Here is a 140,905-nt window from a genome sequence, read left to right as displayed (position 1 = left end):
AGCATGAAATTTTACATATTTTAACGTGTCTGGTGTATTTTCCTAAGCCTTTTTGCCCCCACATATATGTGGGGCTTATGTTATCGCCCAGATGGTTGTTTGGTTTCTTCTTTGTTTGTTTCTTTGTTTGTTTGTCCGGGCGGAAGCAAATTCACTATGCAGCTCCAACGCAATGGCCGATCAACTTCATTATTATGTTTTCAGGGTTATTATGAGTTAAGAAAACCTAATAATGATAATATTGGATGGCTTATTTCGCATGATACCATAACATATCGGATTTGTCATACAAATATCGAACTCGCCGTTGGCTCGTCGATATTTTTATGACTCATCCGATATGTTATGGTATCATGCTCAGCCATCCAATATTATATCAAACTTGGTACGGTGATAGGGTATGGTGGCTCCATGTGCTGAATAGTTTTGTGTCAATTTATTTGCATATTTATGAATATTAATGAGCTCATTTGCATATGTTGCCTACATTGTCATTAATCCACTCTGCAGCTTAATAAACGAATCACAGATTAACTTGAAACTAGGTACGGTGATAGGATATTGTGACCGTGGTTTGATGTGAATAGTTTTGGCATCATTTTATTTGCATATGAATAGTAATGTTAACTTATTGGCATATTTTGCATAAATTTCCATTAATCTACTCTCCAGCTTAAAAGCAATCACCGATCAACTTCAAACTTGGTCTTGTGAAAGTATTCTTTATATTTTCACCAACCTTTGTTGCGGGGCCACCTTAATTACGAACCGTGTAATTATAGTTAGAGAGTGTTATTTAAAAGGTGCTCCGTAAATGTGTGCCATAACGTCCTAGTCTTTTTACACTCCCAGGGCTCATAATTATTGCACTGCTCTGAGTATTCTTGAAGTCTTTATAGGTCAATCAAATTAAGAAAAAAAGGGTTAACCCACCACTTTAATATTGCAACTGAATCCATTTAACAACCATTCGTTTCAGAAAACCATATATAACACATCAAAAGTCCACAAAAATCCCCATTGTTGAACAGTGCCTAATTTGCATAAATCCAAAATGGCCACTTATGCAGGGGGTGAAAATTTAAATTTGGTCAAATCTTGTTCAAAACCATACCAATGTATAACACTGGCCAACAAACTTAAACTTTTTTTCTGGTGACTTGGATTTAAGAGTTTTTCCCTATCAGGTCAAGTTTTTTTTTCTATGACAAATGGTGAAATTTCACGAATTACTATTTAGAACACATTATGTTTAATAAGCAAGGACAGGATGAGTTATACTTTTTGCCTTTGTCTTAAAAATATTGTACAATAAGTGGAATTGGACTGATAAATACAGCTTAATAGCAGACAATCATACCTTCCCATGATGCTTTGCACCACATAATGGAGCTCTGAAACACATGGAATCTTGTATATTTCTACATGATTTATAGTCATGCATTTAATTGTTATACGGAAATTTGTTCCATAAACATGCTAAGGCAAATCTTCTTGCCAAATTAGTGTACCTTTATATAGTTGATATTATGTCAATATTTATGCATTTACCTTTTGACTTTGAATTGGGTTCATGTGATTTAGTAACTTGACGGACCCGGGCAATACACCCTCTCATATATATTTCTAAGTAGTTTATTGGTACAAAATTTTACCTTATGATGTTATGACGAAATGTTGAGAGGGAGGCTTATTTTTTGTGATGTGTTTAGTTTATTGTTTGGCGTCTACAAATTCCTTGTACAATGTAGGATTTAATTTGATTAAAATTGGGTATGCTAATGATTAAAATATTCATTTGAATTGAAGTTTTTAGCCGCTGGAGTGCATTTATCGTCATAACACGCAACATCATTTTTTTAGCTTAAAACAACTCGGCTTCGCCTCATTGTTTTACTTAAAATAATGATGTTGCCCGTGTTATATGAGAAGATGCACTCCAGCGGCTAAAAACAGTACCTTTATTCTCTATTAATTAATGATGTTCTCTAGCTGTTCATAAAGTTTTATTTGTTACTATTAACCCACATTGCCCTAATTATCAAATCAGTACAGAAAATTGAAATGGACGAAATTCACTGTGGGAAGTGGGAGTGTATCCGGTAAGTAAGATATCCTTTCTGAAGTGAAATATCAATGAAATATCACATGCACAAAAGTGCCCACATTCAGTACATTGTATTCTTTGGTTCGCCTTTTAAGTTCGGTAGTGACATCAATGTGTGCCGACAAACTTGCCTTGTCAAAGTGTGTTGACAAACATGCCTTGTAGATGCCTCTAATGCAATAGCTCCCCCCATGCAGGGGCTCGTGCATTGGACGCATCAACATCAGCGCGCATGCATTATTTTGTCTAATTTCTCTCTCAATAGGTAATACGCGTTCATTAACCTATAATTATTTTCATTTACTGGTTGAGTCGGTCGATCTATCATCATTCGATTCATCACTGCTATCATGATGTTCTCACTGAATCAAGAATACATGGGAATTTCATGATATTAATGACAATGAATTTCACACTGAATTTAGAAGTGAGCAGCATCATGCATTTTATTTACTGATGAGGTTGACAAATAGCATAAGGTGCCACAAATCAATTTTTTATTTCTAACACATGCTAGATATAGAAATAGACAAACAAAGAAAATATAAAAAGATGGTGATCACCATTGGAACTAGTTAGTACATTGTAGCCAACAGTCTTTTAAACACATAAGTGATGAAATGAGTATCCAGGCTTTTGGAAAATTACGTGTTAACGAGACGAAATGACATTGATATGACGGTATGAAAATATCCGGCAGACAGCAATTTTATCACCTGACGGATTTTAAAATATAATAGGTTGTATTTAAAGGAAGAGGAATTTAGAGGATGGTCCAATTTAATTACATTGTCACTTTCAATTTGGTTGAATAATGTTAGGCCATCTTAATTTAATAGTTTGTCTGAAAGCCCCTGTACGCATTAGTAACATCACATACTTTTTGTGTTCTTCACTTTTTCTGCTGCCCCCCCCCCCCCCAAATGTGACACAAACTGGTTCATGGGGGCCAAAGGAGGCATTTTTGAAAATTGAGTTACTGTAATTAATACATTATATCATTTACTGAAAACACCAAAGGACTAACATACTTGGTTGATGTTCTAAAGTTATGAAGTTTTATGATGTCTATTTGCTTATGTATTTTATTGTTTTTTACTTCATATTTTTACCTTTATCACAGATTCAAATTTGCCACCTTTGCCCCCATATGGACCAAATCGTGTCACAAATAATCCACCACACAAGTCAATTGAAATTATGCCTGCATATAATTCTTGTCAAAAAGCTCATACCAAATTGTAAAATTTAAGGTTGGCTTTAGAGCAAAGTGCTACCAAACCCGATGGACAATTTCCACCTTTGCATAGTATTTTTTGTGGGACCTGAGCACATCAAGCACTAAATTGCATTCCGAATACAAGAAATGTCCTGAAGATATCAAATAATTTAGATATATTTGATAATACAAATTTTATAGCAAATTATTAAAATTCTTTTGATATGCATGATATTTAACAGTCCTCGAAGTAAACTTTATAAATCTAATGATATATACCTAAAGTGTATGTTAACCAACCATCATATGAAAATGTTTAACCGTTCTTATTAAATATATACTGAAAGTTCCATAAAAAACATAAACATACACTTTAAGTATATCATTAGATTCATAAAGTTTACTTTGAGTTAAATAAACATCTCAAAAAAAGTAACTGAGCCCTTTAATAAATCATGACCATATTTCAAAATGGGGCTATTGTATTACAAATCTGTAAAATGTGTTGGAACTTGAAGCAGAATTTATTTCTGCGCCGATTTTGACACCTCAGTTGATACGATAGCCCAGAAAACAAGTTAATGTAGTGAGGTCCAGATTTGAAAGTTGCACTTACATACAATACAAAAACACTCGGATATCATAACACATTTCCTTCCATTATACTGAATACAAAATCAATACAATTTACTGCAACTTTCAATCTTGGGTTACATTTATATAAATGTACACTATGTGACATCAATATTTTAGTCAATTGCTACAAATGAGGTGTCTAAATGTGCAGAAATTCTGCTTCCAACGCATTTTGACAGATTTGTAATATCGTCCGTATTTGATAAGATGGGTTAGTTACTTTTTTTGAGATGTTTATAAAAAATGGACATTCCTCATATCCAGAATACAATTTGGTGGGCCTGAGAGCACCACAAAAAATACTGTGCAAATGTGGGTGACGAAACCCAAAACAAGTCGGATAAAAGTGTGGAAGAACTTGGCAGAACAACTGCTTCATCCAGTGATTTTATTAATTTACTCAATATATACGGTATTTTTCTTTTTTTAAATAATAACTTTCTCAAGTTTTCTTTTTCAAATAAGGCAAAGATGAAATGCATTTTATCAACACAAATGTAATGCGATCAAGCAAAATCAGTCAGAACTCGGAAATATTGATTTTGAGATATAGCCAAACAAAGGAAATACTAGTATTTCCTATTGTTTCCTCTTGTTTTGGAAACTCTTTAATTGTTCATATATTTGGAACTGGTTGTTCAATTTCAATGTGATTTTCTGCAGCTTTGTAAATGTATTTCACCATCCTATAAGAAACTGAATATTTAATATTTTCATGTTCCGACTGATTTTTGCTTGACCGCATCACAAATATATTGAGATGTTTACCACAATATTTCAGTAAGTACAACATCATGCATCCTCAGCAGGAGGGCTCCTAATGAACTGATGGAGTTGTTTGGTATGTAAGTGTAAAGAAACCTTAAATTTTTAGCTTTAATAAACTAAAACAATTATTTCAATCGGATCACAATTTTTGAAGATAAGACCTCTTTAAGAAATGTTGGCTACATCAAAGATTTAAACGAAACATGCGGTTAATGACATGGATAGATAATAGCATTAGGCTTGGGAAAGCATTCACTATAAGCGAGGATCACCAAAAGAAATGACTTATGTTGTCAATAAAAAGAAACAATAAAGTAAGAAGTAAGAAACATAATAAAACAAAAAGGCATAAAATAACTGAGAAAAACATAAGTAATTGCAAGTATAACAAAAAAAGTCCCATCCCACATCAATTTCGCCCCAAATTAATGACACTTAACAAAATTCTTATCCCATAATCCCACCGGTAAAGCCCATTCCCTAAAATAAAGTTGTTATTTTATAAAGTTATCATCGAGGAATTTTTATATTCATGCATGCTATATGCACTTTTCAATCTTTGGAGTAGCCAAACCTCCTCAGTGGACAGAGTGAAAAACGGATACATTTCTTTAAAAGGGCATATCTTCAAAAGCCGATAGAAATAATTGTTTCGGTTTATAAAAGTTAATGGGTAAAGGCTTCTTTACATACCAACATATACTTGATCAGCTTTTCAGAAATAGGGGAAAAGAGCGCAATGGGGGCCTCTTTTTTTTGGGGGGGGGGACACCCTGTAGATGAATTATTTTACACTGAATGGCTGTGTTGATTTCTAATCAATATTTTGATGAGGGGTGGTCCATTCAATCATCCCTCAATACTGATGACCGTATGCGTGTTTTTGACCAAATGGCAAAATTTCTTCTTGAAGATTTCTACCGGGGAAGTTCTACTACCCCAATGTCAAAACGAAATCTATGCTACAATTCCTACCACCATTTCCAGTTGTTTTGCATGCTTTTGGTTGTTTTTGATAACAGGCTTTTTGGACAATATGAACCTTTAAGGGGTAGTGCAATAATTATGTGTACCCCCGGTCTGGTGAATGATAGGGGGCAAAGATTTTTGGCAGGCCAAAAGGGGGGGGATTTTTGGCAGGTCGAAAGGGGGTCAAGCAATTTTGTCAGGTCAAAGGGGAGGGCAAGCAATTTTTGGCAGATATTTTGGGCACTTCTATATTACACCCTAAAAAGGTGTAGGAAAACATTAGGAACACATTCAAATATGCAAAATTTCCTGCTCTCTGCGCTTGCATTATATGATAAGACAATTTAAGGTTTTAAATTTGGGTTCCCCAAAATCTTGCATGTGTAAGGGGGGGGGGCAAAGAATTTTTGGCACGTCAAAAGGAGGAAAAGGTTTTTGGCACGTCAAAAGGGGGGAAAGATTTTTGACACAGCCAAAGGGGGGGGGGGGGCAAGCGATTTTTGCCAGACCATTTTGAAAGTTCACCAGCCGGGGATACACATAAATATTGCAGCCCCTAAGTTGACACAAAACTTGCTGTCACATATATAGCGCAGATTTCCCATCTTAACATTACAAAAAAATATAGGATTATGCAACTTTACTTGGACAAATAGTGGATGCATATCAAATTCAGTGCATCATTTTTGCATCATGCCAACAAATAGAAATGAAAGTGCACTTTACAAACATACCATTTTAAAACTATCATGTGAACAACATTTGTTTTGAAGGGCTTAAATAGCAATGTTTTCACATATTTTATTGTGGGACATGAGCCCGGACATGAGAGCACATCAGACACACCAAATTGCATTTTGAATGATGATATCAAATAATGAAATTTGCAATATACTACAAATTTTATTACAAAGTATTAAAAATTGTATCAATCTAATGATACATGTATGTACTTATAGTGTATGTAGCTGAGAGGGAAAGGCCATTCATCATTTGAAAATATTGACCTTTTGTATTGAAGATATACATTTTTTCCCAGAACCACTACAAATTTTAGGTCTTGATAAAAATGTGTATTTTCAATATGAACGGTCAAGATATTCATGATGGGCAGCTTTTCCTCCCAGCTACATATACGGTATTTTAAGTACATGTCATTAGATTTATAAAGTTTACTTCAAGGACTGTTAAATGTCAAAAATATTGATTTATAATAATTTTTCAGAAAATTTGTCTTATATCGCAAATTTCAAACAAATCAAAATTTGATATCATCAAGACATTCCTCGTACTCAGAATACAATTTACTTTTTAATGTGTTCTCAGGACCCAAAAAAAAAATACTGTGCAAGGTGGGTGTCCCACGTCTTTGGCATTAATAATTTCAAAAAATCAGTTAATGGATCTGGAATGAGCATTTCAACAGTATTTTTTGTAGGACATGAGAGCACATCAGACATATCGAATTGCATTCTGAATACGAAGAATGTCTTTCTGATATCAAATAATTCTCATTTTTTGAAATTCACGATATAATACAAATTTTATGACAAATTATTAAAATTTGATATTTTTCACATTTTTGATATATAACAGTCCTCAAAGTAAATTTTATAAATCTAATGATATATTCTAAAGTGTATGTAACTGGTAGGAAAAGCCGACGATCAATTGAAAATTTTGACCTTTCATATTGAAGATATGGATTATTTTCCCCAAAAGACCTAATTTTTTTGGTGTTTGGGGGGGATCCATATCTTCAATACGAAAGTTCAAAATTTTCAATTGATTGCCGGCTTTTCATCCCACCTACACACACTTTAAGTATAAATAATCAGATTTATAAAGTTAATTTACTTCGAGTACTGTTAAATATCAAAAATATAAATTTTTAATTATTTGTCATAAAATGTTTATTACATTGCGAATTTCAAGAAATCAAAATTATTTGATATCATCAGGTCTTTCTTCGTATTCAGAATGCAATTTGATATGTCTGATGTGCTTTAATGTCCCACAATAAATACTGTCCAAACGTTCATACCCCATCCCTTAACATGAAACATTCAAGAGCCCCCAATTGTTGCTGCACATTATTGAAATGTATTTCAAAATTTATATAAAGGCACAATTTAGATAATCAGCACATGCCTAGTCATGCCAGTGGCGGGGTGTCATAGGGGCGGTGGCACATGTCCCTAATCGATCTGAAATTTTTAAAAAAATCCCATAAGAAAATTGCCAAAAAGGGCTTGTGCCCCCCCCCCCCCCACCCCCAATGTGATGATCCTCGCTACACCACTGAGTCACGCCAAGTTTCATCAGTGTACACTAGTGTTGCTACTTATTTACAATTAAAATACTGAGCTTAACCTTAAAGCTTACATATTACATTGTCAGAATATTTGATCTGACTATTAAAACATTTTAAAGTATGAGCAAAAACACACATGAAAGACAGTGTGGCTCAACATGAAGGTAATTGTGGCTCAACAGAAACTGTGTTCAAAAGTTGTAGAAATTCATCAGGTTTGTTATTGTTCAAATAATTACAGATTGTTTTTACAAAACCAATAGATTGTGGTGAATAGATGGTAAAAACTCACCAGCTGACGTTTCATCTGTCTTGTTCAGTCAACAAGAAACCAACAAGAAATCAACTAAGCAACACAACAACACCGACACTCCAAAGAAAAGAAACCTTGCAGTCATACCATACGTGCAGGGTTTGTCAGAAAGAATTCAAAGAATCTACAAGAAATATGACATTACCATGGCCATGAAACCACATACAACTCTGAGACTTCTATTGGTACACCCAAAAGATAAAAGGGAAGTTGTGGATACAGCCAATTGTGTGTACGAAATTCCTTGTAGTGTCTGTAAGTCAACTTATATAGGTGAAACAGGTAGACAATTTGGCATTAGACTGTCTGAACATAAAAAGGATGTGGACAGAGCTTGTTCTAGAAAATACACCAGATCAGAACGCAAAGTATCTGATAGCGAACAAAATAAGTCAGCTGTTGCTGACCATGCAGCAAGAAGCAATCATTTAATTAACCGGGAGGAGTCGAGCGTTATTGATAAGGAGGAGGTACGTATCAAGCGATGGATAAAGGAATCCATATGGATCAGGAGGAGAGGAATGAGCAACACCATGAACCGAGACGAGGGCACATCCAACCTGAGCAATCTCTACAACCCTCTGCTACAAAGCGACTCAAGAACTGGCAACACCAGGTCGTACAGTAGCAGTCGCAGAGCTTCATCACAACTCTGAAGAAATCCGACTGAACAAAGACGGATGAAACGTCAGCTGGTGAGTTTTTCCCATCTATTCACCACAATCTATTGGTTTTGTAAAAACAATCTGTAATTATTTGTGTTCAAAAACTGTATGCAGAGTCAGTTATCTGCAAAAAGGATTTTCTTGTCCAAAAGAAATTGCTTCTTGAATGACTTTCAATGCTGTATATAGTTAGACATTAATAGACACACAGCTATTATGCACATTTGAAGTACATCGGGTCCAGTGTATTACTGTATTATTTCCATGGCACCAAAAATTTACATTTTCAAAAAAATACATCCAGTTTATTGGCAAATCCTCATGGCCTTCTGTATTTCTCCAAGCCCTGCTGAATGGAATTACAATAATAAAGGAAATGGCAGTGTATTTCAAAACCCAACAATGACCCTCCAAATCACTCTTTGCACCGTCATTTGACACCAAACTCAGACCTCGGATAATTTCAAACTATGTAACTTCCTCCATATTGAACCACACTGTCTTACAAACATGATGGATAAAATTGTTGGTTTTTTTTGGCAAGATAGATAAAAAGGTCCTTTGACCTGTTACTCTAATCAAAATCAGAGATAAACTCAATCCTCATATCTTCTGGTCAACATCTGAGTATGATGTACACGTTCAGTCAAAAACCAATCATGTGGCGTCTTTGTCCGATGTCAAAACCAATATTTTGTTTTGATTGGTCAGGCTCTGTAAAACGGATGTCTCGGTCTTCATCTTTTTTTTTCTGTAGCCCAACTATTAAAGTATCTCTTTTGCTATGATTTCTTCTAACTTCTGATGGAAGTTCTGAAATAGCTTTTCATGGTGTGGACTGTGATCCGCTAGAAACAAACATGTGAGGTCAATCAAGCAAAATCAGTCGGATCTTGGAAATATTAAATTTTCCCTTTCTTAAAGGATAATAAAAAGCATTTACAAAGCTGCTTTTTGCAGAAACCCCATTGCAATTAAAGAGTTTCCAAAACAACAGGAAACAAAAGGAAATATTTACTTTGTTTGGCTATATCTCAAAATTAATATTTCCTAGTTCTGACTGATTTTGCTAGATCGCATCACATATACAGCCTTTTACATTCCACGTCTCTGAATATTAAAAAGGTCACAGTCAGCCAGTCCACTTGAAAATGTTGTTCTTGCATGAGTTGCAGTTAACTAGTATGTCCACATGAAGAGAGTGCTTTGACACATTAAACATAAGTGTTGACTTCTTCTTTTCACTTTGATGATGACCTGAATATGGAAATAATGGATAGGTCAATAATTAGTGAAACAAAATAATACTTTTAATGACAATTAAAAAATGTAAATAAAAATACAAGAAACCAAAAGTAAAGAAAACTTTTTAATGACTCACTACTGTATAGGCCTGTAGGCAATGAACATTGGTCATGTGCATGGAAAGATAGATCAATACTTCACTTCAGACCTTCAATATGCAACATACAGCATAGAAATTTATTCAATTAGAACATCTGCAGACTTGCAGGCAAAGATGCCAAGTTTATTGGAAACATTGATGCATGAATGGATAGTTATAAATGTATGTTATAATGAGTAAAGTAATGATTTTCTTCTTAAGAAAAATGTTGTTGGCCAAATTTAGGTTTGAAATGAAATTTAGACACAGAAAAAAAGTAATAAAAAACCATTACAATTATAAACTAAAAACTAAACAAAAGTAAAAGGGCCAACCCTGATTTTGGCCAATTTTAGGTCGGTTGGTGGAGGGCAAGCAAACATTTTTTTCACCTTATACCAAGTAATGTGTTTAAATATAAAAATGTATCTAACCACACAAGGTTGGATTTTCTTTTTTCTAGTTTGTTTTGAGGTCAGGTATTAGTGAAGATGGTTATGTCTAGTCAAAACTGCCTTCCTGACATGCCATTGATGTTCAAGATGTCAGTATCTATCCACCCCATTACAGATCTTTCAAAGGAGATTGCCTGTTAAAGGTCGGTAACCCGATCGACAGCCCCCCCCCCCCCATTGCGTTCAATGTACTGTGGGCAGTGTTATACACAGGGCTGTCAACTCTCACGCATTGGCCGTGAGTCTCACGCATTGGGTCACTTTCTCACGCCAAGGTAGTATAATCTCACGCCTAGGTAGTAAATCTCACGCAAAAAGCAGGAAAATGAGTAAAATCTCACGCATCATCATGAACAATTTGTCCTTCACATCTTGTCACTTGCGGGAAGATATACTATAGGCCTACTCTAATAGCTTACAATAGATACCCCACCATAAATAGCTCTCTCCATTACCTCACTGTGTCAGTATATACGCGTAGTGTACGTACTTTTGTTGAACTATATTTTGTTCAAAAATGATAAGAAGGGACTGTTTTCAGCTAAAATGTTGGCTATCAGCATATGCTCAATGATACCGGGAAGTGTTGCAAAAAGGTAAGCGCGCACTCTTTATTTATTCCACATATCACATATCAATGAATTTAAATTGGAAATCCAAAAAGGAAATGTCAGGTCAAAATTCTCACCTTAGAATTATTGTGAAATAAAATCAAACCAAATTTAGGCTCCGCAAACAACATCCAATTATTCCCATTGGTGTTTGCTATATAATAAATTACGATTTGGGGCTAATTTGAGAAGAGTTAATGCCTCGAGTTTCAAAATACACCGAGTGATGTTTTTTGATCAAAAACATCGACAATTCAAGACTCTGTAAAAACAAATCAAGAATTATCTGGGATAATTGCAACTAAGTATAATGAAAGTTATGATCTAAGCTACCAGATGCATCATTAATTTCCTGACTATGATATTCAGTTGTGGGAAAAGATTACTTTAACGTTTTGGCGGGATTATTTCCCGCCAAAAATTTCAACCAAAAAGAGCATGTAGCCTTAATGTGTGTTTAAATTTCACTAAATTGTCAACCCAACTTTTTTTCGCCAGGACGCTCGAGAATCTAAAGTGAGAGGGGGGTGTGCAGACCAAAAATTTCCATCATTTATTACCATTGCTTTGTGCCCCCACTAGCTACGGCCATATTCCCATGGTTCATTATCATAATAAGAAGGATATAATTATTATAGTTGTTTATTGCTACTAGATGAAAAAATTAATGCGTACGTTATCAAGATATTGTACATGTTGGTCTTTTCACTTTATATTTGAGGGGTATGGAAAGTGCATGAACATGTGAATACACATGATTTGTCAAATAAGTATAACTGTAGATTTAATGAAATCCTAAAAAAAAAAATGAATGACCCCTAAAACACTTTCGGTACATTTTGTTTCATGATTTCAGGTTATTTATATTAGTGCTGAGATTTAGAGAAAAAATGATGAAGACATTAGTAAGTACTGTTTTTTAAGATGTCTATCTCATACACCTGAGCTCAAGATCACACCATCCATTGTTGTTCATTTCAACATGAATCAGAAAACAGGTATAACATTGATTAATATTCTAAAAAGACTTACTTCTTAGTTTTTTTTCCACGTTTTCCTTTTTTTTCAGATTTTCCTCTCTTTCTACTTTGATCATCGGCCAATCCTTTACAATTCACGAAATTCAGCTTACTGATATCTACAGAAACTTGCCCTGTTAAAACAGAAATAAAGGCTGTCAGACAACAGTAACTATGGAGTGAGGATACAACTGATGGAACAAAATATGGACCTAGAAAGCAACCCCTGAGTACTCACACACTTGGATAACCAATGTTGCTGGTTATACCAACAAAACACAGTCCAAGGTTGATACATTTCCCCTGCTGTTAAAAAATGAATGCAAGCAATTTTTCATCAAAAATACAGGTTTCGTCATCATTAGATAAGTTAAAGTAATATATTGAAAACAATATTCGTAACTGTAATATTTGAAACAAATATTTGTAGTGCTGGACATGCCACAGAAGAAATGCACTGGGCCTTTTATGCAGTTGTATGTCTGTTTGTGTAACATAAAAGCTCATCAGTGAAGATTTGCCAATGCAACCAACAACAGAATTATCAAGCATCCCATGGGAATAAGGCATTCTCTTATATGGGAAATACAATAATTCAACTCTAGGAGGCCAATGTGAATGAATCACTCTAATTGTTCAAGCCTATGTATTTTACAGCTGTTTTGAGTATTTGAAATTAATACAACACCTAAAACATAACATTATTCCCATTTTATTCACAGGTAGAATCCTACATGTAATTAAGACATATATGCCCTATATATGTAAAAAGGAAGTGAATTGAAACTTCTGGGATATACCCCGATTAAAATTGGATTTGGAAGCTTCAATGAATGTAGCATATTGATTCAACTGCATCATTGGATAATCAAAATCTGGCCTTCTAAACATATGAGGGGTGATTGACAAGTTCAAAGCTGAAAGTAGATGGAGTAGTGCTACAGTATCCTATGCAGTTCAACTTATTGAATGATTACAAATAAAGTTTAAAGTAATTATCCTATTTTTTCTGTATAATTACACCTTGACAGACAGAGGTTCCTTTCCCATGTGTAGTGAAAGTGACTAGACTTTCTGGGCAGGGTTGTCTTCCAGTCTCTCCTTGCCACTTTTGAATTTGAACTTTGCAGCCCACTTCTTAACTTTGCTATCAGAATGGAAATCCTTCATAAGTGTGGCTACCATGTCTTTGTGGACCATAACATGTAGTGTTTTCTTTTCCATATAAGTAGTGCACATAGCTATTAGCTAAAAATGCTATCGTATTGTTCTTGCCTATTTCAACAGTCCCTATATTTCTGTATTGTTCTTTTTGTCAAATATTGTCATTTAATAAATCAACATTACTGTCTGCCCGTAACTGTTCAATATTAAAAGGGCACTGATTTATAGTGCACAAAGCACAGGTACAACTCCTAGACATTGATCCACAAGCCTCAGCACACTTTACAGGCTGTCATGGCCCAACATCATTCCATAAACCATATACCAACAGCTTGGGGACTTTGCTGTTTAGAAGTGCACAACCTGATCAGCTCCACGAGATTCGCATAGGTTACAACAAGAAAATTAGGTTCCTTGTCCACAAGAATTTCAAGCTAACTCAAATTTTCCCCGAGAGCGTACTAAACCACAGTCAGGGATCGATCCAAATGACCTCTGGCACCATAGTCGAATGCCTGACTGATTAAGCTAACTTGACTGCATTCTCTGACGTACATAAATCATACCTTTCAATATTCGGTTGAAGAGATCTGTGCATTCCTGTCCTCCTCCGTCAGCGCCACCTTTGTACAAAAGTATTTTAAAGTATTTTATAATTCCACATTATACTTGATTAAAAGTTCTAATGTATATATTTCGTTTTTGATTTGGAAATGTGAAAATAAGAATGTAGGAATAACAACTTTTGAAAGGCAAACACAGGTGGTGGATGACATGATCGAGCCGGCAACTTGTGAAACCGCCCGGCCGTATGGCATTTTTAATATACTTGGTTAGTTTGTGGGGTTCATTATCGAACCCCAACGGTTTTAGCTTGTATTTATATTATTTATTAACATAGGCCTATCTGTTTGTGATATTTCAAACGTTTTAAAATTTCAAAATAATCCCATTCAATTACACAGTTGACGATGAAAATTTACTGAATTTAGAGAATGCAATGCGGCCACCACCTGGGCAAACATATAAAACTAAAACTAACTAAAGCACATATTTTCTGACTTTAACAAGAAGATGGCAAGTAGCAAAGATCCATACATTTCACAACTTGATAGAGCGGCTTAAAATGCCAGATTGTACAGGGTTAAAAAAATGTATTTTCTTGAAAATTGCAGCAAATTCTTCACATGAAAGGATTCAGAAAAAATGTAGTTTGCACAGATTTATGGTGTAAAGCTACCAAGATAAGAAATAATGAAACTCAATGACCATTCATACCTGTGTCATCTGTGACACTTTGAACACAGTACATAAATCAAGCATTAGAGGGAGTGCAAACTGATCTCTTCCCTGATACTGTTGTTTAACCAAGCAATTTCCTCCAACAGGTTCAGAGAAAATCAGAGCAATTTTATTTTTGACCCCTGTAAAATGCTGACTTTTAAAAGCCTTCTAACTTCCGAACTGCAAATCACACTGATATTAAAGTTCTGCTCTGTGTCCTTTGGTGTAGACATGCAAATAATCAAAATTTACCTGAAGTATCCCTCTGCCTTCCCATACTGCTGTTCCCATCCTCTACCAGACCTCCATAATCAGCACTTACAGTGCTGCTGTTCCCACTCTCCAGCAGAACCCTGTCACCAGCATTTGCAGCACTGATGGGTGCCGGCAATGATGGAGGTGTTGAACTGGTGGGGAATGGAGCCAACAGTTCTGGTGATCCAGTGGAGAATTGGGATGCAGGTGCCAGTGATGAGCTACTAGAGAGTGCTGGTGACATGGATCTGGTGGAAGATGGCCTGTCCAGATCTCCATTTACAATCTCTTGTGTCTCCACTACAGATTAAAACAAATGTACATGTATGTTCATTATGACAATTTCACATTACATGGACATCTCAAGCTTGATGAGGTTATAATATTCTCATTTCTCGAACCCCCATTGGATCTTGTCGGGTAACTTGAAACCATGATAGCAGCACAGCAAACCTGGTCTTGGTTGCTGCCAAGCAAACTGCGTCCATGTGCTAGCCAGCAGAAAATGAGAAAATTTATAACCAGTGAATAAAGCTAATCGCAGGTAAGGTTTTATATAAAGAAGTCCACACCAATATCCTGATAGTAAATGGAATCAAATTAGTTATATCTTTAACATTGATGCTTGGTCCATCCTTATTATTTGTATAATCAAATCTTGTCTTTTGAAGTCGTTTCATGTAATGACACTGAACAATACAAATTTACCAGTAATTCTGATTAATTAGTTGATACTTCATTAAAAACAAGCATAGAAGGTGCATCAACCGTCGATCCACAGGTCGAACAAAAGTGGCTCTGGTACCTTAAACGCATATCAGGAAGTCGGGTTTTAATGGGCAGATGTTACTTAAATTTAAATAATTGATCTGAACATTTTAATTGCTTTACACCATGCAAAAACAACTACAGTGATCACAGAGAGAATATAAGAGGTATCCTCACTTACTATGTAAACTATAATAGCCTACACTGAAGGTAAAGTAGCAATTTAACGTCTATCGTGGAACACCTGGTTCAAAAGTAACTTCGCTGGTAGAAAACACAGGCGTACAGCAGTGTTGATCCCATGTATTATAAAGATTTTTTCCCTGCAACTTAATACTCCGTTAGTGAGCGAAGGGCGATAAGGAGTCCTGTCTGATTGGCTAGGAATCAATCACTAGATCGCTCAGTGCTTAAGTACAAACTCAAAATGTAGAGATGTATTCAATTTGATAAAAATCAATATTCTATTATTGCCGCAGATAAAGAAAGTTGCATAGTGTCTGGATAGCTCTCAATATAGTGCATTGTATTATAGACTTGTGATTTAATATTCTATGGAGCATTTGGATCTGATTTTAATTCTCAAACAGTTGAATATATCACAATTTTAATCGTAATGTATAAAATGCAGTAAACTATATGCGTATAACGACAACAGCAATCGCCTATTAGTGTATTGAATTTCCAGTTAGTGTATTGAAAACAAAACATGGGTTTTACCTGACAACAAATCAAATTTTCTTGTAATGGCAACACCATATGGGGTACTGAGCAGGCGCAAATTGTAAAAACGTGTAGAATAGAAACTCAGTGGTATCTCATATCGTGTAAATGGTATGCCTAGCCTGAGTCGCTCGGCCTATCTCGAATAAAATCGCCATGCGTAGCTTTTGAAAAACAAGAGGATTCACTGTACTATCACAGCAATTTTTGACACAAAGATATAGGGATGATGACGCTGTGCAGTATAGCTATAATCTTTGCTGATGAACTGACCAATTGCATTTGTGCAATAATGTGTGTTCACTTCTGCGTCTTGCACTGTGTATATGGTGGGCCCCCGGGGGTGGGCCTGTTATATGACAAAAAATTACTAATGCTCCTGAAGTCAATTGGCTTGACATTCGGGCATGGTGGTGACTTAGCAATTGAATATCGGCAATCACTCTGCCCAAGTGATGCCATATAAAAATACCAAGGTCCGTGTGATTGCTTAGTATATCATGGGCATAAGAGGTGATTTTTCGAATTCTTTGCTACTTAAACCTCCACTATCTTATGTTACTACATTGTATTTAAACAAGAACTTCCAGTTATACATTCCTAGGCATTAACTATAAATAATGCTATGAAAACACTAAAAATGCTGTCAGACTGGGAGTGGCATATATTCATTTCTTGACATTGGGGATGGGATTAGGGAGCAGAGAGCAGCATACCTTTTGTAAACTTCACATCCTCTTGACATCTGATGATATCCTTTAATATCTTTAGGGAGTACGAAGAGGGTTTTTTCAACTGTACGCCAAGGGGCAACCCTTCTGTGGTCACGATGACTCTCCCATCATCAATCGATTTGTAGGGCACCTTTTTCCACCTGCCATCAGTTTGTTTTGCTTCAGAGAATGTGAAAAACAGTAATAAACATGTCACTACTATAATTAGAGACAGAAAAATAACAATAAATGTTATGCATCATCTGCAGACATCCTTTTCACAGACATCCTTAACCACAAACTGCCTCGGGCAAAAGTCACTGGAACTTAACACCACACACATTTATTTTATGTAACTATTTGACCAATCTGTGTCATCTACTACCTCTAGCTGCGAGGGGCGGTCAATAAGTTCGTAAAACAAGGTATACTTGAAAGAGTACTAGCCAAATTCTTTTTATCTCACTCTTCAGCATGGTCACTACAAACCTTAATGCACCCGTCGCAATTTTTCTTAAAACCTTCTATGTCAACAAACTGGAAGTCTTCCGATAGCTCCTTGAGCCACTCTTCAGTGAAGGCTCACCAGCATTGATCACCAGTAAACCTGATATTATGAAGGTAGGACTTAAAATTCTAAAATTGGTTTCACTAACTGGGGGCCATGCATGAACCACAATGTGGTTACTTTAGTTAACTGACCCCTCTGTCGTGAATGGCAGCTTGACAAACTAAGAATAACGTACAGGACGCAATCCGAGAACAGTCACATTCCTACCATCAACCTTCTTTACATGATGGCTTGCCTCAATTTTGCTATCAAAATTGTATGATATATGCCTATGATTGTACTTTCATTTGGCAAATGATCTGTCATCAAGACACCCTGGAATACCCAATGTTAATGGATTAATGTTGAAAACACATTCATCAGAGTTGTCATATTTTGTGGCTATCTCGTCTGTCTTAGTTGGCTCTTTATTCATTATCAATGCCACTGTACCAGCACGTATATCATTAATGGTGACGTCAGCAAGTCTTTTGGACAAGCTTGGATGATCTTCAAGGATGCTCATTCCATTCTTGAACTCTAAGAACCATTTCGTTGCTGTTGATTACCAAGGACTTCATTACCATTTACAGCAACTGTACATTGTTAAATTTCATTTGAGTTTTCAGCGCCATCCGGAGAAATTTCCATAATGACCCTGTATTCACGACTGGTAGTACCTGTGAATTCATGGAGGTAAGCTTCCTCTGAAGAGTGTCCTGCCCACATACAGTGATGTAAAAGTTTAATATCTTTGCAGCAATGATTTGAAGGAACAAGCTTTCAAATGAGACGTCCAAATTTAATACCGTGCGACCAAGTAGCATACCGAATTCTACTAACTTTTTGACCGCCCCTCGTATCATGATAGTCTGGTGGAGTGATCACCTCATTGATAGATACTGAACTCAAGAGGGAATTCAAGTTGTGATCAATTCTGTTCGGGCTGAGGAACCTAATGTAAATTACGAAGCAGAATAACACCACTTGCACATATCCATGGACATATCCAGTGTCACATAACAGTCTTGGTATCAAGTCACACATAAATGGACATTATGGGTGTGGGCTGATTGTAATTGGCTAAGGGTCTAAACAATATTTAGACAAAATGAATATTAGGGAGATTATTAAATGTTGTTAGACCAAATAGATTTTAGACCAATAGAATATTAAATAAATTGGGTGTATACATAATTGGTGTAAGCCCAAATGGCAACATTTGTAAATTGCACCAAATGGCCATTAGACAAGGTGAAAAATAGACTAGCTGCCACAGCGCAATTATTTGCTTCTAGACAAACTGAAAGTAGACCAAACATAGAAGCCCAACTAGTGATTACATCAAATAACATTAGACCAAGTTGTTATTAGACAAAATGGATTTAGACCAAATAGCAGGATATTCCTACTGTCTGTGTAACTGTGAATTCTGCAATTTACACATGTAAATATGTGACAAGTAGCATTGGCTTTCTGCATTACTTATCTTCTTCGCCTACCATTCTTAAGATTCATGTATACTGACAAAACTAGCTCGCTCACCAAACAGTTTATTGAAAATGTCCTGAACTATCGACTGTAGTCCACTTCTGACGGTGTAATCAGCGTCTCCATCATTACCTGCAATCAAACAAATAAAAATCAAAGCTCTGACCTGCACATTATCACATTTTACATAAGCCAGTATCCCAAACTCTTTATGCATACTATATATATGTAAGCATCCAGCATCTTGTGGGGTACCCAGCCAAAGTATGTAAATTTGCCCATTATCATAATATTAAACAATTAATACCCAAAGGCCAACATATCCTGATGGTTTGAAGTCAATTGACTGTCCAAAAGATACCGAATCAACTCAGCTGACACACTGACATACATTGCAAAAATGGTATGCCTCATGGTGAAAGCACAATGTCTTCTACGCTCATATTATATACTACATTTAAATACCTTTATAGTCCAATTTGACACGTTTGATCATGCATTTCCAAGTTATGTAATGGACACAATTAGCCAACAGTCTTTAATGATAAATCAACATGTTATTTCATATGGAGTGTCGTTTGTTATAAGTGATTCAATGTATTTTTCGTATTCTGATATTTTGCTTGAAGTGTACAATTATGTAAGGAATTTTGAAAAATGAACTATCACTAGCTTGTGTAATATATGTCGTTATGAATTCGGCAGAGTGACAAATCAAGCATTTTGAGCAAATTGAGTTACTGTATGCTTGTGATTATGTTTCGGGCGATCTTTCATTTCCACCAAAAAGTAATGGTAAATCTTACTTCCTGATGTAGATATTGAAACTGTGATTTGGACGAAACGTGCCTAAGTGCAATTAATGAATTTGACCAAACGACGAATCGTATACTTAGCTGTACAAATCAGGTTGGCCTATTGCATAGGTGGAAACTCAGAATTTTCTAAACTGAGCTCAAAAAGAAACTTATAATTTTTCACAAGGTCATATCTTGAAATCCTGTCCATCAAACTGAACCAAAATTACACACAGATTTACTTCAATACTCTACTCTTAACACATGTCAGTAACCAAGCAGTTATCCAACTGACACAACAGCAAAATGCACTGACATGGGACAGCTTCCTGGACCACATTCACAGCCCAGCCCTGTTTCATGAAAAAAGTGTATGAAAAGCAGAAAGCAGCACCGTTTTAACATCTGTGCAAGGATCTTGTGTGCATTCTCACAGATTGTCCTGGGTGCCAAATATTGGGCTGTGAAAGTGAAGGAAGTCCATGAAGCTGTCCCATGACAGTGCATTTTGCTGCTGTGTCAGTTGGACAACTGCTTGGATACTGATATGTGTTTAGAGTAGAGTATTAAGGTAATCCTGTGTGTAATTTTGGTTCATTTTGATCGACAGTATTTTAAGATATGACTTTGTGATTCACAAGTTGTAAAAAATTATAAGTTTCTTTTTGAGCTCAGTTTATATTACATGTCAAATCCTGTTATATTTGATACCAATGTATAGGTATCTTCTAGCCAGTGATACTAAAATAAGTACAAACATTCCCCACACGATATCGCTATGGGCGTAAATATTTCATAGCGTCGTTGCAAAATTGGGAAAGCACAGAAAATTATACACAAAATATAGGCCAATATTTTTATTTCTACATGTATACTCTAAAATCCTGATTTCAACCGGAGCTTTCACTAAATATTACGGGGTGACCAATTATAACTTATATAACCAAGTTTAGAAGCTGTAGTCTTAGGACAACCAGTATTTTTTACATAAAAGCCCAAGGATGAGTGCTATGGTTTTGACGTAGTTGAATGCAGATTCGTCCCGCATACAATTTGCAGCGGATGACATTTTTTTGGATTTAGCATTAAGCCGAAAAGCTGTAAATACCTGTTTTGATGGATATATTGATTGTTTCAGAACATGCAATTATTGCAAATAATTAGTGCCCATGCATTCACTTCTATATATGTATAATATACATTTCAAATGAGTGCTCTTGAATGTTCTCATTTTATAGAATGACCAATGGTATCAAGATTTTCAAATGTCGTTTACTCAGAACAGCAATTTTGCGTTCGCCACTCTGCCGTGTTCATAACAATATAATTCATGATCTGAATATATAATATCACATACCACATGACCCTGCGGCGTACATAAATCCACGTAAGATTTCTTCATCATTTCGTGTCATATGCAGTATTCCCACTGCTGAGCCCGCTGAAGTGACCCCATCATGGGAATTAGCGGCAATAAACATCGTGTCATAATCCAAAACGTCTTTTAGATAATCACACTGAAATAATAATAAAAAAGAATGAATGTTTGATGTAAATAATCACTTCTCAGAAAGCTTGAATATTAACTGTGGCGTTTACACATCACAAAGTGTATTATTACGCTCTACTCTGCACATCATTGGTAGCTTATTATTATCTCATTAACAACAATAAATCAAGGACGTTTTCAACATATATGAGTTGTAGAATGAACTTTTACCAAAACATCAAAGTGTTATTTTTCAATGATATATATTGATTTATATAAATGAAAATCGATATATTTTTTTGGCCGATTCAATCAACAATACGTTGTGTACCCTTAGAGGGAGTCACCGGCAATCACAACATGATGCCTTATATGTTAGAAAAATAATTATCAAGCACAAATCACATGTTTACCATATGGTCACTATGAATTTGTTTTAAATAAAACCATGTGATTCATGCTTGATAATTGTTTTCCTTACATATAATTTATAGGGCATAATGTTGTGATTGCCGGAGACTTCTTTTAATTTGTAAAAGGAAATCTGAAAAAAAAAATAGTTGTGCAAATTTATTGGTGCCTTGTACCAGAAGAGATGTAGATATATCTTAAAGGAGCATTTTGTGATCTTTGCATCCTCTTTTTGTGACATTTTTCAGTATATATCAACGAAAAAGGCTTATTCCCAAGATTTCAGTTGATTCCTATTTTGTGTTTGCGAGTTATATGCATCATGTGTATTACACGGCTCCATAGGCCAGTCAGTGTTGGGTTCAAATTTGGCGATATTTTTGCTAAAAGGAATTAATCTGCAAGAAATATTTGGTACATTTATAAAACATTATGTAGCTAGAGGCTTCAAAAAAAAATTGGGGGATGAGGCTGTGGTTCACAAAATGCCCTTTTAAAAGCATTGCAAAATACTACATAATTTGGAGAAAACTTAAATCTAGGGCAGGCACAGAATGACTGTTTTAAGTATAAGATACATATTTGGTGCACGCGCACCAATATGAACCTCGCACCAATCGGGCTGTCTTCACGTACATGTACCAGAGGAAAAGTTTGACATATCGCACGACTCTGTTGTATATTTGGTTAACAAGATAGAGGGTTAAATGCACAAAGTAGAAAAAAAAGTGACTATATCTCATTAACCAATGATCCTACAGATATGCGACCACTGACTTTTTTGTTCCTTATGACCAGAGGAAAAGTTTGACATATCGCCTGACTCTGTGGTATATTTGGTTAACAAGATAGAGGGTTAAATGCACAAAGTAGAAAAAAGTGACTATATCTCATTAACCATTGATCCTACAGATATGCGACCACTGACTTTTTTGTTCCTATGACCAGTGGAAAAGTTTGACATATCGCACGACTCTGTGGTATATTTGGTTAACAAGGTAGAGGGTTAAATGCAAAAAGTAGAAAAAAGTGACTATATCTCATTAACCAATGATCGTACAGATGCGCGACCACTGACTTTTTTGTTCCTTATGACCAGGGGAATAGTTTGACATATCGCACGACTCTGTGGTATATTTGGCTAACAAGATAGAGGGTTAAATGCACAAAGTAGAAAAAAGTGACTATATCTCATTAACCAATGATCGTACAGATGCGCGACCACTGACTTTTTTGTTCCTTATGACCAGGGAATAGTTTGACATATCGCACGACTCTGTGGTATATTTGGCTAACAAGATAGAGGGTTAAATGCACAAAGTAGAAAAAGGTGACTATCTCATTAACCAATGATCGTACAGATGCGCGACCACTGACTTTTTTGTTCCTTATGACCAGGGGAATAGTTTGACATATCGCACGACTCTGTGGTATATTTGGCTAACAAGATAGAGGGTTAAATGCACAAAGTAGAAAAAAGTGACTATATCTCATTAACCAATGATCGTACAGATGCGCGACCACTGACTTTTTTGTTCCTTATGACCAGGGGAATAGTTTGACATATCGCACGACTCTGTGGTATATTTGGCTAACAAGATAGAGGGTTAAATGCACAAAGTAGAAAAAAGGTGACTATCTCATTAACCAATGATCGTACAGATGCGCGACCACTGACTTTTTTGTTCCTTATGACCAGGGAATAGTTTGACATATCGCACGACTCTGTGGTATATTTGGCTAACAAGATAGAGGGTTAAATGCACAAAGTAGAAAAAGGTGACTATCTCATTAACCAATGATCCTACAGAGATGTGACCACTGACTTTTTTGTTCCTTATGACCAGAGGAAAAGTTTGACATATCGCACGACTCTGTGGTATATTTGGTTAAAAAGATAGAGGGTTAAATGCACAAAGTAGAAAAAAGTGACTAGGATCATTGGTTAATGTTTAAGTGTGCAACTGTGCATGTCCCTAATGGTACACCATATTAACCTCAAACACCCCTATTACCTAAATTAATCGAAGAGTCCAAAATGTGTATAACCAATCAGCAGTAAGAAAAATGTCGATATCAATTTGCCCATGACTATCACTGACGGGTCACTGGCCTCAATGGTCAGAGGCAATTCAGCCTCTACACAGCAAACAAAAATCATATAACGTCAAAAATATACAAAAACTCTTACAATTCTAAAATTTCACGTTTATTATATTACACATTATCATCGTTTGAATATTTGTTTTGATAAAAGTGTCATAAATATTTAAATGAAGGTAAATATAATTTAAGTAAAACAGGCTTTTCTTCAATTCTCCACGTTCCGCTTAGAAGTAAACACTAATAATCGCGAGCAACAAGAAATGCATTACATAATGTTCCATTAAATCATCTAGTCTATCAGCAAACAATTAATAATTATTCTTTTGATCATTAAATATAAAAAATGCAATACTATTGTATTTTGTATCTCCACTACATGTAGTATAGCACACATATCAACGCACTTCTAATTTATGCACATATTTCATACATGTTGATGCTTACAAGCTTCGATATCTCCTTTGTAATGGCTTTCACCTGCGCTAATGGTTCTGCTTCTGTAGAGCTTGCCTGTTGCGATACCTCCTTATAATGCTTCAGGTCATCTTCATCCTGCTTCACAAGGCTCCACTTCTCATTCACCTCTTTCATTACCTCTCTCCTCTTGTCTTTGGTGCTTTGGTCTGGTATAAAAAATAATAAGAAATGACTCTAATGGATTGTAGAGATTTGCTGTGTACGTAATGTAATATTCAGATTAACTACAGTAGAAATAGGTTAAATTAATTTTTTTGAAAATATCGCACTGCACTACAAGCAGGTTGTACTCATCACCTGTGTATGTATGCAACTAATGCAATCATAGATTTAATACAATATAGCTCTTTTCAAAGATACTAATCTTACAAGTGGGAGTGATCAACATGATATGGTTCAATGCAGAGGTACCACGTGAACATACCAGTGAAGTGTGATATATTCAAAAATTGTTTTAACCCATTGCTATGGTAGTTAATCCGATTATTACGTCACTTCTGTGAATAAGCAACTTTGCTGAATATATACATGTATTCTATACAAGCATTTATAAGCACTCTACAAAGAACACAGCGCTTTACAATGAGAAACATTATGTGACCCGTTCTGACAAAACCAGGAACAAGTCGCATTTTTGACATTTCACAATTTGCATAAAATGTAAGATGGGACAATAAGCTTTAAAAATGATATAAAAAATAAGGAACATATCATCAATATTTTTCAAGATATGGATAATTTTGTAAATGATACCTTGATATTTTCGTGAAATTGCTGTTCTGAGTAATTGGGCACATAGTTTCCTGGTTTACACAGGATTGAGTAGGGATTACCATAGTTTAACTGTAAATTATTGATTAAATAAACCTCTTTTTAATAAGTACTTTCAAGGATTTGAAAGTCCATTTGTGATACGATCTGGTCCATGGGGGCCAAAGGCGGCAAATTTGAAACCAGATAAAGGTAATAATATGGAGTAAAAACAAAACAATGAAATACATAAGAAAATAGGCATCAAAAAACTTCATAACATTAGAACCAAGTATGCTAGATCTTTGGTGTTTTCTGTAAATGATAGCCTATTGTATGTATAATGTACGACGTAATAATTACAGTAACTCAATTTTCAAAAATGTCTCCTTTGGCCCCATGGACCAGAGTGTGTCACATTGATTTAGTTTCAAGGTCAAATACCATAAAATTAGGAAAATTTTACAAAATTAGATTTTTCTTATGGGAATGTCATCTTTAAAGGCCTATATAACTCAAAAACATGTCTGGCAACTTGTTCAGGGTTTTGTTGGAGCTGCATGGTCATATATATATTACTACAGGAAAATACAAATCAGAGCACAAAATGAAAAAGTGAGCAACAAAACTCAACATGGGAATAAAAATGTTTGCAAGACACAGACTCCGCTTCACGGATCTCCATAGGCACGTTATTCCAAATGCGAGGAGCACCGACAGCAAAGGAAGAATCACACACCTTTTTGTGAGATCTCAGAGTGGACATACGGGTGCAGTTGGCATGAGAGCGGAGTCGGCGTCTAGCACCAAGGGGATCATTACTTCTTTGTAAACAAATAAGCTCTTCCAAATAAGAAGGAGCTTCACCATGGAGACATTTATCAATAGGGCTATACAACAGGATCTTATACTGAATTCGCTCATTAAGGTGGCTGTGTACTCTCAGACATGCATGTAGTAAAAGTGCAATAACTTTGTAATTATTCGCGCAAAACATATAAAAGTATACATTTTTATGAAGGCAAGACATCAATAAATCTTAATATAAATACAGATTTGGGGTAAAAACAACAATTTTGAAGAAAATCACAAAAAAGTGAGTTTTTGGCAATATTTGTTAGGTACATCATAACAAAAATACACTCTTTCCAAAATATTTTATTTTGTTTTTAGCTCAATCTTGAGGCTCCATTCCAAAAACCGTTTTTTTTATTTTTTTGATATTGGCCTTATTTTTTGAGATATTGACCATATAAGGCATCAAAATGAACTTTTAAAATTCAAAAACGCCTATTTGCACAAAATGATGCCCAAAATCGGAAATAGACCAAAATATAAAAAAATGAGAAAAGCGTTTCTTGAGTCGATCATGCTTTTTACGATGATCATATTTGCTTACCTATAGATGCTGTATTTATTGAGTTATCGTGTACCTAAATCGTCATTTTACCGAGAAAATGAACATTGAAATAATGGCCGTTGAAGTTTAAAGTGGTCACATTTTGCACTTTCATCGAATCTCACAGGAGAATGCGACAGTTTTCGTTTTTGAAACTTATATTACGTGAACATCGGGTAAATCCACAGCCCCTTGAGAAGTTTGAGCGAAATCCATTCATAACTTGATATTTAAATCGGGGGAAATAACAAGAAAAAACCCACATTTTATCAGCTAAAACGGAGCCATTTGACCACTAGGTTTTTGTGAAATCAGTGCTTCCGTGGTGTTTCCATAAGATGCGCCGCGCATGCAGATAAGCGTCGCGTATGCGTCGCGTATTTGTGCGTTAACAAATTGCGCGATACGCAACGCGATGAGTTGTTGCGCGCGTGTACCTTGCTGGTACAACAAAGATTTTCTTTCCTTTTCAATTTCAAACACGAGTGGAATAGTGAAATAAAATCCTTAAAATATTGCAGTTGGAGTTTACAAATCTGGATTTTCATTCCTTGTATTTATAAAAAACATAACAAGGTACAAACATATCATAAAAACTCAATTTTGAGAAAGAAACAATGGCTAGAGTACACAGCCGCGTTAACAGGGAGCCAATGCAATTCATGCAACAAGCCGGCAAGGGGCTGGTCTCAGCCACAACTAAAAACTAAGACCCTTACAGCATTGTGGCAAGCTTCACGATAATGAAGCGACAACTCCTACAAAGGTACCTTGCATGAAAATATATAGATCTAGAGAGGGAGATGATTTGGTCAGACATGTTGAGTGGAGAATCAAGAAAAATGACCAGGTTCTTAGCTGTTGCAGAGGGATAAATGCAGATTTTGCAAAATCTGAGCTCTACACAGGGGCGGATACAGGATTTCGAGAAAGGGGGGGCGCACTCCTGAAAAAAAAAAATTTAATAAATGGGCGCGAAGCGGTCATCCCGGAGCGCTTGCGCGACGCAGGGGTGTCTGAGGGGGGATGTGCCCCCCTCAGAAGTGAGAAACTTTTGGAAAATGAAGACCCAAGTGAAGCCATTTGGTGGACCATTTTGTCAACATTATGGTGTAAAATTTTAGTTTGAAAAAGCCTAAAATTTGCAAAAAGACGGCCCAGTTGAAGCCATTCGTGGACAAGTTTTGACCTCTTTTGTAAAATTTGCTTTATATGTACCCATAACGTTTCGCGACATGGGGGGTGTCTGAGGGGATGCCCCTCAGAAATGAGAAACATTTGCAAAATAAAAACCTAATTGAAGCCATTTGGTGGACCATTTTGGCACTATTATGGTGTAAAATTTGAGTTTGAAAAAGCCGAAAATATAACATTTGCGAAATGACAGGCCAATTGAAGCCACCTTTTTTCACTGTTATTGTATAAATTCAGAGTGCTGGGTGTGAAATACAGAAGCGAAAACGGGCAGTTGTTTATACAGGCAGGGGGTGTCTGATGTTCCCCCTCCGAAATTTGGAAATTTTATGAAATGAAGGTCCAATTGAAGCCATTTGGTGCATCTGTTTTACACTATACGAGAGTATATCATTGCTTTTTAAAACAAAACGGCCCGAACTCAATTTGTAAAATGTTACACTGACACTTTAATAGGCCTATAAGACTTGGAGATTCGGCATGGATCGAAGTCAGCATGGAGTCCGTATTAATACTGACTTTGGTGACAAAATGTGACGGGCCCTGCATCATCGACGGGCCATCAGAAATCAACAAGTACTGCCTAAAAGAATCCGGCCTATATTAGGCCTATATAGGCCTACTTTTGATATACCAGACTGTGAGCTACTGTGCGGTTTATTTGGCATGGGCCTACTAATTATACGTGCAATTTAACTTTCCCCTTCTCCTTTTCTCTTCTCTTTTCTCTTTTTCCTCTTTCTCTTCTCTTCTCTCTTTTCCTCTTTTTTTTGGGAGAGGGGGGAGGAAGGGGCGCCGCCCCCTGAATCCGCGCCTGGAGAGTGCCACCCCGGTGTATGATACTCACTACAGATTTATTAGGCTATAGGCCCGAAGATTTTTTCTTTCTTTTTTACGTTGTGCCGTTTTTTTTTCTTTCTTTTCTTTTCTTTTTCCCTTTCTTTTCTTTTCCTCTTTTCTTTTCCTCCTTCTCTTCTCTTTCTTTTCTTCTTTTTTATTTTCTTTTTGGGGATCCGCCAAAAGGGGGGGGGCACGGGCCGGCTGTGCCCCCCTCTAAATCCGCGCATGGCTCTACATTGGCAAGAGTTGGCAAAATGCAGTTGCTAGCAAAAACGATAAACTCGGTCTTGGCTTGATTGAGTTGGAACGTATTAGCAACAATCCAATAATTGATTTTTGAGATACAAGAGCTGTACAAGAGATGTACCTCAACACTCATGAATCCAGAGCATCCTCATGCATGGGCACATAATTATAACTGGTAACAAGTGTAACCATAATATTCGTTCTGGCGACACACACACCACCGCCACCACTAGCCCAGCACTACAAATGGAAAACAAATCAGGTAGAAGATGAATAAGCTCATTTTGTACCGTTCTCCTTCAAGTATTCCCTCCTGAACGCCCTATGCGCAAGTTGAACATCAGTAGCTGGAGGCTTGCCTATAGAAGAAACACAGAATGGCTTGCTCCTCTTCCTCCCAAACCCGGCCTCTTTTTTCTGCTTCTCATTCCTTGTTCCAATCCAATTCTGCAACAGGTACCGGTAATAAAACAAGAACAAAATACAAAAATGTTACTTCTTTACATTTTACAATTGTTTACCATGGGCAGCCAAATGTGTTCATCCTCAAGATGGGCTCTTCAAGCATCTCATCATCCTGCTTTATAAATTAAGACCATGTGTCCTGAACTCGCCACCCTCAGCATTACATCACAAATATTATGAATTTTTACACCAATCGAGTTTCTAATTAGATTATCTCCACAATTATCAACCCTAAACTAGCAAATGTATATATTTTTGGAAAGCTGAAAGCATAAGCAATTCAAATATACACATTTCAACTCATTATACAGGGTGACCTTGAAGTTATACAGGGTGAAATAAAAAAGATTTGGATATAAAATGGGTTACATAATGCATTGCTTATTACCAACTTGCAGTAATAAACTGGAAGTAAACAACATTCATTTGGTTAGAGGATAGGGGAACCCGCTGACTTTGGAAGAAACCACATAATCACAGCTGTTTGGTAATCTTGGAATACAGGGTGTCCCACAGTACATGTATGTTAGAATTTTTTACAATCGAACACATTTTGAACTGAAACATTTTGCCCTTTACTCATACAGAAAAAGTAAGTCCATATTTAGATTCCTCATCAAATTTCCCTTCAGAAAATCTATACTTTGACTATGGTAGGATAAGTAATTAAGATTTTGCAGTAACTTACAGATTTTGAAGACATCCACATTAGGCCCTACTTACTACATTGTGAAAACGGGTAGTTTTGTATTTATTTATTCTTTCTTTAACCAGGGTAGCCCCTTCAGTAACTGGAGGAAAAGTTAGTATTTTCTAGACTAAACCAATCATAAATGATTAAAAACAATTAGTAGAATTGTTTAGCTGTAAGGTCATGAGTCTTTTAGATGCTAAATGGAGTTAAAAGCAAATTTACAGACTTTACAGAAGCAGATTATGCACTAAAAATACCAATCCCATAGAGTTTGTGTGTACCACATGATCACCTCTGTCACCCTGCCCATTCCGAATTCTATGAAGCACAGTGTCAGTATTAAAAAGGCTAACAGAATTCTTTTTACAGGGTTGAAAGTGCATTTTATTTAGCAATAAAATGAGACCACAAGCATGACTATAACTTCTTGCTTGGCAGAGATATCATCATTTAATTTGAGTCGAATTTAGGAAAATGTAACATCGCCACTGTTTTTTGATGGCAAGTTCAAGATGCACGACCTTAAACATACATGCTGTACTATACTGGCAACATAATCCTAAACAATAAACTCTGCAATAATCATGTCTTCATCATGTATATATATATGAAAAACCTACAACAGATCTCCATACTTTTTCGGGTGGGAGTAATAAGCAAAATATTAGAATATTGCACTCTTTCTTTCCGGTGGCATTGTCATGGGAAAAATAATTGATAGAGGGGGCTAAATATCAAAACATTTCAAATGTGATGATTTACTTAGGGGCTGTTCAATAATTATGAGCCCCCCGGTAAAATTTCTGAACGGCCCGCCAAAAATCGCTTGCCCTCCCCCTCTCACCCCTTCAAAAATCTCTTTGCCCCCCCTCTCGGCCTGCCAAAAAATCTTTGCCTCCCTTTACACATGCCAATTTTTTTGGATCCCAATTTGCGAACCTTATGTTGCGAGCGCAGCGAGCAGGAAAATTTGCATAGGAAAGTGTTTCCCTACTGTTTTTCTATTCCTTTTTAGAGCGTTTTATTTAAAAGGCGCCCCATGAATGTGTGCCAGAAATCGCTTGCCCCCCCCCTCCCTCTCCAAAATTGCTTTCCCCCACTTTCGGCATGCCAAAATTTATCCCCCCCAATTTTACCCTCCCCAAGGCTCATAATTATTGCACAGCCCCTTAAAGAGGGGTGGGGCAAATAAGAGTTATGAAACCTGTGCTCCCACTAGTATTCACTTGAGTATGCCAATGATATGAAATGCAACAAGTACTTACTGTTGGTTATGGCGTGATTCTACCAACTAAATGGTAAGCAAGTTAGTAACTTGGGATACTTTTCGAAGTTTTTTATAATTGGTTAGAGTGGGGATCACATGTCCACCTTAGTTTTGGAAATGTGGCACAAGTTTTACCTACCTGCACTTGCTTTCTGCTCAAGTTTGTCTTTTCTGCGGCTTCATCTACCATTGCCTTTGTCTCCTCTGTCCCACTGCTTCTCATTCCTCTACTCCAATAAGCCATCAATATATTTGTCTGTTCGGGTGTAAATCTGTATTGAAAACAACAGTGTTTAAAAACAAAATGTCATTCATTACTGGTATATTTAATGTTACAAATTCACAGTTTAATATGGTTAGAGCATATTTTTTATTCAAAAAGACTGATATCAATACAATTTTAGCCTGTTTAGGGGTAAGTTATATCAGTGGTGGGGGTCATTAAATTTTTGTGGCCCAAAATAGTGGGCCGCAATTTTATTGATGCCGCCTTTTGGTAAATTTGGGACCACCATCCGAAGAAACGATAGCTCCCAGTCTGTAAACTGCTTCACACATTTTAGCTTCATTATGGCCATAAATTATTCTGTCACCAAAAGGTGCTGCATTCACTGTAGGCCTATTTCAAGAAATTGATATAAACGGACCCCATGCCCCACGTCAAAAGAAATCTACGCCACTGTTAATGTTGCCAAAGCCTACTTCAAATCCCTATCCCCCAATGTCAAAAAGAAATTAATTTTCGTCATTGTTGAGATATCATATAGCGGTTGCGGTTACCATGCTAATAATAGGTATGTCACAGTGGCTGCACAATAATTCTGCTACACTGTGCATGCAAGCATAACAGTGAATTGAAAAGGGCGCGCTTCAAATTTGGCCAATTTTAGAAAACATCCATGTCGATAAATGAATTTCTTTATATGCTTCATTTATCCAAATTGTTTAAATGTTTAATATATGATGTGTGAAGCCTTTCCGAGGCTAACATCGGGTCCTGAAAAATTAAAAATTGTTTTGTTTAAGAGCTACTGCCTGTTTTTAAGGATTTTTGAAGATCGCTCATAAATCAGTAAATATAGGCCTATTGAAGTAAAGGAACTACCACCATTTAGCTGAAATACTAATCTTTCTTAGCATGTAAATTAATTCCGTCGACAACAAATGAAACACTTCCCTAAAACCAGTTGAAGCAAAACATTAATCAATGTTTTTTTTAGGGAGTAATTTTCCAAACCACAATAGCTCTAAGCCATTGTGTGTGTCCAAGGCCATACTATTTTTGTATACGCGGTACAGTAAAATTGCTGTTCACTTTACCGATTGTCCTCCCGTGTTAATCCAGATGACAAAATGTTAATTTAAAGTCTCATTGCAACTGAATTTTACTTTTTACTTTTCGGACTTGGCTTTGAGTAATGGTGACACATACCATGTTTACAGTAAAAATGAAAATTACATTCTAGACACCGTCAAAATGTCAAACTTTTTATTTTTTTGTATTGTTTTTAAATAATTAACTGCAGTTCATTTATTCAACCTCATAACAGGATCATACTTAAAAAATTATGATGAATGAACAGACGTTCATTAAATATTGAAAAAACCTAAAATTACTCATGCCTAATTTGCATAATAATATCATAAATACATAATTAGCTGTAATTACCTAATTTGCATAATTAATTACTTTTTGTGTATTTTTTGTTATCAATTGAAAGAACGTTGTATACATATGTGTGCAAAAAAAACCGCACCTTTATATCATGTACGGTTTTCTATTGGCATCACTTTTGCATATTAATTAGCTGAACTTAGTCATTTTTTCACCTTTAATTTGTCTGCAGATTGGCCGAAATTGCTAAAATAGTATATTTGGTTAATTTATTATGATTATTCAATGATAGATTTTTTAATTTTGTTTTCTGTAGCGAAGTCAGGAAAGATAGGCATTTAACATGTGATATTTAAATTAATGCTGCTTTTTCAAGCAAGCGTCCAAATATACCTTCAAAATCTCGAAATGTGCCAATTTTGTCATTACAGCCATTTGTGGCAGGATTTCATTCCATCTACGAGCATCTTTAAATTGACACTACATCACAATGCATTGACCGATTTCAATTCTGTTTTTGATTTTGATGCTTTAATAAAGCTCAATAATGTAGGAACATTAAATAACGTGTTTCTGCTGCGATTATTTTTGAGGTGATATGCCTACTAATAATGCTTAATGGCCCACCATCCGCATCGAAATTCATCACAACATGACAAACGAATAAACTCAAATTACTTTCCAATATAGGCATAGGCCTACCTTGAATTTAAAATCTTCGGAAAGTCATCACAAAAGAAGTCTCCGAAAGTCAACATAAACGAATGCAGTTGATTTATTATATAGCGGATGCGGTTGCAATTAATGCCCACTCTCCATCGAAAGTCACCACGAACGGATAAACTAATATCACTTTCAAAATATTAGATCACTTGAATGATAATTTTTGTACAGATTTGTTCACAAACTCAATGTTTTTCACTTTAAATTAATATTTTATTGAAAGACAGACGCGAAAACTGGTTGGAATCAGCAATTTTCTCTGGTTACAATATTCTCAGAACCATGACAACGAAGAAAGGTAGTAATCTGATATTATCATGTACAGATCAGAGGTGGGTGGAAAAAAAAGAGAAAAATAGAAAGAAAAAAAAACATCCCAGAGCCCAGAAGCCTCAAACCGAGGCTAATTTAATATCAGGGTTTTGTTTCAGTTTTCTCTGTGATGAATTATTTCCACATTACTAAACTCTTTTTATTTTATTTTAAATACTACATGTACGGTACTAACGGTAGTAGTACTAAACAACCTGAAACCAACTATCCCAGAGCAGTGCTGGATATTCATTTGTTGGTGAAAAGTTAAGTTTGCTTTTTTATGAGTAGGTCTATACCAAGGGCTTAGGCAGCCAGCCGTGTAGGGAGTGTTTTACACACCCAAATGTGTAAGTTACACACCCACTTTTTACCAAAATGGCATATACTTTAAGTTTGTACACAAATCATTAAATCTACACACCCAGGTTTTTGAATTTACACACCCAAACCTTCAAATCCTGCCTTAGACCTACTATACTGTAGTTTTGTGCAAAATGACTTTTGGCATTAGGCCTAAAAAGAGCCCTACATACCGTACTTGTTTTTTATTTACCACTTTAAGGGGGTACTACACCCCTGGCCAATTTTGTGCCTATTTGCGGCATTTTTCTCAAAAATTATAGCACATTGGTGACAAGTGAGATATGTATGTTATAGGGGCAAGGACTACAACTACTGTAATGAAAATTCAGCAACTCAAAGCAAGTAGTTATTGATTTATTGATCAAATATTGGTTTTCCCTCATTTTTGACTGTAACTCCAAAACTGTTGTCTGTGCTGAAATAAAATTTCCAGTGCAGTAGTTGTAGTCGTTGCCCCTATAATATACATATCTTATTTGTCCCAATGCGCTATAATTTTTGAGAAAAATGCAAAAATAGGCAAAAAATTGGGCAGGGGTGTAGTACCCCCTTAAAAGTGCCTGACATAAAATAAATAAAATAAAATAATTTTTCACCCAAAGTTAGTGCTAGTTAATGTTAGTAAAAAACACTTTTCTGTAGGCGTGTGCGCATCAAATTTATCACATTATCGGCTAACGCTTCTGAAACATTAAACAAATTTACATTCTCTATTTTTTCCTACAAACTTGATTTGATATTTTCAATTCCCTTCCTCTCAAATGTAACTGGAGAAATGCTAAAAAAACTTTTGAAGTTACTAATAGTTTACTAAAAATACATTCAACATAGTTTTACCTAATGAGGGCTGACCTTGTTTGGGGACACAGAACAAGATTGCAAGATGCATGAATTGGTTGTTTACAAAAGACCATGAACAGCAATTAAACCTAATAATATACTTGACCATGAGAAGTCCATACAGATACTGGGTATAGAGCCTTTGCACAGTAGGTCAATAGGTCAAACTAAGTGGTGACATTATATGCTGAAATCAGTCAAGGGTTCATACCACTAAATCCGCCTCTGAAGCGGTTTCTGGAAAAAGTTTATCACAACTATACAGCCTGTCTCAAAAAAAAATTGTGCAATTGAAAAGCGCCCTCTTTGGCAATTAGAAAATACTGTTGTGACATAATGCTTACATCAACGTCAAGGGCATAGTCTTAGCTCTCAAATGCTGTTTGCTCTGTTCAATTTGCTTTTTTAAATCTCGAGATATGCTTAGTTAACGACAAAAGAGTAAAATCACATTTGTGCCACTTTTACTAGGGAAGAGTGCTTTACATGTAAATCAGTGGTAGCATCAAGTTTATCAAGGGTCCTTCATGAAATCAAAAGAATGCATCAATTATTACACAATAAAATTTTTTTTACTGTTTTTACTATTTTATCATGATGCAGGAATAATGATTCTCTTTTTCGACAGAATAAAATAATAAATATTAAATATGTGCGCGTCAATGATTTTATCATGGAAAATGCTGTTCTCTTAGTCACTCAAGACATGTTAAAAGACAAACAAACATTGCACACTAAGTTCCGTACATGCACAACAGAGTTAGACAGGGTCTAAAGTTAGACATTGTCTAACTGGAAAATTAGTTCCACCAGGAATGGTTCTTTAGGCCTACTCTTATTTCCTTCCTAGAGTAGCTAGCACATTCTAAAGATTTTAATACAACATTCAAAAATAATACAAAATAACTTAAGCAAATGTAAAGGAAAATGTCCTTTCTCATGGTACTTAATTCCACTTAGACCAGGTCTAACTTTAGACCCGGTCTAACTCTTTTGTGCATACGGACCCAAAGGTTTATATTACTTGTTGGGAGAGAAATTAGACAAAATAATGCACGCGCGCTGATGTTGATGCGAATAATGCGTCTAATGCATGAGCCCCGAAGGGGAAGTGCATTAGACGCATCAACTTCAGTTCATTGATGTACAGCTCTCTTCCCTAGTAAAAGTGGCACAATTGTGATTTTGCCCTTTCGTTGTTTAAAAATAAACCAATCTCGAGATTGAAACAAGCAAATTGAACAGAACAAACAGCATTTGAGAGCTAAGACTGCACCCTTGACGTTGATGCAAGCATGATGTGATTGATGTCACAACGGTATTTTCTAATTGCCAAAGAGGGCGCTTTTCACTTGCACAATTTTTTTTGAGACAGGCTGTAGTCCCAAATTTGCATACAATTTTTGCAAAGTCGGTACAATATTAACAATTTTAGTGTTGCAAATCGTGTTTTGCTAGAACTTGTGAATGTGATCTCTACTAATTTGAACAGAAAGTGCGAAAATTTGAGTGATGTTTACGATGATGAGCGCATGAACACACAAGGTCAAAACGCGGTTAGCAGTCGGACGTAAACACGGGAAAATCTGACCTTTTTATATACCGATAGCGCTATTTTTCTCAAAAAATAGACCTAATCTCATTTTCAGATATGTTATGCAGAATTTTGTTCTGATTAAGACGACATCAAATATATATTTCAAAGTAAGACGTAACTCGACTTATAGCCTAAAACGTGACCCCTATTTTGCACGTAAAGTCTATGGAAAGCTATTTTGTGGCATGTACCCTCAAGCGTGGTGGAGGACAAGCAAGCAAAGTTTTCTGCACAGTTTCAATGCAAAGTTATGCTCTGAGACAGGAAAACTTGTCTCTGAAACACTATTTCATCATTAAAATCTTAATTTTTTGCAGAAAAAATGAAAGGAATATTTCTGAATAATTCCTCTGGCAAAAAAATAATAAAAGTGGAAATAATTGAATATTTTCTGAACCTGAGTTTCTCCTATTGCTCAGTGCAGCTCAGTGCACTGTTTGTCCTCCAGCAAAATCACCAAAGCATGGATCAATATTTGACCTTGCAGGAAGTAGTAGGCGGTGCAAGCACTCTATACTCTCAATCTGGTTCCATACAGTACCACACTACACCCCGGGACTACACCTCATACTAGGATCATCATAGTCCAACTGTCAATTATTGATAAGCCTCTTTTCAAGCCAAGATTTGAAAGCCCGGGTTTGAAAGTCCACTTAGTCCCAAGGGCAAGGTAAAATACTATGAAATAAGGAATTACAAAATTTGAATTTTTTTTAATGGGAATGTCATCTTTAAAGGCCTATAACTCAAAAACATGCCTGGCGACTTGTTCCGGGTTTTGTTGAAGCTGGTCACATGGGAATACACAGATATCGAAGAACCCATTCCATTTTCATCCCAGGGCAAAAAAACCAAGAGGCGGGCAAAGTTGGTATGATAATTTTGATATTTTTTTTTTTGAACCAAATTATAAGCTTATAATATTATGCATGAGCATCAATTGCAGTATTAAACATTTGACGAGCGCATATTTTAAGCATACATCGTGTATTTACTGCGTTGGCATGGACACAATTGTCATGATTGCCTCTGATTGGCCGAGTCTGAGCTGAGCCGATCTGCTAGCCTATTATATTGCCGAGTGGAAATTTCAAGAATGAACTGGGCGCCGTACGAGTTTAAATGTTAGCCCCGAATTTGCAACATCACTGTTCCCGGGGTCACTGTTATTAAGCTGGTTTCATACTACCCTGCCGCATTGCAGACAAATGGACACAATCAAGGCTTGTCATTGCATGTGGAAACGCCCTGCCGCTTGCCGCAGCGGCACGGCAGGAAAGTATGCTGGGGGCATTAGTCGCAGACTGTCGCGCTCGTCAAAGGCAGGTCAAAGGTTTACTGCAATCGCCATATTCATGTATTATAAAACAAGAATGCAAGACGAAGCTTCATCACATGATGACAACAATCATGATCATGCATGCATGTAGTCCGAGGTGCTCTGACGATAACACTCCGATCGCCAGGCAATCTACGTTATTAATTGTAGTAGGCCAGCTTGCCAGTGGGACAACGAAAACGCTACGTGAACGAGCTAGCATGCATGTCATTTGTGCATGCATGTCATTCATGCATTTGTGCGTGCATGATGTGCTGGCACTTACCCCCGGCCCCTTACAGTTGCATCTGCAGCTTGTGGTCCACTGCCATTGGTACTTGGTATACTCATGGTATTTGGGTAAGGCAAATTAGCCGAATACTATATTAAATTTAGAATTGAGACTTATCTGTAAGACACAAGCCAAAGGTCTTTACACTGCTTCGAAACTCTCGATAACTTAAAATCGCGTGGGTGAAGTCAAGTCGTAAAAGTTAACGTTGGTACCAGTGATTTGTTGGTACCGGGCATGCAGACTGTTGCACTCATGGAATAATGATCCGTTGTAAACACGGGAGTCACATAAGTTTACAAGTCTTTCACCATAATTATATACGCACGCCGGTCTGCAGTTGTGCAGGGTGTGTGCAGGTGGCATAGGAAGCGCAACACGTGACGTTTGAGGCTGGGGAAGATACAGGGCTGACAGCCCCATTCAAAATACACGGTTAGCAATTGCAAATGGAAAATTAACATTGTTGTGCCCCAACGGTTTTAAAGTACGATAATTTTGCTTTGACACCTCATAACAAATTTAGAATTGTTTGTGAAGATTTCATGATTATGTGTTAATCCAATGGCGACCTCAAAATTGGCGATATGGCTTCCATCACCGCCTGGGTGTGTGCTGTAAAAAACAGCGCCACCATTCCGGATAGAAGCATATAGGCTAGTTTGCACCTTCAGGGGCCTCCTGGACATATAAACTGAACTCTGACCGAGGTTACATGACTGATTGATGGATGATTTCTTGATCGGAGTGCAGTCTTTGTAAAAAAATCCTTGGAAGGGGGGTCCAGTAGTTTACATGTGCAGTGGCCATGGTGGCGTATCAGGGTTAGTTGTGTGAGGGGGCAACCACACAAACAAAAAAAAAAAATTGCACATTTTGTCTCCAAGAAGTGTATTATAATAATTTCTTAAGAAATAATTGGTAAGTAGACGAGTCCAGATTTAGTTTTCCTGCTTTTGCAGGAATTCCTGCTTTTATGAAGTCCAAATTCCTGCACTTTATTTTCAGCCCTTTTGACTTGAGGGTGCTGATTTCAAAAATATTGTTCATCACACTCAATTTTGGCGTCTTGACCCGATAAAGTGAAATTCAAAATGGCCTCATGTTTTATGGGTATTAATACAATGGTAAAAAAATAAATAACAAGCTTTGATTTCAGTCATAATCATATTAAATTATTCCGATGGTCCCAAGAAGTTACAGAGCTCATCAACGTTCGACCTACGGTTAAGGACTTCGCCCACCACTACTTGTAACAGAAACCATTTAATCACCATTCATTTCATAAAAGTATACATTACAGGACATATCAAAAGTCCAAGAAGTGGAACATTGCCTAATTTGCATAAATCCAAAATGGCCGCTTATGCAGGGGTGAAAATTCAAGTTTGGTCAAATGTTAATAATTATATGTATCCCTGTCCACTGGGGTGGTGAATTATGGGGGGTGGGGGTCACATGCAACGGCGGAAGAGTTCACCAAATTATTCCAGTTCCAGAAAAAGTAGTCTTTTACCCCGGTCTTTTACCCATCTTTAACATACCCTTCTGGAGTTAATGAGCAGAGAGATCAAACTCAAAGGTCACAATTTGACCTCCACAGGGGTCAAACCCTAAATACTACAATTTTTATTTCAATAATCTCAACTTGTTGTCTCAAATAAAGAATAGTTTGCCATAGCCAAAATGTGTCCTTACCGTGTTATTGGGGACAAAGGCTAATGGCCATTGAATCATCTATATCTATATAATAATACTGGTAGTCTGTGCCTCTGTCTGTGCCTCTGTCTGTGACTCTGTCTGTCTGTGACTCTGTCTGTCCGCCTATTTTCTCGGAGACTAGGTGTCGCACGTTCCTCAAACTTGGTGGGTGGGTGGGTGCAGCTTGACCCCATACAGAACAAGTTTGTATTGGTTAGTGGGTCAAGGTCACCCAAGGTCATCCAGGGGTCAAATTAGTAAAAACTGTTTTTCTCAGAGACTGGGGGTCGCACGTTCCTCAAACTTAACGGGTGGGTGCGTCTTGACCCGGGACAGAACAAGTTTGTATTGGTTAGTGGGTCAAGGTCACCAGAGGTCATCTAGGGGTCAAATTAGTAAAAACTGTCAATGGGCATGCAACTTGGTGGGTAGGTGCATCTTGACCTAAGACGGTACAAGTTTGTATTGGTTAGTGGGTCAAGGTCACCCAGGGGTCATCTGAGGTCAAATTAGTAAAAACTGTTTTCCTCCTATTTTCTCGGCGACTAGGGGTCGCACGTTCCTCAAACTTGGTGGGTGGGTGCATCTGGACCTCATCAGACAGAACAAGTTTGTTTTGGTTAGTGGGCCAAGATCCCCCGAGGTCATCCAGGGGTCATCTGAGGTCAAATTAGTAAAAAACTGTCGTATGGGCATGAAACTTGGTGGGTACAGTCAACTTTTAGAGTAAAATTGTTGGACGGTCATTTTGGGGTCATCCGGGGTCACCCAGGGGTCATTTGAGGTCAAATTAGTAAAAAATGTCGTATGGGCATGAAACTTGGTGGGTACTGTCAACTTTTTAGAGCCAAATTTTGGAAGGTCATTTCGAGGTCACAAGGGGTCATCTGAGGTCAAATTAGTAAAAACTGTCCTATGGGCATAAAACTTGGTGAGTACGTCAGCCAGATAATCACGACAGCCGAGAACCGCCAAAGGTCATTTTGGGGTCACTCAGGGGTCATTGGAGGTCAAATAACTAAAAACTGTCGTATGGGCATGGAACTTGGTGGGTACAGTCAACATTTAGAGTCAAATTTTTGGAAGGTCATTTTTGGGTCAGCTGGGGTCACCCAAGGGTCATATGAGGTCATATTACTACAAACTATCGTATTGGCATGAAACTTGGTGGGTCACCGGGGGTCATCTAAGGTCAATTTAGTAAAAACTGTCGAAATGGCATGGAACTTTGTGGGTACAGTCACCATTTCGAGCCAAATGTTAGGGAGGTCATTTAGGAGTTACCCAGGGGTCATATGAGGTCAAATAAGTAAAAATTGTTGGATGGGCATGAAAATTGGTGGGTACAGTCACAATCAGCCAGGTAATCATACCCAGCCGAGAACCGCCAAATACGGGTAACCACCTAGTCTATATAATAATACTGGTAGTCTGTGACTCTGTCTGTCTGTGACTCTGTCTGTCTGTGCCTCTGTCTGTGACTCTGTCTGTCCACCTATTTTCTCGCAGACTAAGGGTCGCACGTTCCTCAAACTTGGTGGGTGGGTGCAGCTTGACCCCACACAGAACAAGTTTGTATTGGTTAGTGGGTCAAGGTCACCCAAGGGTCAAATTATTAAAAACTGTTTTTCTCACAGAGACTGGGGGTCGCACATTCCTCAAACTTGACAGGTGGGTGCATCTTGACCCGGGACAGAACAAGTTTGTATTGGATAGTGGGTCAAGGTCACCAGAGGTCAGCTAGGGGTCAAATTAGTAAAAACTGTCATATGGGTATGCAACTTGGTGGGTAGGTGCATCTTGACTTAAGACGGAACAAGTTTGTATTGGTTAGTGGGTCAAGGTCACCCAGGGGTCATCTGAGGTCAAATTTGTAAAAACTGTTTTCCGCCTTTTTTCTCAGAGACTAGGGGTCGCACGTTCCTCAAACTTGGTGGGTGTGTGCATCTGGACCTCAGACAGAACAAATTTGTTTCGGTTAGTGGGCCAAGATCACCCGAGGTCATCCAGGGGTCATCTGAGGACAAATTAGTAAAAAATGTCGTATGGGCATGAAACTTGGTGGGTACAATCAACTTTTAGAGTCAAATTTTTGGAAGGTCATTTTTGGGTCATCTGGGGTCACCCAGGGGTCATCTGAGGTCAAATTAGTAAAAAATGTCATATGGGCATGAAACTTGGTGGGTACAGTCAACTTTTAAGTGTTAATAGGTCATTGGTCAAAAAAGTAGAAATTTCAAATTGCCTGTATGGAGCTCAAACTTGGTGAGTGAGTGGACCTTGGACTAACAAACAAAAGTTTCTACGGTGACCTTTCTGACAGACATACGGTTAAGATGTCATAGGTCAAAAAACATAAAAATTTCAAATTGCTCATATATTATGGAGCTCAAACTTTGTGGGTGGGTGTAACTTTGGCCAAGGAAGGTCAGGTTTGCGTTTGTTAGGTCATCTGTGGTCAAAGCTCAGGTCAAATTTCAAACTGAGGGTGAAAGTCAGGTTAAATTGCAAAAAGCTGCAATTGAGCTCAGCTGTGAGAAAAGTGATCCCAGCCAAAGGACACACCCTGATTTTGAAATCTGCAAAAGCCAATAACCATGATAGCCGAAAACCGCGAAATACGGGTAACCGCCTATAGTCTATAATACTGGTAGTCTGTGACTCTGTCTGTCCGCCTATTTTCTCAGAGACTACGGGTCGCACGTTCCTCAAACTTGGTGGGTGGGTGCATCTTGACCCCATACAGAACAAGTTTGTATTGGTTAGTGGGTCAATGTCACCCGAGGTCACCCGAGGTCATCTGAGGTCAAAACTGTTATAGGCATATGCAAGGTTATATGGGTAGGCCTATAAACCTTGGTGGGTACAAATGTTTGAAGCCCATTTTGGGGTCATCCGGGGTCACCCAGGGATCATCTGAGGTCAAATAACTTAAAACAACTTCAAACTGTTGTAGCCTACGGGCATGAAACTTGGTGGGTAACCTACACTCAACATTTCGAGTCAAATTTTGGAAGGTCATTTTTAGACTAGGCGCCCCATTAATGTGAGCCAAAAAATTGCCCCCCCCCCCCGGCTTACCAAAAATTGCTTCCCCCGGCTGGCCAAAAATATGCCCCCCCCTCACAATTTTACCCTCCCCAGGGCTCAAATCATTGCACAGCCCGGCCCCCTCAATTGAAAATTTGAACTTGAGAGTCAATCGCACCAGTCTTTTTCATCTGCTCATATTCCAGCCCATGTAGGCCTAGCTGTGTGTACTATTAGGCCTACTCCTCGAACCACCCCACCCGTAGGATCTTGGCCCTCTGATATTTTGGTTTTTAAACCCTTGTTGTACATTTTCAGCTGGACCATTTTTGTTTTTGACACCCCCCCCCGAGTTGATTTGTCTAACCCATCTTGCCCCCCACCCCCACCCCACCCCCACCCGAAAACGTCCTGGCTATCATGGCTCTGCATCCACCACATATGACCTCATTAATTAATGTTTGGGTGTAGGCCTACTATAATGTAGGCCTAAGTTGCCATTTTTAGACCAAAAACAGTAGTTTGATGTCTCATATTAAAATTTTGCATTAAAAACGATACAAAATATATTTAACCCTTGTTTGAAAATGCTGTTTGGGTAAAAAACAAATGCAAAACAAAAATAGGCTCTTTCATCAATGAAATTACCAAAGAAATCACTCCCTTTTATTTTCTGGGCGCTAAAATTATGTAAAAAAAATGAAGCTGTTTATTACAACGCATTACAACCTCATTTTTTTGTTACATGTATTTTACTGCCCAGAAATGTTTAAAACGAAAAAATAAACCGTTTTTCTCGAATTTTTTGACACAGTTAGTTAGATAATTGTGTTTTGCTGTCATTGAAACTAAATTTAATCAATTGGATGTCTGATTTTTTTATTAAAAAAAAATCTGCACAACCAGAAAATCACATTCTCATCAAGTCGGGGATGAAAAAGTGCAAAATGGTTGCACAGTGTCATTGTGTGTCAAAAATGTATTTGTGTTCCCAATTTGCGTCTATTTCTTTGTAGGTTACGCTTGCTTGCCTTTTAAACATTTTACAGTGTGGATAAGGTCAAAACTTGCCTGTAAGAAAAGTATAAATTCGTGTTAGATTTGAATAAAAATCTGAAAGGTGTGTGAAGTACTACGAATGATTTCTGTTTACAATATTGTGTATAGTCGCTTTTGCAAAAACGCCCTCATCAAACCTCTGTTACAATTATCACATAATTCGATACCTTGTCTATGAATAGCGAGGCAGGCGAAAGTATAGCAATAACAACGTAAGAGTGCAGGTCAAATTAAGGGGTCGTCTCACAAACTTGGCTCATAAGCCACATCGATCATTACAGTTCCTGTACTGGTACATGTATACATGTACAGTGCATTTCATGATTTATTGGGAAGTATGTGAACATTTTTCTGACCTTGTCGGCTGTGTGAGTGCATGATGAGTGTGTAACGTGGTAGTAATAGTATCGTAGTGCAGAACATGAATGTCTGGGAACGCTACATAATACCGTAGAAATCATGAAATCGAGGTAGCAAATTCCGTCGACCGACATGAGTATGTCCTGAGACTAGTATACCTAGTCTCAGGTATGTCCAAGGTAAGCTGTTAATCTGTATTTCACATTTTTAATATAAATACCGTAGCAATTTATATAAAATCATGGTTGTTTTACTTTTAGACTTTTATTAAGCTTTACTGGTTACTGTACTTTCATGATTAGTACGAGGGACCCATACCGTAGTAGCTCTCATACCGATAAATGATGTGTCTGTTTTGCCCGTTATTTAAAGGAGGATTTCGTGATCCTAGCATCCTCTTTTTATGACATTTGTCAGTAGATATCCACGAGAAAAGCTTATTTCCAAAATTTCAGTTGATTCCGATTTTGCGTTTGCGGGTTATGCATGATTATGTGTATTACACTGCTCCATAGACAATGTGTTGTAATTTGTTGCAAAACGAATTAATCTGCAAGAAATATTTGGTACATAGGCCTAAACCTTAGGCCAAGTAAGAAATAAAACATGTTTCACGTCCGGGTTTTCGGAAAAAAGGAGGAAGAGGGGGCTTTTTATTTTCTATTTTTTATCGCAAAATTGGTGTAAATACCCATACTTAGAGCTGTTTTAGCGTATACAATAATGCCTGGAAAAAGGAGGAGGCCCTTTTTATTTGTTGTTCTGAGAGTTACACCCCTCTAATGATCACAAAACCTTCCTAAAGTGTTTCTTGTATCTTAACAAGGCTATAGAATGCATCCCAACTTCCTAGACATATTTTTTGAAAAGTTATAACTGAATTTCAAAAATAAAATATATTTGAGGAAACCTCAAAAAGGAAGCGGGAGGGACGTGAAACATGTTTATTTTTTTTATTTGGCCTTATGTAGCCAGAGGTATCCAGTGGTGTAAAAATCTCAACTTTTTTTGGGAAAAGTGGGGGGATGAGGCTGTGGATCACGAAATGCCCCTTAAAGTTTGTGTTGCGAACTACTTTCATGATGCTACACCTCCAATGAGTTTATGGCATGGGCTGTGTGCACACTATATGATCAGTTTTTCATGTTTTATATTGTTGTACAGCTCAACTGATCATACTTTTCCTACATTCGACCTTGCATGATTTTTGAGTTGACACAGTCAGGCATTAGTAGCCCAGTTCAGAACTTTTTCATTGATCATTCATAACAATAGGTATCTGATGAATCAGTGAAGATAAGAAGGGATTATAATATATCCGTAACCTTGATATTATAGTACATCTCGAGGAAAAAGTGCAATGGACATGTTTTCATTTTATGTTTCATATAGGCCCTATCCCGCGCATGAAAATTGAGTATTTAACCCAAAAATGAAAATGGAACAATTTATTGGAAATCTGTTTTAACAGATTTTTTTGACATCTTTTTCTGCACTGTAATATACCTAAATTAAGAAATTTGCTATATATTCAAAGAAAATATAGGTCATCCAAAAAATTGTGATTTGTACACATTTTGGGAAAAATAAGCAAAAATATCAAAATCTGTCTAACAGTTTCATTCATGAAGTCATAACAAACGGCCTACATGCTTAAGGGATCTAAAATGAGCGTTTATTGTGTTTCGACAGTATTTTTTGTGGGACATGAGAGCACCTCGGACCTATCGAATTGCATTCTGAATACGAAGCATGTCTTTCTGATATCAAATAATTTTCATTTTTGAAAATCACAATATAATACAAATTTTATGACAAATTATAAACATTTGATATTTTTCAAATTTTGATATATAACAGTCCTCGAAGTAAATTATATAAATCTAATGATATATTCTTAAAGTGTATGTAGCAGGGAGGAAAAGCCGACGGTCAATTGAAAATTTTGACCTTTCATATTGAAGATATGGATTTTTTCCCAAAAAGACCTAATTTTTTTTGGTGTTTTGGGAAAAAAATCCATATCTTCAATACGAAAGGTCAAAATTTTCAATTGATCGTCGGCTTTTCATCCCACCTACATACACTTTAAGTATAAATCATCAGATTTATAAAGTTTACTTCAAGTACTGTTAAATATCAAAAATATCAATTTTAATGATTTGCCATAAAATGTGTATTAAATTGCGAATTTCAAAAATCAAAATTATTTGATATCAGAATGACATTCTTCGTATTCAGAATGCAATTCGATATGTCTGATGTGCTCTGATGTCCCAAAATAAATACTGTCCAAACGTTCATACCCCAGCCCTTAATTTCTAATAAAATATTGAAATTGTGAAAAATATAGGTATTTATTGATTTTCATGTTTTTTCTTGCAATTATATGCTAATAATATGCAAATTATGAAATTGCAAAATAAAGTTTCTAGTTTCTACATAGCATACATCTTTCAAGTATGATGTTCAAAATGACAGACATCAAAAAGAGATTCGATGAAATGTACAGGTGTAGTAACAATTTTGGCATGGACTGTCTGGTTAGGCAAAGTACGGTAAGTTGAGCTGTAGTGACTACAAATTTCAAACTTTTGAGGACTTGTATAGGCCCTATGCCAACATTGCCTATCATTGCATAGAGGGCTCCTTTAACACCCAACTTGTGACCACAGAAATGGCTTAACTGTGTAGGCCTAATCATAGGAAAGTACAAAAATTTGAAATTTTGGACACCAGAAACTTTACGTAGAAAGTCAAAAACTGTCAATTGGTATACCTGGATACAAAAGTTATCATACAGTGATAGTAAGATTTTTTCAAATAAAATCGCTTTTGTGTAAAATGGATCACCGTGCTGAAAAATGCTGCATTACTTGCTTTTTGTACAGTAATTCATTAAAGGTACAGTCGATGATGGTCACCGAATTTGGAAAAAGACATTTGCCCATAACTTTGCTATTTTTTGTCCTACAGACATGGTTGACCCCTCATTTTTAAGTTTAATAATCCCCTTTCCAAATAAAACAATTTCCATGTGAAATAGGCCTATATCCTACTTGAAAATTTGATGATCATACATCTAACTTGTTCTCAAGTTGTAGGTACTCCCATAGGGTGCCTCCAGGGTTTTATTTTGGCAAGTTTGCATTAGTACAAGCCCCCCAAAAAACATTGTTGTGTTGCCCTCAAGTGGGAAAATGGGAAAGTTGGGTCGGACGGTCGGATTTCTTTTTTTTTTTTTTCTTCAAACCTTCAGTTTTAAAAATCCCTCAAATATTAAATAATGCTTCTTCAATTAGGGACATTTGTCAATTTTGACTTCTGGATACCTGTTAGATATCAATTAAAGACTAGTCTTTCAATAAAATATGAATTTTAAGTGAAAAACATTGATTTTTTGAACAAATCTGTAAAAATCATCATTCAAAAAAAAAAAAAAAAAAATGCCGACCCTGATTTTTCAGGATTTAGGGTCGGGCGGTTGAGGGCAACACAACAATTTTTTTTTTTTTTGGGGGGGGGGGCTAATGTATATGAGTGTGATCGGAAATTAATAGGTAACATTTGGCCAAAAATTAAAATTGTTATAAATTTGTGCATACTGTGCACAATAATTATCTCAAAACACCATATTTTAAATCATAAAGAAAAAGTAAAATTTTGCTGTACGTTCTGGGTAAACGGGGTCCGTAAAGTTAGGTCAACAAAATTACACAGTCAATGTAAGTAAGAATTTTCAAATGCATTTTTCTCAAATTGGACCCTCTGCACATAAAATGATGTCAAATGTTAATGCTACATTGAATCACGCTAGTATTTTGCAGATATAATCTTATAATCCAAATACTTAAATCTAGAACAAAAAACAAATGACTTTCTCCTATTACATGCATATTAATTACGTCTAATTCTAACGATGCTTTATTGCGCAAATTTTCAAAAATTGCAAATTACTGTAACATACTAGTATGCCTGGCAAAGTGACCAGAATATGGAATGTAGGAGGTGTTTTAAATAATCCAAAGCTTACATTTATCTACTTAATCTGTATATATACAGATTAAGTAGATACCTGACAAAATATGATTAATTCTCAAATTAATTGATCAATTAATTAGGCATATGGAGCCTGGTTCTTGCATATTTGAGCAAAATTTTGTCTTGCCAAATATTCAGAAAATTGGGTTGCTCTACTTCCAATTTGTGTCGAAATTTGAGGATGCAAGTCATGTATCAGAAGTATATTAATTATTATTTGGAAGTTTAATTATCACTTCGGCAAAAGTGCACAAGTGGGTTGGTATAAAGGCCATGAAGGTCACGTCAAAATCTACAAATGTTTGAGAAAGTTTAAAAATTTCACACTGTCTTGGCTAAAATGAAATAACTTCACAATTTAGACCTATTTCTAATGAAATACTATTCTTTTAAAATAACGATAAAACTAAAAGTAGATACTTGTGTTTTGAAATAAAGTAAAAGAAGAATATTCTTGTTTTACGATACATGTAGCTGCAGCACATATTAAATAGAAAAATTATTTGGTTTAATTAGTGAGTTTAAATAAAAGATATGCTTTGAAGATTAAACAATAATCATGAGTTAAGCACCATATTTAACATCTTCTCCACCACCGCATCCACCGAAAAAATAATTTTTATTTAAAAGTATTAGGACATGTGAAATAATCCATTTCTGTTTTGTTGACAAATACATTTTGACAATTGAACTGTAGGTGGTTTAATGAGTGAGTTTAAATCAAAGAAAAAACATTTAAAACAAAAATTATGAGTTGAGCATCATTATATTGAACATCTTCTCCACCGCCAGATCCACCGAAAAAATAATTTTTATTTAAAAGTACTACTACTAGGACATGTAAAATAATACACCCTGAATATTGACTTCAAATTTACAATGTAGGTCAAGCTTCTGTTCTTAATATGCTTTCCGGCAATGTATACTGCCTGTAAATGGTATCCTGGAATGGTATGTATTTATAATACCATTCATCTCAAAATTGATGTTTTCAGCTGTGAAAAAAGTAGGGTCAAACCTGTTGACACATGGCCAGCTACAAATTCTATTACTGCTGCATGCTTTAATATAGGCCCCTATTTAATATGTTTACATGCGCATATTTTTGGAGGGCTTTGGGGGCGCCAGCCCCCGGGGTAAAAGCAAGGGGCGGCAAAAATGAAGGGGCGGCGGAAGAAGAAGGGGCGGCAAAAACAGGGGCGACAAAAAACGAAGGGGCGGCAAAAAGAATTGGTAAATAAAAAAGGGCGGACAAATTTTGATAAAGCATAAATTTTTTTTTAAATGTGCTGTTTTTAGGGCGCTAGTGTCTGAAACCGTTGTTGTTTTTTTTTGTTTGTTTTTTTTTGCTCTTCACTTTTTCAAACGACCGAGAAAAAAATTGGGTCAACCTCTTCGGGCTTTTGAGGAAGGGGCGGCAAAATTGAATTTTCTTCAGCCACCCGGGGTTGGGGCGGCCACGGTACGCCACTGGTTTACCCATCTCATCTGCCTGTATAGACTCTAGTGTGTATAAGAGGTTGATCGATTTAATCACGGACAGACATTTTCAAAATTGATAGAAAAACAGCCTGGTAAAAAAAACAAAACTGCTGACATTTACTTCATTGTTTTATGTGTTATGATGAAGAGTATCATTAATAGCCCTATTGAAAATATAAACAAATTGGCAAGTATGATTTGTTAGTTGTTACTAAAAATAGAACGAAGGAAATATTTGCTTCAGGGACGGACGAGATAGAAATAGGTTCCCCTACTTTTCAGTACTCTTTTGTCATTTCTATCTAAACTAATCTATACTTACTGATACTTTCCAAGACAAATAGTAGCCAAGATACATGGCTTGATTACCTGATACACAGAATAAATTGATATTGGAAACAAGCTTCATCTTTTGTAAGAGAATGTGACAAATTTTGTCACAGACAGACACTTTTGGGTGTCACAGACGGACACGAATGCTAACCAGAGGAGCAACTTTTAAAATAGTCACTTATTTACCCCTTTTCAGCTCCAGTAACTGCACATTGCCATGGAAAAATTATCTTGCAACTCCAAACTTTTTCTGAGTTATACAACAAATATCCATTTTTGTCCCGGACGGACAGAATTTTTGTCACAGAAGGACATTTCATTACAAATTTTAGTACACTGTCCTATATTTGATAGCTTATAAATAAAACATTAAAAGAACTCTTAATTTGGTTTTACTATATATTTCTGTTGACCATGTGTGTTTAAATTTGTCCTCAAGAGTTGATCAACAAGGGACCCTTAATTCTTTAGATAGATCCCCCTAAACTTGCTCCATATGGCCAAAGTCTGTGTAAAGAACTTCACTCTACTTAGTACCATATCTAACAGCCCCAAATAATCAACAGTAAATGTGAAATATTATAGGAATCTATTGGTTTATATATGTGCAACCAGTTAATGTTAGTTACTTTTAGTTCACCTTTAAAATAGGCCCCCTGAAATTGCCCCAAAATGACTGTGTACCAATATTGAAGGTAATTCAACTAAGTGAACTAAATGCATCTGTTGCTTTATATCGAGTTTAACTAGTTATAATGTTAGTAGCTTTGCAAAGATTGAGCATCAAGAGATTGTACATCTCTAAAATAGACCCCCCTGCCATGAAATTGTGCCAAAATGGCCAGGGCAGGGACCAATATTTCTGACACCAAGTACCATTTCAGTAGTGAATAAAGTAACTTTAATGAAAGTGAAAGTTCAACCAATCAATGTTTGTTGCTTTGCAAAGATTGATCATCAAGAGATTGGTCATCCTTAAAATAGACCCCCTGAAATTAAAATGTCCGTCCGTGACACTTATTTTGTCCGTCTGTGACAAATTTTAAATTGAAGATTTCGTAATTAATGGTGCCTTTGTTAAATATCATTCCTGCATGGGAACGGGCATGAATGAGATTGATACTTTGATCAGCATGTTTTATTTTTCTATCCTGTGTTAGCAAACAGTAAAAAAACTTTCAAACATGTTTTTCGTCACGGACGGACTTGCTGTTACTAAATGGTACCGCCTGTATTATTTCCCACCAACTTTTTTATAAAATATTTATCATTATTTTATAAATACCGTACATGTTTAATCTAGTAATATCACAGCACCAAACTTGAAAATGTAACATTAACTTAAAAATATTGCTATTTGAATTTGAATTGACAATGACCATGTCCCCATGCCATATATCCATCTGTGACACATAATCCCATATTACCCTCACCCCTTCTGCAATATAAAATGGGCTGTTCAAGAATACAGGATGCATTTTCAATTTTTTCTTCATATTTCCAGTTAGTAGGGATATTGCCGGGGGATATTGTCCAAAACTGAGGTATATTTCAATATAATATCAATATTAGGAATTTAATTTTTCAGACCAATACTAACTCTATAAAACCAATCAGTTTCATAGAGCATATGCTACATTGTACCATAGACTGTAGAAATCAGGGTCGATGATTGTACATCATGCACTTGTACAGTGAATAATAAATAATAGCCATGTGATATAAATAGCCATGCAAGAGTTCACAAGGTCATACCACAACACCAACTGTATGACCAACCATAGCTACATTTTACAGTGAGGGGACTTCTAAAAAATGTCCCAGAAAAATGTACAGGTTCCTGTTTTTTTTAAAGGCCTTCAACAATAGCTGCAAGAAATGGTCTATGGCAATACATGTAGGACGTGCTCAGAAATACATAGGGGGTGGTGCAATAATTATGTGTACCCCCGGGGAGGGGGTGAATTCTCAAAATGGTCTGCCAAAAATCGCTTGCCCCCCCCCTTTGGCCGTGCCAAAAAACCTTTGCCCGCCCTTTCGACGTGCCAAAAAACCTTTGCCCCCCCCCTTTTGATGTGCCAAAAAATCTTTGCCTCCCCCTTACACATGCAAGATTTTGGGGAACCCAAATTTAAAACCTTAAATTGTCTTAACATATAATGCGAGCGCAGCGAGCAGGAAATTTTGCATATTTGAACGTGTTCGTAACGTTTTCCTACGCCTTTTTATGGCGTAATATAGAAACGGTGCCCAAAATATCTGTGCCAAAATTGCTTGCCCCCCCCTTTCGACCTGCCAAAATCGCTTGACCCCCCTTTCGACCTGCCAAAAAATGCTTGCCCCCCTTTTGGCCTGCCAAAAATCTTTGCCCCCCTATAATTCACCCCTCCCCGGGTACACATAATTATTGCACCACCCCTAGATGGGGGGGGGGGGGAAAAAATGTTTGTGGAGTCCTGAATAGTGGGGGGGTGCTTTGGGTGTATGAACAAGGATGTCAAAAAGTTTGGGGGCATGTAGATCGAGAGGTGTAAAGACTTGACCATAAAAAAGCAAATGTCCCAGTAAAACCAGAACATAAGTAAGATAAGGGCATGCTTTATCAGGTAATTTCATGTATTTCGATAAATCATTCAATAAATTGGCCTATATGGTCATGCTTTTATATACTGGACACCCGACTGGACATCCAAAAATGGTTGTTGTCACATTTTGCTAAATCATTTCTTAATCCTATATTTTTGCTAAAAGCCATCATGAACAAATGGTTTTGGTCTTATTTTGAATAGAAATTAATAATCTAATGCAAAAAATGACAAATTAAGTTAACCCTAACACAACTGAAACTCACTAAAGCTCTCTAGGAAAACCACTGCAAATGCATGCATTCCATGTGATGCCATGACACAATCAGCCTAATTCATATGTATCCACAAAATTACTGGCTGGGCCAGTGAAACCACCGTAGCTATTAGTCATCACTGATCCTCTGCTTGACATGCAAGGGGTCCAAGGTTCGAATCCGGGGGGTACCAAGTGACTTCTTTGTTCATCGTATCTTTCTTTTGGTTTCTTTTTTCCTTTCCAATAGCAAAAAAAAAACATGGGTTCTGTAGTGTTAGGGTTAACATGCATTTTCCTGGGGATGACTTTCACCAGAAAGATGTCAACAGCATTATCATAGTCATGTTTGAATATCTGTAGATACTGTTAATGGTTGCACTGTCTAAAACATGTGCACAAGTATCATATACATTTTGTACCTGTGCATATGGATGTACCGGCTGTGAATACTGCAGGCTGGGATATAAATAGAGGGTCTATGGGAATTGTCACTCCTTTCCATATTTACCCCTTCTAACATCAAGCAAAAACACTGATAGCTGATGGGTTGTCAAAAATTGCATATACATGTACATGATATTTAAGATATGGTTGGGTGCCTGATTTTTATTCCAAATAAAGAACTTATGCTGAAATTGTTCCATACATTGTGAGGGCATGAAACAGTACTTGACAACTAAAACTGCATTTCCCGTAATAAGATACAAATAGCTCCATGCTTCATGGGTCTGAAATAGGAATAATAGGATATACATGTAGTTTGATATATCTACCTCGAGTCACTGGCACTAGCTGTGAAGTTCAGTCTGTGCCGTGTTGACTTACAGACACAGCGTTGTACGTTTCTTGCGTGTACATACCGGTATGCAACACTTTGATCGTGTACGTAAAAGTATGTACACGCTAAGCTAACATAGAACACGCTGAACTTCAAAGCTAGTGCCGGTGACTAGACATGTAGATTAGACTATGCCATAGTCGATTTTTGATAAATAAAAGCATGTTATTAATGTTAATCATGATGAAAGCATTCAGTTGAACTCGAAATTTCAATACTGAACAATTCTGATTTTAGAATCTGCCAGTTTATTAATCGCGAAATTCCAGGTTAAAATTCGACTATGGACTTTCAATTTCAAACGGGAATTTGAACAGGCAAAGTTCCTAACACTCACACTGTCAATCATACTTGTTTATCAATCAAATTTAACCGCAAGCAAATACATGACGCGCTCATGCACTTATTGACGCGTTCTTGCAATTACACAACACAAAGATATACTTGTGTACCATGTAGGTATTAATGGTAATGACAGGTACCCGGAGGATTTAAACCATAACGAGATCTGGGCGACCAATCACAAGCCAGATCCATTTAAAGATGCATTAAATCATGGCCAATTTTAGTAGGCCAGATTTCCGACAATCTCATCCATAGAAGCTCATGGACAGCCGTGTTAAGCATGTAAACCGCAATCCAAAGTCAGTAGTCCACTTGGGAAGCTAACAAACTGAGGGAGTATAGGGTGACTGAAAAGATCAGATGTGAAAATCTATCAATTGTGCACACATTAATTAAATCAGAGTTTTAAGCTTAAATATGATATCCAGAGTATGCACAATGGGCAAGTGGACTACGGGGTAGTCTAGATGTAGATAGGCATTTAATGTGCTATAAATGCAATATGTATTTACATAAAGCAATGTGCTTTGCATGTGTAATAAAATTTTGATAAATGACTTGTCTTGGTCAGCTCAATGTACAGTGACCGATTTCCCTAAATATATGGCACCTTGGACCACTTCTAGAAACAAGTAAATAATTAGTCCGATTGGGTTTTTTTAGCCACAAACCATCTATATCCCTCAATAAAGATGAACCGGGAAAGTCCACCAACCATGCAAGGAAAATTCCTCGGGTTTCACAGTGGACTTTTGGGGTTCATCCAGAGGATGATTTAAGGAAGCCCCAGCATGCACTGCAAAAGTGTTATCACTAGAGTTTCAGCTGCCACTTTACTTTTCAAATCCCATTGAACTCTGTGCAAAACATGTTGTTTTATAATTGTGCATGTGTCATTATTACTTGGTCGATTTCAGAACAAAAGTGATGTGTGTTTAAAGGATAATTCACACCTTCTGTAGATAACATAAAATGTGAAATCGACTAGCATCTTCACAGCGTTTTTTATGTAAATATAACTGTACAAATTCAAATTAAACCATGCACGTGCAGTACGTCTATATGCAGTGGGCGAGTAGTGGTGTCATGTTCGCTCACACAGCTATGCTAACCGCAAGTAACATAGTGGAATGTTGGGAAGTGCTTAAATCATCCTCTGGGGTTCATCTTTATTGAGCAATATAGATGGTCTGTGGTTAAAAAAATCAAGTCCTACTCTGACTAGTAAAAAAATCAAGTCCTAAGTCTGACTAGTAAAGAATAGCCAATATTCAGAATACTAATTATGTAAACCTCATCAAAATACTAAACTGAGTCCATTGAGACCACTGACTATGCATCAAAAAATAGCTCAGGTTTTATTTCTACGCAAGCAATGCCCAGTTCATAGTCCACTTCGCGCATTTGTTTTCAATTTCCTTAAGGAAATATTCACATGCATGGGTAACATGCATGAAATATTTCTCTGTGTAAATATGCCATAAATAAGTTACAAATAAAGAGTTTTCTGTTATTTATTTGCAGACTTCATGACATGTGGAGCCATGATTTCCATCCCCAGTTCAGTGGGAGAAAAGGCAGCTAGTATTTATCAAATTCAACGAAAGGTAATGTGTAATACACATGTAGAACTTCAGCCCTTTCCCAGACCCTCTCTTCAATAAAAAAAAAAATTAAAACATTTGCAAATTTTTGTTTAATTTCAGGTCTGAGAGTTTCAAAATGTGACTTTGTGTGTTATGGGAGTATGTGATTTTAGACTAAATTGAATCCTGTAGCTTATTGAGTCATTGTGGATAGTTTGTTTGTCTGTCATCCCATGCAGTTTGCCCTCGACTCAAGCTTGGAATTGGGGTTTGGTAGAATCTTGGGAAATTAAGATGTTGTGTGCCCGGGGCTAAGGATAAATTAAATGGTCCCCTCCTCCCAATTCTTGAAACAATTTCGCACAAATACCACAAATTAATCATGTTTTGGTTATAATGAAGTTGAATTTCAGTCTTCAATTGATCTTTGAAATGACTATTATTGCTGAAATGTGTGTGAAGCTCACAAAATTTTCATCACATGGAGGGGGTACAGAATCGATGCTGAATTGGTCAATTCAGCGCCCCTTAAGGTGCGCCCAGGGCACGTGCCGCTTTCCTCCCCCATCGCTACGCCACGTGGCACTCATAAATATATGTGACTGTGAGTGTGCACCTTCATTGTTTAATGGTCATATTTGTAAATGTTGAATTTGTGCAACAGTCTGTTCATGTTATCAGTGGATTTTATGTGCGAGTGCATGTGGGATGGTATTTTCTAGGCTTCATTTTAGCATCATTACATAAATTTTATTGTAATAGAAAAACATACAATAAATATTTCCAATTGGATTTACATTTTAAACTGGCTATGGTATCAAGATAAGTCCAGTCGAACAGATTTATTTTCCTTTTTTTTCGTGTTCGATATACCTAGATTTGACTTTGACTGGATAGTTCACCCCACTTCTATAGACACTGTGACAATAATATTCATAAGTATAATTGTACATGATCTACAAAATCTACCTTTAAATTTGTGTTTTGTATTTCCACAGCATGCAGGTTCTCAAAGCCTTCTTATTGTACAGGATGGTGATTCAGATCAGTTTTCAGTGCTTGGTTGGTGGTATGTGTGACACAGGAGATTCTTGGAAGCAAGAAACGCACACGCTTTTCTCCAAAAGTCATCCTCAACATTGATGACAACATGCGCACTCCTCACAGGTTGTAACACTATTGTCTGCAAATGCTGCAGCCTCAATAAGATATAGAGCAGCACCTCCAATACCGCCGGACAACAGTGCCACGTTACCAGCAAAGTGGAGGTCTGGAACTGTTTGTGAGCCCATTCTTCCACCCCTTCTTGAGAGCACAGCGAGTGCACCCCTCCTCCCCCAGCACTCCAGCCGGAACCATGTAGTAGTTGAGCCACAAGCGTTGACGTTGAGCCACAAGCCTCAGCACACTTCACAGGTTGTCGCTGACCACTACGGCCCCACATCATTCCATAAACCATTTAACAACAAATCAGGGACTTTGCTGCTACCAATGCGCACACTCTAGGTTCAAGTTCCTTGTCCAGGGGAATTTCAAGCTAACTCAATTTTCCACGAGAGCATACTAGGCACCGTCAGGGTTTGAACCAGCAATCTCTCGCACCATAATCGAACTCCTTAACGGTTGAGCTAACTTGACTGTACAGGGTAGTGCCGGGGAAAAAACTTGGGGTCTGTTTGAACCGTCAAGTTAACGAGTAAATTTGAAACTTTGGGAATCCTGGACTACTAGTTTTTGGTTACTGCCTGTATTCGATCTAATAAGCACCTTGCTTGCAATGAGAGCCCCTACAGGGTGCACACCTGCAGTGAATAGTCCCCATTGACTTCTGTACAAACATGATCCGGGAAAAAAATCTCTCTCTTGACCGGAGAGCAACTCATCTCTTCAAAACTGACACTTTCTGCAAGTTGAATGTCAGATAAAGACAGCCAGTGCAGTGAAAACATACGGAGTCCAGTGACTTTTCGCAGAAAATTGCTGTCTTGATCACCCTATAGCGTGGTGTTTCTGAAATGTAACACATTTTGAAAACTTGGCCAAATTTTCATAAAAGTCGGATCCTGCTAATTTTTCATAGAAAATCTATTTCCCAGACCTAAAGGAGGATTTAATATGAATCAGAGCCTAATAAAGACTGCAGAAAAGTAACGCAGCTGTTATAAATACGTCTATAGCGTCAGAAGTCTCTTCACAATATTTCAACATAGAAAGAAGGATGATTTATTAACGCCCATTTTGATACCCCATCTGTCCAATGTTGTTCAATATTAACAACACAGTGCAATGTTTTTAAAGAATAATGGCCGAATTAAAAAGTTGCCGCTATTTGTATTGATTTGAAGTCAGCACAAAGATAAATGGAGGGTTTTACATGCCACAATGCTAACGTAATAACCATTGATCGCTGTAAACTGCAACTTTTAAATTCAGGTATTTTTCTTTAAAAGCACTACTGTGTTGTTAATATTGAACGACATTCGACAAATGAGATACCATTTAACATGCGCGTAAATAAATCATCCCTTTTTCTATGTAGAAATATTGTGGAAACAATTATTAGTTCTGATGCGCTATATAGGCGTATTTATAACAGCTGCGTTACTTTTTGTGCAGACTTTAGTTGGTCTTTAAGGCTGCGATCACATAGAAGTATACTATTCGGGCATACGTTGCACTTTTTGTAGGTGCACGCGTAGGCCTACTGTATAGCTTAAATCGAGCAAGGTAATTTCATAGTATACCGGGTCTGTGGGCCGGGTCATATAAGAGGGCACTATTCGTCAAGGCCGTTTACCTGCATATAGTACAGTATAGTGGGAATTGTGCGTGTTCGATTTCAAACTAAACCATATGTGGGTAAATTCAATTTTTTTAATATATGCACTATCTAATTCTGCACATTATGACACCTCATTGAATGCAATGTGACCGCAAGAAGTAAAGTTACAAGCATTTGATTAGACGAAGAAAATTGGTAAACTGACCTATACTCGCTGTTCGCTATACAAAATACGCTCATTCGATCAGGCTATATGAACTCAGCCTGATAGAATGAGCGTATTTCGTATACCGTATACTTCTATGTGATCGCAGCATAAGCCTTACATTAAGTGCAGTGCCACTTTACTCACTTTTCGAAACATTAATTTTTCTTCCAAGGGTATAGGAGACTTGTATTTACTGGTGTGCACTCTAAAGCCTTATCATCTGAGCACCACCTAGTCAGCACATTTTTTTTTCACAAAAAAACCTAATTGTTTTTGTGTTTTTGGGAAACAAATCTACATCTTCAATACGAAAGGTCAAAATTGTCATAATTATGATGGACGGCTTTTCATCCCAGCTAGATACACTTTAAGTACATATCATTACTTTTATACAATTTACCTAGAGGACTCTTAAATTTCAAAAATATTAACCATTTGCAATAAAAATTGTATTAGTGTAAATTTCAAAAAATTCAAAATTATTTGATATCAGAAGGACATTCCTTGTATTCAAAGTGCAATTCCAATATGTCTGATGTGCTCTCCGTTCCCATAAAAAAATACTGATATAAAATTGGATCGATTGAGCCCATATTTATTGGTTGAGCTATGAGTTTTTAAAATATTGGACGAGATGTAGTCGAGTCCCAATATTTTAAAACTCATAGCGAGACCAATATTGGGCGTAAAGCATCCAATTTTATCATTATGATGTTCTGTATCCAATATTTTCACACAATTGGACTCATCAAAACATAATAATGTGCAAAGGTGGGTGACCCACCACTTACGGTAATTAATTAATGAAAGCATTGAAAGCACCTGTATTTTCAATGATTGCGTGTGTCAGTAATGAATGAATTTGTTGTTAATCTTTTTGTAATTTCTCTGAAGTTGGTAAGTGGATAGGCTTTCACGACGGGATTCCATAACAATTGATTTTTATTCGGGTGCGCCGTCGGATATCACATTACCGGTGCAGCCGGTCAATGTGTGAAAACTACAGTACTGGGGCAGCCAGTCACTGTGTGAAATTGGTCAAGCTTTCGTCAGATGTAGCTCTCACTTCATCTGACGGCGCACCCGAATAAAAATCAATTGTTCTCTGAAGTTACATGTATAAAAAAAATGAAATTGTGCGGTAAGTGTATGAAATAAGGTTAATGACTGAATATGATTTTGGTTGCAGTGCAAATGACAAAAATCAATGCATGTGCCCTTTAATATGTTCACAACAACAATGCAGATTTTGAAGTGGGGAGGGGGGGGGGGGCTCATCGTGATGGGAAAAAATTAAAGGGCGCTTACATTGATTTTTGTCATTTGCATGTTACCAAAATCATATCATTCATAAACATCACAAAACCATTGTTGTTTACATATTGTTATTTAAGATATTAAAATATTGCCAAAAACAAAAGAATATAAAATCCATCATTGGTGGCCCAGAATTGCTCACCCTTAGTTAAATTGACCAAACCAGCGCTTCATAGATAAGCATCTGTCATACAGTAGAACACAAATTTTGTGTCTGTGCTTTGACAAAAATCATTTAAGGTTATTCATTATTTTAAACTGTTGTGATTTGGTAGTTCACAGCATCTTACGAATGGTAGTGAGCTTTGGCAAAAACTGCTTTGCTCAATTCATAGCGAGCGTGTAGAAGAATTAAAATACCACAGATGACTTTTATAGGTGCTGCGGTTCTTGAGTTACGTTGTAAAGAGGGCTGAAACAACAACACTTTTGTAAAACGTACATAACTCATTAACAACAATAAATTAAGCAAGTTTGCAAAGTATGCGACTTGTAGAATTAACTTTTACAAAACATCAAGGTGTTAATTTTCAATAATATATTGATCTAGACAATGAAAATTGATTTTTAGGTTGCTTCGACCAACAATACCTCGTCTACCCTTAAATCAATGCACAGAACGCACTTATCAAAGTTCTGATATTGGTTCATTGCCCCGTGAATAAGTAAGCAAGCCCCCGGGGTAAAAGCAGGGGGCGGCAAAAATGAAGGGGCGACAAACAGAATTAGTAAATAAAAAAGGGCGGAAAAATTTGATAAAGCATACAAATTTTTGAAAAAATGGTACTATACATCAAAATGAGCTGCTTTTTTTTGTTTTTGTTTTTTTGGGTCAACATTTTCGGGCTGTTGAGGAAGGGGCGGCAAACTTGAATTTTCTTCAGCCCCCCGTTGGGACGGCCACTGAATAGATATACAGCTGCACCTTTAAGCTCCACTTTGAGACCTCATTTGTTAAAATCTGTGCAACATGTAAGTGGTTGTAAAGTCACATGTGAAGTAAAAAGTCAGGATTTGAAAAGTTGCGGTTAAAACACCATTTGCTCTTACTGTGAAAAGGTTATCCTTAGTTGATAATTCCCAATTTTGATAAAAACGAAAACATACTACACACATAAACACACTAATATAGAGGTTTACTGTCAACAGCTGATAAATTGGCATAATATTTTATATTTTAGATAGTTAAATTGTATATACATAACTATAATTTATGTGTCTATTATGGTGTGAGAGGTTGCAGGTTCAAACCCGGTGCCTAGATTTTCTTGTGGAAAAATTGAATTAGCTTGAAATTTCCCTGGACAAGGAACTTAATACTGCTATTGTCTTGTTGTAACCCGTACGAAACTCTGGGAGCTGATCGTGGTTGCGAAGGTTATTTGTGGAATGTCTAGGGTGTGCGCTCTTGTAGCAGCAAATTTCCCTGAATTTTATTTTGAAGTCCCTAGGCATGTCAGGGAGCTCAAATAGGAACAAAATATTTATCCTAAATAAGCAGTGGGACAACAACATCTTGAAAACAATGATTAATGAGTTTAACTTCAACACTACACTATTTTTTGCTCACCTGGAACGTTTTCACTAGTTCGACTAGCGTCTTCAGCAGATGGTGAGCGAAAAATAGTGTAGTGTTGAAGTTAAACTCTTTAATCATTTTATCTACCACTACGTATGAATATCCACTCGTATATCTTGAAAACATTTTAATGGACATTATGCAAAGCTACAATATGATACTTACTAAACTTTTGCCTTCAGTTTTTAACCGTTTCCGATGTATCAAATTTGTTCGCTTTAACCAACATCACATTTTCATCAAATAACTTTTATTTTGTAGCGTGGATTTCAGAGTGCAATCATGGTTAATTTCAATTGCTTGGCACATAAGATAACAGAGATGTGATGATGGATGACCCTCGTTTAATGATGATATAATGAATGTCATAATGTGATATATTTTCAGCTTCCACAGTCATTAAGTAACCGGGGTCTATGGCAATCATAACATTATGCTTATGTGTTAGAAAAATAATTATCAAGCATGAATCACATGGTTTTATTTAAAATAAACTCATATCGACCACAAAAACAGATAAAAACAGTCGACACTCAACACGACATATTCAACATTCCAGCGTCAAAATTATATAAGTGCAATGACGTAATTGTTATTTGTGCTCAATTGTCGTCAGTCTTCATTGTATTACTGGGACGTCATTGCACTCAACAAATTTGGCGCCGGTAAGTTTGAATATCGCATCTTGAAAGATGCATGTTTTTATTAGTTTTTATGGTCACCATGAGTTTGTTTTAAATAAAACCATGTGATTCATGCTTAATAATTATTTTTCTTACATATAAGGCACAATGTTGTGATTGCCGGAGACTCTCTTTAACACTTATAGATAATGCTTGTTGTACACAGTAGAAAGCGTTTTGTGAGTGGATAGTAAAGTTATGCTCTCTAAATCCCCATAGAATGACACTAAAATTCAATCCATACGATTGACTTTTTCTTTAGCATGGATTAATATTGGATTAAAATGGACACTAATCCATGACTAATCCAAATAAAGATTGAAAGTTCAGTAGGAGGATCAATGTGGGGATGGGAAATAATTTTTCTCCAGCTGAGGGGAAGGGGCAGGGCAAGTAATGTTGGCAGGCTGAAAGGGGTGGAGGGGAAGTGATTTTTGGCACACATTCATGGGGCGCAGTTTTAAATGAAACATTGTAAGAATGCTTTGGAAAATATTACAAAAAGGCTTCAACATGTAAATTTTCCTGATCGCTGAGCTCACAATATGTATCGAGATCATTTAAGGTTTGGTTTGCTGTGTGCTATACCACAATTGGGGATGAGGCTGTCACTTGTTTGTGCATAACATCTATATGGAGTATATTCCAGACCTAAAATTTCACTGGGATTTAATGTGAAAAATATGAGCTTTCTTTTGTGATGCCAAAATCTCCATTTTGACCTGGCATTTTGATAGGAAAAAGTGGGGGACGAGGCTGTCGATCAGGTCACCCATTTTTAATTTTTGAAATTCATTTGAATGTATATAATAAGAATTTTTAACAAACCTACAATATAATGTATGCACTGGTGAATTATTATGCTTAATGTATTATGTTGTCTGATATCTTAATTTGTGAAATTCATCCATATAGGTATCATAGAATTAATTTGAAACAAACCTATATACTGTTGAATTATTTGGCTTAATATATTATGTTAATAAATTTGTTGTACACCCATGAAAATCACCAATTTCTTTTATTCCATTGATCTAGTGTGCTTGGCATGTCTGCTCAATTGGGATTATGGTTTAGGACATACACAGGTATGAGTTTTAAATACCAGATGAATATTTAAAAACAGGCTTTCCAGATTTACCGGTTTTAACATGTTTAATGGTACATGTATTATTATCAAAATTTTTCATTAATACACAGTCACTGATCCGGATGGGGCAAGTCCGCCTCGGGCAAGCATGGCGCGAACATGCCCCATCCTTATAGGAGCGAACGTGCCTCTTGTGCACATCTGTCTTAATTACCTCAGGTTATGCCAAAAATATGATTTTTAAAGCATCTCATCAGTAGCTACATTTCTGACTAATGGATCAAATGTTTTTCTTCATTATTATTATTATATTAAAAATATATTTCAGATTAGACTTGTTTTTCGTATGTTTGTGCTGTTTTGTTCTCTGCCTTAATTGCGGGTAGATCTTAGTTGGAATCAAATAAATGATAAGTGAATTATTTCTAATCATTTTTTGTATGTTACTCCAATATCATTAGTGAATACCATTTTCATTTTTGTTATATTCATCATATTCTTTGTAGCCTTTTTACAATTTCTCATGTAAATGTTTGATTTAGGCCTTTGATTTGCTCATGCATGCATGTTTGGTCTTCAAAGTTGTATATCCAACACTGTTACATTTACAATATATCTATTTCATGTAATATTTTTGAAAAATGTTCAATGCCCGGTTCAATGGCTTAATATTCTAGATATGCCAACTTTGATAAAAAATGTTTATTATTCATGCATTGTACACTTTTGTTGAATTTTGTATTGATAAATCTTGCAATTTCTGTTCTTACAAGGCTTGTTTGTTTTTTGCTCATTCTTTCTTAATGTATTAAATTTGTTTTGCTTTATGTAGTATCATTTCATGTATAATTGAAACATAATGTATAGGGTGCCACAACATCACATTTATTTTTTAAATATTTTTTTGTTTGTTTTTGTTTCTACCCCTATAGGGGAAGGCATTTTACAGGCCTATTTGGCCTTCCAGCCTTCTCCTCCGATCCATAACATGTCTAGTTAATTGTTATTTTTCTGATTTTGATGTATTTTGATAATTTAATATTGTCTGATTTTGATGTATGTAATTATGTATTAATTTGATATGGAAATAAATGATGATGTATTAGTGGCATCCTCATCCATTGCTTGTCATATTTAAAATGTTCCTCACTATTTTGTAAAAAAGAAATTATTTTCTCTGTATTGTGTATAACTCTGTATAATTGAATGGATGAAATAAAACTGAAATTGAAACTGAAAACTGAAACTGAACAAATTGAGTACTGAGATTATAACTGCATAAAATCTGTAACAAAACCGTAGTTTAATAAACATGTTGCTATATGTCGCGTATTTTTTGTGGGTAGTTTACAATGACCAACATTTAAGAATAAAGGGTAATGCATTATCCTTTACACGTAAATGTGTGCGAGGCAGTAAAAACGTAAATAATGGGTGAGGCGCAGCCGAACCCATTATTTAAATGTTTTTACTGCAGAGGACACATTATTTGTGTGTAAAGGATAATGCTGCACCCTTTATTTCTGTTCTATTACCACAAAATAGTGTGATTTAAAGAGAAATATCACATTTTTTGCCCAAATAGGCCTATTTCAAGTTGTTTACTTCAAGGTGGAGTGACTACGCGTAGCCAAAGCGTAAGTGATAGCGAGTATTGCAGAACGCGTAACCAAGCGTAATGCTTTGCGTAGAATGCGTAACGACGCTAATATACTGCATCGCGCTTTGCTGTGCGTTGCGATGTGAGAAGAACATAAAGTTTGGCCACTTTATTGCTAATTAATGGTCTTTCATGTGACGTGTTCCAACAAATCACAGTGCGCAATTTTGAATAATGGGTCGTGGGGGTAATAGAATACAAAGTAATGCTCACACCCTATAGTCAAACTGCCAAAAATATTCCTGTGGCTATCATGATGCGCATCGTAGTGCGGTTAAGGTTTGAAAGTTACGCAGATGAGACATCATGTACTGTTCGTGGAAGTTTTCTCAAGATTGTTATCAAACTGCACAAACTGAAATTGCTGGGTGAAATTGTCAATGTGGTTTATGATATGAGGAGAAATTATAATTCAACATTCCCACAGAAAATGCAGATAGTACCCCACTCTCATACCAGGGGTTGGTAATAAAACCCAAATGACGAATCTGAGTTTTTGTTGAGCATTCATGATAATCATGACAAACTTTGACATACGGTTTGTCAATCAAACTCAAGTCATGCAGATTGAAATTACCAGGTGCAGATTTAGAGGGCGCCTGACTTAATGTATTCCTGCAGAGCTGCGCCTGACTTGATTGAAAATTCCTGGATCGGCCCCTGTTTACAATCTTGTTACTGGCTTTTTCTTAAACTTAATGATGAAACTGAATTCAACATCCAAAATTAGCCTTGATAGACTTTAAACTGATATGCCTATGGCATTAGTCTATATTGTAGGCCTAATGTTAGCCAATGCGGTTTGATACGAATACTTCAAGTGATGCAGAGTTTAACTATGAACACTTGTCTCCCTGACCCCTGTGGGATGCTGGCCGCCCTAATATTTATGGGCCTCCCCCTTAAAAGTTGCCCCCCCCCCACCTCTTGATTATGGGAAAGGCAATTGCATCTAAGGGGATGGGCACAATCAGCCAATAAATAATAAACTTTGGTGGAATTCATGATAATAATGGGGTGTGGTTTAATACACTCGTTTTACAGAGTATAACTTATAGTACATTACTGACGTTTTCCCAACATTTTGCACCATAGTGTACATGTACATAAGGACCAGTGATTGCACTGACAAAATTTCATTGATATAGCTCTTTCACTTCTGGGCGATTTCTAAAACTTTTTGATACCCCCTCGTATATGTGACATGATCTGGTCCATTGAGGCCAAAGGATGCATTTTAAAAAATTGAGTTATTACCTGATGCAAACATTAGGATATATATCATGATTACTTAAGGGGGTACTACACCCCTCTCAAATTTTGTGCCTATTTTTGCATTTTAAAAAAAAAAAAAATATAGTGCATTGGTGACAAGTAAGATATGTATATTATAGGGGCAGGTACTACAACTACTGCACTGGAAATTTTATTTCAACACAAACAACAGTTGTGGAGTTACAGTCAAAAATGAGGGAAAACCAATATTTGACCAATAAATCAATAACTACTTGCCTTGAGTTGCTGAATTTTGCAGTGCAGTAGTTGTAGTCCTTGCCCCTATAATATACATATCTTACTTGTCACCAATGCGCTATAATTTCGGAGAAAAATGCAAAAATAGGCACAAAATTGGCCAGGGGTGTAGTATCCCCTTAAAACATCTAGAAGGTCTAGCATACTTGGGTCTTAAAGTTCTGAAGTTTGGTTGTGTCTATTTTCTAATGTATTTTATTGTTTTGTGTGTTTTTTTCACTCCCTATTTTTGCCTTTATCTCAATTTCAAATTTGTCGCATTTGGCCTCCATAGACCAGATCGTGTCACATAATTATATCAAAATTCAGGATCCCATTCACCCATTTAAAAATGTTCACCAATAAAATTAGCATTTTGAAAAAGTCTTGGGTGGAAAGTTTGAAAAATGGGTTAAATGTTCCTCAAAAATAAAACTAATAAACAAAAATGACAGACAAGCATAGATTTTAAAATTTCGATTCTGAAAATCAACAAATACAACAAGTTTATTGGCAAATTATTTTGCTACGAGGGGTGATTGATTATTTTGCGGCATAAGGTAGAAAGTGATAAAGGTTTAGGCCTAATTAATATCTGTAACAGAAAAACTAGAAAAGATAATTACTTCAAACTGTCAGTGTAAATCATTTGATCAGTTGAACTTTATAGAATATCATTGCGTATATTATCAATATCAATAAGTATACCTCATCTCATATTGCCTTAGGCAACTACTAATAATGACTATGACTACTACTGCCAATAATAATAACAATAATAATGAAAACACTAAAGTTAGTCTCCAGTAGATAGGCTGTACAGTCCACAAAAAAAAGGGTGATGTTTCAAAACGCTTAGGGTACCAGCTGAATTGAAGCAGCTAGGTTGATAAATGAGACAGTGCCGGCCAAAAAACTACGCATAAGGGGGGTTTCTTGGGACCCCCTCCCTATTTTTCACTATTTTGACAATTATGGGCATTTTCTTTGCTGTTTGTAGGATTCTAATGATTATTAGGGTGCATCAAACGCCCCTTGTGTCACAGAATTTGTTGTCCCTAGTCTTAAAATGTGCCAATGATCATAAAAGTAAGCTGTGCAAAATTTGAAGTGAATCTGAAATTGACTAGTGGGGGCCTCAGAGAGCCTAAAGTTATTGCATTGGGTCTATGTATTAGAGTTCGTTGACCCCTGAACACTGATCTTCAAGAAGAGAGTAGTTTTATAGTTTTCTGAAACTGAACAACTTGGGTACCTTTTCACATTTTTGGTAAATTATGAGATCAAAATGGGTACATTTGTTGCATTTTTACTAGCCAAAAACTTATTAGGGGGTAAATTCTATATTAAATTACCTAAAATTTGCTGGTAGGGAATATATACTAGTTTTAATAGGGGGCGTTTCAAAAAAATATGGTCACATGTGTACACTATCATATTTGAGTGCCCCCTGGGCTGATAGTATGAATGATCCTCTTTGATGAGACAAAAGTATGAAGACGTTAATTTTCAGGACGGACAGGAAATGCTTGTTTTCATCTAAAATGCGGCAAAAAGGGTTGTGTGACACTGTCCTCCTGAACACACTGTTTAATATTTATAATTACGGGCTTATATTTTAATATTATTATACTATAAGCTTATGTAATTACAGCTGCTGAGACCAAACCGTTTGGATTTAGCGGGTATTTAAAAACATCGGTTAGCTTCTAATTGAAATTGTACAGGGGTCAACGAACTTTTATACATGTACCCAATATATGCAATAAATTTAGGCTCTCGGGGGCCCCACTGGACACCTTTTGATTCACTTTAAATTTGCACAGCTTACTTTTATCATTGGCACATTTTAAGACTAGGGACAGAATGATCTATTGAAATTAACCAAATTGAGGGGCGTTTGATGCACCCTAAGGCCCCTAACAGTCAATTTTGAGTTTCCCGTCACATAATTTCTGAAAACAAGTGAGGTAACTTTTTCATTATTCATTATTCATTATTTGTCTGCCTTTCATTATATGACCAACACGCATGTAAAATGTGTTGTTATTTGCCGCTCACTCACTTGAAGATGGATGTTTAGCCCAAATGAGATTCAAAAGTATATTACAAAGAGTCTGCAAGGTTGACAGCAAAATGTATGTTTTGATTTTGATTTTTCCACAAAAAATAAAGGGATATTCATAATTTTTTTTGCAAATATAACCAGTATTCATTGGTATTTTTTTTGGAAAATCACAATAATGAATTCAAGTGAGGGTCAGAAAATGAAGTGAGGGCGGGTGACGGGAAACTCAAAATCGACTTTCCTTGGCCTTAAATGTCCCTAATGATTATTTACATGATTTTGGGTTCCCTGGATATATTTATGCAATTTTTACACAAATCGTATGTTTTGATGCAAGTTTAAGAGCCAATTTAGGATGTGAGGGCGTTGATCAGCCTAATAGCTGTTACGTATCCCCCTACTAAAATTTTATCATTTCTTATTATCAAATCAAAGTTACTGATAAATATCAGCACTGTCCAAATTTGAACTCTCAACCTTATTTCACTTGTGCGTGGTACCCATTTGAAAATGTGTAGAGACGCTTCCATTGACTTACATGTGATACAAAGTTTGTTGACCCCTATATATTGCTATGGGCAGATTACCCCTGTATTAAAAATTAACGCCATGGCCACACCAAATGTGATAAATGGCTGAAAATGTCAGAATATGGATGATTGATGATTATCTCTAGTATGATTAACTTAAAAGTAAAAAATGGTTGCGAAAGGGATCGCTAAAAGGTAAAGCCTAATTTTACCCAAAACCGTTAATTTTAAGGACACTAAAAGTTTCATTTGACATAAATTGACCTAAAACTATGTAAGTAAATAAATGACCTTCCTGTATCGTCATTTGGCCGGCACTGAGTGTCAAATTATCAGAACAAGCTGACCTTCCTGGAGGACCTAAAACTATGTAAGTAAATACCAAAAATGCATTACATAATCCTTAATGTGATAAAATTCCCTTAAAACTAGAAAATAAAGGTCAAATCTGCCCCCCCTTGTGTATCGTCATTTGGCCGGCACTGTCTCAATTTTCAATAAAATAGGTGTCAAATTACTCAGAACAAGCTGCATCAAATAAGCTGGTACCCTAAGCTGATTGCAACTACACCCTTATACCCTTATACAGCCTATCACTATCTCCAGCAATCTCATCAATGTGCCTTATATATTAGAAAAATAGTTATTGGGCACAAATCACATGGTTTTATTTAAAACATAATATTAACCATAAAAAAATAAAAGAAAACAAGGGGATTCTCAGACCACAAGTCTTGCCTGCTTTCACGACCGCCTGCTTTCACGATTACTTTTGGTATTAGTAAATGAACCTGCAACAACCCATGGTGACCCAGAAATGACCTTCCAAAAATTTGGCTCCAACTGTACCCACAAAGTTTCATGCCCATACTATAGTTTTTAGTAATTTGACCTCATCTGACCCCTGACATCTGATTTATGCTTGATAATAAATTTCCTGACATATAAGACATAAAGCTGTGATTGCTGGAGACTTCCTTTCTATAGACGAATCCAATTTTACACATTCCTTCACCTCATGTCAGCCATAACCGCAACAAAGACCCAGCTATCTCACCTAAAATGTGAAATTATGCGGCCTTGAAGGATACTTTAAACAGCATTCTATCACCTGTGTTACATGTAGACAAAAGAATGATGACAGTTTACAACACAAAAGAATCTAACATCAGAGATGCCAGTCAGTTTCACTCAAAAAACCTGAAAAGCGCGTGAATGCAGGCCAAAAAGCCCCAAAACAGGCCGAAAATAAATAAAAACGCGGGAAGTTGAACTCACAAAAAACCTGAATTCAGGTTAAAACCTGAAAACTGGCATCTCTGTAACATCGAATTTTAAGCAGGGTTTAATCCACCCAATTGGGCACTCACAACACCTGTTTGGTGCATGCGGCGACCCAATAATGGCCAACCAAATCCTGACCATGACTTGGCTCGTTGGATTTTTTACTAACATTAATGTCAGATTTGTGTGCAACAATCACTACCAGATGGTGATAAACTCAAGATGATATCAAAACACCATTATCCATAATTTTTTCCAAGTATTTTACATTGTCTAAGAATAGTGGGCACATACAGAATCAATCGGTAGACATGAATCAAGCATTAAAATCTAAAAAATAATTGGAAAAACACTTGTGCATTTTCTCTGAAGAGAGAAGGCTGTATTACAAGATATGAAGAACAGTTCAGAACACTAATATTGGATTGTTTAAGCAGCTGTAAAACAGGGCTTAAATAATTGTGTACAAGTGACAGGATGTATAGTTCAAGGGTTACAATGGCAAGTACATCAAGGTAAAAATCTTTTCGCATCTAGTGTTTGCAGTTTCAAAATCTGAAATGAGTCTAAAAATTATGGCTCTTGGCAACTACTATATCAGACAAATAATCATTTCATAATTTTGTTGAGAGTGTTATTGTTATGTCCCCATTTGGAAGATAACTAAACATGACTGTGTATGAGTTGATGCTTTTACACCCAGTAGTTTCACAAGTATCTCTGGTGGTTAGTTGTGTATCATTTGTCTAGAGAAATGATTTGAGCAGAATAGTTGGTGAATTTGAGCATTTCCAAATTTTGAACCCAATGTGAAGGTCGTTGACACTTGCATTTGGCACAATAACCCTTGTAACTAAAATTTCTACAGAAGCATGTAATTTTTGTTCCTGAATCAACATTATGATTAAAGAATCTTGAAAATTGGACAGCTTTCATAACAGCACTTTATCACACACCCATCATATGCAGTTTTCATAAGCCTGTGCAGTTGCAGTATAGTTGTTTATGTCTTCATACTGATTTGAAGAAAATTGGATCAAACAAGGTTTTAGTGAATACCAACAGTAATATCTTTATCATGAATACAGTGTGTTTTCACGGTTAGAAGTTCATGAATGTATCTATACTGCGCCAATACAATATCCTTACACTTGGAAAAATAATCACAATTCCAAACTGAATAAAATTGGGGTAAATTTGTTTTTTTAATAGATGCACTATCTAATCCTGCACATTATGACACCACATTGAATCCAATGTGACTTCAAGAAGCAAAGTTACAAGCATTTTATTGGATGAAGGTACAGTTTTAAAAGTGACAAACTGGCCTATTCAAAACTTCACAGACTAGACATCTTGTTTGAGAGTGGTGAATGGCTAATTTATGCGTTTGGCTTTAAATTAAAACAAAAAAAGAGAGACGGAAACAAAAGAACTGGCAAATAAAATAAAAGTTATGAAAAGTACTGAGAAGTAAAAACTGAAATAAAAACTGCTTTAAATAACGCTTCATTGAAGAAAGGGTGTTGTAACTTAACTTCTTGAGGTCACATTGGATTCAATGTGTTGTCATAATGTGCAGGATTAAATAGTGCATCTATTAAAAAAAGAAATTTACCCCCATATTGTTCAGTTTTGAGATTGTGATTACTTTTCCAAGTGTAAGAGTACTTTATTGGCGCAGTTATATAAGTCCATAATGAGCATGATGGCAGATGAGTGCTATTTCACAATTAACTAAAGTTTATGGTACCTTATATACTACACAAAATAAATCTGTATACATGTAATTGTATAAAAGAATAAGAACTATAATCTACACTGGTGACTATGACAACACATGATGGCAATGGTAAAAATTATCACATGGAAGGCAGTGATGGTAAAAATAATAAATGCCAATCAATACATTTAGGCCACAAAAAGAAAATTGTTTGATTGGTGTAACATAAAATAAAAATTAGAGTAGGTAGGTTGGGATTTTCTTTTTTACTTTTAAAGCTGTAAATTGCATCTACCTCTGGCCTGGCATTTTTCAGCAATGTGTCTGATTTCGAAAAAGAATTGCAGATTGTTTCACATGTTGTAATTAGCGCATTATCCACACAACACATTACATGCTTTCCCGCAATACCAAGCACCACACTTCAATTCGTCGGGTGCATCACATACTGGTCTATCTTGAATTTTTGACTTGTTTGAGAAAATTGGTATAGTTCTTTTTTACGGAGCTCTTCAAATACAACAAATTACAGAACTAAATTTTTCCTAGATAATTAGTTATAAAATGTTTAATTTAAACTATCTATGATTTTTTCAAAATACGTATTTTCACATACTGATCTATCTCGAAAAAAACACGCATTTCTAGAAAATCGCAATTGAAAATCTTCGTATTAAGTTTACCTTTCTATAATTTAATTAGACTACGGATGTTCATGAAAGTGGTTTTAAATTAAAGCATATACTTAGCAGATTTATTTAAGTGGAATCTTGAATTATATTTATGTATGTAATATTGCTTAAAACTACACTTAAGTTGTAGTTCTATATGTGAATTCGTTAATTTCCCGATATGGTATTGAAAGTGCATTACATACTGGTCTATCTCGAGATAGACCAGTATGTGATGCGTCTAAAGTCACATCATTGTTCGCGAAATCGAGATAGCCCCCAAGATAGACCAGTATGAAACGAATTTTAAATACGTTATCGGGAAATTAACTATTTCACATACAGAACTACAACTTCAGTGTAGTTTTAAGCAACACTGCATACATAAATATAATTCAAAATTCCACTTAAATAAATTTGTTAAGTATATGCTTTAATTTAAAACCACTTTCATTAAAATCCATAGTCTAATTAAATTATAGGAAGGTTAACTTAATACGAAGATTTTCAATTGCGATTTTCTCGAAATGCGTGTTTTTCGAGATAGACCAGTATGTGATGCGTCCGACGAATTAAAAGTTTGCCAAGCAAATAATAAAATAATCCAGATGTACACTATTTAGGTCTCCATGACTGGGTGCCACAAAATTAAAAATTGAGTTGACTATCTTTATCACTAAAATTTACTCTTCTAACTCTTCATCAGTGTCCTCCAAATCAATAGCAGTCACCTCCTCTTTAAGTTCACGCTCCGTTAAGTTAATCTTGGAATCTAACGGATTGCACAATTGCTCAGGGATATCAGGAACCTGTGTGTGTTTGGAAAACACAGAGCGGCATCTGTGATATCTACGCCGAACCTTTTCTGCCTTTTCCCGAAGTACTACTTGCAGGGCCTTGTTCTCATTGTTGTTGGTGATTGCCCTTACAACTGCTTTGTGCTCTTCACTGGTAGCTTCAAGGACATAACCCATTTCCGTTCTTGTCATTCCAATTTCTTCCTGTGCACGTTGGTTAAGATTCCTGACATTAATCAGCCTTGCTCTTTCTGATCTAGGGAGCTGATCATCACTTGTCTACAATAGATAACAGAAAAGGACATTTAAAAAGAAATATTAGGAATAGATAGTCGTAATTCTTCATTCTTGATGACATAGGCATGTTCCAAGTGTATGTAGATTCGACATCTCCAGAATGACAAAGCCTATGCATGGCACTCGCCTGCATTTTTAGACATGCGTCTCATGCCCATCTGTGAAATGCCGTCAATTTTTAAACACTCCAATGTGTAATGTAACTATACACTACACTGAATAGCAGAGATAGATTATTCAAGTGTTAAACTGCAACAACAAAATGACATAAAATGCCTACAAGGTAATATATCATAATCCAGAAAGTGTACATTTCTGATGAGTCAGCATTTTTGTTTTTGCATATGTTTATGAGTAAATGATTGTCGTGTGGTCTTTGTTTGTCGCAAGGGTACACATTAACTACTTTTCATACACTTTTGTGATACGCATATATTAACCTACGCATATACTAACCACTGATGACGGACATTTGACGCACCCAGTTAAGTGACTGACATTGACGCACCTATGTTTTTATGTTGTGACTGACCAGTGGCTTCCTTGACTGTACCTTGCATTAATAATTTGACAGCAAATGACGCAAAACGCAACAAGCCTGACCGTGTTGCCCTGTGCGCTACTAATAACACGTGTGCGATTCACCCTCCCCTGTATCTCGCGCGAGACTTAAAAACAACTTATCTGACAGAAGACATGGCCGGCCGGGAAATTCATACGGCTTGATGAACAATTATTCCTCTTTTTTATGGCAAATATTGCTTGGAATTTCGTAAAACGTGCGCGGAGGTTGTATCTTAATTACAACTATGAGCTGCGTGAATTACAGGAATCAAGATTATCACATTTGAAAACAAGGGTTGCTTGATTGCTGTCTACTGCCACTTTTGATACAAAATGGCAATGTTCATTTTCGTGCATGTTTTCAATTTTTCGTGCATGCTAACAGATTCATTATCGTACAGCTCCTTTTCCTCTAGGAGCCGTTTTTTCATTTTTTTAAATTTCCGTCCAAAAACAAAAATATACACCAGTATTGCCCGAAATTAGGCCGAAACTGTCAAATTTCAACAATTTTTATCGAATATTTCTAAAAGATGGTCAAAATTCAAAAAAATAAAAAAAAGGATCCTAGATTTTCATACCTAGTTTTTGAAAAATCGTTTGAAGTCAAATGATATACCACTTTGAAGTTTATGATGTTTATTTTTTAAACACGAAATAAAACAAAATTGACCGAGGGAGGAATTTACGGCTCATTCGCCGTGAACGGTCACATATAAAGAAAAAAAAAAGAAAAAAAAACTAAATCAAATTAATATGAAATATCACTCATACTCTTCACTGAATAAATGAACCTTGATTGTATTTGTAGATCACAAAATTATCTTGTATGGCTTATATATACATTCTTGGCTTATTTAAGGGATCTAGAATGGCGTTTCGACAGTATTTTTTGTGGGACATGAGAACACCTCAGGCGTATCGAATTGCATTCTGAATACGAAGCATGTCTTTCTGATATCAAATAATTTTAATTTTTTGAAATTCACGATATAACACAAATTTCCTGAAAATTTTTGATATATAACAGTCCTCGAAATAAATTTTATAAATCTAATGATATATTCTTAAAGTGTATGTAGCTGGGAGGAAAAGCCGAAGATCAATTGAAAATTTTGACCTTTTATATTGAAGATATGGATTTTTTTCCCAAAAGACCTAATTTTTTTGGTGTTTTGGGAAAAAACCATATCTTCAATACAAAAAAGGTCAAAACTTTCAATTGATCGTCGGCTTTTCATCCCACCTACATACACTTTAAGTATAAATCATCAGATTTATAAAGTTTACTTCAAGTACTGTTAAACATCAAAAATATCAATTTTTTATGATTTGCCATAAAATGTGTATTACATTGCGAATTTCAAAAATGAAAATTATTTGATATCAGAAGGACATTCTTCGTATTCAGAATGCAATTCGATATGTCTGATGTGCTCTAATGTCCCACAATAAATACTGTACAAACGTTCATACCCCTTCCCTTAATGAAATCAAAAATACATATTTATAAACAATATTTGGTGGAAAAAAACCCAAATGTCAAGGTCAACTTGATTTGCTTTTGGATACTGAAGCATTGGCACATTTGTACATTTGATACATTTGCACCTTCAACAATTTAAAATCTGTCTCCTCCCAATCCACACTTACTCTTGACTGATCAATGCAATCAACTCTATTATAGATTTCCCCAAGTGGGTTGCATATATCATTCCAAGAAATTTGATCTGGAAGGTTGCCAGACTGGTTGGAAAAGCCACTGTTGTTGTACTCATTAACTGAGCGTTTCATCCCATTGCCAGCCCGTATCTGATTCTTGGTCAAACGGTTTCCAATTGCCTGGCCATCTAAAAGCAAATCACAAAATAACACATTTAATTAGAGTAAACTATTTGATATTTTAAAATAGTGTTATTCAATCTTTCCAATTGATGTATGCTATGTACACGTAGGGTGCATTTTTTGATGATGAATATTTGTTACAGCCATCAGAGGAGTGGTGCCCATCTACTTCACCAGTGAAATGGCATAGGGAACAAGATTCATGTTTTTTGTAAATCTGGCAGGTATTTTATATTATGTTAACAAGGAGCAGGCCATAATTTTGCCATTATGGGAACTAATGCTGGTTTCATACTTTTCTGCCACTTGGCGCTCTGAAGCTGATTTTACTTCACTGCGCATTGACACCAAATATGCTAGCAGTGACCAGCGGCAAGCCGATATATTGATCACCCCACTGCTTTTCTGCGGCAGCAGCACCGCTGGGAGTTGAGTTCAAATCAACTCGGAGCGGTTCCGCTCTGGAGCGGTGCTGAGTGGCAAGAATGGCTTTCAGAGTCATGCCGCTGCCGCTTAGCGGTGTGCCGCTTAGCGGTGTGCCGCTCCGCTCCGCTTGCAGACAAGTGCAAGCGGCATGGTGAAGCATCACGCCGCTCAGCGGCAAGCGGCAGAAAGTATGAAACCAGCATAAAAGATCACATACCTTAATCAAGCCCCTAATTTAGGATTTAAGGATATTTATAAGCATTCATATCTGTTCTTTTAATGGAAACTGATCCAATATAAACAAATTGATATCTTGATTTAAGGGGTTGTTTGGAATGACAGGTAAGTCAGGGGTCAAAAACAAAATTTTTACCTTTTTGACCTCAGCACATGTGTATGTATGATCTGCCATACAAAAATTAAAAAAACAATACCTCAAAGTATCATTTTTTAATGTTTTTTGTCATAATCACGCTTTTCAACAAATTTCATCTGTTTGTACCGGGGGCGTGTCTGTTGCCAGGTAGGCCTACATGACAGCATAGACACACGTTACAACCTTGAATAATAATACAGAATTGTGACGTTATATTCTTTTTAACCTATCTTAGAACTGCCTATTATTTCAATTGTTATACTGTTCTGGTTGGTTTATTGCATATACTGTATAAAAATTATGCAATATGACGTCGAGCATGACAGAGTCATCTTCATTCAAATAAAATTCAGGTACCCGTAAAAGGTACCACGGAGCAATTCGCACGATAATACAATAAAACAGATGAAAGGTATGAATGGTTGTGGAATCGAATTGCAGACCTGTCCCTCTGTCACCTTAGAACTGCATCTCGTAGGCAATGGTAGGTAATAAACCAACCGGAACTGTATAACAATTGAAATAACAGCATGTCTTGGTCTCAATTCAAGATGTGCAATTTGGACACACCTACTCGTTGGCTGATTTATACTTCAACAGTTCCTCAAAGCGATATCAGAAAAGCCACTATCTCATTGTTCATTGGCCCGCAGTATGCGCTCGCCCCGGGGCACTCAACTTTAGAATTGATGGGTGTTTGTGCCTACAAGCGTCGCGAAGTAGGCGCATATCAGTACAAAACGTTGGGTTTTTTTTTATTAAAAAAAAGGGTCATTATGTACAATCAAAATGAAAAAGGGGTCATTGGGTATAATATTTTGAAAACTGAAGGTGCCTGGTCATCGGGTATAGTCGGCTTCAAAAGAGGGCATATATTGACAGGCACATACAGTCACCTCTAAAGTTGATGCACCCCGGGTGCTCGCATTATATTTTGTTCATGGCTCGGCTTTTAAAACTCCCACACAACACAATAAGGCTATTGAAAAGTGTATAGAATAGCTAATGATAGACCGGTCCTTGCGATTAGTCGCGGACCCGAGCGACAATATAGTAAACACATCGAGTTTATAACACAAGTGACAGAAGTCGTGAATTATGGAGGGTTTCATTGAACTTCTACCAGCAAAATATGGAATAATACTAACACAAGACACCAATCGAGATGATGATACCAGCCATAATGGAAGGCTTGTATTTGACCTTCTTATGAATCCAATTTCGTGACGAGAAGTTAAAAAGGTAATGTATATTTCAAGAAATTTGGGTTCAAAAATTCCGTATCAGCTCGTATCATCAATTCCGTAAATATGGCGTATAGGGGCACAACTTGACAATAAACTGAACTATTTTCATACATATGACAGGCCTATGTATAGCAACACTTTTCCATGCTTAACTCAAGTTGGCTTAAGTATGGACTTGGGTGGCTTTTGTATTCATATATTCAATTTGAAACAAGACAAAATGTTCAACTTTATTCGGCACTTTTTTGCAATAACATAATTTTCTTTATGTTCACTTTTCAAAACATTACATGATAAAGTGATGCAAGCAAATAGTAACATTTGTTTACTAATGTTTAGAGCACATTTAAAGTCCAGGAGCTGTATTCTGATTTGTCTTAATACTTTTTATATAAAACATACACAACTTTATGGGTTTTTTTTTTGTTTGTTTCTGATTTGACAAAATTTATTTTGTCAAATGTTTTGTAAATATCTCACAACATAAAAAAAGTTCCTAAAGTTGATGTCTCAATTTTGTGAAAATCTTATTTATATTACTCCAACCATTTTGAATGCACAAACATTTTGAGCCAAAAATGTCTGTTTTTGTGATTCTCTCCAAATCTGAACAATTTGACAAAAAAATATGATATCACCACAAGATTGATTCCCTTGATGTTCTCTTTCCCTTCTATAACTTTAATTTTTAATAACGTTTAAGTATTTACTTAATGCAATAATGACATTATTTTGTGACCCGGCCTAACACCTCCCTTCAAACCCATCAAAGCTTATAGGAGATAGGCCTATCAGTAAAAGAAGTCCCATGTTTTTGCACACACATATTCACACACAGGTAACCGAGCTCAATTTATAGTCCCCATCTCTATCTTGTCTCAAATTTGTTTGGCAGGTACAATAACTTGGGAGCTTTATTCTCCCATTCATTTAATTTCATAATAACTTTAAAGATTTTGAGAGCTCTATGATTGCAAATTTAAAAAATAATAATAATGCCCTAGACACAGTAGAAAAATATATAGCATTGCCCTGTCATCGTACAAAAATCACCCTGACACTGCCATTATGGTAACCACAACCAATATTAATGACCTTAAATACAGCCAAGATGAAGTAGAAACTCTATGGTTAATGCTTCTTTTGTATTTAAATGTGGTTAGTTTTCAAAGTGCACAAGCTCAATGTCCAAAATTCAATTCAGAATAAATACAAACTTGCCATACAGTCTGCACAGTTGCTCATCAATATGTGACACGATCTGGTCAATGGGGGCCAAAGGGGCATTTTTGACAATTGAGTTACTGTAATTATTATCATTTACTGAAAACACCAAAGATCATCTTATTTTTCTTCCTATATAGTACAGTCCGCACATAGCGTATATTCGTAATTTTTGCAACGGGGGTGCAGGATATTTACAGCGCTGAACTACATCTAAGATGCGATAAAAACTGGAAGTCGTCTAGTAGAGCTGGACGGACTACACCTGCCCTCTGAAGCATTCCAGGGAGGTGCTGTCAACAAGCTGCTGGGGAAGTGCATTCCAGAGCCTGATTCCATCTGGGAAGAATGAATGTTGGTAAACGGTTGTCCTGGCAAAGGGCACATGATATTTCATTGAAAAAAATACCCACATAGCAGCACGGTTGGATCAAGGTAGGACTGTGGCATATCAACAAATCCGAGCGATGCGGTACATCATTTCCACTTTAGCCTAGGCACACCGTTCTTGTAGGGTTGGCCATTGCAGTTGGTACAGTATGGCTGATGATACACTACTAGTAGTTCTGTAGTCGTAGAAGACAAGCAGGGATATCTACGTTGTACCATTTCCAGTTTCCTGATGCAAGTAGTGGAGTGTGTATCCCAGACAGCACCAGCATATTCCATTACAGGGCGCAGAAGTGTCTTGTAGCAGAGAACTTTGGTCTCCATAGAGGAGATGTTTCTTTGCAGGAATGCACGAGTGGAGTTGGCTTTTGAAACAACTCTCTGACTGTGGGGATTCCAGGTGAGATTATGATGGATATTGACACCCAAGTATTTAGCAGAGTCTGCCTCTTCGAGTATATGGCCATGAATGTTATATGGTATCTTGAAGATCTTCATTTTGTTGGTGACTTGGAGCACTTGACACTTTTTTTGATTTAATACTTGGTTCTAAAGGTTTTTGATGTTTAATTTCTTATGTATTTTATTGTTTTTTACTCCATATTTTTGCCTTTATCTCGATTTCAAATTTGCCCCCTTTGGCCCCCATGGACCAGATTGTGTCACATATAATATATTTCACAAAAGGCCAGGGGTTAATTTCACTAAACATTTAACCCTTCATTACTCGTAACCATTCGTAAAGTTACGAATACCCAATACTATTCCTAGACGTAATTTTTTAGAAGAGTCCATGTAGTAAATCCCTATTACTTACGAAGGGTACCGTTCAAAGTCAGTTTAGTTAAATGGAATTTATGACTCGTCCCAAGTTATGAATGATTTTAAGACTTACGAAGCTTCGTAAACTGTAGTGAAACGGACCCCTGGTTCAATAAATCGAGGGTTGAGAACCAGAAACTTTTGTGAGTTAAGGCTTTCTGGCTCTCAACCCTCGAAATATTTAAATTCACAACTATAACAAACAAATAAATAATCTATAAAGATTCTCACCACTATACTTGGCTCTTAGGTCTTTAATAAACATATAGTCCATTGCTTGTTTATGAAGGCGTTTCAAGATTCTCTCCTTCCTTTTCTTATCAACTGATGACTTTGCTCTCTTAAAACAGCGGTCAGTTGTACACCACTGTCTGTTGGCGCCAATGTCACGCTGTAATTTCTCTGCATCTTTGCCCAACCTACCAACAATATGAAGTGTAACAATATTACATTTGCCTATCAATCATAAAACAATCATGTCATGTGGCTATCAATTGGCACAAGTTCAGGTTTTTCATACATTGCAAAAAAAAAAAAAAAAAAAATTCTTCAATTGATATTTTGTACATTGATATGCGCCGAGAATATATGCAAAATAATAAAGTGGTTGGTGTGAGCCCGGGGGTTTGAGCCACAGTCGTTTTAAAAGCAGTATACAGTGCTGAACTTCAATGTAGGCATCTATGGCAAATTACAAATTTTATAATATTAGACAACCTGTTTGTGGGTTGTCAGTATAGTTTTGGCAGATATTAAAATTAAGAATTTGTGATTTTTTCTGGTTCTAGCATAGCAAGTTGCACAATTTTTGGTGTGTATTAACATGCATGATATAGGCACATGTTGAACACATACGCTTAAAATAAGATTATCAGCTAATGTATGATAAACCCACATAATTAAAACCAGAGAACCAGAACCGCCACTTACAGTAGCTAAGGGGTGTGAAATTGAGGGTATTCAGATCCTTGCCGATGGTGCACGGAAACAAGCAAAAACAATTCTGTATCATCTGAAGTGCAATTATATGTATCACATGCATCGCACACCAAGTGCATCTCTCAAATGCATATAGTATGCGGTGTCATGCTCACATAACAATGATTGCCTCAAGTGTATGCCGAGCAAAACCGATTACCCCCAATTTTTGCTTCATGCGGTTATCAAGACGGTGGTTGAGTCCGGGTTCTCTGGTTTTAATTATGTGTATAAACCTAAAATAATGATTTGTGTTGAACTATGTTTGCATGTACAAAACCACTAAGCCTTTAAGACACACTTCACATAACTTGACCAAGATTTAGAGCTACAATGTAGTTGATATATTTTACAAAGTTAGTTGCTTGCTTTGAATGAATATACTGTTTAGACTGATTAAATTTCATGTTTTCATAGGCATACTGCATACGGTTGAGAGGTCATAGGTCAAAAAACAAAGATGTCAAATTGCTCATGGAGCTCAAGCTTTGGCCAAGGAAGCCCAGATTTGCGTTTGTTAGGTCATCCATGGTCAACGATTTTGAGATTTGCAAAAGCCAATAACTATGACAGCCGAGAACCGCGAAATACGGCCTGGTATATAAAAATATCAATTTGAAAAGTTTGAATAATTACCAAACATTTTCTTAATCAATTCCCAGTCTCTACACTATGAAAATGTATCAATTTACCTGGTAAGCTGTTGCTGAAATGCACTTCTAGCAGCATCATCATCATCACATTCACTGAGAGATTCACTGGATATGGAAAGGGGGAAGATACAGAATTAGCAAAGTGGTAAAAAGCTGTGTACAATTATTTACATAAAACTAGTATAACCTGTATGAGCGACACATTTCTTTAACTACTAAATCATGTTCAGACAATGCTTAGATTGGTAAACTGATCTGTTGCTGACTGCTGTGTGAAGAAAAGAGAAACATATAATGTGTCTAGTCTCAGGTTGAGACCACCATGACTATGGTAACAAAAACAGCTACATAATATTCCTTGATAACTAGTAGGTAAAAACAAAGTATACCAACTCGATGTGGGGAAACAAGTAAAATAACAAAGATTATAAAGGGGGGAAAGTCGGGAAACTAACATGTTTGAATTGCCAAAGAGTTTCAAGTAGGTAAACTTTGCTCTTATTGCTGTTTATTTTTGCTCTTATTTTTGCCCTCTTGTGTTTATTGATCCTTTATGTGTTTTGTATCCTTGTCATGATTTAACGAAGTAACGCCAAAGATTTGAATATTTTTTTCAAAATGATGTACAAAATGTCACCACACTTTATGGACTATGAGTGTGATGATTGCTTGCCTGAGAAATAATGCTAAAAGCAATCACACAGGGCAAGGATCAGAAAATACATGCGATACTGTACCTCATTACATTACTTACGTAACTCTCTCCATTGACTGGAGAAGTATAACATAACGTTCCTCTTTGGTGAATGGTTCGTCTGTTTAAGAAAATGGGATATGGAAAGAAATTGGCCCATTAAACACTACACAACTAAATCTATTATTTGGAATATATAATTACAATGTCTGCAATCACAATCATTGTAACTCAATTTTCTCACTGATTTAAATCAATGTTTAAAAATTTTATTGATTAAGGAGAATTTAATGCAGTTGTTTTGGTTAAAGATTCACCTGCATTAGCCTATTTTCAATGTTCTTTTATTTATTTATTTATTTATTTATTTATTAAAACATACACTTTTGTAACAGTGGCATACGCCAATCCGGCGGTGCATTCATAAACATGATAAAGGAAACAAAGCAAATTACACAAATATTATATACAAAGGTGACTTAAAAAGTGCAAGTCAAAGTAAAACTTTTACAGCAAAAAAAACAACAACATATTGAATGAGGAAAACACGCAGCTGCCTCAACCCAAGTTGAGTGGAAGTGGGTTTACGGCAATAAAAATATTATATACAATATATAGATTATGTTAAACAAGCAATGCAGAATTTAGCACATTATTAGTTGTTGGTAGTCTTCAAATCTGATCTGATCTTGCTTTCCATGCTCTCTTTGCAAAAAATGTACAGAATTTATCAAAAATTTGATATATCATCCGCATTACTAATATTACAGAAAGTGGATGCTGCACTTCCAAGAGCAAGATTAAATTTTACATCTAGATTGCCAGAAATAAACGATTCCCATATATCGATGCCATTTAAATTAATCAATTAATTCTCTACTTTACGGTATTCATCAGCTCTAATATTGTTAAGTGCATGACAAGTAAAAATAAAATGCTTTACATCTTCAACACCAATGTTACAAAGCTTACATATGGTCATTTTCACGGTAAAGGGTGTAACTTTTGATTTTTAGGGTCAAAATTTCAAACCACTTAAATATGTTTCTGTTTACTGAAATCATGCATAGAAGCAACTTAAATTCAAGTAAAATAATGTTTCAAGGCTTAAACCTTTTGATTTCTAATAAAAAAATTGACATTTGCATAACATTTTGGTTAAAATCTAAGAAAAAATGTATTTTACATAACCTCAGAAAATTTTGACATGAAAGCTGGAATACATGTGAAATTCCATTCCAAAGTAAGTCAACAGATATAAGTTAAATTTTATACCATGTTTTGCTATGTTTGTAATTGCAGTTTTGAAAATTTTTAACATCAAGTGTCATTTACAATGGAAATTTCCAAACCTTAAACATATTTTTTAAGTTTTAATTGGGTTCCTAAAATAATTTGAATGTCTAACTTCATGTACAAATACTACTTGATGAAAGGAACCTCCCATCCAAGTTTCACAGAAATTGGAGTTATTTTTAGAATTGGCAATTCAAGCGATTTGTGTTTCGGAGGCTTCAGTTAACAACACAGGTGATCATAAAAGTAAAATATTTAGCTAAGTACTACAAGTTGACATAAAAAAATAGGTAAAAAATATCACAATTACCAATTTTCATGCTTTGCTTCTAAGTATTGAATTTCAGTTGTGACAAAAATTAAATTATCACAGCAAGTCATTTTTTTTTTTTGTTTCGGAGGCTTCATGTTAACAATTGTTAAACATTGCAGAAGTAGTTTTTTGAAAACAACAGTGTTGGGATCATCTAAGCTGTTATTTTCTTGTGTGTATTGAATCAATGATTCTATGCGGCAGATATTGTAGATTTATCACACATTAATTTTTTCACCCATTTGTTAAGTATGGTGTTTTTTGCATGTGAAGCCTCCGAAACAGGCTTTTTAAGGTATCAGTATATTTTTCAAACATTAACCATAATGTCAATTTTTTTTTAATTTATGACATTCTGCACATATCAAGTAATAATTACAATGCAGATATCAGTATGAAACACACCAATTTAGATATGCATAGATGATAATTAAGTTTACTGTTGTTTCGGAGGCTTCATTTGTTTCGGAGGCTTCAATTGTTAACGGAAAGTTTGTATTGGGTCCCATTTTCAAACGGTGATATATATCTCCACGATTTAAAAACATGTGACTTGAGGATCTACTTTGCTACATTTTGATAAATAGATTGGATGAGCTCTTTTATTTATATTTGCACAAGCTTGCTGAACAGTTTGTTTCGGAGGCTTCAAAAAGTTAACGGAAAAACGGCTATTTGAAGTCAAGATTTTATAAAAATTTTAAAAGCTTGCAAATCGGCTAATTTTTGTTACCCATTTCAAGTTAAGATAACAACTGTTATAAATCAAGAAGAAGTGAAGAAATAACCAAGAATTATGAACCAAAGCTACACCCACAAAGTTTGTTAACAATTGTTAACGGAAAATGAAGCCTCCGAAACGACAAATATCGAAGTCCGGTTCTCAAAAATACAGGGCCGTTCACAATTAAATCTAATGTGGCAGTGTTTACTGAACATATGACTGTACTTTCAGGATAAGAAAAATTATCCATGAACTAACTGAAGAAAACACAGGGTTTTACAAAAATGTTACTGTTTTTATAGTTTTTCAAAATGGCAATATTAAGTACATTTAAGCCTGCTAAAACTGAACACAGTAACTCCCAAAGCTGATTATGCTACCCAAGGTAGCTGCTAACTAGATGACTTATGTGGCCAAAAATTATGGAATTCTGTGGCTTTATTAGAACACTACGGATTAAAATGTTAAAAATCCAAAGTTACACCCTTTACCGTGAAAATGACCATATACCATCATTATCTGGAGTCCATCTGCTAATTTTACGTTCTGAAGGAAGTGTATTTGAGCGAATCTTGAATTTGAGACAAGCATCATGAAAATCAATTTCATCTAAGAGATAAGTTTCCATGCATGGTGCATTCTTGATGGTCAAATAATCGATGAGAGAAGATTTAGATTTAACATCATCTTTCCATTCATTATTAAAGATGTTATAGATAGTACCTTTAATGGATTTAGCCCATTGTGGATTACTAGAAGCTGTTCCTACTTTTGCGCGATCAATGACGTCATTTAAGTCACATTTGCTTAATATATTTTGAACACAATTAAAAAATTTGCATCGCAATTTAGAGGGCTCAATGTCTAAACTAATCAGATTCAGATTTTATTTTCCATGACATAATCAATATACAGTTCAATAAACTTTATCAATAAGATGAAAGGATGTCCAAAACAGAGCAAAGCTCGAAGGAACTATGACCACCCCTTTGTTTAGAAGCAATTTAGGCCAACAAAGATGCTCCATTTCAATAACACATGCAAAGTATTTTGCCCTGAACGAATTCTGCATAGTGGAAATTGGGACACATCCCAAATCACCATAAAGTGCTGCTCGCGGTGTATTTCGTGGTGCTTTTAGAATATGGCGCACCATTTGAAGCTGCAGATTTTCAATTTTATCAATGTCAGCCCGACTACTAGGAATCCACACTGTCCTGACCCCTAAATGACTTTCCGCCTCAGCATCAACACCTTAAGGTATTACAAACCCCCATCCAATAATGGGTAGTAATACTTTTCGAATGCCATCTATTTTCCAGAGCTTTAACCACATTGACAACATTATACATACCCAACATAGTGATTTGTATTACATAGCCTCTTTCTGAGCAAAGTTAAGGCAAGACAAAAAGGTAATCAAGCTATATAAAAAGTTTTACTTCTATTGCGTAAAACTTATTTGAAAGTATCATTGCTTGTGAAAATTTCTGCCTGGAACCAAAGGTATGGGCAACTTTGACCAATGAGGTTGAAAATGGACAGTTTCAAAATTGGGCATTTTGGCAGATATTTATAAAATTAGCTTATATTAGAAAAATAAACACTTTCCTACATGTCTATACATATTTACAATCTATAACAAAAACACTGCTGAACAGATATTTGGTTATGTTGGGTCGATATCTAACATTTTATGATTTTCAGAAAAAAAATGCATGTTTTCACTTCTAGTTCTTCACCTGTAATGAGACCAAAATGTTTGCTATTTCCATCCTTAAGGCAAATCACTGATAATTTCTCAATTTCATATCATTTTACATGCTCAAGCCTAATAATTAATTACAACAGACATGACAAAAGACCCACCTGTTTCCCTTTCAACTGGAAAGTGCTTCTTTTCTTCTGAAACCCATTCATCCAGTTGACTTACACTAACACCAACTATAAAAATGTAAAGCAAAATAATGATAATAATTCTATAATGCAATGCTTAATTCATAGCAACTGAGTGAAATGAAAACCCCAAAACAAACAAACAAACATGGTAATAACAATTTCTGCAAACATCAGCCCTAATATAATCCTCACAAGGATTAAGATATTGTGATGGCAATAAAAAAATACTTTTCCACATATGATGGGCTGCTAGGTGGCTCTATAACAATTTGGCAAGGATATAACATTTTATAGTGGTCATGGCACATTAGAAGATATTGCAACTTATGTATTAAAAGAAAGTGGTAATGGTATGCAGTGGATATCACATGGTATTGGTAAAACCAAATACTTAGTAATTATGGGAAAACACCATAATGACAAAACTACTGGTGTTACCATTATCCATTCTGATTTGACTGCATAAACTATGAAAATTTCAAATGACAATCCCTGGTGTGATCGGAGAAGTGGCATATTGGGTACTAATAATTTTATTTTTTAATGATTTTGGGTAAAATACAGTAGTGGAGAATGGAACACCACAAAAGTAAAGGCTTTTGTGTTCCTGCTGTCAAATAAGTGTTCATGTGCAAATAAAATAAAATCTTATCATATCATGTACACTTGACACCTGTGTACTTCCGTTGGTTGGAGCAGATTTCATGATGTCATTTTGGTCCACTTTTGTGTGACACTCTTGGTTCAAATTCATCAGTAACAAAATTGAAAGGAAGTCATGAAACAAAACTGAAGTAATGATTAACTTATTTATATAATTTGCATATGTAATTCAATTTCAAAATAACAATTAGAAATTGTTTTGTTATTTCAATTATTTCCTTCCAGGTGTTCTTCTAGTTCTTTCAAAGAAATTTTTTTCACCTGGTGAAAAATTGTCTTATTAGATGTAGCTCATGTGTGTAAAGGTACATGGCTTAACCCTAACCCTCCTGAATACTACAAAATACTACTCGATATATGCGCTGTTCGTGCATGCATCCCACGTGGTGTGATGACGCAATCGCCCTAAGTGATATATAGGCACGGTTTCGCTGGCCAGCGAAGCCGAAGACCCGTGGCAAAGTGTCGCCGACCCAGTGCTTGGCATGCGAGGGGTCTCGGGTTCAAATCCCACCCAGAGCAAACAACTTCTTTCCTTCTTTTCTCTCTTTATTCTTTCCTTCCCGTCGCCAAAAAGCCCCTAGGCGGTTAGGGTTAGGTTACCACTATCGAAACTTGGTATAGGCTTCCTTAACCCTAACCCTCCTGAATACTACAAAATACTACTCGATATATGCGCTGTTCGTGCATGCATCCCACGTGATGTGATGACGCAATCGCCCTAAGTGATATATAGGCACGGTTTCGCTGGCCAGCGAAGCCAAAGACCCGTGGCAAAGTGTCGCCGACCCAGTGCTTGGCATGCAAGGGGTCTCGGGTTCGAATCCCACCCAGAGCAAACAACTTCTTTCCTTCGTTTCTCTCTTTATTCTTTCCTTCTTTCCCTTCCCGTCGCCAAAAAGCCCCTAGGCGGTTAGGGTTAATCTGTCGGGCTGCATTGTCTCAGCTCACCCCTGATAGTACCATTACTGAATGATGAAAGTGGTTTATATGATAGATATGGAGTGTACTGTGCCAACCTGATATGCAATTTTCTTTAATCTCCTCATGCCTTAGTTTTTGTTATGGCTGCACTGGTACAGCTTCTACTCCCCATTCCAGAAAAGTGCAGCACTAATTTGGAATAAAAAATATTATCCTGATTTGTCAAATGAAATATAACTAAATCATAATCCTTTAATTGGCAATGAAAGTCAAATTTTAATAGTTCTGCAATTTAAGGGGAAATGGACAAAATTGCAGTAACAAAATATTTTATGTTAATTGATTATAAAAGGTATTAAAATGTTTTTTTCAAAAATTAGAATGCATAATCTTAAACTAGTCTTGGTACAAGAAGTCATGAATGTCACACATATGAAAAACACCCTAAAGCACATGTTTTTGGCCCTTATTAATAAGCCAAATATTAATAAGCCAAATATTAATAAGCGATGTACGTTTCTGGATTCAGGAGTAATGCTTGTATCTGCACTTAATGTATTAACTGTACAGGCAAACCATCTTTGGCTTTGATAAAAATGCTGGGCTCTAAAACACTGGAGGGAACACTTACAGTTGTTTTCTGCTTCTCTCAGTTCAGCCGTGGTACTATTTCTAAGTTCAAGTGCCTTCCACATGTTTCTTACAAGAGCAAGTTCTATGAAGATAGTAATAGTAACATAAGTCAATAATAATTACATACAGGGTGTCCCCAAAAAAGAGGCCCCTCATTGCGCCCACTTTTTCTCCTATTTCTTAAAAGTTGATCAAATATATTTTGGTATGTAAAGAAACCTTGAGTCCTTAGCTTTGATAAACCAAAACAATTATATCAATCGGCTCACAACTTTGGAAGATATGCTCTTTTAAAGAAATGTACCCGTTTTTCACTCTGTCCATGGAGAAGGGTTGGCCAAGATTGAAAAGGAGTGCACATACCATGCATGAATATCAAACATTCCTCAGTGATAACTTCATAAAATAAATTTATTTATGGAATGGGCTTTACCGGTGGGTTTATGAGCAATGGATTTTGTTAATAGTGTCATTAATTTGTGGGTAAAATGGATGTCGAATGGGACTTTTTTTGCTTTACTTGCAATTACTTATTTTTTTCTTGGTTATTTATGCCTTTTTGTTTTATTATGTTTTTTACTTTCTTACTTTGTTGTTTCTTGCTTTCTTTTTAATTGGCTGAATGATGACTTCCAACCTCCAATCTTTGTTGGCCATTTCTTCTTTGTCATGTACGCCTTTATTCAAGAGAGATGTTGCTATAGATCTTTGCAACTGTTTCAGTCTGCAATTTGCAAGTAAATTTTTCAGCTCTTCAAGCCAGCGAAAGAAATAAGCATCACACTGCGAACCTTATTTTTACTCCTATAGTGATTTTAGCATTTTTGAAACACCAACTGAAAACCCCATTCATGTCAAAATTCATGTCAATGAATCATTGTTTTATACTGACAGATGATTGCATGGGTGACTGAGTAATCGGATACATAAAATTTAAGACAAATTAACTAACAATTTACATTGCTCACATTGATATCAAGAACGTTTTTTTATACATTACATGTTTAGGATGTTGAAAATGCAACTTTTTATGAAAGCATCATTTTTGGAAAATGTGATAATTTTTGACCAACAAAAAATGATTTTCAAAAAGAAGAAAATTGTTAGGGTAGCAAAAAGATTCCTCTATTCATAGGTTGTTAAATTTTTCAAATCAACCAAATGTATGTCAAGTTATGCAAAGAAACATTTTGTAATTTTAGGGAGGTATTTTTTTAGAACCCTGTATTATAGAATATAGCTAGGCCTAAAAATTTATGGCACTATGTGATATGGATAATTTGGAATAATTACTCCACTTCACCATGTGTTGTGACCAACGAAATGCACACAACTTCTGCAAACATCTGAAAAGTTGTACCTATTTCACTCAGCTTTCTTTCTTTTATAATGGAGCAAAGCATCTGTTAACAGGTCTATCCGGTGGGAAGGGGTCATTTCCTTTGTAATAAAAGAAAATCTCCTAAGGAACGCCCACAACCTTTCCATCTCTTCACCATCAGTCAGCCCATACCCGGAAAGCCATCTGGTGCTGTAATGGACCTGTAACATGTCAGTATAATTTGAAAATTACATTATAGATTGTCGAATATTTATTTCGTATAATTATATTCTAATATTATTAATATTGCATGGTTGTAGCTAGCAGAATCTGGTGCCGGTGGCAATTTACATAAACTTGATTGATCTAGCAAAATCTTACCCAAAGTGGGCACATTTGGACAAATATGGCTAAACTTTTGTGGTGGGCTGCAGAAGTGATTGGTTGGCTCCACTGCAGCTACAATTAACCCCTGATATATTGATAAAATTTTCGATGCAAAGGCATGGCATGTAGTCAACAGTGAAATTAGTATTAGTATACTAGTATTCTAAAGATGTGCGATACTTGGTATGTCAAAATGAAGTAAACAGTTTGAAAAATGTCACTAGATACTGTCGGTCGGCATGACGTCACACGACCTTGACTGACGTCACATGACCGTAGTAACGAGTGCGCGTCCAAGGCAAAGGGGACAGCAGTTTTGGCGCCACATATAAATAGTCGGAATCGAAAAATTTGGATTTGTTGTCATTTGTAAACATGGCGTACGAGTATAGTAATAGCTTAGAACCAGCAGCCCTAGCTCGCTACCGGTTGAAATTGAGTTTAATAAATTTGGATAAATGTCCATATAAATTTGCACAGGATGATTGGAGAGATAATCCAACAGAATGGCCCGATATTTCGTATCCGGACATTTATCATTATTTAATAGAAACTCCCGGTAAGTACACTGAAAACTCTGAAGTCATTGGAAGTAAGCTTAAACACTACTACCGTGACTACTACTGCACTTCTAGCTTAAGTTTTATCTGTTCAGCGTAAGTTTTCAGGGTCATTTCATTTTATATTTATAAATAATATATATATAAATTAATATGCTAGATGCTTGCTCAGTCAATAAACGGCCAATATTACCCTGATCTTTACAAGGCAAGGGGCAAAGTAGTCAGTACAGCAATAAGCATAAATTGTAACAAGCTTCATGAGCTTGCTAGCTAGCTACAGCTCTTTAATAGTTATCTCATGACGTTTTGCAAAAAATGCATCGATCATGCCGATCCAGTGAAATTGATCAACTGCAATGACTATCCCCGATTTATTAAAGCCAAAGCTAAATTTATTCAAGTACTAATTTAATTAAGCTTTTTAGTGAGTATTTTGATGAAATTGATCAACTGCAATGACTATCCCCGATTTTATTAAAGCCAGGCAAAGCTAAATTTATTCAAGTACTAATCATGCTAATTTAATTAAGTTTTTTAGTGAGTATTTTGATGATTGATTGAAATGAACACTGAACTTCAGTCTGAGACTGAAGTCATCACATCATGATTAAATTATTAAATAAAGACTATTAAAGTCATTATAATTTGTAAATTGTTATCATACTTTATACTAGTACAAATGAGGGATATAGCCTACTGTCATGACTGTCCTGATGATCACGATATCGGTGGACAAAGTCTATCAGTATACATTTTGTAGCCTAGGCTAGCTAGGGCCTAGGCATAATATAATGTAAGATGATGCCAGTGCAGTGTGCCCCCGAGTGTGCCATTATCATTCATGGTCATGAATAATATGTCATGTATAGGCCTACTATAGTAAGGCCTATACTGTTTTAATACATGTACATATGTAGGGCTCCAGCTCCCAAATTCATGAGGACCATCACCCGGGGGTGTCACTCGAATATCAAAAGTGGTATGCATGCTCGTCCCCAACATGCCAAAACGTCGAAAAAGGGTCAATTTTGGCCTTGACGGGTGGCGGCATCGACGTTTGTAGAAAAGAGGTGCTTTTCGACGTTTAGGGTATCTTTTTCAACCCTAATGGATTTATTTTAGAGTGTACGCCATAGAGGTCCATTTTAGTTTCTTACGCCAAATTACGCCATATTTTGGGGTAAGATTTACAGAGCATTGCCAATAAGGGGTGAAATTTTTCTACACTGATTACGCCATTTAGGGTCCATTTCTGAGGTGCTGGGACGAGCATGCATACCATGTTGGTATGCGAGAGAACCCGCGGCCACCACATGCATGGCATGGGACATCCGGTCTCAGGCGCTCTGTTTACTGTGCATTTAAGGAAATTAGCAATCCAGTTGTGGGATTTGTTACAAATGCCAAAATGATTGAGTTTAATTTTTATAAAAGCCGGTTGTGGGGAACTGAATCGAAAGCCTTGGTAAAATCCATAATTATCATATCTGTTTGGGGTGCGATTGTCAAGTGATTGAACAAGATTATGAGTTGTTAAAAGTAATTGGGATTCACAAGAGTGTTGTTTTCTTTAACCGTGGTTGTTTACTGGCGAGGACAGAATACTAATCAAAATGATTCATAATTTGGGCATGCAAATGTGTTCAAGAACCTTACAACAGATGGCAGTTAAGGGGGTACTATACACCCCTGCCCAATTTTGTGCCTATTTTTGCATTTTCTCAAAAATTATAGGAAACTATGAAAGGTCAGAGGTCCAGGGTATTGCCTGGCAAAATTACCAATATACACGAGGACTTTCCCTTGCTGGAAATAAATTTCCAGCAATAGAGTCCTCGTGTAATGTGCATAAGGCTAATGGAACTCGATTGTTAGTTTCCTATTGACCGCCCGCATCACTTTTTCAATTTGACCAAAACTTTCATTATTTTCATAAAAAAGTCAATGATCTGAAAATTGAAATGGAAATAATCAAAATTGAAACTCTCAAAATGTCTGACATTCCCTGCTGATCATAATCAGCAGTTTTTCTTACTTGTAGGGGTAGAGGATGTAGTAAATAATGGAAATTTAAGGATTACCTCATGTTTCTAGTGATTATAAAATTGCAAATTTCTTTTCATTTTAATGAAAACAAATTCAAATTTTTTCTCAATCTGTTGCAAAATGTCTGTAAAGATGATCTAAGCATTAATACCGGTTTTGAGATGGTCTTTCATCAACAATATATACTTTAGTACTAAAATTTGGAGAAAGCTGTTCATAAAATCATTGATTTGTTGACATAATGGATAATGAAAAGAGACCGAATAATGAATAATGAAATAGCGACCTCGTCATTTTTTTCAAACATCCAATCGGAAACTAATAATCGAGTTCCATTGGCCTAAGGATTGTAAAAACACAGTGCTGGGGCTACATGTATATCCTCAGCGGCTACCTTGAGTATATTTGAAGGTATACCGTCGGGGTACATGGATCGAATCCATGGGTTCCTACAGTCACCCATGGAAAACAGGGTACTGAAAACCAGCACACAATGTTCATATGGGCCATGACTTAGTTTGTTTACATTGCAGTAATTCCTTCAGAATAGTCAATACAGATTCCAAACAGATAAAACTTACCTCACATCAGTTTTAGTTGCCCTTAATAACTCCAAATTGACATGACATTGAATTCTATTTGCTCAATTTCATACCAAAATCAAGGAAAACATGGTTTTGTTATTGCAAAATAACATGGAAATCATGTAGGGTTATATCTGGTCACTCCACTAGGCCACTTGAAGTAATCAATATTGGCACGAGACTTGAATGGCATGACTCATTAACTTTCTGCCCATTGTATTAAGACTGATGTGTTGTAAACTTGATTGCATAACATTAAGATTGCCAATTGATGTCCTTTGTATTTGAGTTTTCAATTATGGGAGTACTGTCATTGATGTAAACATTGACAAAAAATGTCAACAAAACATGCTACTGCACAACTCTATGCCTGTGTGTGTGTGTCTGAGGGCCGATCTGAGGGCTGATGACACACATTCGATGGGTGTACCGTCGGGGCCTGGCTAGGTCTGGTGCTATGTGCGGGTTCAAGTGTAATTTGGTAACACCTTCAACACATGAATATCCTAGGGGATATTACTACTAGGGGTGGAAGTGAAAGCTGAATTCGCCTGGATAAAGACGGACTTCAATTTTTGTTCATTCAAGATATTTGCTTTAACTAAGTTATCTGACTCCAAAACACCACCAGCTTTTAAGGTGAGAATACCAACAGAATCACTTCTGAGGGATACGGCCAAATTTTTTTGGTTGAATCAAAGTAGATTGAGTTTATATACTCCCTGTATCATATGATCTACGAGTAGGCGTGTCTGGTTGGGATGCACTACAAGTAGGCCTGACTGATTGGGATGCACTGTAAGTAGACGTGTCCGGTTGGGCAGTTTTTTTTTGTTTTTTTTTTAATTTAACAGATAACACTAGTATTAACAGTGTACTGGTGTAGGCAGACCTTCATTTTTTGAGGAGCTCGGTTGCACCAGAGCTCCTACAGCTCTCCTTAACATCATTCCAGTATGACTCCTACTTGAATCCCTATGTTTTGATACAGATATTAAAAGATTGAGCTCCTTGTCTGTGTCTGTGTCTGTCTTATTATTATTATTGTTGAGCACCTTAGTAAACTCTGATGAAGGCCTGGGTAGGCCTACAATTATTTAAAAGGTTTCACCAAATGGACAGTAGGCCACATACATGTACATGGGTATTTGGGTTCTCGTCCTACCCTAATCATTTTCCATTCTTATTTACTTTTTTGATTTTTCAGTATTTTTTTTTCATAAGCTTAATATATAAATACATTTGTAAGTAAACAAATAAATAACTTAATAACAACAATAATCACCATCATTTCTTTTCAGGTTCTAGACTAGGAATCAAAGCATTAATTTTGTTTGTCATTAATGCGGATGCAACCTGAAAAATAAGTAACAAATTGGCCTAACATTCCCTTTTCTTTTCTTTATAAATAATATAATGTGCAGTACCATTTACTGTGGAAAGGTTTTCCCTCATCAACTCTAGCTAGGGGCATAGAAATAAATTAACCTTGTAAAAAATAGCTGCCCATGAGTTGACTTCCCTATGATGCATCTAGCTAAACTCTCTTTTCTTATACATTTGTAGGAGTGTACAGCAAGGAGGCAATGAGGAATTATCGGTCACTTGAAGCATACAATTTCTATATTTCTGGTTGGGTCCAGACAGTTTTGCACATGAAAGTAGGCACCAGGTACATTATCTTCAAGGCAGATGTGAAACCATCATGGAGGGTTACTGAAAAACCACATCACCCATGGGTTGCAGTCACAACAGATTGTGAGGTTATAACTGCACACTGTGATTGCATGGCAGGGTGAGCTAATAATCAGTTGACAAATTATTGCATCATTTAATTTTCTGGATTTGAGTTGTAGATTTGTATTATTTATAAGGTCATGCAGAACGGTAAACTGCATCCGTCTTTACATGCTTTTCAATGGGAAATGAGCTTTGCTGCTTGGATGATGGCATAAGAGGTTAGCATTTATTCCGGATTGAAAAGCGTGTAAAGGCCTCCATGTGCCATGAATTGGAGTACCTAGTAAAAGGTGGAGGAGCTGTTACATTTTTTTCCCAATTTGTTCAGCATGTTTCATCCGACATCTCAAGAATGGTCTCATTTTAATTTGTTGCCAATTTATCTAGAGAACTGTGGAATGAAAAATGTTTATGCCGTAAAAATAATTTTAAAACTCCGTACTGCGTCAGTGCCAGACACGTGACTCACATCACGGTCCGACGGTTTCTGATCATGACCAGTAGCAAGCAATAAAGCATCATTCACCAGTCCATCAACTGAGTGAACAAGGAATAGTGATACATTCCGAAAGCTCTCAGGTGAGCAAAAATAAGCTCTCAATTTGAGCATTTATAACACATTTCCCCCAATTCATGGCACATGACTAACTTTTGTAGCATGTAAGCAGGCTGCAAAATAAGGATTCTGAAGGGCACACATTTCAATGCAATTTTGAAAGGGCACATCTATTTTACAAGGTAATTAATTATATACCGTACATGTGTTAAAGAATAGCAGCAATTAATAGGGTATCAAGGCAACTGCCTTTGGTGTCTTCGGTTATTTTGCAGCCTGTATTGTATGTATGTTAATTTGTTTGTTATTTTGTTTTTAGCTCTGAGATTAAATATTACCCCAATAAATACAGATCCAGATAAATTGATTTTGTTTCCAGTAGCTTTTATGTTTTGGAATTTATAAGCAAATCTGAGATATATCGAAGGTCAAAATGAGTAACAGTCACTGCACTCACTGGTCAAAATCAAAATTATTCTGATTTGAATTGTGCTGGTTATAAGAATTCTAAAAATAGGTACATATTCCTTTATGTTAGACTTGTTTTAACAATTGAAATACTATTTCACATGATATTTGGTAAACTTTCATTATTTTCTCATTTTGTAGTGTGTAGTGCTCTATGCACTTGTAATACATGTATGTATATGGTCGAATCCAACGAAAAGTGTACACGGCATGTTCAGGGCCATAACTTAAAAGTATTAATCAATTGGCATTCGTTTTTGTATTGTGTTTATTCGCCTTGATCATACGCTTTGCGCCATATATAATAAGACCCCCTTCTGTGAAAAACTTAGACACAGAGACCCCAAAACATGCTATTTTTACCCATTTTTTCAAAATATTTCTTAAAGTATTTTTAAAAACATCTAAATCAGTTATGAAAAGAAGTCATTGGATTGAATCTAAATTGATTTCCTGAAAGGTGTGTATTCAAAGATTGCCTGTTAAATATTTTACATATTTGTACATAATTATGAATTTTTTGTGATAATTTTTTGAGTGGTATTTTTTTTACATTACCTACGAATACAATTTTTCATAGCACTAGATATATCTTTAAAAATGGAAATCACTAATAAATGCTAATTGATACAAGCTTTGATATGTCCAATACTGAAATGCATTGCATTCGGACATCTTTATTATTGTGTTTAGCTGCCAGAAATTCTAAATGGCACAAAGGTAGGTTTGGTAAAAATATGCATTACCTCGAATACATGTTAAAAGCTGTGCCATTTCCACGAAGTGAGAGAATAGTAAACAATAGTTAAGCAATAGGTGCAGGGTAACACACTCTTTATTTCTACCAAGTTTCAATAGCCTGCGTTTAAATATTTCTGAGATGTCAACAATAAAAGCAAGTATTCGTAGGTAAATTTCGGTAACCGAATGTTACCTACGAATACAATTAGACATCATGACAGTATTGTGAAACACCGCCATTCATGCCAATGCCCATATTGGTACATAACGAAGGCCTGTATGTTTGCTATCAAATCATATGTCAATGAAAGTTGCGTATTCACATACATGCCCACCATGCAAAAGTGAATACGGCTTAATTGTTGAAAAATATGTACTGAAATAGACGACGGTCTGCTCATTTGAAAGAAAACTCAGATTCAAAGAAGATTAGAAGGGGATAAATACTTGGATTTGCCAACTGTCATGTGTGCTTCATTTTAAATGTTTACCGACCTTCTGGTTTCTGAGTAATTTGTGTCCAAATTGGTTTATTCGAAGGTAACTTTTGACGTTTTCGCTAAGGTTACCTACGAATACCATGGAAAAAACGACTGTTCTCATTGTCTCATGATCTAGACAACACAGTGATGTACCGTGGTATAAAGCTAATTGTAGTTGCCCTCAAACGAAAGGCCACAAGACGTAACTGACTCCAAGATGGACTTCACAAGTCTGCAATAACGGTTTTAAGCGATTTGTGTGCAATTAAGCAAATTAATTTCTTACTTCAATCCTCTTTCAACCGCTGTGAACCGACATTATTAATACATGATAGGGTCTAAAATATCAATAAACGCACATAAAGAAAATAATACATTCAAAGTGCTTTATAAATGAAGTTTTGATTGCGATATCCACCAAAAGTCTAATTCTTACCTACAAATACTGAAATGTTACTTACGAATACAACATAATACATGACATGTGTAATGAAGTGTCGCTACCAATGGAAATTAATTGTCAAAACTTTAAGCGGTACCCCAGGACACTATTATTACCCATATACGGATTCATTCAACAATTATTTATTATGTAAAATTGCTGATTAACTACTTTATATCAAAATGAAGTGGTCAAAATCTTGCTAAAAGCATCAAAAATTTTTGATCTAAGGTAATAGCATTTATTCATTTGGACGCACCATCTGAAAGAGATCTAAAACTACCATTTTATTAATTCATTACCATAATAGCCAAATTTAAACCTCTAAACTCAATATAGATATTGTTAAATCGCTCATGTTACCTACGAATACCCGGGTTTCTTCACCTTTTCATTGTATAAAGCGTTAGGTGTATGCGTATAATTTCTAATATTCTTGAAAACATATATCCTACTCGTTCTTATACAATGTGTAAATTGATTCATACTCATTTGATAAATAAAATACAGAAACTGACCTAAACTTCATTTTCAAAAATAAACTAGCATAAATTGACTAAGATCATATTGATCGTGTTATAAAAATAAAAACAAATATTTTCTGGTTGAGCTAGCATTTTCCTGACACCCTGTGGTCTACATTACACCTAAAAAAAGCGTTAATGGGAATATTCCATTTGTTTTAGGTTGATTAGTATTGCGATAGTGAAAGCATCCTAGTGGTATTCAGTAGGTAACATTGGGTTTTGATATCACATTTACTATCACACGTCCTGGATTTATTTTTTCAAGATTAGTAATGGCACTTTTGGTTCCTATAAGGCCAATATGTCATCAATCAATGAGCAAAAGGAAAAAATTGTGGAGACATTTTTATTTCGGACTTTTATTTTTGGCCCGTGGACACTTTTGGTTGGATTCGACCATATGTGCAAATGATCGAGTAAAACAGGGAAACGAGACACACAAACAACCTGACAAACAAGGATATACAGGGTACATGTAGATCCTAATTATCTGAATTCTTATGACCAGAGGAGTAATGAAAGGGCAACACATACAACACTTTGGTCTTACCATATGGTTTGCCATCCTGAAAATAGTTTTGTATTTCATGACTTGGAAGTTATATTATTTTGGTTAGTTTTGGAATTTTATTCCGAGTTAACTTTTCAGAGACTTAAGTTTTTGCCTCCACCGGAGGTATTATGTTTTCTGGTTGTCCGTCTGTCCGTCCGTCCGAGCTTGCTAGTGCAATTTCTCGGAACTGGTAAGGCGTAATCATGCAATTTGGTGGAGGGGTGGCAATTGGTGGTCTCCAAATTTCAGCAGGTTTTTGTCACAAAATATGGTAATAAAGTACCTAATTTGCATAATTTATGCTTATCAAGCAAAATAACCTTGTGCACAGATTATCTGGAGATCTGTACGAGTTACAGTGATGAAACTTGGCGGAGAGTACATCCGGGGTCAAATCGCCATATATTGTTGCAGGTTTATGAAATTTGGTGGGAATGACCACTGTAGGAAGAAAATAATGTTAAGGTCATTTTGGGGTCATCCAAGGTCATCCGAGGTCAAATCACTATAGATTGTCTTGAGGTTCATGAAATTTTGTGGGGACGACCACTGAAACAAGGCAAAAATGTCAAGGTCATTTTGGGGTCATCTGGGGTCAAATTGCCATAGACTGCTGCAGGTTCATGAAATTTGGTGGGAACGGCCACCTTAGTGAGGCAAATAATGTGAAGGTCATTTTGAGGTAAAGTGAAATTCCACCGGTTAATATGATGGGCGTCAAGGTGGAGGCATTGCGACCAACGCGTTGCGTCACGAACCGTGCAGGTTGAGAACCGCGAAATTCTAGTTTTTTTAGTGTTATGTAATGTTTAAAGATTATCTGTTACCGGATCTGATCTCATCACATTATTGCCATCTTGGTTCAGGGGCTCAATTTTGTTGCACTTAGCATAAATCAAAATTTATTCTCACCAACTCATCTAGCGAGAATCAACTGATCACCATAACCTAACCACATACAGCATGTATATGATTAGCAAACTATTTAGGAGAATCCTTGTGAGGATCGCTTCGTTGAATTTAAGCCTTTGCCGTTGGTTACTGACATTGAACCATTGAATAATAACCATTACTGAGTTGCCCACATAGGCACATAGATCTGATGACAATTTGACAACCATCTATGAATGCTTTATCGAAATGGTCAACCATTAAATTCAAATTTGCTATAGTCTCCCATTTAATTTCACCCTTGCTGGGAAAGGTGTGTAAAATAAACTCTTTCAAAATATTGTTCCGACTATGGAAGTAAAAGATACTTAATACTGGTACTTCCATGTTATGACCCTACTGAGGCCTGTATGGCCACCCCCCCTCCCGGGTCCAGCTTGTAAGCGCTGAATTTAATTAGCTCCTGCATGTCGTGTGCTATTGCGGAGTATCAACGGGGGGGTGCGAAGGGTACCGCATCGCGCATCGGAAAGCATTACAGTGTGACTAATAGGTGCATCTCATCCAATCTCATTGGACCAATTATAGGCCTATTTTCAAGACATGATTAACATACAAAACATCAGTTATGGTATGGCCTATATAACCTCAGCAAATTTTACGATATGGCTTAATCCTCATCAGCAAATGTTATATGGTTTTAACTTTTAAAAGTCAAGAAATCAGGCCATCATCATGCTGACCTGTATGTGATAACCTCCAGCCGGCAGTGATTGCACAGTAAAGAGCAGAAGCTTTTTGCAATGTCATTTCCCCTCCATTGAGGAAAAATTATGCAAATGGGAGAAAAATAAAACCTAGTAAAATGAGAGTTTAGTTTGGGATCTCAAGTACCGATAAACGGTGGCCAGCCAGATTTCTGTTTGACATTTTGTTGTTGCTTTTTAAAACAAAATCTAAGGGCTATAATAATATTCTGATTTGTTTTGGTGCAGTTGACATTTGTTATGTACTAATCCACTGGGCGGTTCAGCCCTTGCTTGCTTGCTTGCTTGGGTGGGTGGTTCGACTCCACTTCCAGTTTTGTACTATTACAATATGTTTACTGCACTAAATTAAATTTATAAATGGGCAGTCAGCAGAAAATACTGATCATTCCAAATCGTTAAATTGTTTCTTCAAGAAAGAGGACATCAACAATCTTCATTTTCATGGTCAACTCAAACTTAAAATAAAATGTATTGAAGTGGGTGATGGGATTAGTATACTCCATTTTCTTCCATCAAAAGAGAGTCTAAGAGAAGTGTAATAGCTCTGCACTCCACATGAACAAAATTCTGGCTTGATAACTTGCTTGCTCAATAAAACATGAAATGCTACGACACCCTGAAGTAAGTATAGTCACATTTTTGTTCTATCTGTATAGCTTTTTTCAAATGGCATTCTATTATCTGCACTTTTTATTGCACTTTACTTTTTTATACATTGCATCGTATATTTTTCCATTACAATTTGCATATATACATATACATATATTAATATGCATTATATTATTTATAAAAAATACTATAATTTCATCTACATCAAATAAACCCTTTTTACTGCAGGGATAACTTTTATTTTAAACTGTATTCACCTGCATACAAAAGAACAAAGAAAGAGGACTGGTCAACCGTCTTTTCACAGCCACTCATGTCTTTGTTTCCAGTCCGGAAATGTAAAAAAAAAAATTTAAAAATAATTTTTTTTTTTGCCCACATTTCCAGTCCGGAATTCCGGGAATTTCCGGAAGACTTACACCTCTGGATATACATTTTGATTTTTTGTCACCTATATACAGAAGAGAGTAAGTCACAATTAGGTTCTTTGTACTTACATCATTACAATACAAGGTTAATTGTTACACATGGTTTTTTTTAATTAGTTTTTTTATCCTAGCAAAAGATGCACTTGTCAGCATCACTTTGCCTCTTTTTACACAAATAGCTAAGAACAAATATCAGACTCGTCTCCCGGACTCGTCTCAAGTGGAGGTCATTTCAAATCATCCCAAGTCACATGTGGCTTAGTAATGTTTTCTGTATTCCTAAATCATATGACTTGGGGATGATTTGAAGTGACATCCTCTTGAGATGAGTATTGTATTTAAATGTCGTTAAATACAAAAATGTATGGTTAGGTAAAAAGAGACGTATCTGCCGAACAAGTGTTGATTTGATATGGATATCCTGGGATGAATGTACACATATACCGTAAAAACTTGATAGTTAGCATGTGTGCTTACTATCAAGCGCTTTTAAAACATGCAAACATGAAGAGCCCCATCCACAAAAGTGTAAAGGGTTTTGAGCAAATCGTCGATACACCTAATTATACACAAACAAGTAAACCTGCAAATTTGTGTCTCAACCCCAATAGCTCAGTTGGTAAAGTGCCGGACTTTAAAATTTCATGTTTTCAAAAGCACTCGATAGTAAGCACATAATGCTAACATATGAGTTTTTACTGTATGATTGCCATGCTTGACTGACCGATAATTCATTTCCCTAGCGTGACCTAAGATATATACTAAAATTTGTTCTGTATTTCATTTTGATTATAGGTTGGGTGAGACTTGTTCTCATGCAGCAGCCTTGCTCTTTAAGATGGAGGCAGCCGTTCGCCTGGGGTTCACTCAATCGCCAGCATGTACTGACGAATCATGCCACTGGAATAGATGCTATATCAAGAAGGTGACTGGCGCACCGGTTTCCAAAATTAAATTTTACGACCATCAGGCTTCCAAGGAACGGGTAAAATCAGAACGTGCAAAGCTGCCACCACAACCATCAACTGCAGCTGAGCAAGACCACTTCTTGGACAGTCTTGCCAGCTGCAGCACCCTGCCAGTTGGACTGGCTGGGTTCGGAAAGTATACCAACCCCTTTGTAAGTAAAACCCCCACTCCAAACAGGGTTAAGATCCCTTCTGGCCTTCGCAAATTATATACGACCACATGTAATACACCAGATTCCATTTCCAATGACCAAATCAGGTATGTGGAGGAATCCACAAGAACACAAAGCGCAAACCTGGTTTGGTTTGAACAGAGAACCGGTAGAATAACGGGATCTGTTGCACATGACGTACTTCACACAAACATAGCTGACCCAGCTCCTTCTCTGTTTTCCAGGATTTGTTATCCATCTACAATGAAACTGAACGTGCCAGCTTGCAAATGGGGACAGGATAATGAAAACACTGCATTCAATATGTATTCATCTGAAGTAATCTTAAGTCACCGCCACTGCAATACACAAAGAGCTGGACTATTTATTTCACCAACTAATCAGTACCTCGCAGCTTCACCTGATGGGATCGTGGAGTGTGATTGCTGCGGCAGAGGTGTAGTTGAAATCAAATGTCCCTTTAAACATCGGAACCAGTCCATCATGCAAGCTGCAGTAACTGACAAGAAGTTCTGCCTGGATGGTGATTTAAAGCTTAAAACAAATCATAGGTATTACACTCAAGTCCAGCATGAAATGTTTTGCACAAATACATCTTATGCCCATTTCTTTGTTTGGACAATGGTTGACTGTCACACTGATATTGTCTTACGCAACGAATCATTCATTAATGATAGCATTTCTAAATTCTCTACCTTCTGGGAATCCTTTATTTTACCCGAGTTATGTACAAGGAAGAGAGAACTTCAGTCACCTGATGAAGGAGCTAGCACATCACAAGCACCAGGTAATACACGTCTCTTTTGCATATGTCGCAGCCCTGATGAATCTGGCGACATGGTAGGCTGCGACGGGTGTGATGAATGGTTCCATATCAGGTGCTTGAAGCTCACTCAGTTACCTAAATCAAAAAGATGGTACTGTAAAGCATGTAGGTCTAAGAAGTCTACAGCTGACCTGTAAGGTGATGTAATGATACAAGGTGTGAAGGCACTGAATGGTAAGTTTGGTGTGACCAAATCTAGTAAAAGGTAGAGAAAGTGAATACAATGTGCATCAGGTAGAACACACTTCTTGAGCAAAGCCATCAGGATTCACTGACATACACGTAACATGTAACAACTAAACAAGTCACATTGTGAATATTGAATTAAATATACGAGGGGGTATCCAAAAGTTTTTGAAATCATACAGAAGTGGAAGAGCAATATCGATGAAATTTCGTCAGTGTAATCACTGGTCCTTATGTACATTATGGTCCAAAAATGGTCTCACTAAATATGTTTACTTAATTTCTTTACAGGTAGTGCTAGATGGGCAGTAGGCGCATAACCTTTTAATAATAAGATCCTCCACTTTCTTGAGTTTCTTCACTGTGGCCCCATCATCCGTAAGTGATGGACGTCCCCTTCTTGGCTCATCTGTGAGGGACATGTGGCCAGTTTGGAAATTCCCTTTTCAAAAAGCAACAGTGTCATATGATGGGCAATCATCACCGTAGACAGCTTTTATTTCATCATAGATTTTCTAAGAATTGTAGGCCTAACCCTTCAAATGCAGGAACTTAATCATGCTGCGTGCCTCAATTTTCACCATCTTGCAGGTTATGTGCCTATTGCCCATCTGGCGCCAAATGTAAAGAAGTAAACATACTTATGAGACCATTTTTGGAACATAATGTACATAAGGACCAGGAATTACACTGGATACCCCCTCGTACATGTATTGTACATTTATAAATGGAACAACTATTGTATTTTAGGAGATATGCAATGACACAAGCCTGCAGGGATCCAAACTGCATAACAACAATTTTTGCCCTGTCTCTTTGAATATGTTGGGATCCCATTTTGTAAACCTTAATGCAAGTGTTTACGCAACAATAAATGTATCTTGTTGCCCTATATGAATGTGTGCCAAAAAGTCTATGCCACTTAATTCCTTTCAGCTTGTCAAAAATTGCATTCTCCACAATTTTAACATCTTCCATGGCTCATATTAATTAGTGTACATCAGCCCTTATATTTTTCGTATACAGGTCACATACTCATGTGTACATACAAAATTCAAATTTATTATAACTTGAAGGAGCCACGATTTCTCAGTGTTACAAAATTTAAATTCTGTACGTGTTACAAATTGGACCGTTTGAGCATGCGTTAGAATTGTTTTTCGGCAAAACCGGTCGAGTATAAATTCAGCTTTATGAGTTTTGTAACATGCATGTGCCAAATTCAAGAATTATCAGTACTGAAGAGCTGCATACCGGGGGTACTCAGTACAAATGACCATCTGAGGACGATGCCGCATAAACATGGGTAGCATTTTCAGCCTTCTGGTATATCAATGACCCCTTTTTCAAAGCCTATTTTGGTATATGAATGGGTCCTTTTTTCAAAATTTTCTCAATTTTTTCGGAAAACAGCCCAATTTTTCCTTAATCTAGCCAACATTTTCAAAATTTTCCAAAATTTTGGGAAAATTTGTAAAAACTAAGACAATTTTGGGTAAATTCTGCCAAAAATTTTGACTTTTGGTATATCAATGGGTCCAAATTTCTTGAAAAATTGGTATATTTATGGGTCTACTTCCAAAATCTCAGCGGCACGTCCCTACCAAAACCAAACTTGAGTACCCCCCCCCCCGGGCTGCATACCCAAAATTCAAGAATTATCTGACCTAATTAGTATCCCATGTGATAAATTCATTTTTCCCAGTGGCCACTTAAAAGATAATGAAATGAACTTCATAAATTGTGACACGATCTGGTCCATGGGGACCAAAGCGGCAAATTTGAAACTGAGATAAAGGCAAAAATATAGGAGTAAAAAAACAATAAAATACATAGAAAATAGACATCAAAAAAATTCATAAACTTTAGAACCAAGTATGCTAGATATTTGGTCTTTTCAGTATATGATAGCGTATTGTATACATACAATTATCATAATTATAGTAACTCAATTTTCAAAAATGCCTCCTTTGGCCCCCATGGACCAGATCGTGTCCCAATTTGGAATTTGCTTGCTTGAAAAAAATACAGCATTTTTTTAAAATAAATTTTATGTAATCAAGAGATTACATATTGCGCAATAAAAAGAGGTGCTACTATTAAAGACAGTTAACACTAAAACAATTCTGCAGGTGGTTCATTAGGGGAGGGGCGCTAATTAGGTCAAATAAAAATGAGATGAGTACTGCAGTCTGTTGGTACTGAAATCAAGAATAATAAATGACCATAGCCAACAAATTCAAGAAAATCACATACATCTTAATCTTTCAATACAATACTTTCTCCTAAGTTTACCAAGCAACAACATACCTGAACAATCCTATCTATACTGGCTAATTCCCTATCATTAACCTCATCTGTGATATGTTGGACAGTTTGAATAGGTAGAGTACCTTTGAGAATGGAAAAACGATTCTTCAAAAGACCAATAATCCTTTCTATATGAATCCTGACAGAAGAAATTTGTCGAGATGTTTCGATCTCTTCCGCTGACAGCTGTTTTTTCCCTTTGGTAAAAGCAGGTGTCAGGAAAGAGACCCCACAAGCTGTTGCAAACTCTTCTTGTAAAGTAAATCCTCTATCTGCTAAAATCTGATCACCTGGAACATGATAACGACAAGATAAATAATTAGACTCTCTTACAATTTGTACATCAGAAGCTCTCCCTCCATATGCCTTAGATATAAAGTTAATATGCCCAACAGGACTACAAGATATAAAAAATTTTACTGTACAATGGTTTTTATAATTGCTCCAACATTGTGCACGGGCCATAAAATTTTTGGGGGAATCAATAAAAATTTCAAAACAATCAACAATTGCAGTTAATCGGGAAACGATGATCTAAAAACAGGGGAATAATCCGAAAAATGTTTTCCCGATCCTGAAATTTAATTAAAAAACCAATTTTTGCATGTAGAAGTTCAAGCCATTTCCAAAAATAATCAACTGCAGTACTCTTTTTAATACATTTTGCTGCTGCCAGGAGGTCAAATGACACACCATGACGTAATTTTACAAGAGTTAAAAAAAATTGTTCCCGAAGTGGAATACTGTGCTTATTGGTTGATTTATTAGTATAAAAAGTACAAAGAAAAAGAAAAACTTGTATAAAAACATCCCAGGCCAACCCAGTCAACAGTTTACATTTAGTATTGTCATTTTCCACATTTTGCGACGACAGCTGACTCTTCAGTAGTATATCTTCCAAAGCGGCAATCCTATCCAATGCACAATCACGTTCTCTTCGTAAATTGTCCATTTCCGTATAAATATCTTCTCTTTCTGTTGACCCTAAAGGAGTTTTAAAACCTGAAGCAATTGGTGTTGTCTGGGTTGATGTTGTCTGGATTTCTAGATCTGGTGATGAAGTAGATCTGTCTGGCTCTGGTGAACTACTCGGAGATGTGCCTGCAGGTTGAAATGCACTGGAATTGGGCGTGTCTGGTTGGGATGTATAATTCGGCGTGTCTAGTTGAAAATTACTAGAACTTGTGTCTGGTTGGGAAGGTGTGTGTGCTTGAAATGCACTAGTACCTGGAGTTGTCTGGGTTGATGTTATCTGGATTTCTAGATCTGGTGATGAAGTAGATCTGTCTGGCTCTGGTGAACTACTAGGAGATGTGCCTGCAGGTTGAAATGCACTGGAATTGGGCGTGTCTGGTTGGGATGTATAATTCGGCGTGTCTGGTTGAAAATCAAAAGTTGGCGTGTCTGGTTGGGATGTATAATTCGGCGTGTCTGGTTGAAAATCAAAAGTTGTGTCTGGTTGGGAAGGCGTGTGTGCTTGAAATGCACTAGTGGTACTAGTAGTAGTAGGCGTGTCTGCTTGGAATATGTCTGGTTGTGATGCGCAACTGGTAGGCTTGTCTGGTTAGGAATAAAAGAAAAGAAAATATAAACAACAAAGAAAAATGAGAAAAGGACATGGAACAAAAAAAAAAAAAAAGACACACGATGCAGTTAATTAGTACAAAACTTTTTTCAGAAATTTGTTTAATTACTGCTTTTTTAAATTACTGAGTAAGATAACAAATAACATGCTCCAGGTTTTTGTGCCGACAAGTAAACAAGGCATTGAATGCAAGGCATCGAATGGGATGCCTCCACCATGCGACGATTTACATGTGTACATATCTTATAACGCTAAAAATTCAACTGAGTGGTAAACAAACATAAAAATATGGGCAAAAAAATAATAGTCACATAAATAAGGTTAGTAGGTTACCCCAAAGAATTAAAACCAGAGAACCAGGACTCGACTGCCATGACACAAGCAAAAATTGGGGGTATTTGATTTCCCTCAGAATGCGCTCGAGGCATTTGTTGTCATGCAAGCACGACATGGATGATGGGCGTTTTTGTCAGTCTCCGCGGGCCGCCAGCAAGGACCCGAATACCCCTAATTTTTCACCATTTAGCTGATGGCTCGATTATACATGGCAGTATATGGAGTCCCGGTTCTCCTTCTCTAATTCTGTGGGCTACCCATACGACCAATGTTATTAATTTAACTTTCCAATAACCCCTTGGTGACCCCGAATGACCCCGAAATGACATTCCAAAAATTTCGCTCTAACTGTTGACTTTACCCACCAAGTTTCAAGCACATACAACCAATTTTATTAATTTGAACTCAGATGACCCCTTGGTGACCCTGGATGACCCCGAAATGACCTTGCAAAAATTTGGCTCTAAATGTTGACTGTACCCACCAAGTTCAAGCACATACGACAAATTTTAGTAATTTGACCTCGGATGACCCCTGGGTGACCTTGGATGACCCCAAAATGACCTTCCAAAAATTTGGCTTTAAATGTTGACTGCACCCACCAAGTTTCACGTCCACACGACAAATTTCAGTAATTTGACGTCAGATGACCCCTTGGTGACCCCTGTTGACCCCAAAATGACTTTCCAAAAATTTGGCTCTAAATGTTGACTGTACCCACCAAGTTTCAAGCATATACAACCAATTTCAATAATTTGACCTTGGTGACCCCGAATGACCCCGAAATGACCTTCCAAAAATTTGACTCCAAATGTTGACCGTACCCTCCAAGTTTCAAGAACATACAACCAATTTTATTAATTTGACCCCAGTAACCCCTGGGTGACCTTGGATGACCCCAAAATGACCATCCAAAATTTGGCTCTAAATGTTGACTGTACCCACCAAGTTTCAAGGACATACAACCAATTTTATTAATTTGACCCCAGATGACCCCTGGGTGACCTTGGATGACCCCAAAATGACCTTCCAAAAATTTGGCTTTAAATGTTGACTGCACCCACCAAGTTTCACGTCCACACGACAAATTTCAGTAATTTGACGTCAGATGACCCCTTGGTGACCCCTGTTGACCCCAAAATGACTTTCCAAAAATTTGGCTCTAAATGTTGACTGTACCCACCAAGTTTCAAGCATATACAACCAATTTCAATAATTTGACCTTGGTGACCCGAATGACCCGAAATGACCTTCCAAAAATTTGACTCCAAATGTTGACCGTACCCTCCAAGTTTCAAGAACATACAACCAATTTTATTAATTTGACCCCAGTAACCCCTGGGTGACCTTGGATGACCCCAAAATGACCATCCAAAATTTGGCTCTAAATGTTGACTGTACCCACCAAGTTTCAAGGACATACAACCAATTTTATTAATTTGACCCCAGATGACCCCTGGGTGACCTTGGATGACCCCAAAATGACCTTCCAAAATGTGGCTCTAAATGTTGACTGTACCCACCAAGTTTCAAGGACATACAACCAATTTTAGTAATTTGACCCCAGATGACCCCTGGGTGACAAAAGTTAATTCTGTGTAACACTCCTGTACACTGTCTATTTAGATAGCTGTAGCAAACATGTTCAAGCAATGGCAAATATTTTTCTTGTTTTTGAGTTCCTATTCCAATGACTAATAAAATAAATAGTAATGTATGAATATTGCATTATTAACATGGTTAACCGCAACTGCTATTTGTATGATACCTCAACAATCAATGGCGTAGATTCCTTTTTGAGGGGATAGACCTATGAAAAACATTTCTTGAAGTAGGCTTATAGGTTAACACATGTGTATCACTTGTTGCTCGAGAAATTGTACAAAATAATGCACTTGTACAGAGATGCTGATGCATCTAATGCACTCCCCCCATAGGGGCTAGTGCATTAGACGCATCAACATCTCAGTATATGCAGTATATTTTGTATGTGTTTATTAATAAATAAAATATTGTACAAAATAAAATGAAATAATTGATGAGCATGTAACGTATCATATAATACATACTTCTGGCATTTCTTTGCTGTGCACGGAGGTGTCTTTCAAGAATTTGATTTGAACAATTCTCTTGGTCACCATTTAAGAACAAACTTGGTGCATAGTCAACATCCTCGATATCATTACTCTTCTTTCCTGTATGCAAAATTAAAAAAGAAAAGAAAAAAACAGAAATAGTTAACATGTATTATTTACATGCAGGGCAGGTTATTCGCCAGCGAAGTGTTACATGTAATCCGATTATCACCATGTCAAATGGATCACGCTTTTGAGTTTCGAAATGATCGCAAATTTAACACAAAGTCTATGGCATGTATTAGTAATACATGCCATAGACTTTGTGTTAAATTTGCGATCATTTCGAAACTCAAAAGCTACGAATAACAAAAGGTGCGTGATCCAGTTGCCAGGGAGTTACGTAACCACTTCGCTGGCGAATTACAAAAATTATCAGGAAAAAGACTTTATCAAATTGGTATACGAATGTTGATTTTCAGCACAGAAGTTTGTTAAAATAACAAAACTGTACATAAAACTGAGACAATTTAAAAACGAAAGAGAAGTTTCATGAGACTCCTTCCGATGTGTTAGTGTAAATGTTGAATGGAACTTTTTCAACTCCTGTGAACATGCATTACGTTTCACTACTTGGAGAGAATTGATCAAAAATTGAATTCCCTCCTGAGGTTAATTCGTATCAATGAGTTGACCAGATCACAAGGATGACATTATACAGCTAGAGGCAGTATAGAACACAAATGGGTCACTTGGTTACATAAAAATGACCTTGTGTGGTATTTGGTTCCCAGGAAGTGAGTTTTGCCTGAGGCAATTTGTGGTCAAATGTTGAACCCTCACTACAAGAGTTAACTGTTGATTTGGTTGACAAGGGAGGCAAAATATGATCAAATCTCTCCAGGTAACAAAACGTAATGGGATCAAATTTTTTTAAAGTGTTTGTCTCCTATGCCATAATCAGACAAGTCCAGAATATGACTTTGATGTTTTAATAAAGTCAAAATATATTATAATGCTTCAATGGCTGATGCTTGTTGAACATTAGAACTATAGTTTTCTTTTGTATTTATGTAATATGTGCAACATTGTAAAATAAATTATTGATATTGAATCTGAATACAATTTGTTTGTTAATTGTCTATTGTCTATATGTAGGGATGACCAATGAACCATCAACATGATTAGAACACTCCCATAGACATGCAGGGAGCTCAACTGTGTGCACTGCTTGCACAGACATTTCTAAATTGAGCTTATTCTTTTATTTTTCATAATTTTTCTGTAAACATTGGGGATGTTAATGCCAATTATGTTTGGTAACTATCTTGCAAATTACAGCCACATAACTTATTTCATTTTCCTGTAAGTGCGAGTCAACATGGGGCCATCGCCACAGTGCGCTTAATTGCCAGTGGCTGAGTTCAGCACTGCTCAAGAATGGCACAAAATATTCATGTCAATAAGATCAGGTGAACAATGTGGCCTACTGAGCTGTAATTTGGCAGAGTTGCCAGTAATACCTCTATCATACCCTCTGTAAAAAGGTTAAAAAATTGAACAAGTAGATCTCGAGTTACAAATTAAATCACCAGCTTCCCTTTGGAATTTCCATACTCCTTTCGAATCATGCTAAGAAGACACCTTTCTGAACATAAATGTGAAGTTTTGTGCACAGTCGATGTATTGTTCACCTGATTTCAACCCTAAACGTTTTCTTATATTTAGGCCTATACCATCTACAACTTGCTGCTGGCTATACCTGGTTTAGAACTTTCAAAACAAGTACCTGAATGTGCAACCATAACTGTTTCAAAATAGCCCGTGAAAGTCATGCAGCTAACTTCGAGGTCATGCATTGAATTGTATTGAATAAGGAATACTACGGGAACCAGCACCTTTTGTTAGAAGTCACACATGAGCATGATGAGTGAAGTGGATAACCTCTATTGTTGTGAATGAGTCAATGACCTTCAATGACACTTAAGATTTTCTTTGCATATATACCTACTAATTGGTTATATTAAGGGGGTACTACACCCCTGGTCAATTTTGTGCCTATTTTGCATTTTTCTCAAAAATTATAGCACATTGGTGACAAGTAAGATATGTATATTATAGGGGCAAGGTCTACAACTACTGTACTGAATATTCAGCAACTCAAAAAAAGCAAGTAGTTATTGATTTATTGATCAAATACTGGTTTTCCCTCATTTTTGACTGTAACTCCACAACTGTTGTCTGTGTTGAAATACAATTTCAAGTGCAGTAGTTGTAGTCCTTGCCCCTATAATATACATATCTTACTTGTCCCAAATGCGCTATGATTTTTGAGAAAAATGCAAAAATAGGCATAAAATTCGGCAGGGGTGTAGTACCCCCTTAAACCCAATAACATTGAAATTTTTGGTTTTGAAAAAAAAAGTTCACCTGTACATAGTGCAATTTTGATTTTGTGCCATATCGGCCATCTTGGATGATTTTTGCCAAATGTTTTCTAAATGCATGATTTCAATGCCTCGGTTTGAAAAAATAATTTATGCCATTGACTAGTAAAGTGCCATTTCATAAGAAACCCTTTGATACTTTCACAATATGCTTGTTTCATGTTTGCATATATGTTAAAATAAAGAAATATATAAAGGTAAATAATATGCTTATGCCAATTTTGCTCCCAATTGCTACTTTTGGACCTTGTCATTTCATTTCGTTCCAATGACCGGTCAGAATGGGAAACTTTGAAAATTAAAAATTCGAAAAGTTTTTGACCGATTTTGACCATTTAACCACGAAAATACTTCTATCGATGAGTTCTATCCAGAAAATGATCTTTTACAAGTAGCAATAGGGGCAACAATAAATTTTGATGGTTATCCCTAATGTAAAATCTTCAAATCTACAAGTATGCATAATTGCATATTAATAATGCATGCAGTTGAGGAGCGTTTATGTGTATTTACGCGGGCCTGTAAAGAAACTTGCATCCATATGATTTTTTACGAACATTTCTGATTGCTCCTGAAAAGGTCTATTGCTTAAAAAAATTGTCCTACATTCATAACCTCATTAATAAACGCGATGCGTGCGATCCAATTACATTTAGTTATTTGTGAAAACGCGAACGCAAATCGAGGTCATTAATAACTCACAATTGACCGCAAAATGCGTAAGTGTTCCAAAATCGCACACAATTGACTTCTGCGTGCGCCCGTATTGTGCGTCCAACGAACTCTTGTGCGCTGGCTGGCTGCCGTATTTGGATTGCGGCGCTACCATATTTGCACAGACTCTGATACGCACATTTGTTATTGGTCGTTTTGTTGTAGCCTGATCGATTTTGGGGAAGGGAAGATGTAAAAATTGTTTATTTTTACAAACTTTTGAGGAAAATTTTGTGTTATTTTGTAAAGTTAAAAGATCAAAGTGACGGTTATGAATGAGGTTAATAACTTTGCATCGGTTATATGTCGGGCATTGTGAAAAATCTAAACATTTTGCTTTGGACCTCGGAATATCCCTTGGGGCTGCGCCCCAGCCCCTCGGGATATTCCTCGGTTCCAAAGGCAAAATGTTTAGATTTTTCACAATGCCCTCCAAATTCGATGCGAGTTATTAACCTCTAATTCATAACCTCATTAATAAACGCCATGTGTGCGATCCAATTAGAGAATAAATGATGGGATTTTGTCTTTTGCCTATACAATATCGTGTCATAATGGATGGGCTGGCCCATATTTCATGTAGTGGATTCCGGCGCAGACGGTATCCACTACGCTAAAACATCTTGGCCAGCCCATCCATTGTGACACGATATTGATAGGCAAAAGACAAAATCTATCATTTATTCTCATTCTTATTCAGTTTTAATGTAATTTTTGCGAGAAAAACTGCCTTTTTCAGACAAAAATAAACTTACTTTTGTGAGGATATCCCGTTGTTTTAAATGAGCGAAACCATCACGAACATCTAAGCCGCCGAATCGCGTTCTTAGTTCTCATGACGTGTATTTACGTGAACGCATTATCGCGTGATCATTGAGGAGCAACAAGCGTGCCGCGTTAGCGTGGCGTAGCGCCCTGACTATTATCACTATCAACTATTGTGAGATATTATACACCAGAAAACCAATCAAATTACGTGAATTCTTTACAAGACGCACCCATTGAATAAGAATTACATTTAGTTATTTGTTAAAACGCGAACGCAAATCGAGGTCATTAATATCTCACAATTGACCGCAAAATGCGTAATTGTTCCAATGTCGCACACAATTTACCAGCGTTTGCGTGTTGTTGTGCATCGAACAAACTGCGCTTGTGGCGCTGGCTGCCGTATTTGGATTGCGGCGCTACCATATTTGCACAGATTGTGATACGCACTTTTGTTATTGGTCGTCCTGTTTAGCCTGATCGATTTTTGGCAAGGGAAGATGTAAAAATCATCTATTTTTGTAAACTTTTGAGCAAAATTTTGTGTTATTTTGTAAGGTGAAGAGATTAAAGTGAGGGTTATGAATGAGGTTAATAACTTTGCATCGGTAATATATCGGCGATTGTCGGGCATTGTGAAAAATCTAAACATTTTGCTTTGGACCTCGGAATATTCCTCGCGATATTCCTCGGTTCCAAAGGCAAAATGTTTAGATTTTCAAAATGCCCTCCAAATAACCGATGCGCAGTTATTAACCTCTAATCATTCACTCCAAAAAAATACCCCATAACAAATCTGCATGACCTGCAGATCTGGCTCGGACTCCATAAGTTGCATTCAAGACAAGCACAAAATGATCATTAAAATGTCCAAAATACACGTATCGAAGGGGTGTTAGGCAGTATTCATCAAGACAAGACAAGATGTAATCACAGCCATGACATCGCATGATCGTGTCTCATAAAGAGGTTAGAGATTGCTACTGGTTTATACGGCTGAGAGTAGTACCACATAAATTCACACTCAGTAAACCACATAAATTCACACTCAGTAAACTCAAAGTCATGAGAGTCAAAGTCACTAGCTGTGTATAGCCATTCATAGACAGTGCATGAGTGCAAGATCAAGAAACTAATGGCTAGATGCTGGAGCAATAATCTTTCACTTTTTCGCAACAACGTTTTAGTAAGCTTACTATAATATTATGTATGACATGCCATACTCCGTCCCGTGACCATCACTCAGTTAAACCTATATTATAAACTAGTCTACCATGCCGAAAAAATGCATTTACTACACCGGTTTACTAAATTCAACTGCTTAAAATACAATGTACAATAATGGAAATCGTTCAGGCTAACCTTTCACGAAGTGGTGGCTGCAAATATAATTGTAATCACTATTTGGCTCAAACAGCCTTCCCTGTGCATTACGGCGATCGATCCGCCTCAGCCAAATTTCTCGCCTTCCTGGCTCTGTCACTCTACTAGGAACCAGGTAAAATGACAGGGAAGGACTGTTGCGTTTGTTTTTGGTGCAACAACTGATACAGCAACTTTTTACCATGGTTTTAACTTTTACAAATCACAATAAACAACGATCAGCTGTTCGTGTCCCGGTTCGTGTTTACAAACTGTCAAAATCGTCACAATTGACCTGTCCCCTTTGTCGTCGTCGCTATGCAGTTGAGTGACCCGGATGTAAATTATGTAAATAGTTCCCGGATGTCCGACCGACAGAATGGTGACCATATTTTTCTCATTACCATCCTAAAATTGGACATTCCAAATTGATGTACTTTCGAAGAATTTGTGGAAAAAACATTTGATTTATGGTTATCCACACTAGCAAAATTTCACACACCCATTAGAATTGTGGGTAGCTCCAGGAATTTTACTTTGATGAAATCAGGACAATGCATGAACATTCCATACGCTTCTACTAGTTATATCAGCTTACTGATCATACTGATAATAAGACTAATACTAATTTATGATTAAATGCAGCAATATTCCTGCTATGTGCACACTCACTACAATATGCCATTGAATGTGGTCACACACACCAGTAGTTTCAGTTATGGGGAGGAAAAGATGTTGATTTACCGGATTCACCTTCAACTACAGCATTTTGACCAAATACCTCATTCTTTTTAATCTGGTGACATTTTTAAATTAATTAATTTTTTTGAATTATACTTTTGTGCCTATTTAAAGCCATAATGTGTGATTCCTATTTAAAAATAGTAACCTACTTTTCACTGGTCACATTCCCCCCTTTTAAAAATGTTCCCATAAATATTTTTCTATAATTTACATCTTTTTTATGCAGGCAAATTCAAGGTTTTGCTGATAAAGATGACCTTCAAAACATTTTTGACATAGAGAAATACTAAAGGAGGGATAATGAACAGTGATCCAATTTGGAATTGAACCCACAACCTCGGAACTATCCACTTGGACATGGGAGCTTATGATTAGGCAGACTGGTATTCTAACATTATAAGAGGTTACTTGGCTTCTTGCATAATTACACTACAACATACCTGACATGTGGATTTATGTCCGTACACATGGAAAATTGGTACCGCCAGTGAAATTTCTTCCAAACATCTGCTGGAATCACCACCCTTTGCCTGTAATATTAAAACAAGTAAAATATTTGCAGTGGCGGGCGCTACAGGGGGATTTTTCTTGCTCCCCTGTTTGTCCCCCTCCACTTTTGAGGCAAACCCCCCAAATTACGTAAATTTCCACTTTTTGCATCAATTTTGCGCACAATTTGTCGATTTTGCCTGCCCTGAAATTCACTTTGCCCCGCTCCCACCCCCCGAAACAAATTCCTGGTTCCGCCACTGAATTTGACCTTATAATTTGTCCAACTAGCTTATCAGAATAAGAAAGAGCGGAGATTATTACACGCACTCAGGGCAGCTAAAAATAATTTCCTTTCTGGGAACGTGAACTGCTGTTTGGAATATTTTCTGCGGAACGCGAATTCTTATGAACAGGTGTGGTGTGCAGGGGCGAAATCTCAGCGGAGGTCCAGTGCCAGATGCTCCTAGATTAGTGGGTATGATGCTCTTGAGAGACTGTACATGTCTTTAGAGAAACTGTACATGTCTTCGGGCTTCCAAGAAAGGCTTTACTGGGGCGATGTGGCGCGCAATTTTTTTTATTGTATACTATTTTCACCCATGATCTGGATGAAAAGGCCTTTATTGTAACAATGTGCGCGCATAGCGGGCAAAATTGTGGTATTTTACAATATTTTGGCCCATGATCGGGATAACTGATTTTAGTGAAAAAGGGGCCTCTTTTCTTTTACTTTGCCCTCCAGATTTTCTCTTTCATTTTTTGTCAGAGGGGCACTATTTTTCTTTCGTTTCACTCTGCACCCCTACTGGCTACGCTACTGGCTCTACCGCATGTTACTTTCTGTGTACGATCGTCTGGTCTGGAGTTCATGTTGACGCAGCAGCGTTAGAGACTACAGTGGACCGAGATATACAAAATGAAAATCAACACACAGCATCTGTTTATTTTCTTGTCGTCTGATGTACAGTTTTTATGTAATCATCGCAGAGTGGTAGTGTTCACAGAAGTTTTTACAGAGCTGCAGGAAAATGGTATTAAAGATTTAGGATGTTTTAAATAATTTTCCCGTCTTGATTTTTTTCTGCGGGACGCCGGTACCACGATACCATGGATTCTGTAGCCCTGCACACACTTTTCTCCTAAAAAAAATTAGTGGAGGATAAAGCTAAATATTCACTTGTTATGATCTAATGATAATTATTACCAAACCTTTACACATTAACCATACCTTGATGTGTTTTTCAAGAACACAGGCTATATCATATAATACGTGGAGCTTGACATCAGTGCCACGAACCTGGTCCAATAATAAGTCCAGTATATAGCGTGAATAGCCCAATCTGTAAATAGATACATAAATATCTATAAGTTTTAATTACAGACAACAATTAACAGTAGCACTAGTGTTTTCTTCAATACCCAAAGTGATCAAGCAATATGAAGTTGTATGGAGTTATTGGTTGAAAATGCCACAACCATTTTTTAATCATTATCATCAGACAAATAATTTGATATATCAGGGTACAAAAGCATAACAGAAAACAATTTGACAACTCTTCAACATTTGTATTACAGCCTAATAGCAAGATTGCTTCACAATGAAGTTATATGAGCGAAAGCGCAACATGAAAAATGTCAATTCTAACATTAAGAGTGACATTGTAAGTTTTCCCAAATTTAAATAGGCCAACATTAACATTATGAATGTTGAATTTAGTGAACTACTTTTTTATTTATTCTGAAAAGACTGTGGGGAATAAATAGTGCTAGGTGTGACTTATAAATTGTAGATCATATATTTAATGTGTGTCAAACAAAGAAAAGAAAAAAGAATATTAATTATCACAAGTGGAATTAACAGCAGTCATACAAAGTACCAAACATTTGGTTTTAAATGCACCATTGGTTTTAAATAAATTACTAGTATCATTACCCTTCTCCTTTATTCATGTTGATAAATGTATGAGGGACTCCATGTCGACAGCAGCTACCAAATACACCACTCACATCCAGTTTCACTGCTTTGTTTTTGGAGCGAATATTAGTACCTGCCTGGAAGTTGCTACAATCCTATATTAAAAAGAAGCACATAAATAATATTAGAAACAAGCATGAGAACGGCTGGTCATGAAAAAGTCTGAAATATCAAAGCCGAGCGAATGGAGCTCTCGCGTGTAACAACAGAGGGTCCAGGGGCCCGCTCAAAATTGCAAGTTATAAAACAAGATGTCAACACTTGCCATTCATCAAATTTTAGCTTATAGGAAGGTGACCTGAGCTTTCAACTGGCTGAGACCAGCATCTCCAGCATCGATTGCAGTAAATTGCCATTTTCATACAGTAAAGACATAACTGTTACTGTTCACTACTAAGTGCTGAGAAGCAATATACAAATAGACAACACCAGACGACAATGGGGTATTGTCCTAATTGACAGGGTGTCAATGTCAAGAGGGGTCGCAATCAATAGAAGAGAATAGATTGAAAAGATGATACGTGGACTAAATAGTAAAACAGTGCCACTCAAACATATAATAAGAAACCGCATCATCAATTCCTCTCCTGCGGCGCTTCAGAAGAGAAAAGATGAAGCGGATTCAACATGTTGAAGACAAGACGGATTAGGGGATAGACGAGAGACAAACAAGGGGAGTCCTTGGTCCGGAACCATGACGGCTGCAGGGGATCAACAGCAAAATCAGAAAAAAATGGGTAATGGTGAATCCAACGGATGAGGAGTACACAAAACACATCAAGGATCATACAAGAGGATACCTTGAATATATTTCCTATTGTGCAAGCATATATCTGATTTGAGTAAATCAGTTACCTGATTTTTTATATTGTAGGCTTGTGGGTATATATTTATATTTATATACCTCATATATAGATTCCTGTCATCTGATTGGTTGAAAGTGCATTCATTGAATTAACTCTGCCCTCAAATGAACTATGGACCGGTCATGGAAATGAACTATGGACAGTCATGTGCGTGCCTATAAAACTACGCAATTGCAACATCCACGTATCCATTCGGTATATAAAACAAATATTGATTGCTTTATATTCGGGACATGGTTAAGATTATAGGCCCACGATGATCTCAAAACCATGCGCCTCGGGTCATAGCATGGTTTTGAGATCATAGCAGTCAATATTTGTATAATACAAGATAGGTGATGGTAGGCAAAGTAAAAGAAAATAATAGCAGCTGAGGCTCCAGATCTGCAAAATTCTGATGATAGCTTTGCTCAGATTATAAATCACATCTGGATGACCTTTTATCCCAGATGCCCTTAACAAGTGTTAACTAACAAAATAGGACCATAATCTGGGATCACTTACATCATTTATGGGCCAGTGATTCTTCTACCTTTGACCCCAAGTTGGACATAGTAGCAGCAGTTCTTTGTACAAAGTTTCCTGGTTATAGCATGTAACATTGTGCTGTAATTGAAAAGACCAAACCTTTTTTCTGCCCACCACCTTATTCTTTGCCTACCATCACTTAAATATTTCAGAAGACTTGCTAATAAAGACCCATTCAGTGATCCCAACGCAAGTGTAAAAAAACAAAATTGTTTATAAATTGCTTAAAAGTGAAGGATAAGTCATTCAAATTGTCATTTGGTATTTCTGATATGGAAAATTTGGCAACAAACAAAGAAAACAGCAGTATTGACAAAGTTGAAACCTTAATCAAATACATGTAGCTAATTCATGCAAACGCCTTATTTGTCTTAAATACTCGTACACAGCTTTCGGCCGAGCTACTAGCAGGCCATGTTAGCACATCTATGACAATGACAAAGGTACTAAAATCTGAATTTTGATGATTTTTAAGATTGTCATGATGAGAAAAATCAATGAATGGGCCATTTAGACCAATATTAAACAAAACTACTCTTACCACTGCTTTGGAAACCTGTAAATCTTTAGGTCCGTCCACATATTTTCCAATTACTTTGTTGGATGAAACAAACATCTTTTCCCCATGATTGGGTTCAAAAGGACTGGTACCTGAGCTGCCTTTTCTTACCAGACCAAAGTTCCCATCCAAACTGATAAATAGGCTTCCTGAATCCTAAACAAATAATATAATAAAAAACAAAAATGAGATCCCGTCACTAGACTCCTAGGTCTTCACTTTTAAGAAGCTAGCATCTTTTACACTTAAAGCCACCAGAATAAGGGGCGACACATTCATCCATGCCCAAATTCTCGAGATTTCTCGATACTTATCAATAGGCCTACTGAGACGTATTCTTTTTCTTGAAACTGATAAAATAGAAATCTTTAATATTTCTTCCCATATCTTCTTGATTTAAAAATCATTATTTCACTCTTTCCAAAATCTAAAACATCACATCTCTCAACACACATGAAGTAAATTGCCAGGAAATATGATGATTCAACAATGCAAAATATTGTGATGACGCACACGATATGCGTTGTATGACATTGTGCAAGCATGTGTGTATGTCCAACACAATACATCTTTTGCAGGCATGAAAGTCTTGCAATTTTATAATATAAGGACATTCTGTGCATAATTATTTTTTTATTAAAACATCAATTTCTCAGAGTTCACTTGTGACAACATTCCATGATTTTTGTGACAAAAAATATGCAAGCAAAATGTAAATTTATGCACACCAAAACTGGTGAAGGTTTTCTCACTTTTAAAGCAAATATATACACCATTATTTACAATATTTTTGCTGATAAGAGTCACAAAAAAAAAAAGACTTTCGCATATATATTATGATTATCTGTTCTTTAAGAAAAGCTAACCGATTTTATTTTACTACAGACTTGTTTTTTATTACGTTATTTTTTTGTGTTAAATCTGATGTTACCATAGGATTCCTGGACTCGTCGCCATCCCAAAAATGTATAGTTTGGACTAAACTTCAGAAATAATGAAGTCGGAGAGGAATGTTCTTGTCCATTACTCTGCCCTTAACCCAGTGATGTAACAATTTTCGGGAATGACTCGAAATCGAGGAAATAATGCAATAACAGCAATATGTAGTAAAGGGAATTAACAGAGGAAGCTTGAAACTTTGCCCCTGGCTCCTGAGGAAGGAATAACTTTCTACATTCCTGATCAACAGGCATTATTTTACCGCATTTAAGCAATTAATGAATAAAGTAAGGTAATCATCTCTTTAGAATCAAACTGGAATGTAAACATGGTAAATGGAGTGGTGGACTCCTATCAATGTATATCATCTCTGGGTGAGGGGGGGCTATTTTAACCTTTCAAATTAAAACCTCATTCAAAAAGCAGTCACACTTACACAAACCATGTCTGTGTTTTCAGTCCAACTGGAGCAATTTTAATGCATTGCTTCTACTGTATGTGTGAAATAAGCATACATTGTGCAAACTAATGATGTAAAATTAAGTAGCAAAACAAGTTATAGTTATACACTCAAACTTTTTGATTACACATACTTATATAAATTTAATTATTTGTAAAGTTGGGTCACTAGTGCACCAGCAGTAGTGACAATTTTAAAATAAATGATTACATTGACAATTTTGTACATCTTTTTTATGGATAAAAGGTACACAGAAAATGGAAGACCATTTAGAAACTGCTTACCTTCGGACACGCAGGACAACTAGCTTCGTCTTCTGTACCTGTTGTTCGTACTTGGTATTTAAGGTGACGAAACTGTTCAAATGATTCACCAACAATTTGTTTATAGAGAGTGTTGAACTGAAAAAAAATGTGCAAGCAGTATTAAGTATTCCAATACTAGACATAAAATGTAGACCTGATAAGAATTCAACATATATTTTTGTTCAATGAAGCAAAATGATCCAGTCTCCAAAATTTTGAATTCATTAATTGCATAAAAATGCAATATGGTTTATGTCAATACTTAAAGCAGGTATTTTATTCCAAAATAAATTTATGTTATGCGTTATACCTCAAAGAAATGGTTTGCTTATAATCATACCTGAGAGGTTGATAACCCATTCTTCCAGCGTATGGATTGACAAATTCCCAACAGAGAAACCTTGGCTTCAAGCATTAGAAACTCCATCCAATCTAACAACTCCATGTGGAAGGTGATGGTAGGATTTTCAACTGTTGATGTCCACAAACGGTGACGCATCAATGTGATACAATCATCCTCGCAGTTACAAACGACAACATGAATCACATGGTGTCGACCTGCAAAATAAAAAATTGGAACTTCAGTTTACTTTAATTTAATGTAATCATCAGTTGTGCCTGTCACATTTTAACTCATACAAGACATTGATGATGACAAAATAATGTTTCCTAGAGTTCCTAATAACATGAAAATTCGCTGCCCCGATCGACTTTCTTTGTTATCCACAATAATACAGATTATTGAGAGATGAAATAATGATAATTATAACTAGAAACATCACGGTTTTCAACACAAGGCGTCGATTGGGATGCCTACACCATGGGGCGATTTAAATTCAGAAAGATATTATAACAGCTAAATGGTACGAGTGGAAAACAAACAAGCATAAAATAAAATGACCTTTGACCTCTGTATGTGACCTTAAGACCCCATCTTAATTACTGTAACCAAGATAGATACAAAGATCAGAATACGCATGAGATTTAAATAATACTGCCCCTCCACGACAACAGGACCCAACCAATACCTCTGTTATAAAGAAAGAGCAAAAGCTGCGCACTACCAATTCAAGAGTGATGAAAAAGGCAAGCAAAATAAGAAGTCAGAGGATGATTTAAGGTTATTAATTATTTTAAACTGTTGTGATTTGGTAGTTCACAGCATCTTACGAATGGTAGTGAGCTTTGGCAAAAACTGCATTGCTCAATTCATAGCGAGCGTGTAGAAGAATTAAAATATCACAGATATACTTTTATAGGTGCTGCGGTTCTTGAGTTACGTTGTAAAGAGGGCTGAAACAACAACACTTTTTAAAACGTACATAACTCATTAACAACAATAAATTAAGCAAGTTTGCAAAATATACGATTTGTAGAATTGACTTTTGCAAAACATCAAGGTGTTAATTTTCAAAGTTTAGCGATCGAGGACTCGGAGAGGAAGGGCGCACTGTAAGCCTTTGCCAATTGGCACCGATATTTCTCCATTTCCCGAGAGCTACATCACTCAATTCTTTATTTAGCTCTCTTTTAATTACGTCGTCGTCATTTCTGTTCACGTTTTGATGTTTTTCGTGACTTCTGTGACTTGGAACTGTAAGTTTTTATCTTCGTACTGCGTACTCAACCACCATAAATATCGCCATATTAACATTACGTGCAATACATGATGATACCAATCATCCCCGTAGTCTGTTCCATAGCCTTATTTTTCCGATTTGCACTACCAGAACTTTCTCATGATAAATGGAGCGATCTAAACTCTAAGTTGAGCCTCCGTCTTGCCCCCGTTCACCATGCCCTCGCCACCGAGGAAATGACACCTTCAGAAGCCGGTGATTGCTTTACCCACATTTTACAAGAATTCTTTTCCGAGTTACCTGATTTTAAAGTTCCGGATAAGAAACAATTTATTAAACGAACTGCTAAAACACTTGATGAAGTTAGACGATCAAAAAACAAATTGCGCAAAAAGGCTTTCAGAAAAAATGCCACTGCTGATGATAGAAAACTATTTTATGACGCCCTTCACACATATGATACTCTTCGTAAACAAGAAAAAGCTAAGGATTCTGAAAGAACTTGTGCCCGAGAGGAGAGACATTTTAAATCAAACTTCTGGGACTTTGCTAAAAGACTAGTCAACGGGTCACTCTATGGTGATAGTAACTGGCCATCATTTTCTAAAGAATCAGCTGACCAGTTCTATACAGATCGCTATGAATTGTCTACGCCACTCAACTATGACGAAATGAATTGGTTTCCACCTGTTACCGAGCCAGAGACTTTATTCAATTTCAATTTAGACCCAGTCAGACCATCCGACTTAAGAAAAATTGTTATGAAAAAAAGCTCTAAATCGGCGCCCGGTCCGGACGGCCTAATGTATGGGATGATTAAGAAACTTCCCTGTACGCATCATTTTATGGCAACTCTTTTTAGCAAACTGTTACATTTTCCATCTCCACCATCATCATGGACATCAAGTAAAATTGTGCTGATCCACACAAAAAAGGTGATACTGACAATCCATCTAATTTCCGCATGATTGCTCTTGCCAGCGTTATTGGAAAACTCTATCACCAAGTGCTTGCCGAAAGATTTGAGAAATTTGTTATTTCTAACAATCTTATTGACATTAAGTTTCAAAAGCTTTCTTGAAAGGCATTAGTGGTTGTACTGATCATAATACAATTGTCCATGAAATTTTAAGTCATGCCAAAGCTAACTCTAAGACTGTTCATGCTACCTGGTTTGACTTAGAAGACGCCTTCGGTAGTGTTCAACATGAGCTTATCTATCACACTCTGAAGAGATTAAATTTCCCTCCCTGTATTCAACTGTACATTAACAATCTTTATTCATCTCTCACTGGTAGAGTTTCCTCAAAGGACTGGACTTCGAATCAATTTCAGTTTAAGAAAGGTATTTTCCAGGGCGACCCTCTTTCACCGTTAATTTTTATCCTCTGCTTTGATCCTATTGTTCAAGACCTCATCGCCAATTCCAATTTTGGTTACGATCTCAATGGTACCAAATTCATCACCACCCATTTGCTGATGATTTTTGCCTGATCACAAGACATAAGAAAACCCATCAACGTTTCATTAACCGCATCACCGACCATTGTTCTTCAATGGGTCTCAAATTAAAGCCTTCCAAATGCAGATCGTTATCCCTTTCTGCAGGCTCCCCCACTTCCATTCTTTTCAACATTGCAGGCGTTGAGGTCCCAACCGTTGAAAATGATTCTCACAAATTTCTTGGTTCCCTCATTACTTTTCGCAACAATTCCTCGGATATTTTTGAATACCTCAAGGACAAAATTTCTTCCGCCCTGGAAAATATCGAAACTTCTGTTATTCGCAACGAATATAAGATTCAAGTTTACACAAGATACTTTCTTCCCTCTTTACGCTACCATTTGACAGTCAATGATCTCTGCTTTTCTCATCTCCAAGCGCTGGACGCTATGTGCAATCGCCATTTGAAAAAATGGTTTGGTATTCCAAAACCCGGCACCCTTGCCTTTATTTTCATGCCTAATGGGCTCAATATTCGATCCATTTCTGATCTCTATCTTGAGAGTCATGTGATGACTCATATTTCAATTAGAAATAGAAGTGATGAGCTTGTTAACCACTGCATTGATTCCAAATTGGATAGAGAGCGAAAATGGACTCGGAAGAAATCAGTGACTGTCAGGAGTGAAGAAATATTTAAAGCAGTTGGGGAAAAGTCAAACAAGGTTACCATTCAGAAAACTTCCGCCAAGAAAACGTTGACCGATTCAATTTCTGAATTTTGGCATAATCATGTTCGTTCTCTTGCAGTGCAAGGACGTTTTATGATCTCCTTTCCAAGGAATCTTCCTGCACTCTCTGGCGTAGCATCATTTTCAATCTTCCTTCGAGAGTCAGCAAATTTTTGGTTAACGCTCTTGGCGACTCTCTGAACACAAGGGTCAACCTTGCTAGGTGGGGTAAATCTGTTTCCAACAAATGTTTACATTGCTGCAACAAAGAGACTCTCAATCATGTTCTAAATAACTGTAAAGTCTTTCTGGACCAAGGTCGTTATACTTACCGTCATAATAGTGTTCTGAAATATTTTATATCTGTCGCACGAGCTGGCCTCAAAGATTCGGATGCAACCATTTTTCATGACATTCCAGGTGAAGCTGGCTTTACCGGTGTCACTACCATTCCTACTGAATGTTCTCCAACCAACCTCAAACCTGATCTGGTAATTCTTTGGAAAAATCTCAGGAAACTATTGATTGTGGAACTGACCGTTCCCTTTGAGCATGGTATTGACAGGGCCCATCAGTTGAAGCTCAATAAGTATGCGCCTCTTATTTCTGATATTCAGGAAAATGATTTTGATGTTACTTACATTCCTGTTGAAGTTGGCTCGAGAGGTTTCATTTCGCAAGATAATGCTGACAGGCTCAAATCATTCACTTCTTTAGTTCACTCCCGATTTGTTTCAAGGAATTCCGCGACAAGGTTTCCAAATTGTCCATCATTGCCTCTTTTGTCATTTACCATGCCAAAGACGAAAGGTCTTGGGACCAGTGCAATTTGCTCAGTACATAATGTGATAAATAATGAAATCTTATATCTTTTTATGTCTTTTAATATTGCTATTTCTAGTGCTTATATGTTGTTATACTGTATTTGTCCGCCCTGCTTGATCTTTTATACGATCTGTCCTGGGCTTATTGTATTCCTTTATTGTTCAATGGTTTTATATGTATTTTGATAATAAAGTGATTTGATCTCTTGAACTAGATAATGAAAATCGATTTTTAGGTTGCTTCGACCAACAATACCTCGTCTACCCTTAAGCACTTCCCAGCAAGTCTTGCGGTTAGCACAGCTGTGTGAGTGAACATGACACCACTGCCCGCCCACTGCATACACACGTGCATGGTTAAATTTGAATTTGGACAGATATATTTACAATAAAAACACCTTCAAAAAGTTGGTCGATTTCACATTTTATGTTATCTACAGAAGCTGTGAATTATCCTTCATGCATACATCACTTTAAATCTGAAATCGACCAAGTAATAATGACACACGGGCAATTCTAAAACAATATCTTTTGCACAGAGTTCAATGGGATTTGAAAAGTAAAGTGGCAGTTGAAACTCTGGTGATAACACTTTTACAGTGCATGATGGGGCTTCCTTAAATCATCCTCTGATAAGAAGTGGTAGCCCAGCAAAAGCATGAAAACACAAAGGCAACTGTTGGGTCCCCCTGCCATGGGTGGGCAGAATCTTTGTATTGTATAATATGGACAAACAAATTATGTTGGTTACAAATACATCAATAAACTATACCAGGGATTTTCTACACAAAACAAAAATCCCACCCAAACACCCCCTCAACAGTCAACACACACACCCACCCATCCCCCAAACACACCTACATCAGGCATGAGACTGCACTTTCCTAAAAAAACCTGAAAAAACTGAAAATGTGTGTGAAATTGGGCAAAAAGTACCAAAAACAGGCTGAAATTAAATAAAGTTGCGGAAATTTTGACTATAAAAAAAACTGAATTCAGTTTTTAAACTGAAAATTCTCATGCCTGCTACATGTAGGACAAGTGACAAAACAAAACACAGATAACTTTCCCATATCACAGTGCAAATAAAAAGACCTTTGTCCTCAGTATATGACCTTGAACACCACAAATAGCTGAGGGTTCCCATAGTGCAGCTACAACCCATAGTGTGGTTACATTAGGATTTAAATTGTTCATATGAGACCAAATTTTAACAAGTCTTAATGGTAATTTACCACTTGACCTCAAGTGACCTTTGACCTCAGTATATGACCTTGAACACCACCAATAGATGAGAGTTCCCACTTCCCATAGAGCAGCTATGAACCAGGTTTGGTTGCAATAGGATATGAACTGTTCATAAACAAATTGACAAGTTGAGCTCAAATGACCTTTGACCTCTGTATATGACCTTGAACACCACCTAAAAAGTATCCAGAGTTTCTGACCATGACCCACCTATCCTGAATATCTGAAGTCAGTCAGCCTATCCATTCCCGAGATACAGCATCCGGAGGTCATACAGAAGCACTGACAGTGCAAAAATAGTATGCCTCGAATTGAAGGTTTAACAAAAGGACTAGCTGTTTCTTTGCCCTTGTATTGATACAGGCAATGATGATTAGTAAATTTAACATTATATCCGGTGCCATTGTATCCTGGCTAGAAAACTGGCTAGAAAACTGCTCCATAAACTAAGGCCCCAAATAGAGTAGGAATGGAAAGATTAATAACACATAATTATTTGAAGCATATTTCAATTGATCAGATGTTACCTTTTTGATCGAATACTTGGATAAGACGTGCATGTTGTCCATTGGCACAGTTTTTGTGGTCTGATCTTATTAGGTACACTCCTCTGTTAGCAACAACATATCTGTTTTCTGAAGCCTAAAATTAAAGAGAGAAAAATAGGGAAAAGAAATTAAAAAAACACAATTGTACAAGTATCATATATCGGGTAGTAAACATGCTATTTATTAATTTTTATAATTTCCTTTGAAAACCTTGGATTTATTTATTTCTTTTGGTTTATTGCAAAATTCTTAAATACATCTATCCAAGCAAGAAAATATATTGTTCATATACCAAAATTGTTAGCATTTGTGTGATGAGAATATTTCAACTATCAACTTACAAAGGTTTGCTAACAGGCATGAAGAGGAGATAAGGGGTGCCCTTAATGCAGCTGTGTATTCTAGGTGTTATTTCTTTCACCAAAAATTTGAGCTTTTTGATATATATCATATGTATGTTTTTTTATAGAAGGAAAGAAAATCAAGATTTGTAAACCCCAACTACACTATTTTATGGATTTTATTTAATTATTTCACTCAATTTCACAATGTAAAAGGAAAGAAAATCTTTGTTGCACCAGCCAGGTACAAGCGTGCAACAACACATCACATTGCATCTAATTTGTTAATGCAGAGATGCACAACGCATAAGCAATGCTTATCTACATGTGCGGTGCAACAAAGTTTTGCCTTTAAAAATGTATATTTTTGTATGGCTTGCGTGAATAATTAACAAGTTGTGTCACTTTTACTGCATGTTTGAGAGTACACACAGCTGCCTTAACGGGGCTTTGCATGACTAGGAGCACCATTCAGGGATAAAATGTTTGTTGGCGACTAAATATTTTTACGGAAGGCTTTATTTCTGCCAAAATCCTTTTTCAAGAGATTATTTTCTGTAACTTGATGCCATTTGGTAAACAGGCAAAGCTTCTGACAAATTTATTTCTACCATACCAACAAAGTAGATGATTATCCAGTTTATATATTCCTTGGAACAACATTCAGGAAGTTAAGATTTTGCTGCATGATAAACATTTAAGGATACCATCCACTTGTTTCACTTTCTATTAAAACCAGATTCCTTTGTGCTCAAATTTAATTTTCTTATTTCCAAAGAGGTTATTTGAAAAGCTTAGCTATTTCAATTATACTGGTACTTTATTAACAAATTATGCAAACAAGTTGAGGTAAAACTTAAAAATGATCCTAGTGTAAGCGGTCCAGTTAACTGCCTTTGAGGCTTTCTTCAGATAGCTGTTGGTTGCCAAATGAACGAATAGCGTACCTAAATTCTATTTGAATAATATAGCATCACAAACATACGTACACTCCATGTATCAAGCTTATGAAACGGGAACAATCCTTCTTTGTGTACTTCAGCGACACACTCATCCGAACAAAAATATGCATGCGTCGCACAGTCAATGCATCTCATATGTTCAGATGACAAGTTAACTGCACTCTTGCATGCCATACATGTCTCATTCTCCCTGGGTAAACAACCGTCAAAGTATGCCTGTAACAGCTGCTCCCTTGCATTTTTCCAAGCTGATGTCTCTACACGTATTCTATCTGCATATGATGCTGCTGATGCTGAAGTTTGTATTTCTTCTGGTAGTGGCGGTGGAGGTGGAGGTGGCGGCAATGTTCTTTCTTCTGGCCTTTTAAATCTGTCCTTATATAGTTCAATGTTTGTCCGTTCTACTTGTTGACCAGGGTTAACAATTAAACAGCTTAGCTTCGGCCTCTTCGGCTTAAATGAGCTGGTCATTGTTTTCACCTAATGTGTGTGTGAAAGAAAGAGAGAGAGAGAGAGAGAAAATATTTACTTTTCAGTGGAATTTGTGTTACCGGTATATCAAGTGTCGACACACACTGTATGGACATGAGGGTAAAATAAGTTTTTAACATGCTACCATGTATGATGCTTACCACATACTGTACCTGTATACTGTTTTAATTTTAATCATCTCCATTTATAAAAAGGGAAATTTTGTAAGGCCATAAAAAACACTGTGCTGGTTTTTTTAAAAGAGGTGGACGAGGGTCAATTTATCTTTTTCTAAAAGAAAAAGGAGAAAAAGGGAACCCATATCCGTGTACAGCAAGGCCTGAATAGGATGCGGCTTTAACAATAGCCTGACCCTGTATTACTGACTGAACCTTCCTAATTAAGGAGCATCTTATGAATAGGAAGGCTATAAAAAGCATCTCTTTGACTACGACATCAGTGAATAAAAAAGTTAATTACAATTAGAAAAAAAAATGTGGGGGTGACAATCTACTAATACATGTATAAGTCAACATATTTACATTCACCTTTTTACATTGCATAACCTACCAGACTCCATGGTTTACATTACACACAACAGCGACTCAACAATTCATTGATTGCATAAAAAGACATCTACCTGTATATGCGGAGTGGGCCAAAAGAGTACCCTTGAGCATTTTTATAGAGAAAAGCATCAAGTGATGTGCCTTCATAATAATGTAACAGGCTGGCTATTTGCACATGGCATAATTGAAGGCCTGTTAAAAGTAGTGATTTAATCATGTTTTCATCATTGAATTATATTTTCTTGGACCAGTATTGCAGCTTAAGGGGGTACTACACCCCTGGTCACTTTTGTGCCTATTTTTGCATTTTTCTCAAAACTTATAGCGCATTGGTGACAAGTAAGTTATGAATATTATAGGGGCAATGACTACAACTCGGCCCTGATTTGGTAAAATGATCTAACTTGAAATTAAAATCGCTCTTTCGAGAAAAAGAGCTTTAAAGTTTGAACACTTGACGTTTTTCTTTTTGAATAAAATAAATTATTAAACAGATCTAATGTCTTAAAAAATATAAAAATCTCATTATTTGGTGGCATGGTGGTGATTTTAGGATGTCACAAATGGAAAAAGCGCCCTCACATTACCCATGATATGGATTTATCTCAAAATGTCCCAATTTCAAGTTAGATCGTTTTACCAAATCAGGGCCGATTACTACTGTACTAGAAATTCAGCACCTCAAGGGAAATAGTTATTGATTTATTGATCAAATATTGGTTTTCCCTCATTTTTGACTGTAACTCCATAACTGTAGTCTGTGCTGAAATAAAATATCCAGTGCAGTAGTTGTAGTCTTTGCCCCTATAATATACTATATACATATCTTACTTGTCACCAATGCACTGTAATTTTTGAGAAAAAATGCAAAACTAGGCACAAAATTGGCAGGGGTGTTGTACCACCTTAAAGCAATATTAGCAAAATCAGTTTTAGTGGACATTCCATTTTTTTTTTGCATGTGTGACACCACTATTAAGTGATAAACTTTTCAGGTGCATAAAAATTAGCTTGGGATCTCTTGATCTTTAATTTTTTATGATTGTTTGAAAATTGACTTAGCCTCATTGTGGAGGTTACTTTGACTACTTTTCTCCTCGAACAATGACGTGCAGCACAATGGGGGCTTTTCACTGCATCACAAAATAATGCACCAACTTTCGTTTCATCACTTATTGACAGTAGCCTACTAACCTCATCCTGATTTGGTAATAGCATCTAACTTGAATTACATCGCTACTTTCCATGTATCAGAGCTTATAAGTTTGAACAATCCTTCTTTGACGTACTTCTGGCAAATATCCAGATCTAATGTCTATTATAGCGTTAATGGCCATGCGTTTTAAGTTGCCCATTTCGTGTGACACACTTTAAGTTTGCGCAAATCGCGTGTATTTTCGTTTCAATGGCTATAACTTTTTCAAACTATGCATTAAGGGGTACTACACCCTGTGGTAAATTATGACTATTTTTTTTTTTCTCAAAAATAATAACACACTGGTAACGAAAGTTATGTAGTCCTATATTGTTGGGGCAAGGAATCCAATTACTACACTGAAATTTCAGTGACTGAAGACAAGCGGTTCAGTATATATGATAGGAAACGAGGTATATCCTAGCAGTACCTTATTTCTTATCATAAATAACAAACCACTTGTCTTTGGTCACTGAAATTCCAGTATAGTAATTGGATTCCTTGCCCCTATAATATACATAACTTTTGTTTCCAGTGTGTTGTGTTATTAGCTTTCGAGAAAAATGCAAAAATATACACAAATTTATCGAGGGGTGAAGTACCCCCTTACCCTTAACCCCACAAAAGCATACATTTTCTGGAAGCAAATTGCCTGAGGAGTTCAAAAATGCACTTAGAATGAACATAGGATGTACCCCTAAAAGGTTATGAATTTGAGAACCTCCAAAATTCATGAAAAAAATTCTTTTTTTTTTTGGAAAATTTTTTGGAAGAAATGCTGCATACCCTACAAGATTACTGTCGGTTCAGTTAGCTTAGATTCTTGTATTTTTAAGATATTTGAAAAAATAAAAAATTGTAAAAAGTCATCAAAGAAAAGTGTCAGCACTGCCTTAGACCCAACATGATTTATACTTTTCAAATTCCAAAGTTCAATTTGAAACCCCATTTCTTTTCAATTTTGGCCTTTTCCCGCGATATTTTTATAAAAAGCCGAATAACGTCGGGTACCATAAACTTTTTTGAATCAATCCATTTAGTGAAATGGGGACGATTGTCAGAATAATTAGATGCGCTGAGATAGTATTTATTCGATCATCCGCATCACAAAGTATTGTCCAGAAAATTATCTATGCCAGTCATACGTGTTAATTGAAACATTACCTTATTATAAAAATGTGAAGATGAAGGTTTTCAGAATAGACCCAGCTTTTATAAATACATTTCTTGCGTATTTGTTTATTCATTCATTTATTTATTTATTTATTTGTTTATTTATTACTTTATTTATTTCTATATTTTGTGGATGTGTCTGAGAAGGTGTGGGCCTAGGCCTACACATTTATTTTCAATTTGTTATTTTGTTTTGTTTGTTGAATACAAACTATGAGAAGGACATTTGGAAACAAAAGAACTTTTGTACAAGAAAAACAATGACTTAGGTTACAGAAAACAATTCTTGTAAAGTCACTGCATCTGAAAATATCAAGCGAATGCTGATATTCTTGGGAAGGAATGATGGTATAAAATTCAATTTACATTGTATCAATAAAACCAGTTGAAATCGCGCGTACCTCACGGACCTTCACCTAATTTCGTGCAACAAAAACCGGTGTAGGCCTACCATCATAACTTATACAATAAGCCATATAGGCCTATCCAATGACCGGAACGGTATAACAATTGAAAATGGCAGGACAGATTAGATTGGTGGATGGTGGACAGATTCGATAGGGTCTATGCCCTAAGTTGAGAATGGACCATCCCACTCGATTTGTGAAAAGGTCGCGAACCCTTTTGGTGGACCCAAGTAACTGCCTAAAATGAGGCAAAATTGAAAAATGGGGTTTTAAATTGAACTTTGGAATTTGAAAAGTATAAATCATGTTGGGTCTAAGGCTGTGCTAACACTTTTCTTTGATGACTTTGACCACAATTTTTAATTTTTTCAAATATCTTAAAAATACAAGAATCTAAGCTAATTGAACAGACAGTAATTATTGCAGATTTGAATTCCTCACAGTCAGAGCTTTTCCAAGCATATATAACTTTCTATACCTCGGCAATGTTTACCATATTTTGCGCCGGGCTAAAAAATGACCCAACATATTTCATTTTTTTAACAGAAAATTTTACCTTGCCATGTTCTTACTGTAACTCACCCTTGAGGACACCAGACATGTATTAAATGGTCTTATTCAATTTGATAAGGCATGCAGAAGCAGCAAACCTACTAAAATAGGTATTAATACCTTGTAATAAACTGTGTTATCTCGTTGTATACAAATGCGCCGACTTCAGTGAAAATTCTCAATTTTTTTGTAGAACTTTGCTAACAACTTTACAGAAGAGTTAAATACTAATACTAACTATACAAAACAATTCAAACCATTGCTAAAAACAAAATTTACATTTTTTGTACTGAAACAGAGGTTGTTAACAAGCAAGCAGTAATGATGGTCATGTTCATTGTCCAGATTTATAATGCACTTGTACACATAATGTCTTCATGGACCTCTTTTTTTTTCTCGGTCTGCTTTTTACTTTGTTGAAGACTGATACCACAATATTTTAAAACACACTTCTGAGGTACAATGGCCTCCTCTTTTCCCTAGCTAACCTACAACTTTGTATCTGAGTGCTATACATTAATTATGACCATAATCTGACTGTATTGTTTTCAAGAGGAACCACGCCATCTGATATGACATGAAGCAAGAAATAGGAATATAGCATCAGATGATGGTTGAATTGCAGTGACAGCTAGGTCCTTAACAATCATACCGGTATAACCTGTGTCACATTTGGATCTGTTTCTGTTTGATCTGCAGAGTCCTCTGACACCCCTTCATCCATATCCTCACTTGCATTTACTCCATCGCGACAAATAGGCCTAGTATCTCTTGTTTTTTTATTTGCTCAATTCATAACCAAGTTTGTCAGTAATATATGCAAATGCTTTTAATTGGCTTGATTAGGCTAGATATAGGCCTACATGTATGGTTCAGTTTCAGAATGAATCAATTTGAGGCCTTGACTGCAAAACTATGACCATCCTGGTCAAAGTACTTGACGTACGGTCATATTTCTACCAATGCAACGTAGCCTTACGTAGGCCTGTAATTTTAAAATAATTCTTTAATTAAGGTAATTAACACTCATTAACAAACATCCAAATGATCAAAATCTGATTAGTTTTAGTAATTAGCCACAGTTTACACTCAAATGCAATAAATCTTATATGAACACGATTTAACTTAGTTACGCCACAGCTGCCAAATTTGCTGCGTCAGATCACAGATATTGGTCAGATTCTCCTGCGCCAGATCCTCTTCCACCCTGGAGCTTCGATAATTAACAAGTAATTAACAGAACATAATAAAATTTTTACATGTGTTATCACTTCTATCCTCTTGCCCTGCATGAGTGCTTTAATTTAATACCAAATTTAGCTGTATATCTTGCATAATTATAGAGAAAATTAAATAGATGATGTCATTTATGCGGCGCAGATGTCACAACTCCACCTATATGAGCCCAGTTCAAAACGCATGGCCTAATACGCGGTCAGGTCAGTTACCGATTTAATGGCAGAAGCCCTTTGTCTTGAACAAAAGGTACCTCTCGATGAATAGCATTTTGGAAACTCAAATAGGCACAAAGGAACAATAGGCGTTGCGTAATCTATTTCCTCTCCTTTCTATATTAGCTCCACGGTATAATATAGCTATATGCCTTAAGCATCATATTTCGAGGAGCGGAAAGATACCAAATTGGTGTTTTATGACCTTTGACATTCTTTTGTTACGAGGGACATGGTCTTTCAATCAGGGCCGTAGCAAGGACATTTGGCAAGGTTGAAAAATGTGAGGCGGCCACCATAATTGTGGGGCGGCCAAATTACAAATATATGCCCAAAATGAAATAAAGCTATTATAAAGAAAAACATAACAAATTTCTCAAAAAGTGGGGCGGCCATGGCATCCCCGGCCACCCCGCTTGCTACGCTACGGCCCTGCTTTCAATTCACGCCGAGTGTCCTTGCTTGACACACAATGACAGGCATGAGTCAGTGGTCATGAAAGAATTCAAAAGATTGCCCCAATAATCCCGAGCTATTGTCTGAAACTGCTCCTCGGAAGATGTATCATAAGAACTCGGTCTTCAAATGATAGTCATATAATGTCCAAAAGATAAATTACTGACTATCATTGAAGACTATTAAAGTTCCGCAGTCTACTAGTACTACCAAGGATTCTCGAGTACGGTACTAATATACTATAGGATAAGCCACTCGTTTGCGCAAATGAAGTCAGTCATTCAGCCTATAATGCATGTGATGGCATAGTACCCCTGTATGTCATGTATTAGGAGTGTATTACCTGTGGAAGAGATGAATCAGATGATGCAATGTTTACGTCATCGTTTCCAAAAAAATTAAATGGCGAAAAACGGCGAACATTTGGTCGAATCTTTCTATTACTCGTGAAAAACCAAATAGCTGAGGAGTTAGCTCAATGGCATGCTAGGAAAATATTCTGTTCGATGACCCTATGACAAGACTGGCTAAATAAGCTGTATTTTTGCTGGAAAGGGTCCGAAAAATTGGCAGTCGATGGGCGCCGACTTGGATAAATTTGGTGTACTGAAAATGCCCAGCAACTGTCAATCAAATACGAACTTTTTACTTGAATATAGGATAAGTCTGTTCCACCATTGCCAGAAGTACGCACAACGTTATTGTGCGAATCGTGTGTAAATTTTAGGCTAAAGTGCCTGAGCGTTACCAGGACGTTACTAGGTGTACTGAAAAAGCCTAGCAACTGTCACTCAAACTGCCGATGTGTCAATTAAGTTGCCGTAAAGTGACTTCAATTTTTATACAGGGTTTGAATGTACAGCCCTGGTACTACTAAGCTTACCTATTATATGTACCGTACCTACTTGGTGTTTAGTTCTTCTTGGCCGGCGCGGAGATCAATTATTAAGCGGCACAATGACGATAATGAGCCGTGTTTTTTATATTGAAATGACGGAGATGTATCTTTATAATCATGTATTAAATGTTTAACTGCTGGCTGGCTGCTTTAAAATCAATTTATCGTAAAAAAACCCGCAGTATATGGATCACTTCCATCCTTTTATTCCATATCGCTGCAGTCGAGTTTACTCAGTCTTGGGCGATATCGATATCCACGTTATCCACGTTATGAGCTGGAGAAAAAGTGGCATGTCAATAAGGCCGTGTAAAATTAATATTTTGGTTCTCGTCCCTCCCTCCTCAATTTCTGGGATTTGTCAGATTTTTTTTTTTTTTATAGATTTTTCAATTTTTCTAGACTTTGGAATGATTTATGAAATCTTCATACATATAAATAAGTTTATTAGAGAACAAGCATCACTTCCAAGTCTTTTTGTGGTACTCTAGGGGTTTATCCTCAGAATCTCACATTTGAAAAAAAAAGGGCCTCATCGTTTCCTCGAGCACTGTTGGAGAAGACTGAAAACTACTGACAATGCTAATTTTACATTGAAAAAAAAAAAAAAAAAAAAACACCTCCTCCCTCCCTCATCAATTCATGAAAATCCTCTGGACGAGAACCAAAACATTAATTTTATACGGCCTAATGGACATCCATCCTCATCACTGAGGTCTGAGACAATTTTGTCACGGTAGGCCTAAAATAAATAAATTTCGGGGGGGGGGGGCAGGGGCGGCGCCACGAAATTTTTCTGGGGGGGGAGGGGGGGGCTGACTTTCAGGGGGAGGGCAAAATCAACAAATTTTGCGCAAAATTACCACAAAAAGTGGTAATTTAGTCGTATTTTTTGGTTTTTACTGGGGGGGCAACGGGGGGGGGATTTCCCCCATTCCCACCCCGTGGCGCCGCCACTGGGGGGGGGGCATGCCAATTAAAAACCTGGGCTAGACCCTTTCGGTTGCATGATCACATGATCAACGCCGGCAAAACTTTTCAATGGGCTTCCAACAGTTTCATCCCCCCAAACCGGCCCCGTCACCACCCCCGGCTCAAAGACCATAGGCATAGACACTGGAGCTGGTAGGCCTAGGCCTACTACCAGGGACGCCTGTGCGAAAAAAGTTCACCACCCGCCCGCCCGCATGCCACAAATTGCTTTCTCCCTCACGCTAGTGCCAGGGGGGGGGCGACAAAAAAGGAGTGCCCATCTGACAACTTATGAAAGAGAAACTTGTGTAAATACAAACTTTTTGCTCGCTACGCGCGCACTTGATCCCAATAAATGTAGGGATTACAGTTTCTCTAAAAGTATAATTATGTAAACCTTTATCACACCAATAATATTTGGTCAAAATAATGCAACCGGGAATTTTTCTTTGTCAGCACAAAAACTTGGCCCCCTTTTGGCTGTCATGCCCCTCCCAGGGACCCGCGCTCAATCTGCTGACGACCGTCCATATGAAAAGGGGGAGGTGAAAGTATACGGGAGCTTACGGGAATGTGCCACGCGGTTTGGGGGCCACTTACCCTTACAAACTTTTTTAAAAGACCACCTCGGGGTGGTCAATGAAACATATTCCCTTCTGAATACTAGTTGAGATTCGGAGATTTCTAGGTGTTTGGTTACATTCTAATAATAATAATAATAATAATAATAATAATAATAATAATAATAATAATAATAATAATAATAATAATAATAATAATAATAATAACACTAATAATAATAATAATAATAATAATAATAATAATAATAATAATAATAATAATACTAATACTACTACTACTACTAATAATAATAATAATAATAAATTAATAAATAATACAAAATAATCATCAACAACAAATAAACCATTATTTTGAAGAAAATTAGATCACCGGGCCCTGGCTATATTATAAAAATAATACTATTTTAACAATGACAATATGCTTACTGACTGTGTCGTTTATCTTCACTGAACATACTGAAGTGCAATTAGCATGTAGTCCTCTGTATAGAATATTAGGAGCAATACATATCAGGGAATTAATAGTCAATTGGATGGCAAAACAGTACCCAAAACTTACAGGTATTCTTACCACAGAGTGCTCCGTGCCTATACGTATGCTAGCATACAGCATACTCTTCCAAACACGTTGTTTACCGTGACAATACACTACGTATTGTCACAGTGTTTTCCTCGCGTGT

At 36.4% G+C, this 140,905-nt stretch overlaps 5 protein-coding genes and 1 long non-coding RNA gene across 8 annotated transcripts; 1 reads left to right on the top strand and 5 right to left on the bottom strand.

Annotated features, from left to right (window-relative positions):
- Positions 1–7,993: 7,993 nt before the first annotated feature.
- On the bottom strand, positions 7,994–21,710 carry LOC140145207 (uncharacterized). The gene is made up of 7 exons (XM_072166978.1): positions 21,563–21,710; positions 19,463–19,540; positions 17,371–17,547; positions 15,161–15,463; positions 14,191–14,247; positions 12,474–12,594; positions 7,994–10,248 (listed from the first exon to the last, which is right to left on the bottom strand). The coding sequence occupies exons 1-7, from the start codon at positions 21,684–21,686 to the stop codon at positions 10,233–10,235; spliced, it is 876 nt and encodes a 291-aa protein (XP_072023079.1). The 5' UTR covers positions 21,687–21,710; the 3' UTR covers positions 7,994–10,232.
- Positions 21,711–24,622: 2,912 nt separating this feature from the next.
- Positions 24,623–38,665, bottom strand: LOC140145212 (uncharacterized). Its single transcript, XM_072166985.1, has 4 exons — positions 38,601–38,665; positions 31,683–31,815; positions 29,408–29,564; positions 24,623–24,834 (listed from the first exon to the last, which is right to left on the bottom strand). The coding sequence occupies exons 1-4, from the start codon at positions 38,663–38,665 to the stop codon at positions 24,623–24,625; spliced, it is 567 nt and encodes a 188-aa protein (XP_072023086.1).
- Positions 38,666–44,654: 5,989 nt separating this feature from the next.
- Positions 44,655–65,116, top strand: LOC140145213 (uncharacterized). The gene is made up of 3 exons (XR_011858003.1): positions 44,655–44,935; positions 56,164–56,246; positions 57,224–65,116. It is a non-coding gene; the product is annotated as an uncharacterized lncRNA (long non-coding RNA).
- Positions 65,117–73,463: 8,347 nt separating this feature from the next.
- On the bottom strand, positions 73,464–90,974 carry LOC140145211 (uncharacterized). The gene is made up of 7 exons (XM_072166984.1): positions 90,096–90,974; positions 87,848–87,922; positions 83,706–83,766; positions 82,991–83,056; positions 81,552–81,739; positions 76,644–76,840; positions 73,464–74,408 (listed from the first exon to the last, which is right to left on the bottom strand). Exons 1-7 carry the CDS (start codon positions 90,157–90,159, stop codon positions 74,016–74,018), a joined length of 1,044 nt encoding a protein of 347 aa, XP_072023085.1. The 5' UTR covers positions 90,160–90,974; the 3' UTR covers positions 73,464–74,015.
- LOC140145210 (uncharacterized) lies at positions 90,103–139,157 on the bottom strand. 3 transcript variants are annotated; one of them, XM_072166980.1, is made up of 11 exons: positions 138,658–139,157; positions 131,528–131,980; positions 130,177–130,291; positions 124,164–124,381; positions 123,803–123,919; positions 122,102–122,275; positions 120,125–120,261; positions 119,420–119,531; positions 118,140–118,229; positions 91,458–91,639; positions 90,103–90,179 (listed from the first exon to the last, which is right to left on the bottom strand). In XM_072166980.1, exons 2-10 carry the CDS (start codon positions 131,969–131,971, stop codon positions 91,463–91,465), a joined length of 1,584 nt encoding a protein of 527 aa, XP_072023081.1. In that variant the 5' UTR covers positions 131,972–131,980; positions 138,658–139,157; the 3' UTR covers positions 90,103–90,179; positions 91,458–91,462. The 3 variants fall into 3 exon arrangements, with proteins under 3 accessions (XP_072023081.1, XP_072023082.1, XP_072023083.1); XM_072166981.1 differs by having other exon boundaries at positions 138,676–139,157; XM_072166982.1 differs by having other exon boundaries at positions 138,680–139,157.
- Positions 105,403–117,319, bottom strand: LOC140145209 (uncharacterized). Its single transcript, XM_072166979.1, has 5 exons — positions 116,956–117,319; positions 111,659–111,784; positions 108,197–109,228; positions 107,669–107,958; positions 105,403–105,468 (listed from the first exon to the last, which is right to left on the bottom strand). Exons 1-5 carry the CDS (start codon positions 117,158–117,160, stop codon positions 105,403–105,405), a joined length of 1,719 nt encoding a protein of 572 aa, XP_072023080.1. The 5' UTR covers positions 117,161–117,319.
- Positions 139,158–140,905: the final 1,748 nt, after the last annotated feature.

This window comes from Amphiura filiformis, unplaced genomic scaffold, assembly GCF_039555335.1.
Source record: "Amphiura filiformis unplaced genomic scaffold, Afil_fr2py scaffold_173, whole genome shotgun sequence".
NCBI classification, from domain to species: domain Eukaryota; kingdom Metazoa; phylum Echinodermata; class Ophiuroidea; order Amphilepidida; family Amphiuridae; genus Amphiura; species Amphiura filiformis.
This window is presented reverse-complemented; position numbering and strand designations above follow the sequence as displayed.

Coding starts and splice junctions, on each gene's coding strand:
- LOC140145212 (XM_072166985.1), bottom strand. CDS start 38,665: ATGAGTATACCAAGTACCAATGGCAGTGGACCACAAGCTGCAGATGCA. Junction 31,816..38,600: donor GCAACTGTAAGGGGCCGGGG/GTAAGTGCCAGC, acceptor TTTTCAATACAG/ATTTACACCCGAACAGACAA. Junction 29,565..31,682: donor TGAGCAGAAAGCAAGTGCAG/GTAGGTAAAACT, acceptor TACCTGTTGCAG/AATTGGATTGGAACAAGGAA.
- LOC140145211 (XM_072166984.1), bottom strand. CDS start 90,159: ATGTGGAAGGCACTTGAACTTAGAAATAGTACCACGGCTGAACTGAGA. Junction 83,767..87,847: donor TCCAGTTGAAAGGGAAACAG/GTGGGTCTTTTG, acceptor TTTCTTAAACAG/ACGAACCATTCACCAAAGAG. Junction 83,057..83,705: donor CAGTCAATGGAGAGAGTTAC/GTAAGTAATGTA, acceptor TTCCATATCCAG/TGAATCTCTCAGTGAATGTG.
- LOC140145207 (XM_072166978.1), bottom strand. CDS start 21,686: ATGTTTATTGCCGCTAATTCCCATGATGGGGTCACTTCAGCGGGCTCA. Junction 14,248..15,160: donor AAGGCAGAGGGATACTTCAG/GTAAATTTTGAT, acceptor TTTTGTACAAAG/GTGGCGCTGACGGAGGAGGA. Junction 12,595..14,190: donor CTTCAACCGAATATTGAAAG/GTATGATTTATG, acceptor CTGTTTTAACAG/GGCAAGTTTCTGTAGATATC.
- LOC140145210 (XM_072166980.1), bottom strand. CDS start 131,971: ATGACCAGCTCATTTAAGCCGAAGAGGCCGAAGCTAAGCTGTTTAATT. Junction 124,382..130,176: donor CCAAGTATTCGATCAAAAAG/GTAACATCTGAT, acceptor TTTATTTTGCAG/GTCGACACCATGTGATTCAT. Junction 91,640..118,139: donor GACATAAATCCACATGTCAG/GTATGTTGTAGT, acceptor GACATGTTACAG/GTCCATTACAGCACCAGATG.
- LOC140145209 (XM_072166979.1), bottom strand. CDS start 117,160: ATGGTAAAAAGTTGCTGTATCAGTTGTTGCACCAAAAACAAACGCAAC. Junction 111,785..116,955: donor CAGCCACCACTTCGTGAAAG/GTTAGCCTGAAC, acceptor TTTTGCATACAG/GAAAGAAGAGTAATGATATC. Junction 107,959..108,196: donor TCCCCTGTTTTTAGATCATC/GTTTCCCGATTA, acceptor ATCATGTTCCAG/GTGATCAGATTTTAGCAGAT.